Below are 144,179 nucleotides of genomic sequence, written 5' to 3' on the forward strand. Positions count from 1 at the left end.
CTGGACCGTAGCCCAGCTTCATGGAGACGGTTGCGAATGGTCCTCGTCGATACCCCAGGAGCAACAGTGTCCCTAATTTGCTGGGAAGTGGCGGTGCGGTCCCCTACGGCACTGCGTAGGATCCTACGGTCTTGGCGTGCATCCGTGCGTCGCTGCGGTCCGGTCCCAGGTCGACGGGCACGTGCACCTTCCGCCGACCACTGGCGACAACATCGATGTACTGTGGAGACCTCATGCCCCATGTGTTGAGCAATTCGGCGGTACGTCCACCCGGCCTCCCGCATGCCCACTATACGCCCTCGCTCAAAGTCCGTCAACTGCACATACGGTTCACGTCCACACTGTTGTGGCATGCTACCAGTGTTAAAGACTGCGATGGAGCTCCGTATGCCATGGCAAACCGGCTGACACTGACGGCGGCGGTGCACAAATGCTGCGCAGCTAGCGCCATTCGACGGCCAACACCGCGGTTCCTGGTGTGTCCGCTGTGCCATGCGTGTGATCATTGCTTGTACAGCCCTCTCGCAGTGTCCGGAGCAAGTATGGTGGGTCTGACACACTGGTGTCAATGTGTTCTTTTTTCCATTTCCAGGAGTGTATTTATCGTCTACGTTTCACTTCCATACATGGCTACACTCCATACTAATACTTTCAGAAACGACTTCCTGACACTTAAATGTATACTCGATGTGAACAAATTTCTCTTCTTCAGAAATGCTTTCCTTGCCATTGCCAGTCTACATTTTATATCCTCTCTACTTTGACCATTGTCAGTTATTTTGCTCCCCAATTAGCAAAACTCCTTTGCTACTTTAAGTGTCTCATTTCCTAATCTAATTCCCTCGGCATCACCTGACTTAATTCGACTACATTCCATTATCCTCATTTTGCTTTTCTTGATGTTCATCTTATATCCTCCTTTCAAGACACTGTCCATTCTGTTCAACTGCTCTTCCAAGTCCTTTGCTGTCTCTGACAGAATTACAATGTCATCGGCGGACCTCGACGTTTTTATTTCTTCTCCATGGACTTTAATACCTACTCAGAATTTTTCTTTTGTTTCCTTTACTGCTTGCTCAATATACAGGTTAAATAACATCAGGGACAGGCTACAACCCTGTCTCACTCCTTTCCCAACCGCTGCTTCCCTTCTATGCCCCTCAACTCTTATAACTGCCATCTGGTTTCTGTACAAATTGTAAATAGCCTTTTGCTCCCGGTATTTTACCCCTGCCACCTTTAGAATTTGAAAGAGAGTATTCCAGTCAACATTGTCAAAAGCTTTCTCTAAGTCTACAAATGCTAGAAATGTAGGTTTGCCTTTCCTTAATCTTTCTTCTAAGATAAGTCGTAGGGTCAGTATTGCCTCACGTGTTCCAACATTTCTGCGGAATCCAAACTGATCTTCGCTGAGGTCAGCTTCTACCAGTTTTTCCATTCGTCTGTAAAGAATTCACATTAGTATTTTGCAGCTGTGACTTATTAAACTGATAGTATGGTAATTTTCACATCAGTCAACACCTGCTTTCTTTGGGATTGGAATTATTACATTCTTCTTGAAGTCTGAGGGTATTTCACCTGTCTCATACATCTTGCTCACCAGATGGTAGTTTTGTCAGGACTGGCTCTCCCAAGGCCATCAGTAGTTCCAATCAGGTAACGGAATCAGGAATTCCTGATACATGACGCACTGGTTTATGGCGGAGGGCACATCTGGATATTTTACGCTCTATTTGTTTCTTCATTTATACTTAAAAGTAAAAGACAATATATTAATGAAATTAATTCAGTTTTGATACTTATTCTCATTAATTAAAAAGCACCAATAAAGAAACATCTTAAGTTTATGAGAATCAAAGTTGTTAACTTGCCCTGTACATTTGTCACGCAGAAATGACAGTCAGTAATATGATCTCTTCCTTCCCTCCAGCACTCCATACTTTCAAAACAAGTCCTGCACCATTGTGTGTGGTGTGAAGGGCTTGTCCTTATCACCAATTTTATTACGTTTGTGGACACGTTAAGATTTTTGTTTTGCATGCTGATATTCCAGTTCCAATGGATTTATTTATCGATTGCCATCTTTTATTTGTAGTTTGCAGTTGCTATTTGTATTTACGAATACATATTGTCATTTTGTCATTTGGACATAGCGAGTGGAGCTGTAGATCTTAGGAAATAGAGTGTCAATTACAGAAATCAGAACATTTCTGAATATGCTTCTGCTTGAGTTCAATAGAGTTGTTGTTGTTTGTGGGGGAGGAGACCAAACAGTGAGGTCATCAGTCTCATCGGATTAGGGAAGGATGGGGAAGGAAGTCAGCCATGCCCTTTCAAAGGAACCATACGGGCATTAGCCTGGAACGATTTAGGGAAATCACGGAAAACCTAAATCAGGATGGCCGGACACAGGATTGAACCGTTATCCTCCCGAATCGAGTTCAATAGAGGGGTGACAGCAGCAGAGGCAGCCAGACACATTTGCACTGTGTAAGCACATTTCAATGGACAGAGCAAAGCAAAAAAATAGTTTTCTTGTTTTAAGAAGGACAGTTTTGACATTAGTGTTTCTCCATGCTCAGGAAGATCTTCAGGGTGTGATGAAGATCATTTAAATTAATCCACAATAGTCTATGTCAGTGTACTCGAGAACTGGCAAATGTAATGAACTGTGATGTGCTACATTCATGTGGAATGGGGAAGGTTCAAAAATCAGGTGTATGCTCTAAGCCAAAATCACCAACATCTGTGGGTGGCCATATGTGCATCTCTCCATGCTCGCCTTCAATTGGCTCGCAATCGACATTGACCATTCCTATACCATAGCATTACTGGTAATGAGAAATGGTGTGTTATGCTAACATAAGGAAAAGAAAGGAATGGCTGAGCCCAAACAAAGCAGCAGCTCCCTGTACAAAAACGTGCGCACATCCACAAAAGAAACTGTTATCCATCTGGTGGAAGGACGATGGTGCGGTGTACCACAATTCGCTTCCCTGAGCTGTAACCATCACTGCTGACATTTATTATCAACAACTGAGATGTCTTGCACATGAAATCCAAGAACAATGCCAAGGAAGAATGCGTGAAGTGATGCTACTCCATCATTCTGCTAGACTGACGAAAAACACTGTACAGGAATTGGGCTGGGAAGTCATTCTGCACCCACCTTATTCAACTGATCATGCACCCTCAGATTTTCAACTTTTCTGCTCTCTATCAAAAAACCTTCTAGAAACTTTCTTTCTGGACAAAAATGCAGTCTGAACATGGCTTGATGAGTTCTTCGTCTCAAAACCAAGCGATTTCTACAGTCAGAGAATCAAAAAGTCACTGCAGCATTGGCAGACTGTCGTAAATAGTGAAGGAAAATATATTATTGATGACTTAAGTCCCTGTTATGTGTACCTGTTGTGTTTATTAAACTTAAGGAAAAATGCTACTTCAGGAAAAACACTACAAACTCATGCACCAACCCAATAACTTCAAAGTATGCATGACCCATTTTCTGACACAAAAGGTGTAATTTTTTAACTTCCTATGTGGTTTGATGACTTTACTATATATCTGCCACAATTGGTGAGGATAGTTCTTGTACTTTCAATTCACTGTATAATAATGTTGCTTTCACTCAGAAAGCTCAGGTCATATGAGACCAAGAAGAAGGATCGGTATTAATTTAAGGAAAACACGTAGAAGGGTGATCGAACTTGATGTGTCATTTATAATTCCCAAACAAATATTTTTATTTGATAACATCCCCCCAATGAACCATGGACCTCACCATTGGTGGGGAGGCTTACATGCCTCAGCAATACAGATAGCCGTACCACAGGTGCAATCGAAACAGAGGGGTATTTGTTGAGAGGCCAGACAAATGTGTGGTTCCTGAAGAGGGGCAGCAGCCTTTACAGTAGTAGCAGGGGCAATAGTCTGGATGATTGATTGATCTGGCCGTGTAACATTAACCAAAATGGCCTTGCTGTGCTGATATTGGAACGGCTGAAAGCAAGGGGAAACTACAGCTATAATTTTTTCTGAGGGCATGCAGCTTTACTGTATGGTCAAATGATGATGGCGTCCTCTTGGGTAAAATATTCTGGACATAAAATGGTCCCCAATTGGATGTCCAGGCAGGGACTACTCAGGAGGACGTCGTTATCAGGAGAAAGAAAACTGGTGTTCCACCGATCAGAGCGTGGAATGTCAGATCCTTTAATCGGGTAAGTAGGTTAGAAAATTTAAAAAGGGAAATGGATAGGTTAAAGTTAGATATAGTGGGAATTAGTGAAGTTTGGTGGCAGGATGAACAAGACTTTTGGTCAGGTGAATACAGGGTTATAAATACAAAATCAAATAGGGGTAACGCAGGAGTAGGTTTAATAATGAATAAAAAGATAGGAGTATGGGTAAGCTACTACAAACAGCATAGTGAACGCATTATTGTGGCCAAGATAGACATGAAGCCCATGCCTACAACAGTAGTACAAGTTTATATGCCAACTAGCTCTGCAGATGATGAAGAAATAGATGAAATGTATGACGAGATAAAAGAAATTATTCAGGTAGTGAAGGGAGACGAAAATTTAATAGTCATGGGGGGACTGGAATTTGACAGTAGGGAAACAAAGAGAATGAAAAGAAATGAAAGAGGAAGTTGCCTGGTAGAATTTTGCACAGATCACAACATAATCATAGCTAACACTTGGTTTAAGAATCATGAAAGACGGTTGTATACATGGAAGAGGCCGGGAGACGCTGGATGATTTCAGATAGGTTATATAATGGTAAGGTGTAGATTTAGGAACCAGGTTTTAAATTGTAAGACATTTCCTGGGGCAGGTGTGGACTCTGGCCACAATTTATTGGTTACAAACTGTGGATTAAAACTGAAGAAACGGAAAAGGGTAGGAATTTAAGGAGATGGGGCCAAGATAAACTGAAAGGACCAGAGGTTGTAGAGAGTTTCAGAGAGAGCATTAGGGAACATTTGACAAGAACAGGGGAAAGAAATACAGGAGAAGAAGAGTGGGTAGTTTTGAGATATGAAGTAGTGAAGAAAGCAGAGGATCAAGTAAGTAAAAAGATGAGGGCTAGTAGAAATCCTTGGGTACCACAAGAGATATTGAACTTAAGTGATGTAAGGAGAAAAAATAAAAATGCAGTAAATGAAGCAGGCAAAAAGGAATACAAACATCTCAAAAATGAGATCGACAGGAAATGCAAAATGGCTAAGCAAGGATGCCTAGAGGACAGATGTAAGGGTGTAGAGGTAAGATAGGTATTGCCTGCAGGAAAATTAGACAGACTTTTGGAGAAACGAGTACCACCTGTATGAATGTCAAGAGCTCATATGGAAAACCATTCCTAAGCAAAGAAGGAAAAGCAGAGAGCTAGAAGGGGGAGATAGAGGGTCTATAAAAGGGCGATGTACTGGAGAGCAATATTATGGAAATGGAAGAGAACATAGATGAAAATTAAATATGAGATATGATACTACTTGAAGAATTTGACAGAGCACTAAAAGACCTAAGTCAAAAAAATGCCCCACGAGTAGACAACATTCCATTAGAACTACTGATAGCCTTGGGAGAGTCAGCAATGGCAAAACTCTACCATCTGGTGAGCAAGATGTATGAGACAGGCGAAATGCCTTCAGACTTCAAGAAGAATATAATAATTTCAGTCAAAGAAAGCAGATATGAAAATTACCAAACTATCAGTTTAATAAGCCACGGCCGCAAAATACTAACACAAATTATTTAGAGACGAATGGAGAAACTGGTAGAAACTGTCCTCGGACAAGATCAGTTTGGATTCCATAGAAATGTTGGAACATGTAAGGCAATACTGACCTTATGATGATAGATTAAGGAAAGGCAAACCTACGTTTCTAGCATTTGTAGACTTAGAGAAAGCTTTTTACAATGTTGACTGGAATACTCTCTTTCAAATTCTGAAGGTGGTAGGAGTAAAATACAGGGAGCAATAGGCTATTTACAATTTGTACAGAAACCAGATGGCAGTTATAAGAGTTGAAGGGCATGAAAGGGAAGCAGAGGTTGAGAAGGGAGTAAGACAGGGTTGTAGTCTATCCCTGATGTTATAAAATCTGTATATTGTACAACCAGTAAAGGAAACAAAAGAAAAATATGGAGTAGGAATTAAAATACAAAGAAAAGAAATAAAACTTTGAGGTTTGCTGATGATACTGTAATTCTGTCAGAAACAGCAAAGGACCTGGAAGAGCAGTTGTATGGAATGGACAGTGTCTTAAAAGGAGGATATAAGATGAACATCAAGAAAAGCAAAAGCGATGATAATGGAATGCAGTTGAATTAAATCAGATGGAACTAAATTAGGAAACGAGACACTTAAACTAGTAGATGAGTTTTGCTACTTGTGGAGCAAAATAACTGATGATGGTTGAAGTACAGAGGATATAAAATGTAGACTGACTACACGGCAAGGAAAGCATTTCTGAAGAAGAAAAATCTGTTAACATTTAAGTTTCAGGAACTCTTTTCTGAAAGTATTTGTATGGAGTGTAGCCATGTATGGAAGTGAAACATGGATGATAAATAGTTTAGACAAGAAGAGAATAGAAGCTTTCAAAATGTGGTGCTACAGAAGAATGCTGAAGATTAGATGGGTAGATCACGTAACTAATGAGGAGGTACGGGGTAGAATTGGGGAGAAGAGGAATTTGTGGTACAACCTGACTAAGAGAAAGAATCTGTTGGCAGGACATGGTCTAAGGCATCAAGGGATCAACAATTTAGTATTGGAGGGGAGCGTGGAGGGTAAAAATCATAAGGGAGATCAAGAGATGAATACACTAAGCAGATTCAGAAGGATGTAGGTTGCAGTATTTACTTGGAGATGAAGAAGCTTGCACAGGATAGAGTAGTTTGGAGAGCTGCACCAAACCAGTCTCTGGACTGAAGACCACAACAACAAGAACAACAACAACAATGACAATTCAATCATGAGTCAAGTGACAGTTACCAAGATTCTTGCAAAATACGTACAAATAGTTAAAATTTTTACATTAAATTCACAATGCATAAGGACATTTGCAGTATACATACCAAGTGAGGTTGTGCAGTGGCCAGCACAGTGGATTTGCATTCGGGAGGGTGACGGTTCAATCCCACATCTGGCCAGCCTGATTTACGTTTTCCATGATTTCCCTAAATCGCTCCATGCAAATGCCAGGATGGTTCCTTTGAAAGAGCATGGCCAACTTCCTTCTCTAATCTGATGAGACCGATGGCCTTGCTGTCTGGTCTCCTACCCAAAACCACCCAACCTAATCCAACCCAACCCAACCCCATTATACATAAAATTATAAATAGCACACCAAAAACGTTACCTGTGCAACACAATCGTGGCCTGACTACAACAGTTAATTAATTGAATAAATGTGCAGTGACACTCTGTCGCCACAACTAGATCACAACTGTGGGTTAATCCCACAACAGGATTTGTATATAAGTTCAACAAACATTAAATTAAAAAATGCACATATATCCACTGGTTATTCTGCTCTCACATAGTGAAGATATGGCCAAGCTGCCCAAAGGATACCCACAAGTAAAATCAAGGCAACAGTAGTTCTTCACTGATTGATCACAAGCCTGTTCCACATAAATCTCGTTAAGTACTTAAATAAATTACTGGGCCCCTTTTTTCTTTCTTTTTAAAAGAAAACAGGAAATACAGTGCTCATTTTGGCAAAAGACTTTCATTAAACACTCACAAGTGCATTACAATAACATAAACACTGAGTCAATTACTTTCTAATACAGTGGCACCCATTCCGTGACTCAGTACCAAAAGAATAACAGCAAACTACTCAACTTGAGACTGGAACAGGAGATCCATAGAATCGTGTGTGACCTCCAACACTTGGGACTTGTGCAATGACAGGAAGTCCAACATAGCAGAAGGAAAATGCGTCTCTGCCCCAGACTAGCAGAACAGTAACACGTCACCCACTGCCAATGAAGGCTATCAACATACTCCAAACAACAAACAGCAAAATAAGTTTGATAAAAATTAACACACACAGTAATACTTTATGAGTAAATGAAAATTCAGCTATTAAAACTTCAGTATGGGAGCAGCCTACTCATAAAACTGCAAGTTAACCTTCCCAGCAATATCAAGAAGAAATGTAGAAAGTCATTTAAAAGAATAATTATATAGTAACTCCAACACGATTTAAAAAATCAAGGTACACGTTCATTGGGACCTCTTCTGGGCTAACAGACACTGTAATTGGGATACGCACCAAGTGGCAGATGGACGGTTAAACTGTACAATTATAACCTGAAGGGCTCCTCAATGAGTAACAGAATGTGCAGATACAAGCACACACGCGAGCACGTGCATACACACACACACACACACACACACACACACACACGCACAAACGCGCGTGCTTGACCCACGCATGCATACCTTTAGGTGGAGCGCACACAAGTTTATTTACAGGCCAAATGCAATAACTCGCCTCACAAATGTCCATGAGGTCTACAACAAACAGAAATTACAATCAGAGGTATCAAATATGCAATAATAACAAACCATGATTTCAGGTACAAGATTAATATTGCAAATACTAGCTTGCCACTTACAGAAAGCTTCACATTGAGACACTCAGCTCAAAAGGGGTCACCAAGAAGCGTAAGGAAACTGGATTCCTAGCCAGCACACACCAGGCAGAATTAACAGTCTTAAGTACAGTACTTACTACACAGACTTCATAGATAATTTCAAACAAATGCCAAAAAGGCCAATAGCTTCAGGACTCCAGCCAGGCACTGGATAATAGTGCCTAGTTGCTTGTGGCTGCTAAGAAATTGTTCAATACATCTCAACTTATTTAGCACACCACAACTGACTGAGGCATGTCGGAACCGGGTTGCACGTGACGAGAGCCGTTCCTTGCCTGCTAAACTCACTGGTAGCAATGGTCAATGCTGCAGGAAAATGCAGGCCCTCATAGCCCAATGGTCAACGCTGCAGTCACCAAGACGCTGGGTACTCAGGCCCGTCCAGATTCATGCTCGACACACCAATCACCACCACACAGCCCCAGAGGGAACACACATCCCAGCAAATATGATACAATGAGGGCCAATGTCAATGGAATGTGTGCACAAGTGCACCAGGATTATGCCCTGCAAATCATCGTGAGATGCATGTCAGAGGGTACATCCCATTGTACCAGTGTGTGTAGTGTGAGCTGATATGAAACTTCCTGGCAGATTAAAACTGTGTGCCACACCGAGATTTGAACTCAGGACCTTTGTCTTTCGCGGGCAAGTGCTCTACCAACTGAGCTACCCAAGCACAACTCACGCCTCGTCCTCACAGCTTTAGTTCTGCCAGTACCTCGTCTCCTACCTTCCAAACTTTACTGAAGCTCTCCTGCGAACCTTGCAGAACTAGCACTCCTGAAAGAAAGGATATTGCAGAGACATGGCAGAACTAAAACTGTGAGGACAGGACGTGAGTCGTACTTGCGTAGCTCAGTTGGTAGAGCACTTGCCTGCGTAATCTCAGTCCGGCACACAGTTTTAATCTGTCAGGAAGTTTCAGTAATTGTTCTAATCTTATCCTTACAATCTCTATATGAGGTATACATAAGGCGCTGTAGTATATCCCTAAAGTAATCATTTAAAGCTGATTCTTGAAATGTTTTTAACAGACGTTCTTGGGATAGTTTACGTCCATCTTCAAGAGTCTTCCAGTTCAGTTCCTTCAGCATCTCTGTGACACTATACCATGGATTAAACAAGCCTGTGATCATTCAGGCTGCCCTTCTCTGTATACGTTCAATATCCCCTGTTAGTCCTATCTGGTACAATATTCTAGAACTGGTCACATAGGTGACTTGTAAGCAGCCTCCCTTGTAGACTGATTGCACTTTTCAAGTATTCTACCAATAAACCGAAGTCTACCACCTGCTTTACCCATGAAAGAACTTATGTGATCATTTCATTTCATATCCCTACAAAGTATTACACCCAATATTTGTATCAGTAGGTCAGTTTCAACAGTGACTCACTGATATTATAGTCATATGATACTATGTTTTCTTATTTTGTGAAGTGCAAAATTGTACATTTCCAAACATTTAGAGCAAGTTGCCAATCTCTGCACCACATTGAAAACTTATCAAGAGATGACTATTTATGCAGCTTCTTTCAGATAGTGCTCCATTATAGACAACTGTATCATCTGCAAAAAGCCTGATTTTACTATTAATATTGACTGCAAGGTCATTAATATACAACATGAACAGTAAGGGTCCCAACACGCTTCCCTGGGCCACACCCAAAGTTACTCCTACATCTGAGGATGACACTCCATAACAAGTTGTGCCCTTCCTACCAAAAAGTCCTCAATCCAGACACTAATTTCACTTGATAGCCCATATGATCATACTTTTGACAATAAGTGTAGCTGCAGTACTGAGTCAAATGCTTTTCAGAAGTCAAGAACTACTGCTTCTACCTGGTTGCCTTGATCCAAAGCTTTCAGTATGCCACATGAGAAAAGAGCAGTTGGGTTTCAAATGATCAATGTTTTTGAAATGCATGCTGGTTAGCATTGAAGAGGTCATTCTGTTTGAGATACCTCATTATGTTTGAGCTCAGAATATGTTCTAAGATTCAACAACAAATTGATGTCAAGGATACTGGACAGTAGTTTTGTCGATCACTTCTACTACCCTTCCTGTACATGGGTGCGACCTGTGCCTTTTTCCAAGAACTGGGCACAGTTTTTTTGTAGAGGGATCTACGATAGATTATACGAGGGCAGTTCAATAAGTAATGCAACACTTTTTTTTTCTCGGCCAATTTTGGTTGAAAAAACCGGAAATTTCTTGTGGAATATTTTCAAACATTCCCGCTTCATCTCGTATAGTTTCATTGACTTCCGACAAGTGGCAGCGCTGTATGGAGCTGTTAAAATGGCGTCTGTAACGGATGTGTGTTGCAAACAACGGGCAGTGATCGAGTTTCTTTTGGCGGAAAACCAGGGCATCTCAGATATTCATAGGCGCTTGCAGAATGTCTACGGTGATCTGGCAGTGGACAAAAGCACGCTGAGTCGTTGGGCAAAGCGTGTGCCATCATCGCCGCAAGGTCAAGCAAGACTGTCTGATCTCCCGCGTGCGGGCCGGCCGTGCACAGCTGTGACTCCTGCAATGGCGGAGCGTGCGAACACACTCGTTCGAGATGATCGACGGATCACCATCAAACAACTCAGTGCTCAACTTGACATCTCTGTTGGTAGTGCTGTCACAATTGTTCACCAGTTGGGATATTCAAAGGTTTGTTCCCGCTGGGTCCCTCGTTGTCTAGCCGAACACCATAAAGAGCAAAGGAGAACCATCTGTGTGGAATTGCTTGCTCGTCATGTGGCTGAGGGTGACAATTTCTTGTCAAAGATTGTTACAGGCGATGAAACATGGGTTCATCACTTCGAACCTGAAACAAAACGGCAATCAGTGAAGTGGCGCCACACCCACTCCCCTACCAAGAAAAAGTTTAAAGCCATACCCTCAGCCGGTAAGGTCATGGTTACAGTCTTCTGGGACGCTGAAGGGGTTATTCTGTTCGATGTCCTTCCCCATGGTCAAACGATCAACTCTGAAGTGTATTGTGCTACTCTTCAGAAATTGAAGAAACAACTTCAGCATGTTCGTAGGCACAAAAATCTGAACGAACTTCTCCTTCTTCATGGCAACGCAAGACCTCACACAAGTCTTCGCACCCGAGAGGAGCTCACAAAACTTCAGTGGACTGTTCTTCCTCATGCACCCTACAGCCCCGATCTCGCACCGTCGGATTTCCATATGTCTGGCCGAATGAAGGATGCAATCCGTGGGAGGCACTACGCGGATGATGAAGAAGTTATTGATGCAGTACAACGTTGGCTCCGACATCGACTAGTGGAATGGTACCGTGCAGGCATACAGGCCCTCATTTCAAGGTGGCGTAAGGCCGTAGCATTGAATGGAGATTACGTTGAAAAATAGTGTTGTGTAGCTAAAAGATTGGGGAATAACCTGGTGTATTTCAATGCTGAATAAAACAACCCCTGTTTCAGAAAAAAATGTGTTGCATTACTTATTGAACTGCCCTCGTAGTTAGAAGACAGGCTAAGTCAGCCCCGAATTCAGCATAGAATCTGACAGGAACTCTGTCAAGGCCTGGATCTTTGTTCAACTTTAACAATTTCAGATGTTTCTTGACACCATTGACACTAATACTCATTTCATTCAGCTTCTCAGTGGTGTGGGGATTAAATTGGGCAATTCTCCTGGATTTTCTAGTGTAAAAGAAGTTTGAAAATAGAGTTACGCATTTCAGCTTTTGCTTTGCTACCCTCAATTTCAGTGTCTCATTCACTAGGAACTGGACAAGAACTTCAGTGTCACTAACTGCTCTTACATACAACCAGAATTTCTTTGGGTTCTGTGAAGGATCACTTGACAATATTCTGCTACGGTAGTCATTGAAGGCATCACACATTGCTCTCTTGACAGCCAAATGCATTTCATTCAGCATCTCTCTATCTATAGCCCTAAACCTTGTTTTACCGCTGTTATGCTGTATCTCTGTTTCTTTAGAAGTTTCTTTAGAGTTCCTCTACATGCTCCTACCCTGTGCTGAAAGTTTCAAGTTCCTCACTGAGACATGACACTACTGATTTTTTGCCTAGTTTACTGAACATATAAATCTTTCTGCTTGTTTTAGTTGTCCTTTGTACTTCAGTAATCATTGTTACCACAGCTGCTTCATGGTATTGTACCAGTTTCGATGTCTACATCCTCAAAGAGGTCAGGTTTATTTGTTGTCATTAGACCCAATATATTTCATCATGAGTGAGTTTCCTATCTATTCTAGGTGGCTTCACAGGATGTCTTATCACACTCAGCACTAGCAAAACTGTATACTTCCTAATTAATTTTTGGATGATTAAAGTCTCCACCAATCATTACAGTGTGAGTGGGGAACTTACATACAAGTGAACTGAGGTTTCCTCTTAAAGTTTTTGGTTACATAAGGAGACGAGTCGGGTGGGCAATAGAAGGATCCAATTACATTTTATGCCCACCCATGATACTGAGTCTTCCCTGAACAATCTCACATGCAGCTTCAATTTCTATCTCAGTGGATTTGAGTTTCTTGTCTAATCTCACATGCAGCTTCAATTTCTATCTCAGTGGATTTGAGTTTCTTGTCTACTGCAACAAATACACCACCGCCATTTCCCATTTTCCTTTCCTTTCGATATACACATTAAATTTACCCCAAAAATCTCACTGCAATTAATTTCAGGTTTCAACCAGCTTTCTGTAACTATTACGTGAGCTTCACTGCTTTTAATGAGCACTTCAAACTCTGGCACTTTGGTGGGAATGCTTCGGTAGTTTACTATTAGGATTTTAATACTCTCATGTGTGGGAGGCATGTCCTTAGATGTGCTATTATCACTCATGCCATTTCGTAGTAAAATGACTTGTTGGGGGTACTATAGAAATTGAGAAACTGTGACTACTAAGCATTTGTAAAACTGGAAAAATTGGTCTTATCCGACAAATTTATTACCTATAAACAATAAAAGTATTGCATAAAATTTATGTATTTCTGTATGGGGAGGGGGGAGAACAATTGACTAGTCACAGTCTCTATTGTACAGCTTAAGAAAATGTAAAATACTTAAATTGAAACCAATTTTAAAAATATTTAATAATCACAATGAATTATCCAGTCAGCTGTTTCTCTATATCTGTCTGTTTAGCTCATCTGGTGAAGGAATGATACGATAGAGCAAGCTGGAATCCCCCATCTGTTCTCGTTACTCCCCTACTAATATGATTACTTTGCAATTCACAATTAAGTGCCTGGCAGAGGGATCATCGAACCACCTTCAAGATATTTCTCTACCGTTCCACTCTCAAACAGAGAACAGCAAAAACAAACACTTAAATCTTCCCATGAGATCTGTGACTTTTATTATTTTATTATGGTGACTATTTCTCCCTGTATCGTTGCCAACAAAATATTTTCACACTCTGAGGAGAAAATTGCCAATTGAAATTTCACGAGAAGATCCTGCCATATCAAAAAACTTTCAATGCCTGCCACCCCAATCCACAAATCATATATCCATAGCAAACTTTCCCCTATTTCATGAAAATACAAAATGAGCTGCCTTCCATTGAACTTTTTTGAAATCCTCCATCAATCTTACCTGATGCGGATCCCACACTGCACAGCAATACTCCAGGAGACGACGGAAATGCATAGTGTAGGCTGTTTCTTTAGTAGACCTGTTGCATTTTCTAAGTGTTCTGCCAATAAATTGCAGTCTTTGGTTTGCTTTCCCCCCCAACACTATCTGTGTGGCCATTCCAAATTAAGTTATTCATAATTGTAATCCCTAAGTAGTTAGTTAAATTTACAGCCGTTAGATTTGTGTGATTTACCACATGACCAAAATTTAGCACATTTCTTTTAGCACTTGTCGATGACTCCAAACTTTTCATTAATTAGGGTCAATTGCCACTTTTTCAGCAAAAAGGTATCTTGTCTAAATCATTTTGCAACTGGTTTTTGATCACCTGATGACTGTACAAGGTGGTAAATGATGCTATCATCTGCAAACAGTCTTTTAAAGCTGCTTAGATTGTCTAACTCTTTTATGTAGATCAGGAATAGCAGCCAGCCAATAACACTTTCTTGGAGATTGTCAGATATCACTTACGTTTTACTCAATGACTTTCTGTCAGTTACTGAAAACTGTGACCTTTCTGATAGGAATCACAAAACTGACACAATACTCAATAGGCATGCAAGTTGAGAAGAAATTGCTTGTGAGAAAGTGTGTCCAAAGCCTCCTGGAAATCTAGAGATATGGATCAATCTGACATCCTGTTTCATGAGAATAAAGAGATGGTTGCATTTCACAAGAATGACGTTTTCTGAATCTGTGTTGGCTGTTTGTCAATAAATTGTTTTCTTTGAGGTAATGCTTAATCTTCAAACACAGTATATGTTAAAAAATCCTACTGCAAATTTACGTTAGTGATGTGGATCTGTAATTCAGCGGATTTCTCCTATTTCCTTTCCTGTGTACTGGTGCGACCTGCGCAGCTTTCCAGTCTTTAGTTACAGATCTTCCGACGAGCGAGCCATTGTATATGTTGCTAGGTATGGAGCTATTGTATCAGCATACTCTGAAAGTCACCAAACTCGCATACAATCTGGACCAGGGGCCTCGCCTTTATTAAGTGATTTAAGCTGCTTCACTACACTGAGGATTTTTACTTCTAAGTTGCTCATGTTGACAGTTGTTCTTGATTTGAATTTTGGAATATTTACTTCAACTTCTTGGCTGAATGAATTTCACAAAACAGTATTTTGTAACTCTGCTTTAGTGGCACTGACTTCAGTAATATTGCCATTGTTATCACATAGTGAACACACTGCTCTGTATTGGCACTGGCTTACTTCACATAGAACCAGAATCTTTTTGGCTTTTCTGTCAGATTTCAAGACAGAGTTTCATTGTGGAAACTATTAAAAGCATCTTGCACTGACGATCACACTAAATTTAGAGCTTCTGCAAAACTTGGCCAATTTAGGAGATTTGGCATTCTTTTCTATTTGGCATGCTTCTTTTGTTGCTTCTGCAACAGTGTTGTAACATGTTTTAAGTACCATGTGGGATTCATAATCTCTCTTATTAATTCATTCGGTATGTATATTTCATTGATACTATTGCTTTGAATTCAAATTGTAACTGGTCTAAACTCATATTGTTAGCCTGGAAGGATTGGAGACTGTCTCTTAGGAAAGAATCAAGTGAATTTTTATCTGCATTTTTATGGATATATATTTTGCATTATTTTTGGTGGGTTTGGAAGTTACAATGTTCAGTCTGGCTAGAACAACCTTGAGGTCACTAATTGCTATATCCATCATGATACTCCATATTTGCTCCATGCTATTTGTTGCTAAGAGACGAAGTAAGTTTTCTTAACCACATACAATATGAGTGGGCTCCTGAACTAATTGTTCAAAATAATTTTCGGAGAAAGCTTTCAGTATGATTTAAATGAGACCTAAGTTTTCTTTGAACTTATCAGCAACCGTATTCTCTGAACTGGGTGCTCGGTAAAAGGATCCAATTATTAAAAATGGTGAAGACCCAATTGTCACTGGCAAGGTGGTGATGTTCATATGGGGCAAACCATTAAGAGCAACAAACTACTAAAATTTCCTGATATGGAATTTGAGGTTGTCAAGACGACATGTCAGGGGACAATGTTCAAGGGGGTTCTTTTGCTCCGTGACAATGCCTCAGCTCACTGTGCACAGGACACAACAAACTTGCTGCTTCTTCAGCCTATCAAATTTTACCTCATCCCCGTACTCTCATGATGCGGCATTGACTTCTTCTTTTTTGCCTCATATGAAGAAATCATTGCATTGTAGGCACTTCCACAACTGCAGCAAGATAGTTTTGGAGTGGAATGTCTCCTAAGCAGTAAAAATGCTAATTCTACAACCACATTCTCCCCAAAGTCAACTGCCATTGGGAAAAATGGGTTGCAATGAAGGGTGAAAATGTAAAGAAGCACCACCTCCATCACCTGGCTTCACAATTGCATCTTTATCTTTTTATTATTATCATTATTTTGCTTTTTCTTCCAAAGTGATAAAACTTGATGGCTACCACCAGATTTCGCAACAAAAGGAAAATTTGTGCAAGATTAGGATCTGAATCTGGATCTTCTGCTTATCACAAACTGCAACAGAGGAGCATCTCTAAATCACATGTCTAATATATTCTCCAGAGTGTTTTGCGGAACAGAAATGTGTTTGCAGAGTTGTCCCACACATCCTCAGTCCAAAAGGGGAAAAAAAAAAAAAAAAAAAAAAAAAAAAACTGATGACTCGTGCACGCCTGCCACGACTCGAGTGAAACAAAACGCAGACAATTCATTTCTGGATAAAATCATCATGAGCGATGAGACTTTGTGTAATCAGTACAAACATACTGCAAAACAACAGTGTAAAAATTCACAAGCAGCATCAACGAAATGACAACATAACCAACAGTCAAGCCAACATGGCACATGAATTGATCATCATCTCAAAAAGGACTTTTCTGACCATTTCACATTGTGTTATGAACATTTATTTATTTATTTAAATTTTCTTTGCGTGTAGCCATCATAATGATGGCTTTTGCAAACGTCAGACTTAATACTATGGTTACATTTATACTTATAAAATACACTATATTCTGTAGCTGTTGCTTCTTATGTCTATTTTTTTTTTTACATTTATCACATTACAACTGATATGCTAATGCCTCATGTTACAATCACTATCTTAAAATTCATTGAAAGAATATAAAAATTTTTCTATTAGAAAAGATTTTAATTTTGTTTTAAAAAATTTCCCGTGTACGTTCTTAGAGAGTTTGGGAGCTTGTTATACCAAATCAAACCACTGATATATGGACTTCTATCAATCATTTTTAATGTTGTTCTGTTACGGAAATAGTTACACTTTGTTCTAGTGTTGTGATCGTGTACATCATTGCCCTTGATAGCTTCTGTTGGTTGACTTATAAAAAATACAACTATTTTGAAGATGTACAGAGAATATATTGTCAGATATTCGTGCTACAGAAACACTTCACGACATGAATCTCAATGTCCCATCCCATGTATAAGTCTAATTGCTCTTTTCTGTAGTAGTAGTACTCTTTTTAAATGTACATCAGCTGCACAGCACCATAGTTCGATTCCGTAATTGAGAAAGGGCTAAAGTGTTCCATAATACACTAATTTCAGTGCTTGACTAGGAACTATCTTTACGAACTGGCTGAGGAGACATATGGCACTACTGACTTTTCCGCATACGAAATTAATGTGGTATGTCCACCGCAAATTTTCATCAACATATACACCCAGGAATTTACAGTTATCATTTTCTGTTGCAGAGATATTACACACACTATTCATATTGTTGTGATAAGAACTGCCTGTTTTAAATGTCAGTAGTTGAGATTTGGTGACATTCACGTTGAATCCCTGATCATTGAAGTATTTTGTTACTTCTGTTACACCACTAGTAGCAAGAGATTCTAGCTCTTCTCCATGTTATACCCAAATGGGGGAAGACTATGACGAACACCTGGAGCATCAAAACCACCGTATCAACTGTTCTTTACTTTTTATTAATCCAGTCTCAAAACTTTTTGGACTGGAGGGGTAAGAAATAAAAGTGTATCAAATATTGAACCATACGGAATTATGATTTCTCCATGATCAGGATAAGTCTTCGTTGTCTACATTCTTCGAATTGTGGAACACCATTTTCTTTTTCTCACATGTAGCATTAAAAATTTGTATCAACTTTATATAATCAATCCACACTTCAACAGCAAGTAATATGAATGTAACTTCTTTCACAAAATACCAGTCCTGTGAGCTGAATAACTGACTGACTATTACTATTCTGTTCTATCTTCATTCCAACTGTGGGATATGACCTACCTCTCAGCAGAATCACAACTATATATATAGGAGGAGGGGGGGGGGGGGGGGGGAAGAGATTAAGAGAGTCACAGGGGAGTTTTGATGTTGCACTGCTCACAGGCTGAATTAAATACCAACTATGTCCCTCTACATTTTGGGGGAAAATTCATTATACATTCTGAAAATGTTTAAGTACAGACCAACTAATCTTAACCTTACCAATGCATAGAAACAATGGACAAAAGTATTGTATGTAGAATTCAGTATTTACTGTTAAAATTATTTTAATTACTTACAGCAGAATACTACTGCATGAAATATACATGCAGCAGATATAGCTCTACAGTGAGGATCAAATTGTCACAATTTTAATTAATTTACTCTTTGTTGTGATTATTTCTGCATGGGTAATGGAAACAAGGACTAAATGCTGAAAAAAGACAATTTTAAATTGATGAAATCATTGTGAATGCTGACATAAAAATAAAAGTTAGTGCTCCCCGCAGTGTCACTATTTCACAATAACAATTGTAGCATCTAAGTAAATAAGGAGTCAAGTGCCAAAAAACTGAATTAGAGATATCCAACAAAATGTTTAAAGCACTGATACAAAAGTAGTATGAAAGTTGGGGAACACTACACAATCACAAACATTTTACAGGTTTCTTGTCATGTGTTGTTGTTGTGGTCTTCAATACAGATACTTGTTTGATGCATCTCTCCATCCTGTGCAAGCTGCTTCATCTCAAAGTACCTACTGCAACCTACATCCTTCTGAATCTGCTTAGTGTATTCATCTCTTGATCTCGCTCTATGATTTTTACCCTCCACACTGCCCTCCAATACTAAATTGGTGATCCCTTGATGCCTCAGAACATGTCCTACCAATCGATCCCTCCTCCTAATCAAGTTGTGCCACAAATTCCTCTTCTCCGCAATTCTATTCAGTACCTCCTCATTAGTTACATGATCTACCCATCTAATCTCCAGCATTCTTCTGTAGCACCACATTTTGAAAGCTTTTATCCTCGTCTTGTCTAAAGTATTTATCATCCATGTTTCTTTCACTGCCAGACATGGCTACACTCCATACAAATACTTTCAGAAAAGACTTTGGACATTTTCTGGTCATACATGTGTTTTACTCTAAATAGGTACGTTTCAAAACAAAATAATACAAAATATGGTGGGAGGGGGAGAGAGAGGGAGAGGGGGAGGGAGAGAGAGAGAGGGAGGGAGGGAGAGAGAGAGAGAGAGAGAGAGAGAGAGAGAGAGAGGTAACAGTCTGTAACCAATGGCTTTAACATAAACGATACAAATATCATCATAATGTAGTGTTTCCAGCTGCACCTGTTGAAGATCAGAAGGGATCACATTCCTCTTTAAGATGTAAAGTTCCTTGAAATCTTGTTGCATTAAGAGTGAACCGAATTTTCTATACCCCTAGCCATTCAGCAGTAAGCCTGATTCTCTGTGCTTATGAAATTTGAAACTAGTGAAATGCATATGCTTTGGAGCAGCTGACTTAAAAGTCATAAAAATCTCTTTTTTTTACATAAGTCACTATGAATGTTGTTGAGATGATGCAAACTAAGTCTTTTGAAGTTCACACACAGTTGGCCTCTTTTATCTGTCAACGTGAGCAAAATCATTGTCACAAGACCAAAAAAGTTAGTAATTTTACCAAAACCATGTGGTCTGCTTCCAAAAAGTAACCCTTTGTTGTTAGGTAAACCCACAGAAACACCATCATCTTATTTTTGTTCTGCCCAGTTGTCACTTCACATTACGAGTTTCTTTTTACAAGTAACTAGATGTAAAGGCTTTGTGCCGACAGGAACCAATTTCATTCCCACCAGTCACATAAGGCCTCACGCCAGAGAACATGACCAGTTTGATTATCACCAACATGAAAGCAAAAATTGTAATTTGAGAGGTACCGTTAGTAAATTTTATGGTGCTTTGATGAAGGAAGAGAAATCACTTTTGAGTAAATCAATTGCAGATTTACAAACTTCCAAGTTTGACTCTCGACTTTTGATTGTGACAGCTTTCATGGAACTCCTAGTTTTCTTTGCTTTGCAGTGGTGCAATTCTAATTGCAGTTTAATGTCTTTATTATTGGGACCACATCTCAATTTGACTTTAACATTCTGGAGACCATGCCCAAAAATAACTCTGGCAGCAACTTTGTGTTAAAAAGGCTGCACCCAAGTATAGTTGGGCCATGATTTTCTGGACATTGAGCTACCTATCGCTCAAAAACTGGACTCTTTTTTGCACGAAAACAATGTACGGACATCTCCCTAACTGCCCCTTGACTGGTGCTGCCTTCTGCTGTCAATTTCCAGAATTATTTTGAAAGAAACAGCGAATAGAGCAGCTACTGTCATGAATAGCTGAGCCAATATGATCGCATTGACACAATTTCGTGCATTGTTTAGTGAGCAAGAAATTTTGTAAGCTCAAGAGGAAGAAATTGCTCAAAAACTCACCTTGTACATTTGTCTTGGGATGATAATGGTATTTTCTGTCATCGTTATTTTAAAATTTGTAATCTATGAAAGAACTAAAGTAAATAAATCTTTAAGTTTGGCACTTTTTAGTGTGTATTATTCTTGAAGATACACAAATTACTTATGTGCCAGTAACACTTTAAAAAACTGCATGAATGGCCAGTTTCCTTGACCCAATTTCTTCTAAGTGGTCGATCTCCAAAGTGTTATGATCACATTTAGAACATATGCCACTTGAAAATTGATTACATTTTAGACTGTGAATTTTTTTTAAGACTTTAGCATAGAAGCAGTATGTGATTTTAGTATCTGTATGTTGCTTTTGAATAAATGAAAAACAGACCGTCTTCATTGTCACCTGATTTTTACCTGGATTATTGCTTTCTTGCCTTGGTATGGTGTTAATATGCTCAACCAGCTTTTCATCTTCTTTTGTATATTTCCTGAGTTATTTCCTTGCCTTTCTCCATAGACAAACTCACCATTCTTCTTCAATTGTGTTCACATACAAAATCTTGCCAAGCTGAGAACCTTGCAAAATACGACTCCCTTATCACCAGGCAATGCATAGCATAATTACCTTCACCTCTCTTCCTCCATTTCAGTGCAGTTTTCATTTCCATTCTGCAATAATATATATTATTTATCTATAATAATTATACTCATGTTCAGAAGAAACAGAACACCTTGAATGACTACTGACTGAACATTCATATTCACAGGACAACATCAGTATGTTCTGCAGAAATGATTAGCATTTGAACCATGTCAGTCCAAGATTCAATGTCAACATCGATATCGCAGTGCACTATCACCCACTCGTAAAATGTGCCTGCAACTATCATTGTCACTAATAGGAAAGGTAATGGATTCATACGACTTGAGCAGACATGCAGATGCCTTGCAGACATATGCGTGAACAGTACTGTCAAATCAGCAAGTTTGTAAGAGGGTGCATTATTGGTATGAAAGAATGTGATGCATCCCTATGGGAAATCGCTGCTCGTGCAGGATGAAGTATTTCGGCAGTGCACCAAGTGTGTGCAGAACGGTTCACGGAAGGCCGCAGAACACGACGAGACAAGCCAGATCGCGCCACCCAGAACACCCCCCCCCCCCCCGCCCGCCCCCCCCCCCCCAAAAAAAAAAAGATCGAGACCTCACCTGAATAGCATTTCACAGATCTGCATCTTCCTTGGCTCTGGCACAACACAGTTGCACACCACACACTACCATGGGTGACAGTCCGTTGCTGTTTACTACGGCACCAGTTACGTGCGTGCCTTCCACTTTTCCGTCTATCTCTGACCAATAAGCAAAAACTTGTTAGATGGTAATGGAGTATGGAATGTCGTCACTGGGGATAGGAACAGCATCAGACAGTGTTTTAGGATAAATCCAGGTTCCATTTGTTTGGAAATAATGGCCACATTTTGGTTCGCCGCAGGCAGGGAGAGCAGCATCACAGTAACTGCATTCACACAAGACATACAGCAACAACTCAATGCCTTATGGTGTGGGGTACTATCAGGTACAAACACAAATCACAGGTGGTGTGTGTCCACAGCACTGACCAGTGTGACGTATGTGAATGACACCCAGCGACCCATTCTGCACAACGCTCCAGATACCATTTTCAGAAAGACAGTGCACAAACACATGTTGCTGCATGAACGCATGCCTTTTCGGTGTCACAGGATGTCAGCCTTTCGCCCTGGCCCACCAGATTTGTCCGCAATCGAAAATTTGTGGGATATGATGAAACAATGGGTGCAATGCTTGTGATCCAATGCCAATCATCACAGGTACCAGGTGATCAGCATGGGTGGCTATACAACGAGACGCCATTCGTGCCTTATACAAGGCAATGCAGTCATGCGTAGAACAAGTTATCAGGGCACATGGACAACCCTGCATCTACTAAACAACAAAACACAAACCAAACTGAGGTGACTGAAATGCCAATCATTTCTGGAGAACATACTAATGTACATGTTCTGTGAACATGAACGTCCTATCTCTAATCATTCAAGGTGTTCCGTTTTTTCTGAATGTTAGTGTACTTAAGCAAATGCCATATTGATGTAAACAAGCCATACAGCTATTTCAGTTGTCATCTCTTCACACAAATATGTGGCAAGACAGTAACAGAGAATGAAGAGTTCGAGCACAGCTCATTATCAGAAAATCGATGTTGGTCATAGACACGAGTGTCATCTTGTGACAGCAGTAAACACTGTTTCCTACTGTTCTGGTGCTTGTATCAGAATATAAATATATTAATGGCTGCAGAATTTCACCAATAACTCAAATTTACATCTTTTTGGAACTTGACCCATTATTTGCTTACATACCACAATTTAGTACCACATAAACAAAGAGAGCCATCACGAAGGAAACCTCATTATTTTTTCTTGGTAGAACATTGTTGTTAGGGTGTCAAAAATCTTCATCCACACCGACAAGGAGGAGGATGGAGTCCACACATGCTTCAAGCAGAATACTCGAGTAGGCAAAAGGTAACAACTGCCAACAATGAATTCAACAGATATTGTTATTACATTTTCCAACGTAAGATTTTAATCTTTCTATTTTTATACATATGGAAATGTTTACATACAAATTACATAGCAACATGAAATGCAAGGAAATAGTTAGCAAAATTAATGAACTGGAGGGATTATTTTTACAGAGAGAACATAGTTGCCGACTGCTGTTCAGTCAACTTGCCATAAATTTACTGTCACATTCTTTCAACAGTTTTAAATTAAATTCATGAGAAACAAATCTACAAGATTCATAAACCACAAATACATTTACACTGTCAATGTAAATGTGCATTCAAATTATTTATGTACACTAACATCAACTTGTCGAAGAATGCATTGTACGCAGTAATTCTCTATACATCCAGTGTTTCAAGGTCTTGTAAAAAATTACTACTATCTACAATGCACAAGTTTCTGATTTACGTATATTTTGGGAAAGCTTTGAGGTAACATTTTAGAATGAGTCAAAACAAAAAGGGTGCCAACAGCTATAAATAAACAATAAAATCAAAAATATTTAATAAGTTGATTAGTACTGTTTCAGTAAGACATAAGCTTTCCAAAACAAAGTCACAAGTTTTTTCATACAAATATGAAAAAAGCACAATTCTGAAATGACAAGAAAGTTGGTTGAACAAAATCATGGTAATTCAGATCGGCATCTCTCGTTAGCTACAATCAAATAACTGAAATACTGCACAAACTAATAACACAAAGAAACGAGAATGCTCAACGACTAGATAACTGACAGGCAAGAACCCCCTTACACTCCACAATGTGTACGGCAGGCACCCAAATTATAGATACATCACCCTGATTTCTGTTTTGCCAATTTAACTGGCAATTCTCGCAACACGAGTAGCAAATCAAATTTTTTATTTCTTAATTATGAGCTTTGTCGATCAAAGGTATATAACCATCACACAACAGCAAGAATAAACCTGTCATTCGTAAAATATATTTTATGTATTACAGTAAAATCCCTGCAAACTCATGGCAAAAACGACTATATTTATATCCTAGCAGTAGGACACTAAAATGTGCTTGGATGTTCAGTACTGCACATTTTAAGGTACACTACTGTTAGCACCATTTATACCAAACAATGAGGTGATTTCGGTTACCTGAAATTCCCAGAAATTTGATACCTGTTATATGATGACAATGGAGATTACAACTTCTTTATCAGAAAAATTGACAAAGTGACTGAGATTACAGATGCACAAGGGACATGACAGATACGGACACTGTGAAATTCTCCTACGATGTAATACATTATCTACAGCTTAGATTTACACTTCCATCACAAACTAGAAATTCACTACAGAGGTAATAACAGAAACAATAAAAGCTGTTTACAGAGCATACACACACGTACACACACACACAGGTATTCAATAAATTATACAAAAGAAATAAATATACAATTTGTAGTGGCTACAAGACCTTTTAAACACTAATGTTTGAAAAGATAATACAATATACTCCTTTCAGTTAATTCACAGAACAAAAAAGGAAAAACCTTAATAAATACAAATGAGCATAAACTCTTAAATGAATTCCCTTTTTCTTCTAGCCCCACCCACCCACTCTCACTCTGTCTCTCTCAAACACACACACACACACACACACACACACACACACACACACTTCAGACAGAGAAAGAGAATCAAATCAAACCAGTCATCCTAAAAACACATCCTCTAAAAACGAATGACAATGCCAGAAAGTTTGCCATGTGCATGTTCATACAAAAACTAGTCATAACTGTTCAAACAAAATAAATAAGCTGTGTAAATACTGGCAAAGAACACAATGACTGGAATCCCAATACTCCATCTGTGCACCAAGAGCCATTTCCATTATACAGTAATTCTACAGTGTCAGAACAAGAGAATACACTGCAGATGGCCACAACCATTTTAGTGAAAAATGCTCCATTATTTAAAAACATGCATTACGGATAATAAAATCTATATGTCACACCTGACAAATTACTGAGAAATATTTTTTTCTTAAAGTACCCCTAAACATTCTTACTAAGATCTTTGTATTTAACAGCCTCAATTCACTTGCTTAAAAGCTTCCTTCAAATTTTGTACATTCTTAGAAAACCCGCTACACACATACCCGAAACAGAAAATGGCATTAAGCTTCTTAAGCAGAAATGCCATTTCATTCAGACACCAGCTGAAAATCTCACTTTCAGGTACAGCATTCCTCAATGAACTACATCACGTTACTCGTTTCAGATACAATCCACTATTCAGAAATGTCACCTAGACAGACTGTATAAATTACATCCACCAGAATATTGCTGGCAATCACCGGAGACCCTGCGGAAACACGAGCCGGGGTCTACCGGCCAGCGAGATCCCAGGGAGCGGGCGGCCATCACGTCTTCCAATTGTTAATGTGCGAGCGAGAGGGCGAAGGTGAGGGTGGAGGAATCATATCGAGAAGATACTGACGTTGGAGGTCAACTGCCTGACGCTGCAGTTCTACTAAATTGGCGGCAGCAGTCGCGACCGGTCCTTTGCTGCCAGCAACAGCGAGCTGGTACGGATAGAGCATCGGGTTGAAAGCGGAAAGCACGTGTGCAGGTAATGGCTGATGTGGAGGGAGGCCACGGAGCAGCTGCTGATGTAAGGCTGCAGCAACGTGATGAGCTGACGTAGCTCCAAACTTGCCGGCAGCCGCAGCTGCAGTTTCAGCCGCTAGCTTGGCCAACGGGTGTTCCCGCGCCGGAGGTGTCGGTGGTGGGGGAGGAGGGGGAGTCGGAGCATGCTGACGAGTTGGCGTTGCAGGTTTCGGTGCTGCGGGAGGTGGAGGAGGAGGTGCTGCTGCCACGGCTGCCACTGCCGCCACAGCTGCCGCGGCAGCCACAGGCTCGGGAGACGCCCCGCCTGCCTGAGCCAGACGTTGCTCTATTTCCTGCTCTTGCTGCAGTGCTTTCACAAATGCCGTCTTCAAGCGGTTTGTATGTTCCGCTTTAAGAGCCTTTTTCACGTTCGTTGTTACGCACTGCTCACATATGACTTTTGGTTCTTTGCCTGAAAAAAAGAGAGACAGATCAGATGATGAAACTACTTTTCTGTTTGAGCCTACAACAGATGAAACAAAAGTAAAAGGAAAAAAGAAAACAACATCAAAGGCTAGCACTTACAAACTGGTTCTTAGTAACTGGAGACTCTTACTTTAATAACTGTTCCATATTTCAGTAATTGCTGTATCTCGTATAGGCTCTAATGTCTACAGCAACACACACTGATGAGCCAAAATAGGATGACCAATGCCAACTGCAGGAACTAATGTCACCAAGTGGCACTGCATGAATGGAACATGGTAGGGAAATTATGTAAGCAGAGCAGAGATGAATGGGAAAGCATTCTAACAGATGTACATCTGCAAAAGGAGAAATCCACTGACACAAGCGACTCTGATAAATGACAGACTGTTATGGCGCAACACCTGGGGACGATCATCTTGAAAAATGCAAAGCTGGTTGGCTGTTCACGTACTACTGTTGTGAGAACTTATGGAAAGTGGTTGAAGGACAGTGAATCTGTGGGTAAACAATAAGATGTCGAATGTCCACGTCTCATCACAGCACATGGAAATCAGAGGCTGGCCCCAACTATCAAGGAGAATAGGTAGCGATCTGTGGCAGATGAGATGACAGAGAACAAAGCTGGTGCAAGCACAAGTATTTTGGTGCACATCGTTAGTGCACATTGCTGGAGGTGGGGCTCAGCTATGAATGACCCGTACATGTTCCAATGTTGACCTGACAATGCTGTCAATTGCAACTGCATTGCACACGAATTCATCGAGACTGGATTCTGGATCAACAGAAACATGTCACTTGGTTGGACAGATCACATTTACTGTTACACAATGCTGATGGTCATGCCCAAATACATCGGGATGAGGACAAAAAGCTGCTTGTGACATGCACTGTGTCTTGGAAACTGAGTGGTCTGGGGGAGGTGGGGCATCATTATCTTATGGCTGGTGTTCACCTGGGCTCCCAAAGGACCTGTGGTGGTAATCAAAGGCGTAGTCAGCAGTGGACTATGTGAACATTACTGCGGACCACTCATATCCACTCATGCTCAACATCTTCCCCAATAGCGATAACATTTTTCTGTAAGATAACTGTCATTGTCAGAATAGTGCTATAAAGTTTTGAAGAGCATGACAGTGAACTCGTGCTGATTTCTTGGCCACAAAATTCACCTCAACTGAACCAACAGAACTCAACTGGGATTCTGTGCCCACAAACCACTGGACCTTGATTTATGGAGACTGCTTCACCTGTGTGTGGATGCCTGGTACCACACACCTCTGAAAACTTATCAAGGTCTTGTAGAATCTATGGCATGCAGAATCGCTGCTGTAGTGCCACAGGTCTACTCTCTAACGTTTTGGCTCATCAATTTATGTGAAGCGCTTAAGGATTCTATTACAGTATTTATAAGGCACATAATGTAAATAAAGTATAATTATTGTAACATAAAATATACATACAACTTGTCACATAGGCTACTTGACAAAATTTTCACTGTAACTTGTTGAAGGGAAGATACAGTGAGAGAGGGAAACTATTTTTGTTTGTCTGTAACATCAAATGCTTCTAAAAAAACAACGATATATGTTTGATGTAATTGCTACTACTTTGAATGTGACAAGACCAAAGCGATTTCTTTTTGTTCTGCAGTCCATGCTGTGTGTTCCACTGTCTTGTGCCCCATCAGTGCTAAGGATGAAAGGGAGGCACTTTTGAATGTGGTGTGGGCAGTAACTGTAAAAAATGAAGGTACTGTCGATGTATGGCATGTCTGATGGTTCTGTTAAAAACGTCTGTTCGTATCACAAAGTGAACATTTCAGTATTACCCAGGCAACGCAAGTGATTAAGTTTGAAAAACAGCAGCTTATTCCAAAACTAAGAAAGAACATTCACAGATTATATTTTGCAATCATAAATATAAACTTGTTTTACTAAACAGTAACAGGAGACTCCATACATATAAAAACAACAATATTATAATATTGTTATATTCCAACCTGGATTTTCCATAGTTGAACAACAATATTATTGATATTATACTGATCTTTCCACTGTAGTGAAGTTTAAAATCCAAATTAAAACTTATAACCACCCAACAAATTGCAATAAAGTAATGATACTGAGTACAATTACATCATTGCCAAACGGGTAAGGCACTTTTTCCATCACCCGGATCTCCAGGACAGCCTGCTCACCGAGATACATGGGACAAGAGGCAATGGTTGCCATAGTAATTGCTTAGATGGAAGCAGCACTCTATCAAAGGTGAGAAAAAAAGTGTGTGTGGGCACTAAGATCACCCGATGGACACCAATGACACCCTGATCAGAGTGGTATGTTTGAATTTCTGCCTCAGTCAGGCCATTGAGCAGCCTAGTGTAAATAACCCCACGGGAAGAATTCAGAGTTCCATGGGCCTTGACATGAACAGGATAGTCATGGAGAAGCAAAACAGGAAGCAGTTGTTGTGCTTGAGAATCAGTGGCAAAGTGCCACCACGTAAATGAGAGCAGGATTTCACAGGGCCAGCAACTGATCTCACCATCTCTCTGAATAAGAAATGAATTTACTGTTGCACAGGACTGACCGCCTTCAGTGCGTGAAACCACGAGGAACCGTGGTGCAGCTGGGAGTGTCTTTGAATCAGGAGCTTCATTCTGTTTAATTTTGGTAGGTGTGGACTGGGAAGATGATGATTGATTCATTGTGAGAAAATCCCCCATGACTGCCAGCATCTCCAATGGCACACTCCTTCCAACTGCCCCCCCCCCCCCCCCCTCCCCAGAAGGGGCTCATCCACCTTAGGTGATTGTTCACTCTTCAGGTCATACCTCCCAAACACCTGACAGAGGGACCAATCGGCAATTTGGGAAGAAAGCAGCTCAGGCAAGCACCCCTACCTGGGCCTGGACTGTACCAAGGGGTATATGCAGATCCTATCTGTCAATCCGCATTGGGAATTATGTGCTACCCAATCAACACGTCAGATGCATGGGCTGGCCTTCAGGAGAGCACACGGAGGAAGAAGAAAAAGAGGAGCCTCAAACACTAAAGCAGAGGAAGGATAGGAGAAAGTGAATGAAGAAAGGAAAAAAAAGGAATGAAAAACAGTGGTGAGACTGTTCTTATGTCAGCTACTGCCAAAAAACACAGCCATGTTCTCCAAGGGATAGGAAAAGGAATAGCAAGAGAAAAGATGCTGCAAAAGCCGGGGGCCCGTGGTATCCAAGCACAAACCTGCCAAAGTGCGGCAAGTCCCCGCGGGGAGGGGGGCCTTATAGAGATGGTGGACACATTGTTTCGTACAAGATTCTATGCATTACCAGCTGTTACAATGTTGACACAACAGTATTGTAAAAGCCGGTGTTATTGAAGCTCGTATACTGAAATCTTGATTCTGAGAGCTAAGACAATTCATCACAGAACAAAAGGGTGGAAACATTTTGAACTAGTTCTCCATGACTAGAAGAAAAACTGTCTTCTCAGGAAAATGGATGGCCCAACACAATTGCCACCATTGCTGTTTTCAAACAATAGAAGTATTATTGCTGCTAATTCAATGTCACTTTTCTAGGGTCCTGAAGCAAAACCAAGATCTTTCACTGACACATGAAGCTCTAACAGTCCATCACCAGCCAGCAAGTAGGACATAAGTAATTATTTGCTAACAAATAACAAAAAAGTTGATGGCCACATGAAACTGCATTTTCAAACCTTTTTGTGCCCAACGCAATTTACAAATTTCCCCTCAATTTGCAAAGTGGCCAATATCATAAGTTCAACAAAAGTTGGATGGAGAAATATTTTTGGTTAGTATGATCATCCAAAGAGGACACTGCCTTCTGAAAGTACTGCACATTTTTTACTAAGACAAAATCAGGTAAAGGTAGTTATCTAAATGGTGGAGCCCTGGTAAGCTCCAAATTTTCAAAGTGGAATCTTCTGAATATTTCAACATCCATGCATGTAACACTTACCTTAAGGCTGGCATAATCACGATGAACAAAACGAAAGATATAAAACACATGCAACACCCACTAGGAACTCTGGAAGTGGTACATAATTTCTTTGGGTCACCAAAGTGTAGGACAATATTAAATATGCCCTTGAACCATTAACCAAAGTTTGAGTCAGGGGTCTGATACATACCACACTAACTAGTTGGACTGAGTGCCTTTGCAGTGCACAAGACTTCAAGAAAATATACAGTTTTGTTGTTTCGGCTCTGGGAAAGATTCATGAATTTGACAACAAGATCACATCCCACAATGCTTCTATCAGCAGCCACCACCAAGGGAGATTTTGTCAACCACTCAGTTATACTTTATCTGGTTACACTGGATGAGTCAATCTGTCGTCAACTTCAGCACCAAGATGCAGATTTTGCAGAGTTAATCAACAATGTTAGGGTTCTCAAAAATGAACTGCTGACAATGAGAAAAATGTTGATGATAGCTTTCAACCAGCTTTTCGTAGAAGCCAAAGAATTAGCTTTGGCTAATTGGGGTTGAAATCGAGCAACCAAGCATTTCTACCAAGAAAGCACATTGTGCAAATTAGGATACCGGTGATGATATTGGTTCTTGACACTTTGTGAACTTTGTATCTCATAGCTTTGCATCTCAAATGCAACTTCAATTTCTATCTTGGTGGATTTGAGTTTCTTTTCTACTGCGACAAATACACAACCTCCATTTCCAATTACTCAACCCTTTGTTACGCACATTACTTTTCGCAAAAAATCTCACTGCTATAAATTTCAGGTTTCAACCAGCTTTCTGTACCTAGTATTATGTGCGCTTCACTGCTTTTCAGGAGCACTGCCAGCTCTGGCACTTTGTTCCAAATGCTTTGGCAGTTTACAACTACGATTCTGATGCCGTCATCTGTGTGTGTGTGTGTGTGTGTGTGTGTGTGTGTGTGTGTGTGTGTGTATGGGGGGGGGGGGGGTATTTGGACTGGATGGAGAGTCACTTACTTCAAAACCAACCCTTGTGTGCATCCCACACACAGTCAGCTACCTGGGTAGCAGCCTCTGATGTGTAGTGTACTCCTGACCCATTTAATGGTACGAGGTGCATTCAAGTTCTAAGGCCGCCGATTTTTTTTTTCTAATTAACTACTCACCCGAAATCGATGAAACTGGCGTTACTTCTCGACATAATCGCCCTGCAGACGTACACATTTTTCACAACGCTGATGCCATGATTCCATGGCAGCGGCGAAGGCTTCTTTAGGAGTCTGTTTTGACCACTGGAAAAATCACTGAGGCAATAGCAGCACGGCTGGTGAATGTGTGGCCACGGAGAGTGTCTTTCATTGTTGGAAAAAGCCAAAAGTCACTAGGAGCCAGGTCAGGTGAGTAGGGAGCATGAGGAATCACTTCAAAGTTGTTATCACGAAGAAACTGTTGCGTAACGTTAGCTCGATGTGTGGGTGCGTTGTCTTGGTGAAACAGCACACGCGCAACCCTTCCCGGACGTTTTTGTTGCAGTGCAGGAAGGAATTTGTTCTTCAGAACATTTTCGTAGGATGCACCTGTTACCGTAGTGCCCTTGGGAACGCAATGGGTAAGGATTACGCCCTCGCTGTCCCAGAACATGGACACCATCATTTTTTCAGCACTGGCGGTTACCCAAAATTTTTTTGGTGGCGGTGAATCTGTGTGCTTCCACTGAGCTGACTGGTGCTTTGTTTCTGGATTGAAAAATGGCATCCACGTCTCATCCATTGTCACAACCGACGAAAAGAAAGTCCCATTCATGCTGTCGTTGTGTGTCAACATTGCTTGGCAAAATGCCACACGTGCAGCCATGTGGTCATCCGTCAGCATTCGTGGCACCCACCTGGATGACACTTTTCACATTTTCAGGTCGTCATGCAGGATTGTGTGCACAGAACCCACAGAAATGCCAACTCTGAAGGCGATCTGTTCAACAGTCATTCAGCGATCCCCCAAAACAATTCTCTCCACTTTCTCGATCATGTCGTCAGACCGGCTTGTGCGAGCCCGAGGTTGTTTCGGTTTGTTGTCACACGATGTTCTGCCTTCATTAAACTGTCGCACCCACAAACGCACTTTCGACATATCCATAACTCCATCACCACATATCTCCTTCAACTGTCGATGAATTTCAATTGGTTTCACACCACGTAAATTCAGAAAACGAATGATTGCACGCTGTTCAAGTAAGGAAAATGTCGCCATTTTAAGTATTTAAAACAGTTCTCATTCTCGCCGCTGGCGGTAAAATTCCATCTGCCGTACGGTGCTGCCATCTCTGGGACGTATTGACAACGAACGCGGCCTCATTTTAAAACAATGTGCATGTTTCTATCTCTTTCCAGTCCGGAGAAAAAAAATCAGAGGCCTTAGAACTTGAATGCACCTCGTACTCCACAGCTCTTAACCCCTTGGCTGAAGTCTAGGAAGCAGGACAGCAAAATATAGGATATGTGAAAGGGAAAAGGGCAAAAAAACCATGGGTCACACAAGAAATGATTTCCAAGATGGAGGAGAGAAGAAAATTTGAAAACAAGAACACTGAAGACGCGAGAAAGATGTACCGAAGGTTAAATAATGAACTGCGAAGAGAAACTGAGCAGGTTAGGAAAAAATGGCTAAAAGAGGAATGTGATGCAATTGAACAACTGGACAGGAAGGGAAGATACGACTTACTATACAACAGAGTAAAGCCTATGACATGGGATCAAAACAGAGAAGGAAGTGCTACTACAGAAATTTTTAGTAAAGACAAAGAGGTAGTGTACAAAGATCGTGACAATGACCTCCAGAGATGGGAAGAATATCTAAAAGAGCTATATGACAAAGATTGCAAACCAAATACTCTGGAACTTGGAATCACTCAACAGTGAATGTGATGACGAGGAAGGACCAACCATCATAACGGAAGAAGTAAAGTTTGCCATAGCTGCAATGAAAAATGGCAAAGCACTAGTTACAGATACGATACTGGGGAAATATTAAAATGCTTGAACCAATATGGAATAAGAGAAATGTTGAGGTCATGTAATAAAATATATGACAGTGGTGAATGGCCTGAGGACTTTGTGACAACAGTGATGATTCCATTGTCGAAAAAACAAGGAACCAAGACATGCAGTGAGCACAGGACAATCAGCCTCATTTCACATGCAGCCAAAGTGATGTTAAGAATAATTAATAAGAGACTTGAAAAAGCAATGGAGGAGAACCTTGGCGAGGAGCAGCAGGGCTTTAGATGGAATACAGGCACCAAAGATGCAATACGGCTCCTACGAATCTTGGGAGAAAGTTTTTAATTGGAAAAAAAAAAAGAAGAGAGAGAGAGAGAGAGAGAGAGAGAGAGAGAGAGAGAGAGAAGAGACCTCTATATGTGCTTCATCAATCTAGAAAAGGCATTTGACAATGGCTTGGGACAAGCTGCCGATTATAATGAGGGAAAGGACAGAGGACTGGAAAATCGGAAGACTCATTATATCTGAATCAAAAAGCCTCAGTTAAAGTGAGTGGAGGAAGAACAAACTGGATCGGACTAGGAAAAGGAGTAAGACAAGGATGCTGTCTATCACCTACCTTTTTCAACCTCTACTTGGAAAATTTGATTGACCAATGCTCATTAGATGACATAGCAGTAGAAATTGGAGGAAGAAGAGTAGGTTGTTTGAGGTTTGCTGATGACATGGCCCTTCTAGCCACAGGGGAAAAATAATTACAGGATTTGGTGGACACCATTGAAGCTAATGGAAAAATTATGGAATGAAAATTAACACAAAGAAAACAAAAGTATTAGCACTAGGAGAAAATAAAGAAATAAAAATTATGCCAAATGGAGAAATATTAGAACAGGTGTAAAATTTTAAGCAGGATAGACACCGACTGGAAGTACAGCAAAGAAATTAAAACAAGGATAGCAATGGCAAATGAGTCATTTTATAAGAAAAGGAGAATTTTCTGCAGCATTCGGGGCAGACAACTGAGGAAAAGACTCATAAAATGTTTCGTATAGAGTGTTCTTCTGTATGGCGCTGAAACATGGACTTTGAGTAAGAAAGACAGAGAAAGGCAGGAGGCTTTTGGAATGTTGACATGGTGGAGGATGGAAAGAAGAAGTTGGATGGACAGAGTAAAAAATGAGGAGGTACTGAGACGAGTGGGAGAGAAAATAGAGTTACTAGATGTAATAAAAAGAAGGAAAAGAAATTGGATTGGGTATATATTAAGAAAGACTGATGGACCGATAAAAACAGTTTTAGAAGGTTATGTAAAAGGGAAAAGGAAGCTAGGAAGGAAGAGATGTCAGATACTGGATGATGTGATGGACGGTACAACATACAGCAGCCTTAAGAAGGTAACAATGGATTGCAGAAAATGGAGAGGCAAAGGACCCGCTAATATAGCAGAAAACTGATTATGATGAGTCGAGCCAATGAGAGAATGTCTGCGACAGCAGGGGTTATGTTGCCAATGCTACTAGGCGGCTATTTGTTGCTACACCATGTTGGTCACCTATCGATTGAATATGTGCAACCTCGAGTTGTAGTCATGGCAACATGGCATTGTCATCATGGCAACATTTACAAATTCCAGAGCTGTGATTCACACTAGGATGTCCTCTCCACACAATGTGCTCCACATACATGACGTTTCAGGGACTTTGGCAGCAGCCTGACAATAGTTATTCAAGAAATAAAAACTAATGACCACACTCTGCTTTTATGGCGATTCTGAAACCAATGCTGGTGGTAAACAAAATGTTACACACCTCACTACATGAACTCTTGTTGGACTCTACATCCAAGTGTATAAAAATACAGAGACAATGCAAGAGTTATCATATGGCATTTCCTGCCAGATTTGAGTAAATGAAAAAACTGAAAGGAGACGAGGCAAAGGGAACAAAGTCAGTCAGGTGTTAACCACAAGTAAGCTGTTATGTGCTAAAAGCCAGAAATCTAGCCAGCTATTCCATTCTTCAGATACTGAGCCCTTCTTGGTTACCAGTCCAAAATATACATTATTCATGAATGAAAAATATTTGGATCAATGCCCTCCACCTCTCAAGTGACAACACAAATTGACAGCATCAAAAAGTGCACACAGAACTCTAGGCAGAAAATAACAAGACACTAAAAAAATTTTGAACACAGCACATTCTAACAGGACAGTTGATGAATACTGTCAGAGAAAATTGTCTAGCTGCTTCTACTTGCTGGTCTGAATTGGATATGCTTGAGAAACCCACTAATAGCAGTCGTATCTAAGGTGCCTACTTTGATATCACACATCTATTGCTTCCAGTACCCATCTAAATGTGTTGTTCATTAATGAGCAATGTCACTCATTCAACACCCCATGGCACTCCACTTTAAATGAAACATTTTCCAAAGCAGGGGGCAGGAGAATTACTATTACTACTGTTACCACCACCACCAAAAATTAGACACCATACCATCTTACACCAGTCTATATTTTCCCTCATACTAAACTATCTAATGTCTTATGGGAACCATAATTCATCATACACTTACTCATCACTAGTCATGTCACTGTTTTCAGATGTAAATGCCAAAGTTCTAAGTGAAGAACCAACAACCAGGATAGCACTGTCCCAATGACTACAACCTATAGTTTGCAGTGTGCAGTTTGGGGACCATGCAGAACATTAGGTGTTGATTTTTTATTTAGTGTATGTGTAGTGAGGCCATTAAATCACTGTCGTGATTAATAAGGGTGACTTCCAGCAAACACAAGTATTACAATCGCACACAACAAGAATTTTAAGTTCATGGAGAAGAAATAAACACTCTGAGGTTTTCCAATAACATTGTACGAGGGTTGACTGAAAAGTAATGCCTCCACTTTCATAACTTTTCAACAGTTGGCAGCATTGGTATGTGACAGGTACTGGCTTGTTCCGTAGCCTCTTCTCTACAGCTCCAGTAGCCGGGAAGCCTTAGCATTGAACAGTTGTGTTGTTACAGTGTAAAGTATGGAACCTGTGCAGACGGTCAGTCAATGTGATTTAAGCAACCTGCAGTCATTTAATTCTTGACAGCAGAAGGTGTCACCCCGAAGGAGATTCATCATCAGAGAATGAAAGCAGTTTATGGTGATTGTGTTGTGAGTACTGTGCGTCATTGGGCGAATAAGTTTAAAGATGAGACGGGAACATCTGACCTAAATGACAAAGAGTTGGACAGCCTGTGACAGCAACCACAGAGTTTCACAAGCAAAGTAGACTGATTCAGGACGATCGTCATACCATTAAGAGACAAATTGAAAACACAATCGGCATTTCACAAGAACGTGTGGGTCATATTAGTGCTTTGCTTGGCTAGCAGAAGATCCGTGCACGATGGATACCCCAGATGCTAACTCCTGAAATGAAAGTGCACAGACTTGAAATTTGCCAGGAACTCCTCTCATGTTATGAGAATGAAGGTGACGCCTTACTCCATTCAACTGTGACAGGAGATGAAATGTGGGTACACCATTATGACCCAGAGACGAAATGTCTGTCTATGGAATATCAACACAAAGATTCGCCCCAGAAAAAGAAATTCAAGGTGCATCCCTCAGCTAGAATAATCATGGCCATATTATTCTGAAATGCACATGGTGTTATCCATGTTGATTTCCTTGACTGTGGAACAACAATAAACTCAGAGTGTTACATCACAACGCTGCGAACTCTGAAACGACGGCTAACAAGGGTCCAAAAGGAAAAGGGAAATGTTTTCCTGCAGCATGACAATGCCAAACCATGCACTTCACATGCCACCACAGCAGAACTTCAGAGACTGAATCTCACCACCGTACAGCATCCTCCATACAGTCCAGATTTAGCACCGCCTGACTTCCATCTGTTCCCGATAATGAAAGACGATCTGCGGGGACATCATTATGCTTCTGATGAAGACGTTGAGAGAACTGTGAGACTGTGGTTGCGGAAACAGTGTCGAATTCGTCCATGATGGCGTTGGGAAACTACTTCATCATTGGCAGGAATGTATCCAAATTGGCTGGTGATTATGGGGGAAAAAGTGAATATTGGTAATTAAAGATCACATTCTAAGGATTATTTCTGCATTTGATTTATCAAAATATTCCCATCCAAAACCAATTAATGAAGGGAGAGGCATTACTTTTCATTCAACCCTCGTAATTCTGTTAGAGATAGCAAAGGACTTGGTAGAGCAGTTTAATGGAATGGACAGTGTCTTGAAAGGAGGATATAAGACGAACACCAACAAAAGCAAAACAAGGATAATGGAATGTAATCAAATTCAATCACGTGGTGTTGAAGGAATCAGATTAGGAAACGATACAGTAGTAGGTGAGCTTTGTTACTTGGGCAACAAATAACCTGATGATGTTTGAAGTAGAGAGGAGATCAAATTTAGGCTGGCAATAGCAAGAAAAGTGTTCCTGAAGAAAAGAGATCTGTTAACATCGATTATAGATTTAAGTGTTAGGAAGTCTTCTCTGAAAGTATTTGTATGAAGTGTAGCCATGTATGGAAGTCAAATATGGATGATACAGAGTTTAGACAACAAGAGAATACAAACCAGCCTTCGGACTGAGGAGAAGAAGGGGGAGAAAGAGGAGGAGGACGACGACGACGACGACGACAAGAGTGAATCTGAGTGAGTCCGCCCAAACTGAGCATATCCCAGCATTGCCAGGTGGCAGGGTGGGGAACAGAAGGGGCATATGATGTGGGATAGAAAAGTAAGAGCACACCTGTGACACTGCGCAATATTCTCCGCCTCTCACTGTACAGAATGTGTCATGCAGCCATCCTCCACCACTAACAACCGAGAGAAATCTAAAGCATTTTCAAAGTTATTTACAGAATGATGTGGAAGTTACTTCCCCAAAACTAGAACATTGCTGGAATTATTTTATTATGCCTGGAAGGAAGCAAACAATGAATAAAAAGGTACAGACTTATCAACTGCTTCTCCTAATGTGCAAATGCTCACAAAAATTATCACAAATTTCATAAAAATTCACTATTTTTGTCAGAGAGGCTTTGTAAATGGATTGTAAAGTCACAGCTTGGTGCAGGAAGTAAAAATAATGAATGTGGTTCTGTAAGTGAGCACAGTAACAAGAGCCCATGTGGGTATGCAAATACCTTGTCCAAACCAAAGTTCCATGGCTATATAGAAGAGAAGACCACAGCTTTCACATGCTGTCAGTAGATGCAGATGAACTTTGAGACAGTTTCAAGACTGAGGCATTCACAGATACACAGTCGGCAATTGAAATGCGAAGTGTAATAAGATTTTTGGGCTTAAAGAAAATATTATCAGCTGCAGTGCATCATCTACTTGGGGAAGATTGTGTAGTGAATGTGACATCATGAAAACTGTTGTGATTTTGGTGCCAGAAATTTGATATCGGCAGAACAGATGTGCAAGACGAGCAATGGTCATCGCAACAAAGAACATCCACCACGGATGACGATGTATACAATCCAGAATGAAGTTCGGTAGGTAGGAGATATGGTACTGGTGGAAGTAAAACTATGACGGCAAATCATGAGTCGTGCTCGGATAACTCAGTCGGTAGAGCACTTGTTTGCAAGATGCAAAGACCACCTATTTCAAGTCCTGGTCCAGCACACAGTTTGCACAGTCCAGGAAGTTTCAATGTATGCAACGTCCAAAGAGATGATTCAACTGATTGTCAAAATCACATGAGGGAGGTTGGACACAAACTCTACACAGACATGCCAACTTTCAAAAGTGAAAAATCAGGAGACTTTTAGTGGTGTACTATTGCGAGTTACAACACATCCCTGACGATTAAAGTTGCAATAATTCAATAACTGTAACAATTCAATTACATTTGCTTTATTATTTACATGTAAATACTAAATAATGGACATACCTGAGCCTTCAGACTGTATAATTTATCATTCAACATGCTGAACAATATGAATGATGAGCTCTGCAGGTTTCTTTGGATTCACACACATTCAAATGAAGCACTCTCGAGAGAACTACAGTTCGAAATTACGATCAGAGGAAACAAATTAACGTATATTAGATTTCTGTTTTGACATTAGCACAGTTTTTGCATGAATAAATCAGTGTTAAATGATTACACATTTTCATTTCATAATGCAATCCATATTTGCATAGCATCTTATATCTGTAAGACAGCTTTCCCAAATTTAAATCAATTTTATACAAGATGTACATGTTAGGCTTAGCAAATGATCTGAATAGTTTACCAGTCTGAATTCGTTTGATTATGGTAGGTACTTATTCAGCACACCCGTAGCAGACTTACCCTCCTTCAAAAACTCTGAACTAAATTTCTGCTCAAAGCACTTGCCTTTTTGAACTGATTTTAAAATCAAAAATTTCTCCAAAGACGTTTCTGAAAGCATGGACCTGAACTGAGTTTTGGTCTTTGTTAAAAATTCTCTCACATTCCGCATTCCTATGTGGAATTGACAAAATAGCCAGCATCACCTTTGCAAGTTTATCATACTGAAGAACCCCATCAGCCGATTTCTTCTGACCTACCAACGCCCACTGAACATCAATTCTCTCTGCTGCCAAGTTGGTTTCTTACAGCTGTAACTTATAGAACTGAGAGTGAAGAATATCAACTTCTGTATCCAAGTGCTAACTTTCGCTAGTCAGAATATTAGGAAATCTGTTTATGAAAAATCTAAGGCTGGAAAATGATGCTTTCCCAATTATAGAAATATTTGCAACTTCTGCCTGCATTAAAACTTCATCTTTGAATGGAAATTTGTGTATCATGTAATCACATGATGATAAGAAACATTTTCTTACAGCTTTAAAGAATATGGACTTTTCCTCAGGCTTCAAAAGTGGTCACCAAAGCAAATGTAGAATTCCCTATCATCAGATCACAATCATCCTTTTGATTTGCTGTAGTGTGATAATCTACATCAATAAGAGAGCTGGAGGTTTTAATAATGAATGGTCTCACAAATCTTGCCACCACATTCTTCAATAGTTCCTCCAAAATTGATCTCAATAAGTGGATCTGTGGGGCACTTGACTGAAGAGCTACATTTGGGCTCTTAAAGACAGGCATAAAACTTGAAAGGAAAAGGCATAAAGATTTATGTAAGTTTGATGACAGAAACATGAATAGTCGTTCCTCACATGATAAAGTATGGTCCACAGTGTCAATGGTTTTCTGTAAAACTGATGATTGGGTTTTTCTTTTAAGTGAGGAGTCTGGTGAAATCTTATCACAGTGCTTGGACATGTGATATGAAGTAGACACATCTACATTTTGAGTATGTTTTGCAATTTTATAATTCTTCAAAGTTTCCACTTCAGAATCCTTACTTACAATTTCACTCTTGAACAAACTAACCAAAGGGTCCCACTGCTCCAAAATCCTATCCAAACATCTTTTCAACGATAACCATCATGTAGGCACATGTTTCAGAATTTTCCGCATTTCTGTGTCATGTAAAGTTTGAAACTTTCTAAATTTCTCTTTCCTCTTTGCACTCCTTTCCAAATAATAAAATACGTCAATAATATTTTCTTCAACGTTTAAAGGCAAACATGCCACCCCGCCCCGTTCTCAGCAGCAAGATTAATTAGGTGACAAGAACAGCCTACCATGATTAAGTTAGCAATTTCTTGCTTCAAACATCCTGCCACACCCTTTTTTAGCCCTACCATTACAGGAGCACTGAAAGCCAGACAGTTTAATGGAATACGGAATTCCTGTAAAGTTGAAAGTAGAAGATCAGCAATATTAGCTCCAGTGGCATCCCCTTTTAAATTAGGCACAGAGTAGGCAATTTTGAATTTCACGGAGTTCAGGGCTGAAGAACGATACAATAATAGGATATAACTTGAAGTCCGTTTTATTACTACCATCAGTAGCGATAGCGAATGGATTCGACTGCAAGTGCATAATAACTTTCACTTTTTCTTCCATGCACTTTTCCGTAAGGATAGCGGTCAGTTTTGTTCTGGCGCACATATATCGTTTCGCAATTTCAGAATCAGGAAACACGTTGCAAAAAAAAGGCCCAGCATGGTCGGCACAGTTTATAGGCAAGTTATGCTCTACAATAAATGCGGTAAATAAAGCCTCAGCATTCGTCACAGAATCTACATTTTGGGGTTTACATGAGAAGTTTCTGGTTACATTCTACACAATGGACACTCTCCTGGTGTTTTTTAGTTTGCACATGTTTAAGAATGTCGCATTTTCCGCCATGAGGTACTGAAAAGTCACATCTACATACACTACAAAATGCGTAAGTTTGTCCCTTCCTCGATTCACTTAAACACGGAAACTCTTCCTTATACATGTTTCTGAACACTGCATCATATTTGTTCGCCATTCTGCATGAAAAATAATCAACACCTCCAAGATACGCAGCCAACAACTACTACTGAGTACACAAATCACACAACAGAACTGAGAACACAATGATCCTACGTTCTAGACAATGGTCTTGTAGCAGTGATGCCGACCCTCACGCATCGTTTCCCCCTATATTGCACTTCAAATTCCCCTAAATAATTTATCACACCGTCGGGTAAGCAAGTGGGGTAGTGAGGCGGTAAAAGGGAGTCAAGAGTGAAATTGTCGAGCGGAGGGGCGGGCAGGGGAGGGCTAAATATTTTTCCCCCTGAAACATTTATCTCTCTAACTTCCCCCCAAGGCAGCTTAATTCCCCTAAATTTAGGGGGAAATCCCCTAACTTGGCAACACTGCCTTTTAGACACAACAATGCTAATCACTTCGCTTGGAACAACTATAGACTACTCCTTGTCCGCGATAACTTTACGATTGTGCTAGTGCTACCAGAAGTGGAGGAAATTGGCACTAGTTGAAAGATATTCATTTGTTTCCGAACGCTGCCAACGATAAGTTCCTTACTTCCTTGTAGATACGAAGCGTGAGCTATACCTACTGCCGCTCCCGACAGCCACCGCACCAATCTACCAAGTAGCAGCCATACCTTGTCATCCACCAATATATCGAAGGCACACGATTTTCAAATAGTAAGGAAAGTATTGAAACTGCTCTTAAAATCGGGAGATCGGTCTTCACTGTCGGGAGATCAGGAGGAAGAAGGAAAAATCGGGAGTCTCCCACTTAAATCGGGAGAGTTGGCACATCTGTCAACATCACCACTGGCAGTGTAGTGTATGTCGTGCACAACACACTGAACTACCAGAAGATGTGTTCTTGCTAGGTTCTGCAGCAAGTGGAAAATGAAGAAAAGCGATGAAGTTGTCTCTCTAGTACTTAATGCAACATCAGGAGGAGAATGTTCGATTACTGCCCTGTATCGCCACAGGGTTGAAACATGAGTGCATCATGTGAAATCTGATAACATGGGTGCATCATGTGACATCTGATAAAGAACGCATCAGTGTTATGGAGACAACATTCGTGCCATCTCCCTGTCCCATCAAAAGTTCAACATAAGGCAACCAAAAAGAAAGTTGTAGCTACAATCTTCTGGCATATGCAGAGTGTTGCTGGTTGATTTCTTCAGAAATGGAGACAAGTGAGTGTTGCCAGCTGCCATGCCGGAACATCTGCAAAAAGACATTTTGGACGGAACAATGGGGGGAGGTTTTTGAAAGGTGGTGTATTGTCAGCCTCAATTAAACATGATCTGGGATGGGGTTACCGATGAATTGTATTGGAACACCAACCATACAATCCCAATATCACAAGTTATTCTCACCTCTTCAGACTGTTAAAGAAACATCAGCCCAGTTGCAACTTCAATAGCGATATTTAGGAGGTGGCTGTTAAGTGGCTCTTAGACCTGGATCCTGACTCTTTTTATATCAATCTGGTTTACCAATGGAACAAATGTTTGGGCAACTATAGAGACTATGTGAAAAACTTAATATGAAGGAAGATAGCGATTTAACTTCTCATCAATGATGAAGTCTTTAAAGGCGGAGCACAAGTTCTGGCTGGAGAAGGAAACTGGCAGTGTCCTCCTCTGAGGAACCATCCGACAGGGATTGCCTTAAGTCATTTAGGGAAACCACAGCAAATCCACATCTGAATTGGCAGAAATTGACCTGAATTTCCATCCTCCCAAAAGCAAGTCTAGTGTCTTACCACTGTGCCATCTCCCTCAGTGAAAAGTAATAACATGAAATCCCGATTTTACACTTTTCAAGGGACTCCAAAAATGGTGTAAAATGTGGGAAATGTAAAAGGTGGAAAATAACGTTTTAAATAGGAAACGTTACATATACTATTCCCTTTGTATTTTGGCACATACAGTACCACCTCAATTATGTAGAAAACAATATGTATGAAACTATCATGCTCATTATTTGTTTGTGAAACATCACAAAAAATACATATGTAAATGTTACACTTGACAATGAGAACAAATTCTCAAAACACATCTTGCTAAGCGTGAAAAACTACGTAAGTGGTGCTGTGTTTAAATCAAAAACATTTGAGTAATGTAAAGTCAGCAAAGGTGTCAACTAGCGCTACAAGTGGCCAAACTATGAAGCACGCTAAATATCGTTCGACAAAAGTGTCATGACGATCACAAAAATTACGAAGCTATGCATGCGCATTAAAAACAATTTGGAAATGGTTGCGATTGGTCATGATATCTTTAATTGAATGAACCTAGTTACTCTCATCAACCACCACGCTGAGTAGAGCTTGGCAGTGGCAGGAGATATGTCACGAATTGTTCAAACTTTTACCCATTTACCAGTCCGGTTCCACAGAGTAGCGTGCGCTGGTGTCAAGGTATTTAACCACATAATGTTTGTAAACACTACATGACAGCTAATGACATGTCAGCATCATCAAATACATCAATTTTTTCTTCTTCACAAACATTTTTTTCATAAAGCATTAAGTCACGGGAAAATTATACATATATTAACACAAAACCAGCTGCGAATTAACATTGTGGACATGGGAAATTTGCTTGAAGTGATGAAAAACGTATTAAATGGCGGCAAAATGTTTATTCTGGGAATGAGAAAGTGGGATGATACTGTATGTACGTGTATCTGTTGGCAGTGTAGCTTCAGCTCTCTGAGACTGCAGATGTGTGTGCAAGTTGCGCTTGCGTGAGTGTGTGTGCGCATGTGTGTATGTGTGTCTACTGCTGACAAAGGCCTTAATGGCCGAAAGCTATGATTGTGTGAATCTTTTTATTGTGCCTATCGCGGCTCAGCATCTCCGCTATATGGTGAGTGGCAACTTTTCTTTTCTCATATTTTTACCTGTGCCTTAGTAACTTAGTGTAGCTCTGATTTTCTGTACATAACTTTTCTCAAAGAGGACTTGTTACCTTAACCAGCCTTTTCTCATTTTGCACATGATTCACAAATTTTGAGAAAGATTTTAACACAATTTAATATTACTATTATTATTTTTATTTTAGCTAGTGTGTGCTGGGAAGTACTAGGAGAAACAAATGAATCAGAGAAATCAATAGAAAGTAAGATTTAATAATGGCCACAATAAAAATGAAATGCAGGCAAACAGGAAATACAGATAGATGAATGGAGGGAAAATAACCAAGAAACTCTTTCTGATTCAGCAAGGCTGAATATCAAAAGACAAGAAAAGACCCACACTATACCTAATGGAGCAGCATGCAGGCACAATATGAATGTTTACTGCTGATGATTATACAATCTATCAAGTAATACAGAGATGGTCTTAATTCAACAGCACCAAATGGTTGTTGATGATGAGGACTAGGATTTTTTGTTTAGGGCGCTCAACTACTAAGGGCATTAGTGCCCAGTCACAAATGTTAGTGCACTAATAGTGTAGAAAAACACAAGGGGGCAACATCAGAAAGTACTTACAAAGCTGCAGAGAAACAAAATAAAAGAGTTAGATCAGTGTAATAAAACGAAGGACACGAGCAGCTGCTCGAGCTTCATCAGCTAAAAGTTCCTGTAAGGTAGACGGCAGACATAGGGCAACACGAGAGTGAATAAAGTGGGGACAGGACAATAAAACATGGCGCATCGTCAATGGATGACCACAGGGGCAGTCGTGGCTAAATCGGCAATGCCCAATCCGCAACCTAGCCAAAATGACCTCCTTTCGCCGGGAAGGGCGTGAGCAGGTCGTCCAAGCTGTCGGGATCGGTTTGATGGCCCTAAGCTTATTTTCATGGAGAGAGGACCCAGCCTCATGCCACAATGATGAAACACTACAACAAAGAACCCCACTAACATCACTTGATGGGACACAAAAGGAAGCTGTCCGAGGCAGGAGGACAGCAGCCTTGGCCGCAGCATCAGCAGCTTCGTTCCCAGGCACACCAACATGGCCAGGAATCCACAAAAAAAAAAGGACACGAGCGCCGGTATCAGCTAGCGACTGAAGGGACCGTTGAATTCGTTTCACGAGAGGGTGGTCCGAATATTGGTCATGGATACTCTGAATGGCGCTCAAAGAATCAGAGCAGATGGCGTAGGGAGAATGACAATGGCGGCGGATATAATGAACAGCCTGATAGAGAGCAAAAAGCTCAGCTGTAAAGCTCAAACACTGGTCAAGGGGACGGTATTGAAAGGTATCATCCCCAACGACAAAGGCACATCCGATGCCAGCAGTAGTCTCGGAGCCATCTGTGTAAATAAAGACGTTATTAGCAAGCCTCAAACGAAGTTCAACAAACCTCGAGCGGTATATTGAATCCACGGTCCTCTCCTTTGGGAGCGAGTTGAGTTCAAGGTGAATGCGAACCTGAGCCTGGAGCCAAGGGGGCTTCGGGCTCTCACCCACTCGAAAAGTTATAGGGAGGGTAAAATCAAGTTGCTGAAGCAGGCGACGAAAGCAAACTCCAGGAGGTAACAGGGAAGAGAGATACAACCCATATTGGTGGTCGAGAGAGTCGTCAAAGAAGGAGAAATATGACGGATGGTCGGGCACTGACATCAGTCAGCTGGCGTACCGACGAAGCAAGATATCGCGCTGGTAGTTTAGCAGTAATGCGGAAGCTTCGGCATACAGGCTCTCAACAGGGCTGGTGTAGAATGCTCCAGTCCCCAGTCGTAATCCCCGATGGTGGATAGAATTTAGATGGCATAAGATGGACGGCAGGACAGAGAAGTAGACAGCTTTTGATTGGACAATGGACCGATATAAGCAAAGCAGGACCATTCGATCTGCTCCCCATGACGTACCGCTGAGAACACGGAGGACATTTAGGGAACAGGTACAACGAGCAGCTAAGTAAGACATATGTGGAGACCAGCAAATTTTCCTGTCAAATGTAAGACCTAAAACTTTTGTTGTCTCCACGAATGGGAGAGCAACGGGACTGAGATGTAAGGATGGTGGAAAAAACTGTTTGTAACGCCAGAAGTTCATACATACCGTTTTCTCACCAGAAAAATGGAAACTGTTAGCGACACTCCAGGAATATAGACTGTCTAGACAACGCTGAAGACAGCGCTCCAGGAGACATGTTCCCTGAGCGCTGCAGTAGATCGTAAAGTCGTCCACGAGAAGGGAGTCTGAAACGTCAGCTGGAAGGCAATCCATTATTGGTTGATAGCTATGGCCAAAGGGGCCACACTCAAAACGGAGCCCTGGGGCACCCCATTCTCCTGGCGAAAGGCATCTGACAAAACAGAACGCATACGTACCCCGAACATTTGATCCATTAAAAATGCATTAATAAAAAGAGGGAGGCGACCGCGAAGGCCCCAAGTGTGCATGGTGCGGAGAATGCCCATCCTCCAACAGGTGTCGTAAGCCTTCTCCAAATCTAAGAACACAGCCACCGTCTGGTGCTTATGCAAAAAGTTGTTCATAATGAAGGTCCACCAGGTAACTAGCTGGTCAACAGCAGAGCGGCGCCTATGAAAGCCACATTGGACATTGGTAATGAGGCGTCGAGATTCAAGGAGCCAAACCAATCAAGAATTTACCATGCGCTCCATCACCTTGCAGATGCAGCCGGTAAAGGAGATGGGGCGATAACTGAAGGAAGGTTTCTGTCCTTTCGTGGTTTGGGTATGGGAACAACAACTGCTTCATGCCAGCGTGTGGGAACATGACCTTCAGTCCAGATAGGTGGGAAGAAGAAAGCCTTTACCTGCAGGAGAAAGGTTCTTCAGCATCTGAATATGGATACCATCGGGCCCCGGAGCAGAGGATTGGGACCGGGCGAGTGCGCTTTCTAGTTCCCGCATGGTGAAGGTGGCATTGTAACTTCCACGATTCAAAGACTGGAAAGAAGATGGCTGTGACTCCTCTGCTTGTTTTCCGGGGAGGAAGGCAGGGTGGTAATGGGCAGAGCTCGAGACCACCGCGAAAAAGCGGCCGAAGGCATTTGAAACATCCTCAGGATCCACAAGGACTTCATTCGCTACAGTCAAGCCAGAAATCGGGGAGTGGACCTTGGTGCCAGTTAGCCAGTGCAGGCCACCCCAGACAACCGAAGAAGGGGTAAAACTGTTGAATGAGCTGCTGAAAGCCACCCAGCAAGCCTTTTTGCTTTCTTTGATAACATGACGACATTGTGCACGGAGTCGTTTGTAACTGATACAGTTCGCCATCGTAGGGTGGCGTTGGAAGGTGCATAAAGCACGTCGCCGAGCACGAATAGCATCGCTGCATGCCGTAGTGCACCAGGGGACGGACTCGACGGGGAGAAGAGGAAGTAAGAGAGATGGAATATTCAGCAGCAGTGAGAATAACGTCCGTAAGGTATGCGACCTGACTATTGCAGCAGGAGAAGTCTTGATCATGGGAGGTTGCCAGGGAGGTGAAAAGCCCCCAGTCGGCTTTGGAGATGTTCCAGCTAGCGGAACGTGGAGAAGGGGTGTGATGCAGGAGACGGATTATGCAGGGGAAATGGTCGCTTGAGTATGTGTCAGACAGAGCACACCACTCGAACCGACATGCAAGTTGGATAGTGGCTATTGAGAGGTCCAAGTGGGAATAGGTATGCGTTGCGTCCGAAAGGAAGGTAGATGCACCGGTATTTAAGCAGACTAGATTGAGGTGGTTAAAAAGGTCTGCCACGAGGGAGCCTCTCGGGCAGGATGCTGGAGAGCCCCAAAGGGGATGGTGGGCATTAAAGTCTCCAATCAACAAAAATGGTGTAGGAAGCTGAGCAATCAGTTGTATCATGTCAGCCCTAGTAAAGGCAGACGATGATAGAGTGTAAACAGTACAAATGGAAAATGTGAAAGTGGGGAGAGTAATTCGGACGGCAACTGCCTGCAGATCTGTGTGCAATGTGACTGGATTGTAGTAGTCATCATCCCGGACCAGCAACATGACCCCTCCATGAGCTGGAATTCCTGCCACAGGGGGTAGGTCAAAACACATGGAGGTATAGTGTGCCAGGTCAATACAATCGCATGAGCATAACTTCGTTTCTTGGAGACCTACGACAAGCAGGCAGTGCATTTGAAGGGGCAATTTTAGTTCCTCTCGGTTGGATCGAATGTCGCGAATATTCCATTGAAGAAGTGCCATTAAGAAAACGAAAAGAAAAAGAAGAAACTAGAAAGGGTCACCTCGATGGCCGCTGAGGGTCTGGCTTCGAGGGAGCACTGCTGCTGCAATCGATAGGTGGTGAGTCAAGGTCTATCAACTCAACAGTTGCGTCTGCCACCTTCCTGAGCTGGTCAGGAGGGGCAGCTTCCTCCGCCGGCAAAAGGCCAGATGATCGGCTACCAGCGGTGCGGCCTGGCAAAACTGAAGATGGCCGGGGACGGCAACCGCTGGGTGGCGCAGGAGAAGAAACACGCCTCGGCGGAGATGGAGAACTCTTTTTACTATGAGCCTTCTTTGACGTTTTGTCGAAAGAACAGTTGATGGCTGTGAAGTTTGGGTACGCAAGAAATCTTCGCGTGTCGGTTCTTTTTTGAAAGTCTGAGCATCTGATTCAGATGTCCTCGTCTTAGTAGTAGCAGATGATGATGTTTGAGCCTTAGGTTTGGTGGGAGGAAGAGGAGACACTGATCGGATGATCTTAGCACTGGCCGATCTGACGACCAAATCGCTAAATGTTAGAGCGCATGTCTGTGTAGCTACCTCCCTGGTAGGCCGAGGAGAGGCGAGAACGGTACTGTATTTCCCTGCTGGAAGCACAGTGGGCTTTCTGCTATTGAATAACTTGCGAGCAGCCGAAGTTGACACCTTCTCTTTCACTCAAATTTCCTGTATACTTTTCTCATCTTTGTAGAAGGGGCAGTCGAAAGAAGAGGCAGCATGGTCGCCCATGCAGTTGATGCAACGAGGGGACGGAGGTGGACAGTCACCCTCATGGGTGTCCCTGCCACAGGTAATGCATTTAGCCACACTTGAACAAGACTGCAGTGTATGGTTAAACCGCTGACATTGGTAACACCTTGTAGGGCTGGGTACATACGGCCGAAAAGAAATGATCTCATAGTCCGCTTTAATTCGTGAAGCCAATTGCACATTATCGAATGTCAGGAATATGGTTCGGGTCGGTATGAGGTCCTTGTCGACCCTTTTCACGATCCGATGGACGGCCGTCACTCCCTGATCAGAGAGGAAAGACAGAAATTCATCATCAGTTAGTCCGTCGAGTGATCTGGTATACACCATGCCACACGATGAATTGAAGGTGCGGTGGGCCTCCACCCGTACAGGGAATGTGTGTAAGAGAGTGGGTCGAAGTAATTTTTGGGCCTGGAAGGTGCTCTCAGTCTCCAACAGCAAGGTACCGTTGCATAACCGAGTACAAGATTTCACTGGTCCTGCAATCACATCTACATCCTTCTGAATGACAAAAGGGTTGACTGTTGAAAAATCGTGACAGTCAGATCTTGTCACAACAAGAAACTTCGGTGCTGGTGGTAGAATTTTCGGAACAGGAGTTTCATCTAGCTTTCTTTTTTGGGCAGAAGACAGGGAAGAAGAAGAGAAATCCATTGTGGATGAATTCCCCATACTTGCCAGTGTCTCAAATGGCGTGCTCCTTCCTTATGGGGGTCCCCCCTCAGAGGGCACTCCCGCCTTAGTGATTGTCCACACCTCAGGTCACACCTCCCGAGAAATGGACGGAGGGACCAATCGGCACGTTCGGAAGGTAACATATCAGGCAATCACCCCTCCCTGGGCCTGGCCTTTACCAGGGGATATGTGTGTGTCTTACTTGTCTACCAAGGGTGGGGATTTACGCGTTACCCCGTCACCGGCTACGCATGCGAACGCGTGGGTCGGCCTTCAGACATGTGCAGGGAGGAAAGAGAAAGAGGGATAGAAGAAAGAATTTCAAATGCCGAAGCGGAGAATAAAACACGGAAAAGAAGACGAGGAGAATAGGGCAAGGAGAATGAGACAGAGATAGAAGTAAGGGAATGAAAGCAAGGAGAAGAGTGAACGTAGGGAAAAACCAATAGAGGAAGAAAGTGTGAGAATGGAGAAAAACAAAGGAAACAGGATCATGGAGTGTTCACGCGTCTGTCTCCAGACGAAGGCTCGATACATTACTCCCAAAGAGAGTGAGTGTGAAGGGGAGGTAGGGGGGGGGATAGGATTCGGGGATGAGGAGGGATGGGAAAGGGGGGTAGGGCAGCCCAGAAAGGAAGGAGAACTGCACTAGTTCGGGGCCCCGTGCTCACCACGCGCATATCCACAAAAGAGTTGTGGACCCCCTGGGGGGAAGGATTAGGATGATGGTGATGATGATGAACCAGTGATGGTTATCTCCTGGTCGAGGCACTGAATGTACTCACCTTTAGTAGGATTTTTCTCCCACTTCCATACTGGCGTAAAGTCTGTGAAACACTGTGAGCACTTAAAAGCATCCGGCGGAGGTGGTGTTTTCTGGTCTTTCGTTATGAAATCCACAACATGCTCCAAACCAAGCAGATAAATAAATTCCGTATTTGATGGGTTTGGTATAAAATGCATTTCAGGCGGCGGTGGCTTTGGTGGAGGAATCTGAAATTGACGAAACAAACAAATAGTAGTTACATTGACAACTCCTTACTGCTTACCACAATATATTTCTTCATCACTAAACCACAGCATGTACAGAAAGATTACAATATTAGAAATTCAAGTATAGATACACTACACCAAACTAAAAGCAGGTAATGTTCAACTGCAGATAAATAACGATGGTCCACAGGTGCACTGAACTCTATACAACCTCACTAGCTTTTGAGTATCCACTCTTCTAGTTATGTTGCAGTAAACACACTAACAGAAATGCAAACACAGATTCACAAATTCTCTTCTATTGGTGTGATAACACACTTTCCCTAAAAAATTGTTCTCATTGGTCATTAGTATGAGTTCTGCAACAGAAACAGTTACAGCTATGACAACTCCAGCATAATTGGAACTAGGTTAGGAAGTGAATGTGAGGTCTCTATTTTCAAACAGTCTTTTACACTAAGGGCTAAAAGCCACTATAAATTTAATAAACGAAGTTACTTCCCTGTGATGCTGTACTTTCCTTTTCAACTTAACACTTTATTAATTGATTAACTAATTTTGCCCTCTTGGGTGTTGTTAAGCTACATCACAGTAACAATTGTTGTGGTTACACCACGTTACAATCCACATATCAGTTTTGGGGGGGAGAAGCAACGCGTGATTGTGTTCATAAGAAGAGTTTTGCACAACCATGTTTTTCCACTTCAATAGTTACACAAACATAATTGGGTGGGTTCACTGCCATTTATGCTCACAATTCAACCTTTTTAGGAGGACAAATTTAAGGTTTACAACACACTGTACATTCAAAATTACATATTTCTGGAGTAAATTATGGCACCATCAACAACATGTAATGTGTAATTTCACTCATAATATATAAATCTATTGTTGAAACATTTGAACTAATTAAAACTTGCAAAATCGTGATCTTAAAGATAAGTTGGGAATGGGAATGAGATTGAATACAAAGTTGGCAACCTATTCAAGAAACAAAACTATTGTTTACTGTCAAGAGACACAAAGAAAAATGAACATTCGGACAATGTCATTACTTTGATGCTGTCATAGTTTCATAAAATTGTTCACTGCCATTTGAAACACTACCATGATCACATTGTAAACCCAGAAAACAAGGATGCTGGCAAGGCGGCATTAAATTCAATAGGTCCGCCATACCTTTTCTGTTTACTTCCGTGACGAATCTTCAGGGTGAGCTGCTTGAAGTTCCAGAATGAAATTTTCACTCTGCAGCGGAGCTTGTGCTTGAAGTTGATACTGATGGGGCCCCCCCGTCCTGCTTCCAAACACACATGCCTTTATCTTAAATCCAGCTCCCGAAATTCAACTTTGTCATCCAGGGTTTCTTTATCAACAATAGATGTTCCAAGTGCTTTATCATGATTGATATGCTGCATTTTCAGCCACTTGCTTTCATTTCCAGCATTTCCTCTAGTGACACACTTCTGAAAGTCTTTAATCCTACACAAAATCACCGATGTTGGATAGGTATGAATGGCCCAAAACAAAACAAAAATTGTTCTATATTTTCGACACCATTATTGGACAAAACAAAAGACAGAAGTGCGAGGGCTACATTCAAATTCCTATTTTGTCTAATACAAGAACAGGACCAAATGACAATATGCCTTAATACCTTCTTGAAGTGATCAGCCAAGATGAAGCCATCTCTGAGAGGCAGAATATGTAATTCTTTCATCCCAAGAATTTCATAAATTTAATGCCAAAATTATAAACATATAAGTTCCGTTTGTAGTAAGCTCCCAGCTTTCCTTAAATGTGGGTCACGATTTGTTTCCAGTGTCGCTTTTTATTCCACAGTGTGAGATTTGTAACTTTTTTTTTTCTCATTTCATTTGTATGTGTCACAATCTTTAAAACACCTTTTCTTGGTTTCTGGAAAATGCAAGTTGAACTTAGTATTAAAAATGTAGCGGTAGTAACTTCCCTTCATGATCACTCTACTGTGTTTAAGGCTTGTTTCTTGGTACAAATAATACATCTTTCAAACATTCAGAAGAAGACTAGAGTGTTTCGGGTGTAGTGCGATTCAGCAACATGAAAACAGTTTATATGCTGTTCAACAAAAGCTATTTGCTCTGAATCCATCTCTGTGGATTATGCCTGTGCTCTCTTACATCCTTGTCCTTACCAGGAGCTTTACCGTTTCTCTATAGTTTTCTCAAACTCGCGACAAGTCTCCCACCACCAAGTGAAAATCTGTGAAGAATATATTGTTTGCACATTTCAACAGTCCTCACACCCACAATACGAGAGTAAAACTTGTTAACAATATTGTTAGGTGGATGACCACCACCACAAATTTGGTGTCTTCTAATAGATACAGCTGTAACGGTCCATGCAAATAAGAATTTTGTTTACCAAAGTTCCCATTTTCTGAAAACGTACGAACCATTTCTTTCACTCAGCTTCAATCGTCTTCTGAAAACTCCTTTTGCAGCACATGCTGTCTACATTACACAAAACATTTTAGGCAGTACGAGTCTATGTGAACAATCCTTTTATGTAGAAGAATATCCAATTTCGGTCTACATTTTTTTCTTTCTTCAAATAATCTGTTGCGAGCCAGCTGCCCATCTTCAGATCATTTGTTACAGTTACAGAAAAGCTGCTGGTACAGAAGTGCAGAGTTATGACAGCGAACTTGCAGTTCTGTATCTTTATTCCGTAACTTAACAAGTGATCTGAAAATGGGTAGCTGGCTCGAAACCCGTTATTTGAAAATAAAGAAAAGTGATCTGCAGACTTAAACTGGAAATTTTTGTACAAATAAAAATTGTGGACACCCCTAAATGATAAGCATGTTTAGTTTTCATAACCATTGTATGAATCGCTACCATTTTGCAACTGCTCTGCAGTGTCACATTGATGTTCATGATATTTTCTTGTCTTCATAGCCTACAACAACATGCACCTAATATTAAATGAATATTTTGTACACAACGAAACACACAACTCTGACGTAACCAAGACTATCAAGCGGTGACTACTCTGAGCACTTTGATGTACACCATTTGATTGCAAAAGTGCTCATCAGTTTCGTTCCATGTATTAACATTCAGCACACACTGTGAACAAATTACTGAATTAGGACCCACACCACTTCTCAGATACAAAGAGCTGCCCATACAGTAATATTACATGGTGTCAGTCCATTTTCCAATATTTGTGATACACACCACTTGCTAGTCAAAATGCCCATATTCAATGTGTTATCTACGTTGGTACAGTGCCTAAATCTGCTAAAAATAAATGCACTTTCTCTATTTTACACATTGGCTTCACACTCATGCTTCCTGCGCCTGTGTAAAACTCTCATGGCTGTGTAAAATTTGTAATACTATTATCGATATGACAAATAATTGTCTTATTTAACTTCTTTGTCTATTTTTACTTAGTGTAACTTCTGTATGACAATGCTCTTTGATGCAACATCTATGTAAATGTTTCATTCATTATTTATGACCATTTACCTGATTGTAATTAATCTAAGGATGCAATTTCAAAAGTAATGTACAATGAAAGAATGGAAATGTTAAAACTTTACTTGTAATACTGTTTCATGCATATGGCATGTAGGTTCGTAATCATGTAAAACATGGAGAGAAGCCCCTCAGCAACAAAACTGGCTTGGCTGGAAGAGAGAAGGTGGTTCTGGTGGTTGAACCGCAAAGCTCCTTTGTGGCACGAATCAGTTAGTAGCTAGCAGGCAATGTGTTCGCATCTTGTGAACTGATTGATCCAAGGAGAACAGCAAGATTATATAACGCAGCCTTGGGTGTGGAAATAACCAGCCTTATTATTCGTAGCATACTTTGGCTGGCTCTGTACTATGAAAATCCAATGCTAAGAAGAGAATTTTCAGAACTCGTTGCACAACATGAGCAATGGATATTTTTGCCTCCTTTTTTGAACAGCCACAGCAGACTGACACTGGCACCACTTTCATTTCAAACTGTAAGCTGAGTATTGTATAACTGCATGGACCAATTATGTGGTTTCTTTATCAATAATAAGTTTGTGTAAAGCACCCATATTTTATACTTAGTCATTTACCTAGACAGTTTCCTATCTTAAGCGTCCTATTTTATTGAGCTGAAAATTCATTTTGGTAAACTTTCACTACAGTTAATAAACTTTGTGGAGTACAGAATTTCGTAATTATTCAGTGAATGTAAGTTTTGAAGTACTCCATGTACTTTTTATATCACCTTAAAGAGTACTCTTATTGAAGTATCAGGACAGTATTAGTACAGTTACCTGCAAAAACACTGATCAAATAGGAGGTATGGTACTGCGTGAAGAGTTTGACAGAGCACTGAAAGACCTAAGTCGAAACAAGGCCCCAGGAGTAGACAACATCCCATTAGAACTAATGATAGCCTTGGGAGAGCCAGGCCTAACAAAACTCTACAAACTAGTGAGCAAGATGAGACAGGCAAAATACCCTCAGACTTCAAGAAAAATATAATAATTCCAATCCCAAAGAAAGCAGTTGTTGACAGATGTGAAAATTACTGAACTATCAGTTTAATAAGCCACGGCTGCAAAATACTAACATGAATTCTTTACAGACGAATGGAAAAACTGGTAGAAGCCGACCTCGGGGAAGATCAGTTCGGATTCCATAGAAATATTGGAACACATGAGGCAATACTGACCCTACGACTTACCTTCGAAAATAGATTAAGGAAATACAAACCTAAATTTCTAGCATTTTTAGACTTAGAGAAAGCTTTTGACAATGTTGACTGGAATACTCTCTTTCAAATTCTAAAGGTGGCAGGGGTAAAATACAGGGAGCGAAGGGCTACTTACAATTTGTACAGAAACCACATGGCAGTTATAAGAGTCGAGGGACATGAAAGGGAAGCAGTGGTTGGGAAGGGAGTGAGACAGGGTTGTAGCCTCTCCCCGATGTTATTCAATCTGTATATTGAGCAGCAGTAAAGGGAACAAAAGAAAAATTCAGAGTAGGAATTAAAATCCATGGAGAAGAAATAAAAACTTTGAGGTTCACCAATGACATTGTAATTCTGTCAGAGACAGCAAAGGACCCGGAAGAGCAGTTGAACGGAATGGACAGTGTCTTGAAAGGAGGATATAAGATGAACATCAACAAAAGCAAAACGACGATAATGGAATGTAGTCGAATTAAGTCGGGTGATGCTGAGGGAATTTGATCAGGAAATGACACACTTAAAAGTAGTAAAGGAGTTTTGCTATTTGGGGAGCAAAATAACTGATGATGGTCGAAGTAGAGATGATATAAAATGTAGACTGGCAATGGCAAGGAAAGCGTTTCTTAAGAAGAGAAATTTGTTAACATCAGGTATAGATTTAAGTGTCAGGAAGTCGTTTCTGAAAGTATTTGTATGGAGTATAGCCATGTATGGAAGTGAAACATGGACGATAAATAGTTTGGACAAGAAGAGAATAGAAGCTATCAAAATGTGGTGCTACAGAAGAATGCTGAAGATTAGATGGGTAGATCACATAACTAATGAGGAGGTATTGAATAGAACTGGAGAGAAGAGAAATTTGTGGCACAACTTGACTAGAAGAAGGGATCGGTTGGTAGGACATGTTCTGAGGCATTAAGGGATCACCAATTTCATATTGGAGGGGAGTGTGGAGGGTAAAAATCGTAGAGGGAGGCCAAGACATGAATACACTAAACAGGTTCAGAAGGATGTAGGTTGCAGTAGGTACTGGGAGATGAAGAAGCTTGCACAGGATAGAGTAGCATGGAGAGCTGCATCAAACCAGTCTCAGGACTGAAGACCACAACAACAACAACAACAACAACAACAGGGTGTATATGCGGACTAGGGAAAAAAATTCCCCGATTTTCCCAGATATCCCAGTTAAAAAAATTACTTTTTCGCGAGCAAAAATACACTTTTTACATGCTAAGTGACAGTAGGTTTTCTGCATATTTTCCCTCAGAACTGTAAAATGTATCAATCCTTTAAATGGTTAACATTTTATACACTGGCGTAGAAGTTCCAGACACTTCAGTGGGGGAGAAAGAAAGGGGGGGGGGGGGAAGATGTTTTGGAAAAACCTTTGATGTAAAAGAAAGAAAGAGAAAGAGAGAGAGAGAGAGAGAGAGAGAGAGAGGTCTTGGAAAGATCTGTGAGGTGCAGCAAAATACACACTGCATATTTTTGTATTACAAAAGTATAAATTTGAATTGCACCAAACACAGCACTTCAGTTTCAGGAGTGTTGAATTCGAGATTTCGATGTCCTTTTGTAAGCCAATCATATCTCATGCCACGTGATCTCGCCAGCTGATGACAGCAGATATTCAGAGCATAGGACACGTGTTGTAGTCAGCCAATAGCAAAATCACTGTTAGGTAGTGCGAACACACAAAGAGCAAAAGATAATGGTTTACCTTAATATACATTGTGTAGCTACAAGAGAGCTAAGTTTTCACATGTAATATTGATTTTTTGTGTGTGTTATACTTTAAGATACATCACACAAATGTGCCAATAAATTTAAAATAATGACTTAAATGTCAGGTCTTCTGGACTCCAAATTCTTCTACGGGACTAGTCCTCAAACGAGAGTCAAACGCTCTGTGATTTAAGAAATTCATCCCATTTTCTCTCTCACGTAACATAATTCATCTTGCATAAAAGGAAATTTACTTTGAAAGCAACGCTTTTCAAACTACCATTTGCAATACCATCCCAAGACTGTTAGAAACAGGTTCGATTTAGCAGTTGCCAGAGAGTGCCAGAAAATGGGTATTATTGTGTGTGCACAGCTGCAGGAAGCCCACATGTCCATATGTATAAATTTCTGACAGATCTTACATTACATCATAAAAGAAGCAGGACAACCGAGGATACTCCAGGTGCATTGGAATTTCGTAAACCACACTAAAATGCATAATTCAGCTTGAAGTGCACAATGGTTTGTCCAGATTCACAACGAAGTAGGCCCCGCCTGGTATTAAGCTTTTCAGTGTGGTTTTTGGGGTGTTAATTTTCTTGGAGTACCAGTACTGTACTATCTCATGTTTGGTTCTTTATTATGGCATTATGGATAAACTGAAAGATCCAGAGGTAGTACAGAGTTTCAGGGAGAGCATAAGGGAACAGTTGACAGGAATGGGGGAAAGAAATACAGTAGAAGAAGAATGGGTAGCTTTGAGGAATGAAATAGGGAAGGCAGCAGACGATCAAGTAGGTAAAAAGACGAGGGCTAGTAGAAATCCTTGGGTAACATAAGAGATACTGAATTTAATTGATGAAAGGAGAAAATACATAAATGCAGTAAGTGAAGCAGGCAAAAAGGAATAAAAACGTCTCAAAAATGAGATCAACAGGAAGTGCAAAATGGCTAAGCAGGGATGGCTAGAGGACAAATGTAAGGATGTAGAGGCTTATCTCACGAGGGGTAAGATAGATACTGCCTACAGGTAAATTAAAGAGACCTTTGGAGATAAGAGAACCACTTGCATGAATATCAAGAGCTCAGATGGAAACCCAGTTCTAAGCAAAGAAGGGAAAGCAGAAAGGTGGAAGGAGTATATAGAGGGTCTATACAGGGGCAATGTTCTTGAGGACAATATAATGGAAATGGAAGAGAAGGTAGATGATGAAGATGAAATGGGAGATATGATACTGCGTGAAGAGTTTGACAGAGCACTGAAAGATCTAAGTCAAAACAAGGCCCCGGGAGTAGTCAACATTCCATTAGAACTACTGACAGCCTAGGGAGAGCCAGTCCTGACAAAACTCTATCATCTGGTAAGCAAAATGTATGAACAGGCGAAATTCAATCAGACTTCAAGAAGAATATAATAATTCCAATCCCAAAGAAAGCAGTTGTTGACAGATGTGAAAATTACCGAACTATCACTTTAATAAGTCACAGCTGCAAAATACTAACGCCAATTCTATACAGATGAATGGAAAAACTGGTAGAAGCCGACCTCTGGGAAGATCAGTTTGGATTCTGTAGAAATGTTGGAACACATGAGGCAATACTGACCCTACGTCTTATCTTAGAAGAAAGATTAACGAAAGGCAAAGCTACATTTCTAGCATTTGTAGACTTAGTGAGAGCTTTTGACAATGTTGACTGGAATACTCTCTTTCAAATTCTGAAGGTGGCAGGGGTAAAATACAGGGAGCGAAAGGCTATTTACAATTTGTACAGAAACCAGATGGCAGTTATAAGAGTTGAGGGGCATGGAAGGGAAGCAGCGGTTGGGAAAGGAGTGAGACAGGGTTGTAGCCTCTCCCCGATGTTATTTAATTTGTATATTGAGCAAGCAGTAAAGGAAACAAAAGAAAAATTCGGAGTAGGTACTGAAGTCCATGGAGAAGAAATAAAAACGTTGAGGTCCGCCGATGACATTGTAATTCTGTCAGAGACAGCAAAGGACTTGGAAGAGCAGTTGAACAGAATGGACAGTGTCTTGAAAGGAGGATATAAGATGAACATCAAGAAAAGCAAAATGAGGATAATGGAATGTAGTCGAATTAAGTCAGGTGATGCTGAGGGAATTAGATTATGAAATGAGACACTTAAAGTAGTAAAGGAGTTTTGCTAATTGGGGAGCAAAATAACTGATGATGGTCAAAGTAGAGAGGATATAAAATGTAGACTGGCAATGGCAAGGAAAGTGTTTCTGAAGAAAAGAAATCTGTTAACATTGAGTATTGATTTAAGTGTCAGGAAGTCGTTGCTCAAAGTATTTGTATGGAGTGCAGCCATGTATGGAAGTGAAACATGGACGATAAATAGTTTGGACAAGAAGAGAATAGAAGCTTTCGAAATGTGGTGCTACAGAAGAATGCTGAAGATTAGATGGGTTGATCACATAACTAATGATGAGGTATTGAACAGAACTGAGGAGAAGAGGAGTTTGTGGCACAACTTGACTACAAGAAGGGATCGGTTGGTAGGACATGTTCTGAGGCAAAAAGGGCTCACCAATTTAGTACTGGAGGGCAGCGTGGAGGGTAAAAATCGTAGAGGGAGACCAAGAGAGGAATACACTAAGCAGATTCAGAAGGATATAGACTGCAGTAGGTACTGGGAGATGAAGAAGCTTGCACAGGATAGAGTAGCATGGAGAGCTGCTTCAAACCAGTCTCAGGACTGAAGACCACAACAACAACAACAATGCCATACATGGCAGAAGACGAAAACGTGCACTTCAAATTCAGTGAACAATTGGAACCAGCCAATACTGTGGAATGAAACACTTTGTTTCAAATAAATTGATTGCCTCAGCGGAAAAGATTAATAAAGCCAAATTTCTTTAGCAAACTGAAAAAAATAACTTCATTGTTCTACAAGGTGATTAATGCTTGACTGATAAAAACTTGGAAATCAAATCAAATCAGAAAACAAACTAATAATATATTTTTGCCTTCCATAATTGTGTGAATGATTTTTAATTCACTCAATAGCTCCCACCCACAGAAATCCGTTCTGTTTTCATTTGAAGTGGGACCTGTAAACATAGAGGACACAGCAAAATCACTTAACGCAAACTCGCAACACATGGAGACTACCCCCTCCCCACTACACTCAGACAACTTTGCATATGCACAAATCTGGCAGCTAGGGTGTGTGAGAAAATTTTTTTTGTTAGCATCTGTCTGCTCGCTGCTACTGCCGATACAGCTAACCGCCACAATTTAAGTAGCCCAAAGTGGGAGAAGATACTGCTCATACGTCGGTCATCTGCACATGCGCATGAGCCCGCTGGCAATTGGTCAAACAAACCTGTGATGTCCCTCTCATAGAAAGCAGTTTGTTGTTACGAAGTATTACATAGTCTTTGCCCTAAGGTCTTTGACATATTTTTGCTGTTTGCAGATCCTTGTGCATTAACGGTGTTTCGTTGTTGTCAATGGTGCATTTCCTTTGCAACTTAAGTTTTATTTTTCTTCTCTCTCGTTTATGTTTTATTGCTGCAGTATTATTCTCCAGTAGCAGGATGCAGTAACATTCTTTGCTAGAGTATCAATTCTTATAATAAAACCTGAAACAATGAAAAATTCCTGCAATTCCGAAAAATTCCCTGGTTTTCTCTTGGATGAAAAAATTACTGGATTTCCCGGTTGTCCTGGGTCATATACACCCTGAATCAGTACAAAAGATACAATTACTTGAAAACTGTTTCAATGGTAGTAATTTCGATAACTAAAATGACAAAAGAACCCCTTGCCCAAGTTATTAGTACTCCACCATTAGTACGTAATGTACAGCCAGTTAGCGTTACTGAGAGCCAGTTGTTGCCTAAATGTATTAATACTCTACCTGTGTAGTTCATGTCAAACTACTGGCATGTTACTTGCTGAACTGCACTACAGCCTTGTACCTTATCAGCAGAACAGAATTTCAGTATCAAGTAAAGTAAATCACAATAGTTAACTTTGTTTATAAACCATGCTAGTACTTGGTGCAACTTTGTCTAATTTGGCTAGCAGCCATTTCCTTGTAAATAATTGCAGTTCACTTAATTACTTACAGAACTTTGGCTTGATTCTCTTTTGTTCTGGTACTGCTTCCCTTCTATTTAGAGAAACAAAAACAGTCTGACACTTTGCCATTATGCACGATTGTGGTCAATTAAGTATCTTTTTACAGACGTAACAGTATCGATGTATGGCTAATTTAAACTCTCATTAGTGACACAATCACAGGTTGCTTTTTACCCTCACTCTCTTGTACAAAGTATAACAAGCTGTACGAATAATGATTTTTATTGTGACATAGCTTGGTAATGCCAGTTACCTAATTACTAAATGATGACATAAAGTGCTTACTTCAAAATAAAAGAAGAACACACACAGGAAAACGACTTCCTTTAAAAAATTTAATGGGCCTTTGATAGGTCTATGATCTCTGCAGTGCAGTTTTGTTGCACAGAATACGCTGATAACGTGTTTGGCAGTCTAGGGTAGGTATCTGGAAGGCAGGTAAGGAGAGCAAGATGTTGCCTTGGAGCTTGTTGTTTCAGCTGTTGAAGGACAAGGGTGTGCGTCCAGAATGACTTCTTCACTGCGCTACAGAATGAGCACCAATTTCAATGCATCAGCTGTTCGCCCACCTGTGCCAAGTGACATCTGATTGCGTGCAGGTGTGCTTGAGCTGGAACAGCCTGGCCAAGGCGATTGTTCCTAAAATGAATCTTTCAATCTGCAGCAGAGTATGTGCCAATTTGAAACTTCCCAGCAGATTAAAACTGTTTGCTGGACTGAAAGTCTAACTGTGAACCTCTTCCACCATGGACAAATCCTCTACTAACTGATCTATCCAGTCCCAAATCACAACTTTATTTCCCGCAGTACATCTCTCCTAACTTCCACACTTCATACAGCTCTTCTGCACACCTTACAGGGTTAGAACATCTGGAAATACAGTATTGCGGAGAACTGTAATAGAGACAGCCCAGAGGGTTGTTTCCAGAATAAATCTTCCAGTCTGCAAATAAGTGCACACTTCCCTAGGCTGCGGCTAAGCCAATGCTGTACAGTACCCTTTCTTCCAGGAGTGCTGTTATGCAGGATATCATCATCATCATCATCATCATCATCATTTAAGACTGATTATGCCTTTCAGCGTTCAGTCTGGAGCATAGCCCCATGCAGGATGCAGGATAACTTCCATGAAATGTGAAAGGCAGCAGGAAGTTACGCAGAAATAAAATATTCTCTCTCCCTCTCCCTCCACCCCCCCCCCCCCCCCAAATTAACACCAATATGTCTATGTAATGACGTATAGCATTTTGAGGCTTGTCACGCACGTACACATTCATAATTATTTAGGCAGCGCCAACGCTGACTTCAAAGGTATTCATGTCAAAAATAACTTTTTTAAAAAGGTCAACGAGAAAAAAGTGATACAAATCTTTGGATCAATTTTGGCACTCAAACAGCAAATTCCACGAGTATCAGCACTGTGGGGTTTACAACCTCCTAGCTTCAATAGGAGTGGAAATCAGGGCAAAAATTCGTTTTTTCAGCTGCTGCCATAGGCTGCCCTGCACAACAGGTGTGTTGTTTGGGAATATTATCGGCTGCTTTATCAATGTCCTTTTCAGGGCAGCTTACATGTCAGGGCCAAGTAAAGGTTTTACAGTACCTGACATGCAGGCTGCCCTGTGCAACAGGTATGTGGTGTTGCAGCAGTATCATCCTGCTTTACTGACCTCTTTTGCAGGGGCTACACACACACAGATAGGCATGGATGGGGGAAAGGTTATGATGGATAGAGGAGGGGACAGATAGAGAGGACGGGGGACGGGGATATGTTCAGAGAAGGGGGCAGGAGGGGATGGACAGAAACAGGGGGCAGGAGGGGATGGAGGGAGGGAAACGAGGAGAGAGAGAGAGAGAGAGAGAGAGAGAGAGAGAGAGAGAGAGAGAGAGAGAGAGATAGGGAGACGGGGGAAAAGGCAATGGACAGGGGGAAGGGGACAGCAGGAGATGGAGAGGGAGAAGGGGGTAGCAGGAAATAGGCCAGGACAAGATGGATAGGAAGACAGGGCAGGACAAGACAGATAGGCAGAGGGAGGCAGGAGGAGATGGGAAGTCAGTGAGGGAGGCACGAGGAAATGTTTAGATACAGAGGGAGGGCAGGGGGAGATAGGCAAAGAGATGGAGAAAGAGGAAGAGATAGGCAGAGATGGAGAGAGAGAGGAGGAGATAGGCAGAGATGGTGAGAGAGGAGGAGATGGGCAGAGAGAGGGGGGAGGTGGGGATGGTCAGAGACATGGGACATGGGCAAAGGGAGGTGGGGAGAACAACATCAAAAGTGGAAGGGAAAATTGACAGCGAAACATGGTTGGAAGAGATAGGCACACATACTGTGGGATCAGGAGGAGGAGGAGGAGAAGGAGGAGAAGGAGAAGAGAAAGTGAAAAGAGAGAGTTGGGAGGATGATAGGACAGACAAGAGACATGGGAGGATGAGGGTACAGAGACAAGGTGGGTAGACACACAGGGGATGGGGGAAGAGAGGTGTGCAATATATGTGCTAAACATGTATGTAAGTGAAGCTGCAGTGAGAAGTACAATCTTTGGATGGTCTGGGAAAGTCTGAAAAGCTAGTGAAGGTGCTGCAGGGTAGACGATGTGAACAACAACTGTTACGAAAAAAATTCAACATGTTGCACTGTTTCCAAAATACTTATTACTGACGTTAGCCAATCAGGTCATCCGTCGCATGTGCTAATTCAACTAGCCTGCCAAAAACAGTGTCACCAAACTTGTTCTTTGTTTGGTATCCTCAAACTGAAGAAATGTAGCTGTTGCTCACTTAACTTACATTTATCACTTCCAAAAAATGCACATTTTAACTGGTAATGAGCATTGGAACAAGCGGTAACTCATGGACCCACAAATGTTGTGCATTACAGGATTTTCGCGCATGCAAGTGCTTGAATTTGCGTGTGCAATGACCTGAATGGCGAACTTCAATGCTAAATAACTTAGAAACAGCTCAATAAACCAAATGTTTTCCTTAACAATTACTTATCGGACCAACCTTCCTAACACCATTCTTTCAAGCTTTTCAGTGTGTGTGTGTGTGTGTGTGTGTGTGTGTGTGTGTGAGAGAGAGAGAGAGAGAGAGAGAGAGAGAGTGTGGGTCACAACTTTCTAGCTCCCATACAGGGCAATTTTTTTTTTTTTTTTTAAACGCCTGCCACCTAGGCTGCCAGCACGACAGCCATTTTATGTGAGAGAAATATCTGTCTCCCTTATCCACTATTTGTTTCACAGGGGCTACATGTGCAGATGTCACGTCTGTACACACACACACACACACACACACACACACACAACAGAGGGGAGGAGGGAGGAGGGAGAGGGGGGAGAAGGCGGGGAAAGGGGGAAGAGGGGAGAGAGAGAGAGAGAGAGAGAGAGAGAGAGAGAGAGAGAGAGAGAGAGCGCACAGAGGTGTGTGTGTGTGTGTGTGTGTGTACAGGGTTGGGAAAAGATGGATGGTGATTGAGGGAGGGGGGTAAGGTAGACAGACACACGGTGCAGGAGAAGGAGATGGACAAACCAGGGAGGGAGAGGAGGAAATCTATGGAGAGGGCAGGGAGGATGAGATGGACAGAGAGAAAGGGGAGAAGGCACAATGTGCGTGTAGCACTGGCAGGCACTGCCAGGGCTACATGTGAGGATAGAGACTGCTAAGCAGAAAAAGGGTTGGGGGGGGGGGGGGAGGGGGGGGGGATTAGGGCTGAGGGGATGGACACAGACATAGAACACACATTAAATGGACCATGGCTACATGTACTGTGACGACAAGGTACCCCAACAGTCTATACAGGGTAAAAGTTATCCTCACAGTCGGGAATTCTTCGGACAGCATTCAACTGCTGTCGACTACAAAATCAAAACAATAGCTGTCAACATGGCAACAGCGAAACTGAGGTATTTCCAGAGAGACACTTATACACTCGCATCACCTGATGTGTAAAGACAGTTCACATTACTTCATTTACAATTATAAATCATAATAGGAGGGTGATTCAAATGAAAACTTCAAAAGTGCAATACTTGTTTCCAATTATGACAATGAACAAAAAACTTGCGTCATTTTTGATGTATTTTTCCTGACACTGAATGCATGTGTTCTACTGCTTTGGAAATGTGTAGACAGCTAGCCCTAAATGTGGAAAAATGTAAGTTAATGCGGATGAGTAGGAAGATCAAATCTGTAATGTTCGGATACAGTATTACTAGTGTCCTGCTTGACATAGTCAAATCGTTTAAAATATCTGGGCGTAGCGTTGCAAAGCGATATAAGGTGGAACGAGCATGTGAAAACTGCGGTAGAGAAGGCAAATGGTTGACTTCGGTATATTGGAAAAATTTTAGGAAAGAGTGGTTCACCTGTAAAGGAGACCACATACAGGGTGCTGGTGCGATCTGTACTTGAGCACTGCTGGAGTTTTTGGGATCCTTAACAGGTCGGATTGAAGGAGGACATCAAAGCAATTCAGAGAGGGGCCACTAGATTTGTTACACACATACGTGTTACAGAGATGGTTCGGGAAGTCAAATGGGAATTCCTGGAGGGAAGGCAACGATCTTTTCAAGAAACACTATTGAGAAAATTTAGAGAACCAGCATTTGAAGCTGACTGCCAACCACTTCTACTGCCATCAACATACATTGCACATAAGGACCACAAAGATAAAATACGATAAATTAGGGCTCATATGGAGGCATACAGACAGTCATTTTTGCCTAGTTCTATCTGCGAGAAGAGCAGGAAAGGAAATGAAAAGTAGTGGTATAGGGTACCCTCCGACACACACAATACTGTGGCTTGCATAGTATCAATGTAGATGTAGCTGTAGATGGTCAGAGAGGTGGAAGGAGAGGGAGAGGCAAGAGACGGTGGGAAGATGTAGTGTGGTAGTGAACAGGTGGAAAAGAAAGAGAAGGACAAGGAGATGGTCAGATTGAGGGGGAGGAAGATATTGTCCAAAACAGGGGGCAGAGTAGATCAACAAAGAAGGGGTGTGGGGAGGAGATTGAGAGACAATGAGTGGTGAGGAGGAAATGAACAGTCAGAGGTGGGTGGATGAGGTGGGCAGAGACATGGGGAGGAAGTGTTGGACACAGACGGGAAGGAGGCAATGTACGCAATGTACATGTTGAATGTGTATGCGAGTGTAGCCACGGGGAAAAGACTAGTACATAATAAACAATTAGAATGGCAGAAAAGCTCTCTGATCAGAGGGACCTTAGCATGCAACTATTTTGTAGTCAATTAAATGCACCATCTAAAACTTATGTCTCTGAAGTTTGTTGGTGGCAAAATATTATTACATTTGTAGCTTTACACATTAAACACAAGAAGAAGAAGAAGAAGAAGAAGAAAAAGGAAATAAGAAGAAAGAGAGAGAGAGAAAGGCTGCACACGAGTTTGTCACTAAATTTCTGTTATCTCTTGCAAACCCTTTGAAATATTTTGTCATACATAAATAACAGTGACTAAAGTTCAAGACTTTCTGGCTCTAATGTTTTTCCAAATCATAAACTGTATCTTACTCAATTCCTTTCTCTAATAGTTATTTGCTTAATAAGAATACCGTTTTATTATGACTACTACTTTTCTGCGATTTGCATACCTGCAGCAAAGTTTTCTCAAGCTGCTTTCTGAGGGCTAATTTTGCTGCTGCTTGCCGTTGAGCTGGTGTCTGTGTGTCCTCAACCCTTGGACGCTCCTGAAGAAATTATAAGTTAGATTTCTAAATGCTCAGTGTAATCTTAAAATTATCATAAAAATGTTACATTCTATCACAAAACATGGGACACAGTCTTCAGCAGAAATGACAATCAACTTTCTTCTTGGTCTTAAAAGTATTAACACTCTAAAGTAGTTTTCCCAAGATTATTCTAAACCTTAAGGGTAGTTAACTACCGTAAAAGTATCAATTAAAGGGCTGAGCCAGTTGCACGCGGCTGCATTGTCAAACATGGTTCTTGACTAGTGACTAGACATGTAAGGTTTCCACACAAAAATTACATATACTGCCTGGGAAAAAAAACCAACACTTCAATTAAAAAAAACTTAAATTACAAGCAGTTACAGGACACTAACCTACTATTTTATGGTAAAATATTGAATATTGTGGTAAGGTGTCATTCAGGTCTCGAACAATGGAAAAAAAGATGATCATAACAAATACAGTTAGAGACGCAGAAGAACCACGAATGAATTTGAGGAAACTCGTGAAAGTAATGCTCCTCTGTCTTTGGTTTTCTATACTTCTCAGGTCCATCTTCTCATCTTCAAATGTGTGTATTACTTCCTCTTCCACCAAACACAGCATTCAGCCTTTCAGGCATGCTCCTGATTAACGTTTCAAATTTCTATTGAGGAATCATCTCCCTTCTTTCAGGAGGTTCTCCCACAGGTCCTGTAAGACCCCCGAACAGTGTTGACGGGCACTCTTACCCAGCTGGTCTCGTATACAATCAATAGGATTCAAATCAGGACTTTGAGTAGGCCAACTCAGAGTATGTATTATTAGTCTCTGCTTCATTCATGAGCTCTTGCACAATTCTCACAACGTGCATTAGTGTAAAACTATCTCCCAATGACTCCAAAAGGATTTTCTCCACATACTGATGAGTAATATGGCTCCAAAGAACCATGAAGATGAAATTCATCCTTGCAGTCATACCGATTCCTGTCTACATCTATATCTACATCCATACTCCGCAAGCCACCTGACGGTGTGTGGCAAAGAGTACCTTGAGTACCTCTATCGGTTCTCCCTTCTATTCCCGTCTCGTATTGTTCGTGGAAAGAAGGATTGTCAGTATGCCTCTGTGTGGGCTCTAATCTCTCTGATTTTATCCTCATGGTCTCTTCGCGAGATATACGTAGGAGGGAGCAATATACTGCTTGACTCTTCGGTGAAGATATGTTCTCGAAATTTCAACAAAAGCCCATACCGAGCTACTGAGCATCTCTCCTGCAGACTCTTCCACTGGAGTTTATCCATCATCTCCGTAACGCTTTCGCGATTACTAAATGATCCTGTAACGAACCGCGCTGCTCTTCGTTGTACCTTCTCTATCTCTTCTATCAACCCTATCTGGTACGGATCCCACACTGCTGAGCAGTATTCAAGCAGCGGGCAAACAAGCGTACTGTAACCTACTTCCTTTGTTTCCGGATTGCATTTCCTTAGGATTCTTCCAATGAATCTCAGTCTGGCATCTGCTTTACCGACGATCAACATTATATGATCATTCCATTTTAAATCACTCCTAATGCGTACTCCCAGATAATTTATGGTATTAACTGCTTCCAGTTGCTGACCTGCTATTTTGTAGCTAAATGATAAAGGATCTATCTTTCTGTGTATTCGCAGCACATTACACTTGTCTACATTGAGATTCAATTGCCATTCCCTGCACCATGCGTCAATTCGCTGCAGATCCTCCTGCATTTCAGTACAATTTTCCATTGTTACAACCTCTCTATATACCACAGCATCATCCACAAAAAGCCTCAGTAAACTTCCGATGTCATCCACAAGGTCATTTATGTATATTGTGAATAGCAACCTGCGACACTCCCCTGCGGCACACCTGAAATCACTCTTACTTCGGAAGACTTCTCTCTATTGAGAATGGCATGCTGCGTTCTGTTATCTAGGAACTCTTCAATACAATCACACAATTGGTCTGATAATCCATATGCTCTTACTTTGTTCATTAAACGACTGTGGGGAACTGTATCAAACACCTTGCGGAAGTCAAGAAACACGGCATCTACCTGTGAACCCGTGTCTATAACCCTCTGAGTCTTGTGGACGAATAGCGTGAGCTGCGTTTCACATGACCGTCTTTTTCGAAACCCATGCTGATTCCTACAGAGTAGATTTCTAGTCTCCAGAAAAGTCATTATACTCGAACATAATATGTGTTCCAAAATTCTACAACTGATCGACGTTAGAGATATAGGTCTATAGTTCTGCACATCTGTTCGACGTCCCTTCTTGAAAACGGGGATGACCTGTGCCCTTTTCCAATCCTTTGGAACGCTACGCTCTTCTAGAGACCTATCGTACACCGCTGCAAGAAGGGGGGCAAGTTCCTTCGCGTACTCTGTGTAAAATCGAACTGGTATCCCATCAGGTCCAGCGGCCTTTCCTCTTTTGAGCGATTTTAATTGTTTCTCTATCCCTCTGTCGTCTATTTCGATATCTACCATTTTGTCATCTGTGCGACAATCTAGAGAAGGAACTACAGTGCAGTCTTCCTCTGTGAAACAGCTTTGGAAGAAGACATTTAGTATTTCGGCCTTTAGTCTGTCATCCTCTGTTTCAGTACCATCAGAGAATGATTCCGACAAGGTGTCCTGGATGAAATATCCACAGGGAATAGTGTTCCCCAGGCCTTCTCCTGACCCCCTCTCTACAGTCACGCAATTGCAGGCCATACCGGTAAAAACCGCTGCTCCCTTTGTTGTACTTTCCAGCCAAACTATTCCCTTGTGGAACTAGGTCGAGTCTGTGATGCTCTCTGCCGAGTTATGGGTCTGTAGCAGGTCTTCTGGATTGACAATCGGTTTTTTCGGAGAATTCTCTCACTAATATTGATCTCTTGAACTTGCTGGAGTCAACTTCATACTTCACGGGCAATAGTGGAAAAGTTGAGGGGAAATTGAAATTGAAAATAGTAATCATTTCTTGCTGCTGCTGTTCTTCTTGAAGCTGATCCTGGTTTCCTTGCGTAGTCCGTAACTACTTACAGTTCTAGAAATCTGGAATCTTCCACCAATAAGCTTTTGCAGCATGTTGAGGGCATGTTTACTCCAGAAATATGAATATGGTAATCACAGAAGGAGCCTAAAAACATGTATGACTGAAAGGGGAACAATGCAAGGTTCAACAATGTGTATTACAAGAATGGGAAAACATTACTGCCTCACATCCAGTGAAATGGTTTTCAGGTTGAATAGGAACAAACGAGTAAGGCTTATAGAACAAACAACTGACACTTCATTGTTTGCTCACGAAGCAAGGCCAACAACACAACAATAACATTCACAGTCTAAAAATATAGGATAAAGTGCTACAATTTGACTAAATAGGTAATTGATCACCATTTGTTATATGTTGCATTTTTTATGCCAATGAGTGTGTACTGATATAAGAGTTGGTGTCCCATTAGAATAGGTTTTCTCGTTGCTTGTAGTAGCTCAAAAACTAGCTAGTCTGAGATTAAAGAACTGTAGCGACACTGTGAATCATGGAACATGGAAACAACATTCATGAATATTGTTGAATAGCACCCTATGAACTGTACTTTGCTGAAACTCATTCATTGAGTACAATTGGTACATGTGTTTCTATGAATGCCTGTCAGTATATTATTTTAGTATCTGCACTGGCATGACAACGCCATGAACTGTCACCATCACTATTCTAGCCAATAATGGCTTGCTGACTCACCAAGGAGCTGAATCCCAAGAGAGGGAATGAATCTTGATCCAGCAAGAGTAACAGAGTATCAAGTACATGAAAACCACACAGCATGAGGTGAAGGTTAGGTCCACAGTAGTTCATCCTGGCCCAGCCAGGCCTACTGGCACTGGCAGGTAAACAACCAGATCAGTGGCTCTGCCCATGCCACACGCCACACATGCCCTCTGTTACAGTGCTGGGAGCTATCCTGTTGAAATACTGATGCTAGTTCCTCTGCATCAATTTCGAGGTCCACTGGTTGGGACACTAAAGCCCTCCCCCCTGTAAAGGCTCATAGGACTGAAAATGGTCCACTTCATGCCCTGACCTCTGTCCCAAAACTGGAGAGGGCACATTTCCCAGCAGTGGGATGACCACTAAAGGAGACAATGTCAATGCAGCTTGCTCTGTCGGATGGGAGGCAGATTATCGGAGTTGGGGCGATGGTTGATCCACTGACAGGAGTGGAGGTGAGGACTCCACACAAGAAAGAAGAGGACATTGGTTCAAATTGCATAGTCTCCACAGTGGGAGGTGCAGGCGCTAGACCCACTGGCAACTTATTCCTCTCTCAAAGGAAAGACCCTGAATGGTGTGGTGGGGTCAGCAGCAGGGAAGCACACTGCAGCAAGTGGATGTCTCCCACCAGCAGCACACCAAAACCGACCCCGGCATCCATCCCTGGTGAAAGCAAGAAGATCACTCCCAAAACGCAGCCCCATGAGAAAAAACAGGGTAGCGTGCAACAGTTCAAGGCACGTGAAACAGGGTGCAACGAATCCGGAAGACCTATGGTTGGTGCCCATGTCTACATAAATGTTCCATTTGATTACACCCACTAACCAGCGTCACCCAGTGCGTAGCCAGGAAACTATACAGCACCATTACAGGATGAGGTAGACACAGGTTTCTTCATTCGTGTCTTGAACACACGCACAAAGCACTCCACCTTTGAGTTAGACACTGTGTGAAACAAGGTGGTATTCAGATGCTGGATACCACTGCAAATGCAGAAGTATTCTAACAATTCCATGAAACAAATTGACAAACATTATTGGAAATGAGGATCTGAGGGGAGCCTTTAGTAGCAAAAATGACTGACAACACATGAACAGTTGCTGTCGGCGTCATGGAGGACAGCTTGGTAATGTACAGAAATTTGACAACTCATCAACCACCAGTTACCACATGCCTCCCACAAAGGGACTCGCAAAACTGATGTGTAACATGTCCCAAAGGTACTCCGGGACCAGACAAGGGGAAAACCAATACAATTTTTTCTCTCTCTTTTTTCTCTCCACAGGTCGTACAAGCCCACACGAGGTGTTTCATACTGTGACTGATCGCCAAATAGTAGACATGACGACACACCGAAACTGTCATACGAGTCATACCCCAGAGCAACACATGCATCAGCTGAAGCATCCAAGGACGCAATGCTGTAGGGACAATAACTTGACAGCGCTACTTCTCCTTGGCAAGCCGGTCGACCCCCTGGACAATGTTGTGTCAATCACATAGAAGAAAAAAGTACACCACCTGGAATCCGCTCCCAAAAGTGCGTGCTCAGAACACCCAACATGGCAACACGGACAGTAGAAACAGTTTTCCGGAAAAGCTGGTCAGTGGATGAGACCACCTACATCGTCAAAGGATAATCCAGCAAAGTTCGCTGCAAAGTGTCCCATCCAAGGAAAAAACAAGAGCCTCCTGTCGGTCAAAATCTGGGTCCAGTACCACAGGCAATCAAGATAGTGCATCCGCATTGGCATGCTGGGCCATGAACTGGTACTGAAGGTCATAAGAAAAATTACTAAGGTAAAGTGTTTACCTCAGCAAGTGATGGGCAGTGCTGTCCATGTTTGGAATGAGGGCTGAATAAGGAAACCAGTGGCCTGTGTTCTGTTATCAGCAGGAACTTCGTCTCACAAATGAAAATATTTGACACCCTTTTGTCAAAGCCAGTTAAGAAGACAGCAGATGTGTGCAGCTTTGGAAGTGAAGTTACTGTAATATTAAATCTTGCCCAAAAAGATCTAATTTCTTCTGGTTCTCTAATGCCAGCAGATTGACGATGGTTTTATGCACTTGTCCATAGCAATGAAATCATCTTTGTTGAGCACCTGACCCAAGAAATGAGCCTTTGGGAAAGAAGACTACATTTTTTCCAATATGCTATGAAGTGCTTTCTCCACCGCGTATTGGGAAACCACCTGCAGATTCCACCAGAGCTCCGTGAAGCAGTGTCCAGAGGCAACTGGAAGTATACATCACACTATTCGCTGTTCCTAAAAATACTGGTCCCCTGACAATTTTGCCAACAACTACTCCAGCTGCGGAATGGAATAGGAGCCTGTGATATATTGGACACTGATTGTCTGCTAAAATTCCCCACAAAGATGCAAGATGCTGTCTGGCTTCTGAACAACCACCAAACTGATGGCCCACTGACTTGACAAAATAGGAGAAAAAACACAGGAGTACTGTTATCTCTGCAACTCATGCTTGACCTTATCATGCATGGTGAAGGTAATAGAAAGGGGTGACAAAATTTAGGGATTGCAGACAGCTTATGGGAGACGTATGCCCAGAAATTTTCTGCCCCATGCAAGTTATTCTCGAACAGCTGGTCGTATAACTGTAGCAATTAGTCCAAATCTTGGAAGAGAACTGACAGACACTAGATGAACTTTGATAGCTATCTGGAAGCCAAAAACAGAAAAGGTGTCCAATCCAAAAATATTTTGAGCCAACGGTAAATCACCCCTTCAAAGGAGCACACTGTTTACTAAGCGAGACAACTTGATCGAGTGGCCATTGCAATGCTGGGCAGCCCAACAGGCAGTCCACATCTAAGTTAATTAGGCTTTCGGATGCTCCCATGCCCACCTGAAACTCAATCAGTTACCCACCCACTACTAACGACAGCAGAATACACTGGGACAATGTGTGTGGGGCATCAGACATATCCCCCGAGTCCAGGTAAAATGCTGCTGCCATAAGTTCACGTGATTCAGCAATCTTAGCGACTCTGGCTAAAGAAGAGTCGGGCAAGGCTGAAACCTTAGTTTGAACCTCCAGGTCAGGAATTAAGTGGACAATCACATCCATATTTAGCAAGTCACCTTATGAGCCAAAGTACTGGGGACATTCAAAATGACACTTGTGTAAGAGACCTCGCAGGTAAGTGATCCACATTACATACAACTGGCTGGGCTGCTTGTGGTGCTGGTTAAACTGCAACTATCATGCGACCACATGTGTGATGATAAAAATAGGGTGTAAGCAACCAACAAAGTTCATCAGAACCGGTATATGGCTTCAAATTTGGAACAATTTCGTATAGACCTGCACAACTGTACGCCAACAAGGCAGTGTTAATAACTGGATAGACAATATGCCTGACCTGTCAGTGCAGTAAGAACTGGAGCAGATCTTTCTGTAGCCTTGTCGAACGGTGTCAGGGCAATGGGAAAGGAGGCTTCTTTTCAGCAGGCAGCTGGTTCACTAACAGTGCAGCATGAGAGCGGATCAATTTCGCATTCCGTTTGGGCTGTGCCTGGAGCTGCTCCTGCTGCGGCTGCTACTATTGCTTCTGGAGGTGCAACTGTTCCTGCCAGCATTGCATAAATGTTGGGTCCACGGTGGCCACAATTTAACACTATAAAAAGAAAAAGAGCTTTACACGTGAAGACTATCCAATATAATCCCTTTAGTTGCTGCAATGGCGCGACAATGCTACGAACTATCACTTTTGGTACAAATGTAACTATTCTAGCCAACGGAGACCGGGGGAGTGGGGGGGGGGGGGGGGGGGGCTGAAGCTTGGGAGAGGGACTTAATCTCGACAGGTGAGTCAATTTACAGAGACAACCACGCTGGAAAGCACAACACACGCAACTGGCTCAAACAACTGAGAACTGAGTACACGATACCCTTGCCAGCTCCTCTGCATCCATCTCTTTGTCCACTGGCGCAGATACCAAAACTATTGTATGAGGAAATTTAAATTTGACCAACATAAATCATTTGAAATAAGAGTAGCAAAAACTGCAACCTCTGCTGTATCCACTCCCACATAAGAGTATTAATCCAGAATAAAAAGGAAGAAATAAAAGATGAACAGATCATCAGAGTGAAAAAAAAAGCAAACAAAGGGGACAAAATCACAGGTATGCATCGATTGTGCAGCTGAATATTTTGAAATAAGACTAAATTACCATGAACCTAATCCAACACAAGGAAACAGTTTCAAGAAGGAAATAAATAATGCACAATGTCAGAACAAATGAAGCAAGCTCCTTTCCACTCACTGATTGACTGGAGGCCAGAATGTATAAGTGAAGAGCATAAAATGTGAAGAAGATGGATGTGTAGTCACAGAAAGAGTGTAAAAGAAGATACATTAAAAGTGACAAAGAAAACAGAAGAAGAGTCAGAGTTCATTAGTTACAAAATGTGCTGAGAAGAACATAACAGTATTCACAAAGAAGCAAAACAGACAAATTTAGTAGTAACTTCAGAAACACAAGAAAACATACAGCTTTTGAAAGGCAAGTACTTATTACAGTGTCCCATCTGCAGTTACAAAGTCTTGTCTGAAGGTGAAAATTCATACTAAGTCATAAAAACCATGGGCAACCACAGCTCACTTTCGGCAATAATTCACTGCTTTCACAAAAACTAAATGGAAATTACACAAACATGGAGATACCAGTAAACCCCCAATTCTTTGACAAATCTAACTCCCATGTATAAAAAGCTTCAAAAGTCTGATTATTTTACAAGTGAGTCAATGTGTTAAATACAGGGTGTTTACACAGGCAAGGAAATAAAATTCCTGGATTTTTCCCAGATTTCCCAGTTAAAAATGCCTTTTCTCCAGGTGAAAATACCTGTTTTTCTGGGTGAAAACACACTTTCTCCCTGTTAAGTGACAGTATACCTTCCCTCGGAACTGAAACATATCAATCCTCCGAATGGTAGAGGTTTTATACGCCAACGAAGAACTTCCCAGCACTTTTTCGCCGATTGGGGGGGGGGGGGGGGGGGGGGGGGGGGGGGGACCCATGTGTTGGGAACATCTTTGATGCACAACAACAGTACACTGCATATTTTTGTATTCCAAAAGTGTAATTCGAATTCCATCAAGCACAGCACATGTTTCTGAAGCACTGAAATCGCTCATGTTATGTTATCTCACCAGCAAATGACAGCAAGTATACAGAGTATAGGACATGGGATGTAGTGTAAGCTAACAGCAACATCACTGTTCAGTAGTGTGAACACACAAATAGGAAAAGTTTATGGTTTAAATTACTATACTAACAGCATAGCTACAAGAAAAGCTACGCTTTCACATACAATATTGGTCTTTTTTAGCATATACACCAAACGCAAATGTGCTGGTAAAACTTGAAACAATGGCGTCTTGTGAGCCCAAAATTTTTCTAAGTGGCTGGCCTCAAAGTGCTCAGGTTTGAATGGGAGTCGAATGCTATGTGATTTAAGAAATTCATCACACTGTCTCACAAGTAACATAATTCATCTTGCGTAAAAGAAAATTTACTTTGAAAGTAACACTTCTCAAACCACCATTTGTAAAATTTTCCCACAACCTGTTAGAAGTTTTAGGTTCATCTGAGCAGCTGCCTGAGAGCACCAGATGACAGGTGTTACTGAGCATGCATAGCTACAATGACATAGGAGATGACGTAGGAAGCCCTTGCTTGGTGTTTCCTCTGCTCAGACATCTTTCATCGCATTTCTGTCTGGATTTTCATATTTAGTGGGATGTCATGTGACCATGTGCAACAGTGTGGCATGAGGTTTGGAGGGGATATAAAGAGTGGGCAATTGCTTTATACATCTTATCCAGATAAGGAATGAAAAATTAGAGAGCTGGCCTTGGCACAATATTCATTTCATAACTAGACGCTACAACTCTAAGTACCTTAATATTTCACTATGTGGAGACTTTAACATGGTTTTTTTTACTCTCTCCCCCACACTCGGCAATATTGTTATTCAGCATTTTCAATCAAGTTGATGTTCACACAATATGTATTAGTACATGAATTGATTTTTACACACACACACACACACACACACACACACACACACACACGCACGCACGCACGCACGCATTTCCATTGCATTTCTCAATAGAACAAAACAGGAATTGTTGATATTCAAGTTACGAAAATAATTATGTAACACTTTACAATAACAACTGGGGTCATAGCAGAAATATTGCATTGTTGTCCTATGCATGGTCTTGATGCTATTAACGGAGAATGAATTCCTCAGACCTGTTACTCAGATGTGTTTCTGTGTTTAGTAGACCTCTGATATGAGTTACCTGACAGTAAGTGGCACACAAAAGATTATCTCCATTCACGTTATTTTACTCACGCTTTTACTTTATTTTATCATCATAATCATGTTCACGACAACACTAGTTGCTGAATTCAATGAAAAAGATTTCTAACTACATACCTGTTCTTGAACTTGAGGCACTGGCGTGCTTACAGTACTTTTGTTTTCCACATTTCCGAGCAGCTTAAAATATAGTAAAAATATATGTATTTTATACCACTATTTCATAGGTAACAAAGACTTAACTAGTGAATTGAGAAACAGAAACATACACGCAAGAACTATGGCACATATATTAAATTGAACACAAAATAAATCCGGAGACATTTAATTGGCAGAAAATAAAAGAAACATGTTGTTTCCGTTTCCACACAGTACAGCACAACAAAACATGAGTAAGACAACACAAATTTAAAAATCATTTTCCAACAAAAACAAGGCAATTAAAGATGAGGATCACAACAAAGGAGGGTATTTTAATTTATACTGACTAAAGCCAAAAGTTCAATATCCTGCCTACCGAATAGCAACATGTGCCACCTGCAGCTTATGAAAGAAAGTCTCATGAGACAAACTATTTGTCACAATAATTTTAACTAGACTTTCATATCTACCATGAAATTTTGACATTCTGAAGGCCAAAATTTTATTTTGTTCTGGTCTTGTGTACTATTATAGCCAACTTCAGTACTGAACAACACAATATTCAAAGTAATTCAAAATCTAATGAACAATATGAAACACTACTGATTAACAACTTAAAGAGTAACAAGAAACAATAACCTTCCATCAGGCGAGGCAGATCAAATTTATACACATCAAAATTTTCTGCCAATTAATTGTTAATAATCTAACAGTATTTTTGTCTTCTCTGAACACTTTTCGTTGTTGTGTGTTTCAGTATTGGAGAAACTGCTTTCCTGTCAGGATATGTGCTGACTGGTCAGTTTGAGACACTGTACTCATTTCCATTTCATTACAACATTGCCTTTATTTGATTATCACTAAAAGTAGTAAAAAGCTACTTTAGGATGTAAAATGCATTCATTTTCTATTTGGATAGTTCAGTCATTCATTATGACTATCTGAATATCAAATTGACACACTGGCTGCTTCATTTTCACAGATATTATGTCTTTTGGATGGGGTGTATTTCGTCATGACAGGCTACAGTAAGACAAGTTTCTCAATCCAAAACAGAAAATGTTGTTTGAAGAAAATAATACTAAAGTTCAAGGGGATTTTGGTGATAAAACTGACACAGATTATAATTACGAAGTTGAAGTTCAACAGGAAGATTCAGAAACAGAGGAAGATGACAAGGAAGTATTTGATGGAAACGACCATTTCTATGTAGGAAGAAACAAAGAGATAAATGGAACGAAATTCCACAAGCACAGGCAGTAAGCTTCAGTACCCACAGTATTGTCTGAATCCTACCTGGATGTATGGCTTGGTGAAAGCTGTGAGAATACCTTATGTATGCAGGAATTGGCTCACAAATGACAACATGCTGTTCACTGTGAGATCTTCATTTTATCAGGAGATAAATGTACAACCTAAACCTGTTATGGACCTGAAAGCCTTCAGTAGCTTGTTGTTGTAAGCTAGTGTTAACAAAAGTGACGAACAACATTTTAGAGATCTGTGGTGAATTGATGGGGTTGGTAGCGAAACATTTTGCCTTATAATGAACATGAAAATGTTTCAAATTCATCACATGGTACCTTGGATTTGACAACTGTGCTACTCACCGTGAAAGGGGACAATCAGTCAAGATACAGCAATTTAGGAAATATTTTCCACATTTGTTCAAAACTGTCTGAAGTCCTATACTCTCAAAGAAAATGTTAAAATATTTAAGAAGCTGGGAGGATTCTGCAGAATTTGCCACTTTCATCAACAAATACTCAGCAAATCAAACCAGTATATGGTTACGACCAAAAGGATTATACTGCATTACTAACAAACACTTCGGTTGATGATTTTGACTGTGTGAATTTATTGATTAGTCGGGTCAAAATGTGATGGCAGGCAACTGGTTTACCAATATCAGTTTTACAGAGGAGTTACCATGAAAATATATTTACTTTGTTGGGATGATGAAGAAAAAAAAGATTGAGATTCGTCTGGAATTTACCACTAATAAAGGAATAGCTGTCAACAATTTGCTTTTTAGCTTTAAGAAAGTATGTACTGTAGTTTCCTATCACTCTTAAAAAGGAAAGTGTGTGACTTCAGAATCAATCTTGCAGGAGAATAGTTCAATAGTTGCTGGCACCTCAGGTAAAACTGATAAGTTATTGTTCCAAAATTTGTCAAAAGCCTATCTGGCTAAGGCATTTTGGAAATTTTAGTTCTGACTTGCAGCGAAATGCCTTTTCTCTTAGCACTTCTACTGCTGTGGTGCTCTAGTGTCATATTTGTCTTTCCGTAAAGACATTTGTCATTTATAATGTGTTTGATTAGTTAAAATTAATAGAAAATAAGCTAAAGAACAATGTGATCAATTTTATGCACTGTAGGTGACACTGCTGTGGAAAACACTGCACCCCACATTGTGTCACAGTGTCTTAAAGGAAACGTGGGCAGGGTTGCCACAAGTTTACCCAAGTGAAATTCCCCGATTTCCAGGCAAATTTTAGCATTTTTCCCTGATAAATTTCAAGTCTCAAGGTAAGGTAAAGATATACGTTGACAAAAAACGTGTAAGGACTTTTGTATTTCTCCCCCATGTGTGCAAAAATCTAAGTACTAATATCAACATCTTTTGCCATGAATTGGTTTAAGATTTAGACAGCAATTAAGACCACTATTGTTATTTTATTTCAATGGAACAAAACACATTTGGTGACAAAAATAGACATTTCCTTGGGATCAGAAGACAGATTTAAAATACCTTCACTGATTTCAGAAATAACCTCACAAAAGTGTAGGTGTCTTGAAAGAAGTGTGTAAGCTGCCGAAGAGCACCGCAGTCCCAGGGCCATGGATAAATCACAAGAATCCACTGCATTACACCACACACAAACAGATCTCGCCTGCACGTAGAATAGTGGGAGTATATCCGACAGACAGGGCTTGCACATTAGTGGGAAACAATGGGCTTCAGATTGGCAGAAATAGCCTGTAGTTTTGGGCCATCATGGGAGTACACTCGTGCGGCCAGTTGTTAACATGCCTCAGACACCATGATGATGAAATGAGACCGCAGTGATCAATTCATGCAAAAATAACTTGCCCAAATACTCTGAGAATCAGTACTAATGAGGACAGGTAGCAACTCTCCATAAAAATTGTCGCTGAGCCGCAGACAGGCATGTAGAAGAGAAAACTACACTCTCACAACTAAAATTTTCAGCCATAGCCTTTGTCAGAAAGTGAGAGCACATACACAATCACACAGTATCTTAGATGCAACTCGCGCACACTTGACCGCTGTCTCCGGCCGCTGCGTCGACAGTCTCTGAGAGTCAGATCCAAACAAATAACTCCTTACGCCCCCTGCCTCTCATCAGTAGCTGCTAGGCTAGCAGCAAGAAGTGGTGGTAGCACTGACTGCAAGCTGAGTTGAGTGGTAGGAAGGGGAGGGAGTAGGGAAGCGGCGCCCAGCCAATGTTTATGCATGACACCTTGTAAACAAACCATTTCATCTACTGAGACAAAAATGAAATTTTTCCAGGTTTTTTTCTTTTTCTTTTTTTTCAAATTTCCCTGATATTTCCCAGGTTTCCCTGACACATCTGAAATTTCCTCATATTCCCTGATTTCCACAACTTGTGGCAACAATGCTGGGATTAAATGCCCAAAAATTTTAGTCCAGGGTGCAAGCCTAAGGCATCATTTCCAATGTAAGTTCACTATACAGCATCACATAGCAAGAATCAGATCCTCAATCTACATGGTAACAAAAGAAGAAGTAACAACTGAATATCAGAATCAGTGGAAATAATCATAAAAGTAAGGAACTCATCCATGAATTATTGAGATGTTTAACTAGTGAACAGAGGTACATGCAAAAGCGAATCTGCACTTCACTTACAGGTTGTGCTGGTATTGCTGGGGGTGCTGGAGAGTGGTGGGTCTCTTTTGGTCTATCCTGTGGATAACCTAGAACCACATTTGGCGGAGTGTTGACTGGAGTACGTCCTCCCAAAGAACTGCTCCCTGTAAAGAGGAAAGTATTACTTATTTGACAGCACACATACTTCAATTCACTGTCACATCTATATTTTGTTATTTCGAATAATGCAGGAGTAAGAAATTATATACAAGAGGTCAAAAACAAAATATGAATTACAGCGCAATTAATGTCTCTCTGACAGAGAGGTCTTCACAAACGGAACACCTGCTCATATCATATCAATGTTGTTGGAGGAGGAAATCTGCCTTGGACCTAAAGTAACCAGCCCCGCATTTCCTTTATGTGATTTATCTACACCATGGTGTATCTAAATCAGGTGTCTGGATGGGTGTAGGAATCACACTCCAACTGCAGAAAAGACCAGAGTCTTAACCACTGTGTCACCTCATTTGGACAACAGTAACCATATGCAGAACGGGATTATCACTTTGCAGCGGAGTGTGTGCTGATATGAAACTTCCTGGCAGATTAAAACTGTGTGCCGGACCGAGACTCGGACTCGAGACCTTTGCTTTCGCGGGCAAGTGTTCTACCAACTGAGCTACCCAAGCACGACTCACGCCCCATCATCACAGCTTTACTTCTGCCAGTACCTTGTATCCTACCTTCCAAACTTAACAGAAAGGTTCCTGCAAGGTTCGCAGGAGAGCTTCTGCTAAGTTTGGAAGGTAGGAGACGAGGTACTGGCTGAAGTAAAGCTGTGAGGACGGGGCGTGAGTCGTGCTTGGGTAGCTCAGTTGGTAGAGCACTTGCACGCGAAAGGCAAAGGTCCCGAGTTCGGGTCTCGGTCCGGCACACAGTTTTAATCTGCCAGGAAGTTTCAGTAACCATATGGCCTGAGAAGGCTCTGGAGAAGCAGTAGTTATACAATATTGTCACTGTTCTAAAGACATAAATTAAGAGCATAATTAATTGCATGCCATGTGCTTCATGTAACTGGAATTGCTTACCCACCCTCCACCCCCACATTAGAACTCAACAACATACCAAACTTTTTCAGTTAGGTTTGTATAGTTCAAATAAGGGCCTTATGAACAAGTAGAGGAAACTCTTGAATAAATCCCATAGGAAGAACATGTGAACATGAAACTGCATGTTTATGCAATGGCCAACTCTAATAACAATAATGACAAGAGCTGTTATATGGCAATGTTTGTAACTACAGAAAAAAAATTATCAAAACTGTTTTTACAGACTTTTTAAATTCTACATTACCAAAACTGCAGCAGTCTGAAGCTTCTTATCTTTTAATCCTGCAGACTTAGGCCGTGACCTACGTGAGCGACAGAAGCGAGCGACAACATAGATGTAGTTATGGAAGTGTCTTACATGAGCGACATCTGTGTCGCTGCCTGTCTCCCGCTGCAACTGTTGACGTTTGAATTCAAACTTGTTTGAATCTTGTCGCTGCAGCAGGCACGACACAGAGCAACAGCCACGTGTCATCTTGGCAAAGTAGTGGAGTGGACATGATGGTAGATATGAATTATTTAACATCTGATTTTAAGGAAAATATTCGCTGAAAAAATTTGATTCTTCCACAACTTATAGCTCGATATCTTTAAATGATAAAGGTCTGAATTTATTTTTGTTATTCATCACAGATACTGTGCTGTGCCAAATTTTTAAGAATTTGCAGAGGTATAATCACATTGTGTAGACTTTCCGTATAGTTCATGTAAGGCCATACATTATTGCGTATGAAATGTAACCAATATATCTAAATTGTATTTAAAGTTGAGATCGGAATGATATCCCTTTTCATTGTTGAGATATCGGTTGTTATATCCGCGGACGGGTCGCTCATGGCGCATCCAAACCTTTCCTGCGCTTCGGGAATCAAGTGCTCGTAAAAATCGTCGTATCTCATAAAAGGTTCAAGATATCGAAACGATAAATTTTGGAAACGACAGCATGCAAAAAGGACTATTTTATCATACGATTAACACTCAATATGTTTTTGCAAACGCGTGAGCAGAGCAAAAATAAAGACTCCCTATAACTTACACCATAAGGTTTTGTCCAAATTTTCATAGCCAAACGAAGGGAGGGAAACAGGTAAAGGGGGTATCAAAATGACCAGCATGAGGTCTAGTCTGGCATGAAAATATTTAACTGCTTGAAAGTAATCAGGGTAATTAACTAAAACTTAATTAATAACTGAGGAAAAATTGAAATATTTCACGAAAGGATGCTGCTAAATGGAGTGGCAAAAATTTCATCTGTTCAAGATCGGGCTATATTGCACATAAAAAGATACATTGGTGCAGTATATAAATGCCAAAAAGGCTTCCTTCGAATCAAGTATGTTAGAAAGGCAAATGACGAGTCAGTAAGATCATGCTTTCTGAATAAAACTTGGAATTAAAAAAAAGAAATAAGTAGATCAGAGAAACGTTTTACTTGCCTTTCAATGATGCTTGAAATCATGAACAGAAAATGAGGTGCACCAAACGTTTCCCTAATATTTTTTATTTCATACTTATAGACAAATCATTACCCAAAACATTTGACTTTCTTTTCAAAACTTTTGTAAGCTTTACTTTTACAGACTATTTAGAGCCATTGAAATGCTTGGCCTTAACATTGACAGTTGTTGAATTACGCTTGCAACATCAAATATGTGTAAAATTTCATGATAATTTATTAGGAATTAAATGTGCCTGATATATTGGGATAGGTGTTCCTATTTTAAAAAACACAGTTGATATCGGTTTGACCTATGGCAGCGCCATCTAGTGGGCCAGCCATAGCGCCATCTGATTTCCCCATTCAAGCTAGACAAGTTTCGTTCTTTGTAGTTTTTTTTCCTTGATGCTTATTTCGTGAGATATTTGGCCCGGTCACGATCAATGTACCACCCTGTATATGCAGCACATTTCTGCAGAAGAATCCCTCAACAGAATATAATTACACTAGGGTGTAATAAAATTTCACAAGGTTGAGATGCACTGTTGCCTTACAACACTAGCAAGAACCTAGTCCTAGTACTTATTTTCTTCAACAAGAATGCTACAAGACTGAACACAAAAACCTATACATATATGCGCATTGACCTCATTGGAGCAGAGTCGTTAAACACTGTGGAGTCAGTCAGAACAATTTCCGCTGATCAGTTGAAACTAGTCGAAACAGTCCATTGGTTACCACTCGAACAGCATTCACAGAGTCACAAACCGTGGGAACAGGGAGAATGCCTGTGTCAAACACATCTGCAGGGTTCCAACAGTTGTACCCATATCTTGAACGAACCTGACAACAGGCCATCCCAAATTAAGACTGTGTGCCTAGAACGGATTAGCATGTTTCATGCGACAACTGGTAACGAAAACCTATTACAGAGATGGCCACATTCAAAAGCTGTTTTTATCTGTATAAATGACTGTGAAAATTAAACTAAAGCTATTATAATACAACACAATGAGCAGAAGGAAGATTGCTGCAAGAGTCATTATCGTCCGATCATGATTACCATTACGGCAATGACTCTGCATACTTTACCACCCTTCCAAACACAGTGAACCTGTAACACAAGCAGCCGTGACCCAACACACCGACAATGAAAATCTTGCTTATTGTGCTAACACTATGTTACACGATCAATAACTCTGCCTATAGTCTTCGTTTTCTGCTTGGTTCCTAGGTTGACTTTGAGCACGAATATGATGCAGTTTTTGCAGAAATCTGAATAAAAATCAATGTTAAAGATTAAAGGTCATGATAATGTCAAAGAAAACTTAAATGCAGGAAAAGTTATAACATAGAATCATTAATGAGGGGAAAGCATTGTACTGACAGAATAAGACTCCTCTTGGGTCTGACAAAAACTACTGTAAAAAGTGGGAAAACATAAAATGTGGGGACGTAAAAGCGGGGTTTTACTGTAACATTATAAAGCATACACAGCATAAATTAAAACATAGCTTCAAATAATTTCCAACTGATTGAAAATTAAAAACTGAATGAGGCCAGAACACGAAAATTTTCCTCTACATTTCCCACGTAAGCTATTGGTGGACTTATATAAGTATCATTTTATTCGTGGAAAAGTTTAAGGGTGTTCTGGATAGATTTTTTATAGATAAATTGTCAGTATTTTCACAAATAAAAATGGTTAAATGTTAAAAACATTAAGTATGTGATGTTAAAGAGTCTTTCACAAGTTCTGTGGCTGTGTTACTTTTAACTGCATCAAAGAAAAATTCAGTAACAAAAATCTTTCTTCACTACAAATGGGTCACACTCAATCTGTGGTCGGAATGACCCACCCATCCTTTTAACCATCCCAACATATCTCTCCCTCCCCCCCCCCCCCCCCAAAAAAAAGCAAGAACCAAGAAGTATTACTTTCAAAAGCTACGAATTACACCAATTTTACTTTTATGTGGGACTATCAGTGATACTACACATTTCGTCTCGAAGTTAAGTACTAGCTAGTAACTGTGCCTCACGAATTATTATTGTTTTTGGTTTGAATTTTCCTTTGATGGAATTAAAAATTGTTTATAATATAAAATAATTATAAGTATCCACATCTACATCCATACTCTTCAAATCACCATGAGGTGCATGGCAGAAAATACGTCCCATAGTACCCGTTATTTTGGTTTCTTCCTGTTCCATTCACGTATGGAACAGGGGAAAAATGACTGGCTGAATGCCTCTGTGCATGCAGCAATTATTCTAATCTTATCTTCACGAACCCTATGTGAGCGATACATTGGGGGTTGTTACAATAATGAATAAAATATGCAAGGTAGTGTGTTGCCGCTGATGTGTTTGTGGTTCACAGCGAGTTTTCCCCCTGCATGTGCCACTTAATATAAATGTATTTTATTTCAACTCTGAGTGAGTTGATGCATTCCACTTGGTGAATGTTTTTCCAAGAGCTGTTTGGATTCTTGAAGGTCAGACATGTGATGTAGTTGTCTTGACAAGTAAAATGTCACTCAAAGGTGTTCGACTCATTTCAAAGACCCAGCAATTGTTTCTGAACATCTGCAAATGTAGGAAGGCGAGACATTTTCAAAGGAACCCTCCTCTCTCTCAAATAACATAAATGAACATTCACAAACTTGTTACTCTTTGCATTACATTTTGATTTGTTTCGAGACTGTTCACCCGAACTCTGGACCATTTAGGAGTACAAACACCCACACAATGCACTTCCTGTTGGGGATCTGAGTTTGAGCAGTAAGAACCATTTTGTTCCCATGAACAGCATTGAGAAACAACCGTCCAGAAAGATCCCTTCACTGTATATGTTGAAGTGGAAGGTTTGCAGAGGTTGCACACAATCAATTCTTTTTCCTCAGAAGCCATCCACCCTCTCGGTTAGGACCACAATTTGTTGCTGAGGCTTTTCACAGATATTTTTAATATTGTAGTGATCTCGGCAGTTAAGTCAAGACACTCACAGTCTGATACAACATTTAACTGTTATGTGCCATGGTGGCAAATGAGGCAAGCAGTGAGTTTACAGCAGACTTTCAGTGCACAAGGCACAGCAGTACTCATCAATCACATAAAAGGGCTGCAAGGCCCAGAAGAGGCCAGATTAATGGAAGAGATACATGAATTCCAAAGTAGAATGATGTGTTTTGTCACAGGTTCAATCAGTAAGAGCAAGAGTGGCACAGTACTGCTCACTGGATTCTAATAACAGACACTCAAAGAGAGAAACTGTGCATCTGGGGGACATTTACTATTAAAAATTCCAAAGTAGCCATTCTACTAACAGCCAGGCCGCCTATTACAGTCTCATACCTTTTTGTGAAATGAGAAATGATGGACAAATAAGAGAAATTAGAACTCGTACAGAAGCTTAATAAATGTTCTTCGCACAAACACTGTTTACAAAAATAACATGAAAACAATACTGGTACTGAAAGCACCCCCCCCCCCCCTCACGCATGGTTAAGTGCCTTTCAGAGTATAGAAGTATCACTTGATTTAGTCAAAGCCGAGTAACACAATACAATGTTCCTAAAGAAAATACAGAATATGCACACAGTGCATTTACAAACCACATGAACATTTCCTTAAATGCAAAATAAGTAACATATCTTGAATTTGGAAGCCATTAATCACTTAAGTTTTTCTGTTTTCCCTTTTTCTCTTGCAAGGCAATCTCTAAGAGATGCGTGAGGGAAAAAATTTGTCAGGATACTTGGTTCCTTCATGACAATGGTGCTGTTTGTGCACACAATGATTTTATTGTCTAGCTTCTTGGAGTTTGAGGTTTTTCTTTTGAAGACACTTAGATTTATCTCTTTGTCTATTAGCCATTGTGTGGGGCTCATTGCCTAGATTCTAACCATCCAGAGAAATGGAATCATCAACCCAGCTAGACAACGGTAAGTAGTACATCTTCTGTCAAGCAATCCAGATGATCTCAGATATTGAAAGAAAATAATAACGTACAACAAAAGCATATACAGAACAGGATAATGACACACAACTCCCAATTTTCACTTGAATCATTTCGCTAATATTTTGACCAATGAGCCAAACATTACTGACTGACAGATTTTGTATGTATCAATGGCTCCATGACATTGAAATGTTTTTATGTTGGACCCCGTAATTCACTAGACAATATAACCTTTATTGAAGAAGCAGCTCCAAGTAAATGATCATTCTCAACACTACACGGAACGAATGTATGATGACGAGTTTTTCAAAACTCGCTTTCTGGAAAAATGGCCAAAATGCATTTTTTTTTTTTTTGCCATCTTTATTATTCAGGAAACAGTTTCTTTCATAACTTAATTACTTCCATGATTAGAAGCTCCCAATTGTCCTCCGTTATTCCAAAACTCGCTTTCTGCAGCTAATTTTTGTAGGGTTAACAATGTTTTGATTTTAATAAAACCATTTTCCATTTCATATTGGTAGCATTTGCATGGCCTTGTGGCATTTTCTTTCTGAGCACCTGCATTATTGTCAGGTCACTGTCAGTTGCAAAACTGCCTATCTGATATAACAAAGGAATTATATGTATTCTTAGACTGTTTAAAAGTTTATTTTTAAATAAAACGACAAGACTACTCTGAACCTGTAATGCAAGTTGAAAGGAAGAGTAAGAGAAGAAGAGTGTAATACATGACAACCTGTGAAAGATACGGTGAAGAAAGTGCAGTGCCATTGGATGTCAGAAGTGGTCACATATCAAGTCACTATACGTCCATAAGAGGGCACAGGGGTTGTTAGGTTTCTGCTTAACATCCGATAAAATGGTTGGTAAACACTTAACAACACTTCTGATTAACAATTCATTCAGCATTTGAAACAGACTAGCATTGCACAATTCAATAATTAAAATGATCTGAATTTTATTTGATTACTTGCCAGATTTTCGGGAGCTCCTTCGTATGAATGGACTGCAAATTCAAGGTGCAAATTCCTGTTAAATATACTTAATGTGGGGGATCAAGTAGTAGTAGAGATCCTCAAGAAAGGACATGAATCCTTCAGAGCCATGGACACAGCCCAAAAAATTGAAAACCAAGTTGTGTGGGTAAAGAAGAGAGTCAAGATATGGCAAAGTTGATGAAGTTCATTGTAACTCAAGGGTATAGGAAGTTCTATGAAAATATTCTAATGTGGAATAGTGCTGTGGATAGTGCCAACGTAAGTGACGTGATAGAAAATGTAGATGGAGAAACAGAGCAAGTCATTGGACTATAAAAATGTTGATTGGATTGATTTAAAATACTTTAATGCTTAGCTTAATGTTATTACTGCGTTTTGCATCAGCAATATTTTTAAAAAGTTACATGTACTATACTTGTTTATTATGTTTCCTTGGCAAATGAATGATAAGAAAGAAGTTGTACATTAATATGTTCTGCAGAAAGCAAGTTTTGAAATAATTTGATACTTCCATTGTCTTTTTTAAATCCATGGATGCAGATTGTTCTTTTGGTTTGTGTGTGTATCAATTGCTGTTTAGCAATAAATACATTATATATAAAGTTTGCAAAACTTTCATCCATCCATACACAAATCCCTACACAGTCTTTTGTGTTTCCTGAAAAATTACAATTTTGCAGAAAGTGAGTTTTGAAAAAAAAAAAAAAAACAGTCCTTATCCATATAAGGAAACGTCATCATGCAAATAATCTCAGCCACCATCAAAACCTGCGTATACTGTCTGGAATGTCATATCATAACCATTCCTAAAACATTACATTGAACGTTGATTGCAGTCAATACAAAGTGTGTAAATTATTCAAAGTTCAAACGACTTCAAAACTGCAAATTTTCTTTGCCAGAATTTTTCGTGAATTCCATTAAATTTCTCCTTAAAAACAGATAGCCAGTAAAAAAAGTAATTTTTTTAAAGCATAGTTGCACAAGAAGGAGTAAAATAATGTCTTCATTAACGTTACCACTAGTCATATATAGACACACACACATACACACACACATACACACACACACACACACACACACACACACACACACACACACACACACACCAAAAACGTTTTGCATCACCCAAGTTCCCAGAACTTCTGAAGACAGATGTTGACTATGGATATTGCATCACAGACACAGTCCCCTTGACTGTTCAGAGATGTTACTAAACCCTGCGCAAAGATGTAAACAACCATGCATGAGCAGCACGTATTAGACGGAGGGGGTCCGACAGCAGATCAGTTCCAGTCATTCCACCAGGAAGGAAGTACACGGCTCATGTTGTCTTTAATTCCATCATGCCTAGACTGTCAATACAGCAGTTTGATCATGTCTGCATTGTTACTTTGTGACAGGAAGGGCTCTCAACAAGCGAAATGTCCATGTATCTCTGAGTGAACCAAAGCGATGTTGTTCAGACATGAAGGAGATACACAGAAACAGGAACTGTCGATGACATGCTTGCTTAGGCCACCCAAGGGCTACTACTGCAAGTGGATGACTGCTACATACGGATTATGGCTTGGAAGAACCCTGACAGCTATGCCACCATGTTGAATAATGCTTTCCGTGCAGCCACAGGTCGTCGTGTTATGACTCGAACTGTGTGCAATAGGCTGCATGATGTGCAGCTTCACTTCTGACGTCCATGGCGAGGTTCATATTTGCAACCACGACACATGGGCCCAACAACATGCCAAATGGATTGCTCAGGATTGGTATCACATTCTCTTCGCCGAGGAGTGTAGCATGTGCCTTCACACAGACAATCGTCGGAGACGTGTTTGGAGGCAACCCGGTCAGGCTGAATGCCTTAGACACACTGTTCAGTGAGTGCAACAAGGCCTACTGGCAAGACATTCATCTTCATGGATACAATTCGTGTCCCCATCATGCACATCTTGTGAATGAGTTCCTTCAGGATAACGACATCACTTGACTAGAGTGGCCAACATGTTCTCCAGACTTGAACCATATCAAACATGCCTGGGATAGATTGAAAAGGGCTGTTTATGGACGACTTTACCCACCAACCACTCTGAGGGATCTACACTGAATCGCCGTTGAGGAGTGGGACAATCTGGGCCAACAGTGCATTGATGAACTTGTGGATAGTATGCCACGACGAATACAGGTATACATCAATGCAAGAGGATGTGCTACTGGGTATTAGAGGTACAGAAATCTGGCCCACCACCTATGAAGGTCTTGCTGTATGGTGGTACAACATGCAGTGTGTTGTTTTCATGAGCAATAAAAATGGTGGAAATGATGTTTTATCCACTCCTATTTTCTGTACAGGTTCTTGAACTCTCAGAACTGAGGTGATGCAAAACTTTTTTGATGTGTACATACATCCTGTAAAGTGACTCATTCCACCATCATTTCAATAAAAGAATCATTTCATTCAAATGATCTGTGGAACATCTAACTAATTAATTAGCTTATGACTTTATTCGAGACCAGATGCAAACTTTTGACAATGAATGACAGCATCTATATAACAATCACCCAAACTTAGCCACATCCTTGGATGAACTGGATACATTGTACTCTGTGGGTTGCACAATCAAATGTAATTGTTTTACTACTGGTTACATTCACTACCAGCTTATAGCTACACAATATGAAACTCAATATTTTGAAGCTATTCAGCACTGCCTTGGTAAAATATTCTGGCTGCCCTAAAAGTCCACGTTTTCTAATTATATACCTAATACATCCCCCCCCCCCCCAAACCCCCCGTCATGAGACTTCCCATCCAAAAAATCTATGAACTGAGAAAAAAGTTGCATTCTGCATTATTTTACACCCAGTATCTTCTCACATAACACCGTTAAAGTTTGAACAAGGCTCAATTTTTGTCCAACAGTTGCAATTAAACCAAAGCAAGGTACATGCCTCTGGGTAATGGTTGCTGGTTCATCATCATATTTGGTGGTAAGCTCGTTGCTGAAGTGCGGCCAGCTTGCGGTGCCATCATCAGAGGTGGAGGATGATGTATGCTTTGAGGCCGAGCAGGTGGTGGTTGCTGTGACAAATGCAGCATATCATGAAAAATGCCTCTAGCGATGCTTCCATTACATGACAACTTTACATACAAAACTTACAAAAGATGGAACAGTCTAAATAGAGTACCAAGTCTTGCAACTGTAAATCATTTCAAGCATCACAACAGCACATTTTTATTCTGCTGAATAGCTTTGGTCCAACGAAGTACTAATATCTGAGGTCACCAATAGCTTCACCAGTTATATTTCTAATAGAGTAAGATTTGGGTCAGTATTTAAATAAAAAAACTAAAAAAAATTTTAAAAAATACAGAAATTGACCTGTCACAGTGACACTTTCTACTAATGGGGCAATAGTGCTATTGCTATGCAAGTGTCAGCAACCATCACTTTCAAGAAATCTGATAATGAGGTATGTCAAGTGATGAGAGTAATATGTAGACTGGTAAAAGCAGTGAACTACTGTGTAATATCCATAGTGAATTGATGCATAGTATCTGTATACTAACCCCTCGCAGCAAGGGTGGTACATTAGTCTGCTTGCTGTGGTTGGCACGTACGAGAGGTGGTGGGGGCTGCTGCTGTGGTGGTGGTGGCAACTTGCCAGTAACTGGAGGCTTTGCTGGCACACCAACCCCCGGCACAACACTCGGACCCACACCTGCTTGTGGCTGCTGTGTGGGTGGGACTACAGCAATGTTCTCCTTCATCTGCTGTGACTGACGTAGTTTCTTCAGCAGCACAAGTTTCATTTCCTCATTGCGTAGCTCCTCACGCAGCTTCCGGAGGGTGCGTTCACGTTCTTCCAGTTCTTGTGGGGTCAACTCCTGTTGTAGAAGAAGATTATACTATGGAGCAGATTTAACACAAGGAATAGGGAATAAAGGATTCAAGCATGATTAAAAATAGTTCATGTCCATATACCTGCCTTGGGAGCAGGACTTTAATATGACTTAGCCCATGAAGACCACTTATAGCATCATTACTGTTCACTGTATCATCTACTATGTATACTTGAAAGAACAATTAGCCAAAAGAGCAATTGCAATCAAATTTATAGATAGCCATAACTACAAATTATCACATTCAAAAGTTACGTAAAGACTGTGGACGTGTCTCCTGTCTACAACTAGAATGGGTCTCTTCAAGAATGTCATCTGTGGATTATCTATCACTTCTCCTTTGCAAAACACTAAATGTTTTTTTTATACAAATAAGGTCTTTGCTTCAAAGAGACTATTAAGTGCTGATGAGAAGCAGCCTATAAACATCACCTGAATTCTTTATCTACTATTTTGAGATGATGTTCCAGACCTGAGAGTTCCAACTTTACTCACTATTCTGCGGAATTTTTTACCATTCTTTACTTAATCTGTCAATCTAGGCTCACCATCTCTGTCTGTTATCTACCTTCAGTTTTCTTCGGCTCTAAGCATTTGCAGGCCTTTTATTCCCTCCCCATTTTAACATGTCCTCGTCTATCTGATGCCATGTTCTCAGTAGCTTTCAGTCATCATATGTCATACTTGTCAACAAAATCCTAGTAACCAGCGTTTATCCAATCCAATAATAATGAATCCATTGCAAGAATAGAATGCACTGCATTGTGCAGAACTATCCACTCCCTAATTCACTATTTCCAACTAATCCCAAAAGTGTGTTAAGTGCATCAATATAAAAAGTAAAGAGCCATTTAAGTTTGTGCAGTCTTGTGATACAAGTCTGACATTTACTCCAATAATAACTGAAATCTGACAGTGGAAACAATCCAAAATTGAGAATATGAAACCACTCAGACGAATGATAATACCAATGAGCCATTTACAACAACAACAAAATCCCAGAAGTTTTTGATCTCTCACACTTCCTAGCTGTACTATATATACATGTATAGAAGGAGAACGAGAGAGAAAAAGACAGACAGAGAGAGAGAGAGAGAGAGAGAGTTGCTTTCTGATACTGTAGGTATCCGTCTGTGACATTCCATCTGCTGGTGAAAAAGTGCCTGTATTCCTTTTCCCCCCACACTCTGATGTACAGATGCATTGGTGAATGTATCTGCATCCCACCCCTATCCCTGCTGTCACCTAGAGAGTATTCGGACAACAGTAATGCATGGTCTCTCTCTCTCTCTCTCTCTCTCTCTCTCTCTCTCTCTCTCAAAAAAAGTTTTGATGAATGCAAATAGCAAGATCACTAAACAACAAGCTGTAGTCCAGCTGTAAAACATAGGTAATTCAGATGACACTGACCTCGTGAAAGAAGCAGTGATGATTTTCACTTTAAGATTTATAGACACCACAATAAACACAAAGCAAAACTGTAAGAGAGGACTGAAAATTGCCTCGCAAAGAAATAGAAGTTCAATGGTTTCCAACAGCAGAACATTTCTAGGATATCACAATGGAAACTGATGAGCATTACTTAAAAGCAGTTTTAAAGGATACTACCATAGTTTATACTCATAAATAAAATTTACATAAAAAGAGACAGAAGTAGTCTGACTGAACAATATATTATAGACTCATCACCATAAATAGTAGGAACAGTGCCTACAACATGTTATCTTAGTTCACATTTTTTTCATATTTCACACAATTAGTCAAACACTTAAAATTCAAACATTTTATAAGTAAAATTATCTTACAAATCTAAGTTGAATGTAGAAGCTACACTGAAAACAAAGGAAAATGCAGTTTCTTCGAGTTAGGCAACCTTTATTGGTATAAGTGGTGGCATCTCCCCTTCATCCGAGTCACTTTCATAGCCATTTGTGTAGCCGTTTATCCGAGGCTCCTCATCAGAAAGCACTATTATATCTGGGCTTTCAGCATAGTTCCGCTCAGTTCTCGGACGCAAGTTCCTCCGAGGGTATTTGTCATCAAATTCTTTTATACTACGTGGGATTAAGCCACGAACTTCACTAATGCCAATTTCTTCCACACGGTGGACTCTTGAAAGGTCTTGTGGCACATCACTCCTAGCTGGAGGAGGTCCCATGTCTCTGTCTCGTCTGGAAGAAAACAATAAGATGTATAGTTCAAAGATACACTCAAACAACAGATTATCTACAGGCGAAAAAGTGTGTTGTACGCACTTAACACTCAGATCCACAACTGTGTCATCGTCTACTTCCATCTTGAACAGATGTATCACTTGGTTGAATCTGCAACGGAAATTAAAAGCACATTACAAATCAGTTTCAACAAGGTAGCACAAAAAATCTCATGAATTATGGGAGCACATTAAATGGATTAAAGCAATTTATGTCCATTATCTACAACATAAAACAAATATCTTTGTTTAAACAATGGAAAATCCCAGATGGAACAATGGCAATACTACGAAATGCATAGACTGCTACTCACTATACTGCGAGATGTTGAGCCGCAGCTAGGCACAATGAAGAGACTTTTAAACAAGTAAGTTTTACGACAAGAAGACCTTCATTCGAATGAAAAACACACACACACACACACACACACACACACACACACACGAGACTGCTGTCTCTGGTTGCCCAGGCCAGACTCAGAGTCTGGCCTCGACAGCCAGAGACAATACTCGTGTGAGTGGGTTGCAGAGTGTGTGTGTGTGTGTGTGTGTGTGTGTGTGTGTGTGTGTGTTTTTGTCTAATTGGGATGATCTTGGCCAAAAGCTTACTTGTCTGACAGTCTTTTGTTGTGCCTAACTGTGATTCCAACATCTCCTTTATATGGTGAGCAGCAATCTATCTTTTTCATAATATTGTCAAAAATCTCTGTTTCTTTACTGTGAGCCTAGAGCTAAGCCGTGGCACAATCATGACATTGAAAAGATCTGTTTGCAGTTATACAACTTATCAGCAACAAGGAAGCTCTACATAAACATTTCTGTTTATGATTTGCAGTAAAACGCATGGCCCCAAAAACTTTATGGGTGATAATGGACAAAGCTGCTGCGAAGAACTGATAATTTCAATACTATCTATAAGCAATGATGTAAATGAAGCCAAAAATGAACTCGCAAAATAAAAAAAGAAAACATTAGGAATGATAGTTTCTGCCTCTCCTGTCTTTGTATGAACAAAAAAAAAAAGGTTGGGACAGGTTAATGAATTAAATCAATCTCTCTCTCTCTCTCTCTCTCTCTCTCTCTCTCTCTCTCTCACACACACACACACACACACACACACACACACACACACACACACACACTTAAATTAATCTGTGCCTGAAATGTGGTTGCATGCAGCATATTTACATATATTGTTGTTGTCATGGTCTTCCGTCTGAAGATTGGTTTGATGCAGCTCTCCATGTATCCTGTGCAACCCTCATCATCTCCAAATAACTACTGCAACTTACATCCTTTCGAATCTGCTTACCATATTCGAATTTGCTTACATTATTCATCTCTTGGTCTCTCTCTACGATTTTTACCCCCTCACACTTACTTCCCATACTATGTTGGTGGTCACTTGATGTCTCAGAATATGTCCAAATCAACTGACTCCTTCTTCTAGTCAGGTTGTGCCACAAATTTCTTTCCTACCCACTTCTACTCAGTATCTCCTCATTAGTTACATGATCTACTCATCTAATCTTTAGCATTCTTCTGTAGCACCACATTTCACTTCCACTCATGGCTACACTTCATACAAATACTCTCATTAAAGACTTCCTAACACTTAAAGCTTCAGAAATGCTTTTCTTCCCATTGGCAGCCTACATTTTGTATCCACAACTTGTGACCATCAGCAATTATTTTGCTTCCTCTCAGCATGGCCTGATTTAATTTGACTACATTGCATCATCCTTGTTTTGCTTTAGTGGATGTTTCAAGACACTATCCATTTCGTTCAATTGCGCTTCCAAGTTCTTTGCTGTCTTGGACAGAATTACAATGCCATTGTAACCGCAAAGTTTTTATTTCCTCTCCCCAAACTTCAATTCATTCTCCAAATTTTTTTGTGTTTCCTTTGCTGCTTGCTCAACATACAGACTGAATGATATTGTGGATAGGCTACAACCCTAGCTCATTCCCCTCTCGACCAATGCTTCCTTTTCATGCCCCTTGACTATTGTAACCACCATCTGGTTTTGTAGAAGTTGCAAATAGCCTTTTGCTCCCTGTACTTTACCCTTGCTACCTTCAAAATGTCAAAGACAGTATTCTAGCAACACAGTCAAAAGTTTCTTTAAGTGTACAAATGTTGTAGACATAGGTTTGTCTTTCCGTAATCTATCTTCTAAAATAAGTCATAGGGACAGTATTTTCACACGTGTTCTTACACTTCTCCCCAATCCAAACTGATCTTCCCAGAGATCGGTTTCCACCACTTTTCTATTCTTCTGTAAAGAATTTGTGTTTAATATTTTGCAACCATGACTTACTAAACTGATAGTTCAGTAATATCTGTACCTGGCAGCACCTGCTTTCTATGGAATTGGAATGATTATATTTTCTTTAAGTCTGAGGGTATTTTGCCTCTCTCATACATCTTGCACACCAGATGGAAGAATTTTGTCATGGCTGGCTCTGCCAAGGCCATCAGTTGGTCTGACGGAATGTCGCCTACTCCTGGGGCCTTGTTTCGACTTTCAGTGCTCTGCCAAATTCTTCTCACAGTATCATGTCTCCGATTTCATCTCCGTCTATGTCCTCTTACATTTCTGTATTACCTGCAGCTTCATCTCCCTTGTACAGTCACTTTATGTACTCCTTCCACCTTTCAGCTTTCCCTTCTTCACTGAGGACTGGTTTTCCATCTGAGCTCTTGATATTCATACCACTTCTTCTTTTATCTCCAAAGTCCTCTTTAATTTTCTGTAGTCAATATCTATCTTCCCCCCCCCCCCCCCCCAAGACATATGCTCCTAAATCCTTACATTTGTCCTCTTAACCATTCCTCCTTAGCCATTTTGCACTTCCTGTCAATATCACTTTTTAGACATTTGTATTCCCTTTTGCTTGCTTCATTTTTTTTATTTTCTCCTTTCATCAGTCAATATCTCTTGTGTCACCCCAGGATTTCTACTACGCCCTGTCGTTTTATCTATTTTACCCTCAGCCGCTTTCACTACTTCAACTCTCAAAGCTACCCCTTCATCTTCCACTGTATTCCTAATGCTCTCTCTGAAACTCTCAACAACCTCTGGATCTTTCAACTTATTCGGATCCCATCTCCTTCATTTCCTACATTTTTTAATTTCTTCAGTTTTAATCTACAGTTCACAACCAATAAATTGTGGTTGAAGTCCACATCTGCACCTCGAAATGTCTTAAAATTTAAAATCTTTTTCCTAAATCTCTGTCTTGCAATCTTAAAATTCTAACCAATACTGATTCTTCAATAAAGGAAGTCCAAAATCACTGAGAAAATGTACTATGAACTTCCATAATGTTGCGATTATTGTTATGAACAGTGTAGATAAAAATAACTTCATTTCATTATTTGAAATTCCCACTAAATATGGCAAAATCAAGCTTGTTCAAGTAATATTTGACGGGACACCTGTAATAGGGAATTGCAACTCAAATAAAATAACTATGTGACTGACAAATTGCAGTGAGAAGAGGTGAGGTGTGGGTGGGGCGGTATTGCCAGTATTCACTCAGCCATGACTGGTGGATCTGCAACTACAAAACAAGCAACACTATGAACACAGTGCTCAAGAAAGAACTATAATTTACTGGAAGCTGGTCCTTACCACTTGATTTGCTGGAATGCCATTCACAAATTTATTTTAACTGAAGAATTAGAGCCATGTGTCTCTGCTAGAAATGTTGCAATCACATACCAGTGTTCTTGGACACACTTGGTGGTGTAAATAAACAATGGAAAGAAGTTCGAATTATTTTGCGTAATCTGACATTTTAATTTCACAGAGCGGGCGTATGATTAGTGAAACTGAACAATTCAAATTTCTAGGCGTACAGATAGATAGTAAGCTGTCATGGAAAGCCCACATTTTTTGAAGTGTTGTTCTAATTTAGTGATATATGTAATGCTTCGCTGGCACAGGGAACTTTTCCAGAGATTGAAATATGCAATTCATAAGAAAGGGGACAAGAGAGACTTAAATAATTATAGACCAATCTCATTGCTGACTTCATTTTCTAAAATATTCAAAAAAGTTATGTATTCAAGAGTGGTCTCACATTTAAGTGAAAATAATTTACTCAGCATGTCACAGTTTGGATTAAGGAAGGATTCCCCGACTGAGAATGCTATCTAAATATTTACCCATCAAATAATACAAGCCGTAAATAACAAATTATCACCAGTTGGTTTTTTTGTGATCTTTCCAAGGCATTTGACTGTGTGGATCATGTCACACTCTTAGAAAAACTCAGATTTTATGAAATTGAAGACTATACACACAGCTGGTTTGAATCATACTTAACGAACAGAAAGCAAAAAGTTGTGCTGAATAACACACATAATGTTGGGAGAGTGGTAAATTCTAGTGAATGGGGAGTTATCACAAAAGGAGTCCCACAGGGTTCAATTTTGGGTCCTCTGCTGTTCCTTAGTCATGTGAATGACCTCTCACTTAATGTTCAGCAAGCAGAACTAGTACTTTTTGCAGATGACACAAGTGTTGCAATAAATCTCATTCCAGAAAAAGCAGCTGAAGATATTGTTAAGGACATCTTTCAAAGAATTATTAAGTGGCTCTCAGAAAATGGACTCTCCCTTGATTTTGAAAAAACTCACTATATCCAATTCTGCACACCAAACAGAGTCATGCCGTCAATTGACGTAGCATATGAACAGGGCTCAGTTAACAGGATGGATTTCTCCAAATTTATGGGTGTTCTGATGACAACTTGAACTGGAAGAAGCATATTACTGAGCTTCTCAAACAATTACGTTCAGCTTCTTTCGCTCTTCGTATAATCGCTAGTCTTGGTAATAAACTGATCAGCCTCCTAAAGTACTTCGCATATTCCACTCAATAATGTCTTATGGAATAGTTTTCTGGAGTAACTCACCACTTAGACATAAAGTATTGATTGCACAAAAGAGCAGTGAGAATAATTAGTGGCACCTATTCAAAGAGTTAGATATTTTAACTGCACCATCAGAGTACCCATATTCGCTAACGAAATTCATTATAAATAATCCATCTCTATTCGCGAAGAACAGTGACGTTCATACGTACAACACTAGAGGGAAAAATGACTTTTCCCATCCATTATTGAAGCTGTCAGTTTATCAAAAAGGAGTACATTATTCAGCAACAAAAATCTTTGATCATTTGCCCAACAACATAAAAAGTCTGGCAGGTAGCAGACCAAGTTTTAAATTTAGCTTAAAATCATTTCTTTTGGACAACTATTCATAGTTGCTTGTGTAGAACTAAAAATTTCAGTAATATTAATATATTGTAATCTGACTTGTTCCAGGCATATCGATAAAACATTTGTGAAAATGATCTACGGAACACGACATAACTAAACTAATTAAACCATTTGACATGACACTTTAAAGTATAGAGGTGGTTATAATATTATAGCACATGGTGCATCAAACAAGGACATACCCGAAACAAAGTTTATTTTCACATACAGCCTAAATTTCATAGGTAATCAATATACAGTCAGAGTCAGGATACGAAACTTTCACAAACACAGAAACCAGAAAGACACATTAAGTTTAACGATAAAATTGCAACTATTGCCCACTATAGGATACATGAAGAATGCCCTGAAAGAGGTATGTTCCTCAGACTTCACATAACATTCTGTTGAAGTAAAATGCAAAATAGAACTTTTGGTATGTATTCATTCCTTACCTTATCTAAGAGAAACCCTCAACAATTTGACAAAAAGAATGATATTTGGACACCTTTTTTCGTAAGTGTCCAAAAATCTATCCCTTATTTTAAAGCCAAGATTATCATTATTGGACATCTTTTTCATTTCCCTCATGTCTATTGCTCTACATACATTTACACTGCATTCTTGTTGTTTAAAGCTATGGTCTCTGAACACTATTCTCAAATGTTTTATATCTTTAAGCCTGAAATTATGCTACTATTTCATTTTTAGATTTATCTTTTCATAACCTTATCTGATTAGGTGTAAATTGAATACTTTTCTTGACGTTCTAAATGTTGTACAACAAAGTCATCAGATCACAAAGCAGTATTTATGATTGGTTCAGAACTGAAATATAAATGATTTGATATAGCATTTTTCGTATTTCTTCAGGAAGTTGACCACACAAATAAGGAATGGATACATAAAAAATTATTTTATTGTGTAATCATTCAGATCTAACACATTAAAGTGCTTCTATTGGACATTTGGTGTTCATCCATGACTAAGTTCTCCATTGAACTTTCGAGTTATTTGGAGACAGCATCTAGGAAAGACTTACATCCCCCACACCTAATGGTTACTGGGGGCTTGTTTTATCTCCACTGAATGACACAGAAGTCTTTTAAAGAAGCTTTAATATCTGTACAAAGATGTGTTAAATGTTTTTCTAATGCCAATGTAGCATGATGATGAGGTATAATTCTCGATACATGACACTAAATAAATAATTTAGTTGTCAACAAATGTTGTGACTGGTAGCAGTATTTGAAAACAATTTCACACATTTGTTTCACCACCCTTCTTGAAAAAAGAGATCATTTTTGCTTTACACAAACCTCTGGGGAATTAAGGATTTCCCATTTATGAAACATGTGCAACAGTTAATTATGAGTTTACACCTAACATGCTACAGAAGTTTCATGTTTATGAACCTGGTCCAGCAACTTTTCATGTTTACCTTTCCTTACATTCATTTCCAATTCCTTACATTTACAATGACACAAAATGAATTGCTAATCAAGAACTAGCATTCTGTTTCATCAATTCTCCTCCTTGACTACTATTCAGTGGCACTCCCCCTTGTTGCGTTACGCTTAGCATTTCCATTTCCTTGAATGCTTCCATATATATCAGTCTCCATTTTACTTGTAAACCTATTGAGCAATTCTTCTTGTGCTCATTGCTTAATTACATCAGCATCATTTCTTACTATTTTTGGCTCTACAGTATGCAGCTTTTTATTATAAAACTTGCTTATCACATACAACTTGGCTGACCTCTTTATAAAGATTTCTTTTTGTAATACACAGAATATACACATAATAAGATGAACATCAACAAAAGCAAAACGAGGATAATGGAATGTAGTCGAATTAAGTCGGGTGATGCTGAGGGCATTAGATTAGGAAATGAGACACTTAAAGTAATAAAGGAGTTTTGCTATTTGGGGAGCAAAATAACTGATGACGGTCGAAGAAGAGAGGATATAAACTGTAGACTGGCAATGGCAAGGAAAGCGTTTCTGAAGAAGAGAAATTTGTTAACATCGAGTATAGATTTAAGTGTCAGGAAGTTGTTTCTGAAAGTATTTATATGGAGTGTAGCCATGTATGGAAGTGAAACATGGACGATACATAGTTTGGACAAGAAGAGAATAGAAGCTTTCGAAATGTGGTGCTACAGAAGAATGCTCAAGAATAGATGGATAGATCACATAACTAATGAGGAGGTACTGAATAGAATTGGGGAGAAGAGGAGTTTGTGGCACAACTTTAAAGACGAAGGGATCGGTTGGTAGGACATGTTCTGAGGCATCAAGGGATCACAAATTTAGCATTGGAGGGCAGCATGGAGGGTAAGAATTGTAGAGGGAGACCAAGAGATGAATACACAAAGCAGATTCAGAAGGATGTAGGTTGCGGTAGGTACTGGGAGATGAAGAAGCTTGCACAGGATAGAGTAGCATGGAGAGCTGCATCAAAACAGTCTCAGGACTGAAGACCACAACAACAACAACATGGTAAGGAAAGTTACAACAGAATGTAAATAATTTAGGAGTAAATAAGACCAGTGAGCAAACAGTCAAAATGGTGTGCTGTCGACAGGCACACGAAAAGAAGTGTGTGCACCTGTCAATGGATAGACGTTTTACTATTCAGTGAGTGGTTCACATGAATGCGCCACAGCAAAGAGTCAGTTTACTAGCAGTTTTCAAGTGGTGTGGTGTATACGCATAACCCATTATCGGGCACAATCAACAGCATATGCAACCCACATCTACAGGCCATTGCTGTTGGCCAAGTTTTAAATGAGGCACCGCTGAAGCCAATATGACAGCTATGTAGTGACATGTGACCAACACCACATCACAAGTAATTTTTTAAAAGTGGAAGAATGTAATCCATGAATTACATCTCAATTTCATAATATCCTAACATCTGCAATATCTTTGTCATTTTAACGACTGAACTTTTTCAACAAATCAAAGTCTATATCAAAGGTTAGCATTTCCATAATAAGTGTATCCACTATTTATTTACACAAAATAATAACTTTTTCTTGTCCAGTGATAACACATTCCTAAAGTAAACACAATTATTCTTTTACACAGTTATTTTTCCATGCATATTAGATAATATTAAGATTTTTATGATCATACACACCAAAAAATAAGAAACATATTTTGAGGTGTCACCAATAAGCATTTACACACTGAAAATGTCACCGTCAAGTATTATATTACATATGGATCATTTCCTGGAACAGAATGGGACCTAACCATTACATTTTAACATGTTTCAAATTGACAAACTGCCTATTGGCTTCTGTCTCGGGTTCTTCAGCCGACGTTCATCTAATGATTTTACTATCAGCAGACAGTAAAATCATTAGATGAACGTCGGCCGAAGAACCCGAGACAGATGCCAATAAGCAGTTTGTCAATTAGTGGCCATGAAAGCCTTAACAATTTTGTATGTTTCAAATTATAAAATCTAATCTACATTTTAACAGGAGGCCTTTTGTTGGCAATAAAATGATATAAGCCAAAATTTAATTCTAATAATACAAAATTACGGAATTGTCATTTAGTATGTGTAAAAGTAAAATCGGACTTGTATTAGAACAGGGCTCACAACCAGATATAAAATCCATATGTGGTAACACAGTATAAAAATCCTATTATATTACACCCAACTGAATTTTGAAACTTTTTATGCTTGATAAGCAGTCAGCAGTCCAATCAGCATTGATGTCTTTTTTTTATTCCCATCTGTTATCTCAAAATTAAAATTACTTCATCAAATGATAGGACAGAGCTTTCATTGTGATGGAATGGGACTACTAAAAGAAAAATTAATTTTAATCTGTTTTATTTTGAAAATTTTGGCTATACAAATTTTAAATTTTAACAAAAATATAGCAGCTGCCTACTAAATATTGATGACCAAGACAGAGAATGAAAACATTTGTTGACAGTCAATAGCAGGCATATCAAGAATTTGAAGAATCTTAGACCTTGGCCCATGCATTATTGTTGCTTCAAAACCTATATTTGTTATCTCTACTGCTCTTTCTAAAGAAGTTAACTTGCTCATCAATATCTACTGCTAAAATCTGTCCTATAAGCACTCAATCGACTTCTTGGTTGCTAAGTTAACAAAACCACAGGAATCTACATGAATATCCTACTTTTCATCACCCATTTGACCAATGGCTTCATTATTTAGAGCATAGTCAGGAATCACTGTTGCAATTTTCTGAGAAAGTGAGTTAAAATCAATTACGTATCTTTGGTGACGGACTGCTCTTTATAAATTACTGTGTAGGGGAAACGGCATCACTGCAGTGTACAGAGTGAGTGCCAGGTTCTGCATGGATATCATAAGAAGACTTACATTATTCAATTTGATCCTTTTGGACGGAAGCCACCAGAATGTATTTCTCTTTCTTTGGCAATTTCATAAAAAGACAATCTATTTCTACCCTGATATTTTCCACCCAAAACTAAATGCCGTACCTTATATTTGCAAACTGTCAGCAAATAGTCATATATACATATGAATGTGTAATGTGAATATGAATGTAAAGTGACCCCTTCCACATCATTATGATTAACTGTGCAAATGGTCCATGAACATGAAACTAACTACCATTTGTTTCAGTTCACCATCAACTCCTTCAACAATGCCTTTCCTATGAATTTACTACCATGATGCATTAGGCTAATATTATAAAGAATGTTAACCATACTATGCCTACTCCTAATTGCAAAAATATTAAAAAGTTTCAAGACAGTGATTATTTGCATTTTATATGATTTTTCCCAGTATCTTACTTATGAAAAATACTTCCACTGAAAAGTTAATCACAGTTTAGTTTGAAATGTGTGTCTTCTGAAACAGTTTCTCAAAAAATTGCATTCATGTTAGTTAGTTTCATGTCCCATGGATCATTTGCACAACAAAATTGAAATGATGTGCAACGACTCATTTAGCATTCACACCACAAATCAATTTGTAATTTTACTACAAAACTACCACTCTCTCAGGAGTTAGTGAAAGTAACCATTTTCTATTTTCTGTGTGCCATGCACCAGTAAGTAGTTGCATTTCCCTTATTTTACATATTTATACAGAAGAGACAATTTTAAATGCTACCTCTAGAAACTTATCAAACATAATGAAGGATTAAATTTCCTGTGAGTTTGCTTTCACTTTTGGTGCAATGATCCAGATAATGAAAATATATGTTTGAATTGTAGGATCTTTATATTTACGCAATTCCAATATTGTTTGGATTTTCACAAGATAGTCTACTTATTATGCTGGCAAAAGATGGTAAATCAGCACTTCATTCAGAGAAACTTATTTTATGATTATTGTTCATTCCTTAATTTTAGCAAAAAAATTCTGAACCCTTCATAGCATGCATTTCTTAGAAAACAAAGTGGCAACTGAGATTTAAAAAAAAAAAAGTGTGAGTCGCAGTGTGAAGAGAATAAGTTAAACAGGACATGACATGTGAAACACACACACACACTGACCAGAATGAAAGCAGCTCTAGGATAACAGGAGTTTCAACTCGGTCTTTCCTTTATGAATCACAAAATAAATATAACAGTTAAAAGAGTGTGTCACACGTCTGTTATGATATTCTTATAAGGAAAGCTATTGCCATTATTTTGTATGCCACTTCAGCAATGTGTCATTTACGTCTGCACTGTTCTGAATGTCAGGGCACAAAGTATGTTTGCTTATTCCAAGAATGTCCGTCATGCATCTATTAAAGATCAAAATATTTATTAGTTTAATGCAAGCTTCGTGTTTTTCAACTAAAACACCAGCCTCGAATTTCTGAAAGAGCTTTAAAGAAAAATCAGTGTTTATGAAAAGATGAAACTTACTGTCTTCAATAATGATAGCATTATTTTGCAGGAGACATACACAAAATCACAAGACAAAACTTTACACCTATCTTTTCGTGAAGAGTTTTAACTAAAGCTTCCCTGCAATTAAGCACCCTTAACCAGCAACATGGTGCTCTATGAAGTGAAAACTATAGCTATCATCAAAAACAGCAGACTGCAATCATCCAATTGAAACCAGCACACAGTGTGAAAAAAAATGGACTATATAAAGATACAAAGGCAACGAAGGGAAACAATGTATTGTGAAAGTCAAAATTGGCATTCTCTGTAATTGCAGTGGACATCTTTTAATGAAGAGCCATTATGCATTCAAAAACTGAATACTTGGCAACAGTTTGATTTCTTAACTCTTCAAACGTATAATCTATATCTGTTTCAGTGCAATAATTATTTGCAAGTCTCCAAAACTGCACAACAAAGACAACGTATAGAAAAGCTAATATATTACTAAACAATATATTACTACGTTCTTCACACTTTCTCCACCATATTCGAAGAGTGGTAGTGGGGGAGGAATTAATAACAGAACAAACTACCCCCTCCCACATTTAAACTTTTTTACATCACACACGATGACACACTGAACCACTTGATAGTATATGCACATATATATTGAAATTATTCACAGTGTGATTCACTTTCCTCAGTCACCATGGTACTTGTTTACTGTAACCCCACCACATAGTTCCATTAACAGGCATAGGAGCCAAGTGCAATAATATCTCGGTCAAGTAATATGTTAGTTTATGTGTGACTTATTTTGAGCCACTGATGATCACCAGACATCAGTGGCATACCAAAGTATTTAACACTATTGAATATACAATACCAAATTAACCAAACAATGGAAAATCCGGGATGGAATGTAACAATATTAGAGAAGGAAAGTTGCTACTCACCATAGAGCAAATATGCTATATTGCAACTCAGCATCTCTGCTTTACGGTGAGTAGCAACTTTCCTCCTCTAATACAAAATAAACTAATTTCAGGTGATTTGTCAGTAGCAAAGATCTTTCTCAAAGCCTTGGCTCATAGAGATGACTTTTGTCAGCTTGGTGCAAGAATATACGCATGTATCATCCGAAAACTGTTGCAGAAAAAGAAATGCAAGAAACAACACTAACACTGTGACCAATTGGCCTTATATAATAAAATTAACTAACTGAACTGTCAGTTGGTGCTTGGCAGAACACAACAAAAACAAAAACAACAACAACAACGCAGTACCGTCAATATGCTAAACGATGAATCTACATAAATAAATATTCATGTATAAACAAACTCTTTTGCTTATAGTTGTGTTAATTTTTATTAACCCACATTTATTTCTATTTTTTATGTGAAAAACATCTGTGGCGAGAGTTCATAAATTTTACATGTACTGACAGATTTCATGATCTCTTTTCACACATGTCAAAGATAAAACAACTGACACTATGCAAATGAAAGCTTCTTCAATCAAAATATAGCTGATCACATGGCACAAATGTTCACAGTTGGTCAAATAAATACTGAGGTGTATGATAATGCTATCTAAATAGAACAAATGCCAATAATCTTAATGAAGTGTTACTTTCAACTTTTGGCTGCATGCAGAGAAAACACAGAAGTCACCAGGACATGTAAAGTTATATAACACCTATTGAAGATCTCTTTCATGTAAAAGGTGAAACATTACACTAAAAAATATTGACACTCAAAAAGGATTTCACTGATAAATGTCAACAGAACAAAATATGAATGAAGAGAATCATTCCACAGACTGACTGTCTACAGAGGAAGATAAGTGCCTTCAGAAATAATCCCACAAACAAGTTCAATCAACAAATATTTGGTAAGACAATATTATGATAAGGATGGATTGCTACTCAGCATACAATGGAGATGTTGAGTTGCAGACAGGCTCAACAAAAATAAAGCTAGATACATGTGAGCTTTCATCCCAAAGGCCTTCTTTTAATATAGAAAACAAACAAACACAAACACACACACACACACACACACACACACACACACACACACACACACGATCACCTTCCACACATACGACCAAGAAAGAGTCCCTCGACAGTGTTCGCGCGCGCGCGCGGGTGTGTGTGTGTGTGTGTGTGTGTGTGTGTGTGTGTGTGTGTGTGATCTTTGGTTATGTATTACATTTTTCCACAAGTAGTTGTAAGATGCATGAAACTACTTTATGAAGCTGTAGAATATGTAAAACAACTACTATTCGCTGAAAGATTAAAAATAGGCTCAACTATATAATACTATGTGATTCAGAACACAAAAGTACTGGACATTGGATCAAAACTGTGACTTTTAAGAAAGTATTTAGAAATCTTCCATACACCAAATATTTTGATCTCATATCCATAAGACCCATGAGGAAATAAAAGTGGTCCTCGTATGGGGTATACTTGAGAGCAACTTCTGCTTAACCAATATGCCTAATGATGGACATATTTCAATTCCAAAAGTACAATAAAGGAATAAAATGACTAGAATCACTTTTCAATTTGAGTAAAGACAATATCTACTATCCTGTTACACTAATACATGATACTAGCTTAACCATTTTCTGAATAAGCAGCAGAAAACTATAGTTTACAGGCACACCATTTACTAAAACAATGCTGTTTACTTTGCATAATTACAATGCACCTAAAACATCAAATAGTCTACATTACATGCTTATAAAAGCAGACAGTCAACTTAAATGGCAGGTAGCTCATATGTTCATGGCAGAGGTGAAGTGGTTCCTATTCTGGATTTCTGTCATAGATTATGCAACCTGGATTTACTGCGCTAGAAATGAGATACCGCAGTAGAAAATCTAGTTTCCTCAAAAACAACACATTTTGTTATTTAGAATCCAACAGTTGTTCAGTATGGCAGTATAGTATTCGACAGTGCCCTTTATTTTATGATCAAGAAATACGCACAATCAAGAACTCTATAATACTTTCAAATAGAAGGTAGACGTAATTTTCCCCCAATCGAAGTGTGTTTTACATACAATGTGAAACCACCTGAAGAAATGATCATATAGACAGTTCTACATGGAATACAGATTGCCTATCAGCAAATGCTCTATACGCATAATCTTATGAGGTCACCAACAGGGCCAGTGTAAGTTATACTAAATAAACAAATTATTAGTTTTGTTTTACTGTCAGTTTACCTTTTCAACTGTGTTTAGAAGCTATAAAACATTAGGATTATCAGTGGCATTTGTGAACCAGCATACTAGAGGAAAACAGCTAATGAAACAGAAAGTGATGATGTAAACCTATTAGCTTAATATACTTGTCTTATTCCACTTGTTCATAGATCAAGCCAGAGCAAGTTTTTCCTACTGAATAGTCGATCCTTCAACTCTTGTGTGTTTTTACTTCCTTAACAACCATTTTAACTACATTTATTATTATTACTGTTGTTGTCTCACTTGTATGGAACTGGATGGTAGTTTACCATTAATTAAGGCTGGCACAATTTCCTAAAAAACAAACTTTTGCAGAAGAATATCTAGACCTAGTTGTATTAACTATTGCTATGTTAATGAGGAAACTGATAAACAATTAAAATTTCAAGATCAAACTGTTGTTTGAATGAAATGTTGGCATAATTATCCACTAAAATCCAAGAATATGGGCCTACAACAAAACCTGAAGCCTATAGGAACATTACCAGTAAGCACCCCCTTCCACAAAAAAATTGATACAACATCCAAATAACCGAAATAACCAGTTAGTGCTCCTGCTGAATGTTGTCTATAAACTACTAATACTCGACAATTCCATGACTGAAAACATTACATTCAAAGTATACCTACATTATAAAAGATGCGAACGATTTTAGAACGGCAGCATCTGATCGTATTGTCATGTAACATAGCATAAATCCAAATAGAAATGTTAATAAGAGCCCTGCAGGTGTAAGATCACAGCTGAAAAATAAGTTACCACGCAAAGGCCCCAATAGAAACAGTAATACCGAGTCTATTCATACGGTGATAATATTTAGATCCTGGACTTCATATTTACCGTTATTCAGACTCAAAATTAGTACCACTGGTACGAATAAAGAAAAACTCTGAGTGAAAACAGGACAGCTACGAACAGTTCTCTATAGAGCACTTAGCTGTGGTTACACATAACCTATAAATTCTGCTACACTGCAAATTACTACGCTCAGTGAATTAGTCTAACTTCTGCTATATTTCGTCACTCGAAACATTAATATGAGCTTGTACTGTTAAACGACTCCACCAACATATTACGAACGGTGTGTTTTACTGTTACAGAACCATCTCGTCGACAGCAGTAATTACTTACGTTTTGAACTGTCAGTCTAAAAGAAATATACCACGATACCGATGTACGGTGCATATACACATAAATTCCGTAACTGCATTTTGACAATTTTTGGTTCACTTAACTGACGCCACAACAAATATCCTACTACAGTTTAATCCTACTTTAAGACACGTTAAAATAATTGTATAAATCACCTCACTCTAGTGCTAGACTACATATTAGTGCAAACAGTAATCAAATGTATTATATTTTTCACGTAACTAAATGACACTACCAGATAAGCACTGCTCACCGATTGCCGATACACACAGCTTCAGTTTACAAACAAGAAATACTACGCATGCTTGTTCTGACATAAACGTTTCGTCACATAACAGTATTTCTGTACCAAATGTTGAAGGACTCCATTGTACACTTGAGACAGCGAGCTGCGTCCGCGGAGGCAATGTTCACTTACCACTAATTAATAAATTTTCACAACACCGTTCAGCGCTTTACGGTCGCAGTTTTTGATCTACACTCACACAGGCATTTCCTTAGACACCCTACACACAATATTTCTACCAAATGTTGCACATACCTGGCGGTCAATCAAGGACGTTCCAAATTTGTTAACTGCTGACAAATCGATTTCAAAAGTACCGACAAGGTGTTAATTATTCCGAATACTGCATGTCGCTTGCCACATTAAAAACGCAAAACTTCCACACATTCACCACATCTGATGATGAGATTTCTTCTGATAACACTTCACATTCTCGAAAACTTTTAAATACTACGAAAAAATTAACTCATCCCCGCAAAAATTAACCACTGATCCAATATGGCGTTGTCTCTACTTGTGTGCTACGGGGCTTCCTTGTGTACTACACGGATTCCGTAAACAAGTTGACATAAACAAATGCACGTGGAGTAATTCGTAATCTATCACTGCATGACAGTGTACTTTACACCTTTTATAAGTATTGATACTCCGTACTGTCCACAAACCAACACAATGTGAGAACTGACGAACTACAAACACGCATCCTGTGTACTGTTACTTGTCACGGCGGAATGACCGCTGGGAGGTATGTCAGTCGCCTGCCGGACCAAAGAGAATTAAATAGCCGACCCAACCCACGAATTCTGCCGAGCCGGACAAAGAGCACCTCGTCATGACGCCACGACGCGAACGAATCCTAGACTTTTTCGCATTCATATGAGGAAACTAACTGGACTAGTGCAAATGCGAACTTCCTCGGGCGTTGTTAGTTCGTTACAAGTTCTCGCATCAAATAGAATCAGTGAAACCTCAGGTATACACACCTGTTTTCGAAGTAAAACCTCCGCGTCTCTTTTCAGTGCGTGTTGTATACAATGACAATTCTCGCTGCGACACCAGATACTGTATGTCAAATATAATCAAAAAATGAGAAAACTTGTTCAATAGGTACCCGATTATCTTTTGACAACTGCATTGCTCCCGGTGCAGTTATGATTTCGAAATAGTCTTAATCACGGTTCGCAATTTTCAGAAAACTGTTTTATATGCATTAGATAAATTGTTAATAGACAATAACCCTACAACGTTAATAGCTTGCCATTATCTCCATCCAGTGAAAGGACATACATGAATAACCATAGCTGAGAAAAGTTGCATCGAGAAATGTTTCCGCCTGTTGCTCAAACAACAATGTTTTGTCACCTAGCAGCAGTTAATTGTACTGGTAGTTCATTAATCTAGTATCTCGTCACTGCAGGTCTGAAATTGAAAGAAGTTGAAGAGGACCAACTGGTCCCTAGACGTGGTGGTCATTAGGGACGGATTACTTGCTCGGCTTGGACTGGGAAAGGGGAAAAAATGGACGGAGACGTTTTCAATGGAATCGCCCTTGCATCTGCCATGAGCGATTTAATGAAGCAATGGAAAATCTAAGTCTGTATGGCTAGATAAAAATTTGAACCTTGATACTCCCGAGTACTATATCTGTACCTTAACCACTGCTCAATTATTTTCAAGTGAAAAATAAAGTATTATTTTCCTGTGCGGAATCTGCTATTGGACTGACATTGGTGTTGGGTGGTTGTCTATGGGTGATTAAGTTTTGACTGAATTCAGATGTGTCTTTGTTACGATATATGTGTGAATATAAAGAAATTTTGTACGGAGTGACTATACTTGTACACTTGAAATTGTCTTCAAATTATAAATAAATAAAACACGCCGCGAGGCTCAACAGTCATATTGACGCGCTAGGCGTTTGATTTATTTTATTTGAGAGCGATACTCACAAGCACATATGATTCTTGGCAGAAATAACACACTTTAATCTGCCGTACTCAGTAAATTTTGGTGCTGTTGTCCCAACATAATTTCCTACAAAAAAGTTTGAAAAGGAAGTGGGATGATAATTTCAGATAGTTTGTTTTCTTTTCATTTTTACTGTGTGAAATTCCTTTCCTAGTTCATGTACTGTTTTACATTTTCGGGTGACACCATGTAGTTATAATTATTATTTCACTGCCTCATGCGAATTTGGCCAATAACCCACTAATTCTGATGTAGTAATGCTTAGAAAGCACACTTTCGACAAATTGCACAATACTTTCCATTATTTTCGTGGCTTCTCAGGAAATGAGTAACGTTTAAAGCTGAGCTTTGTGGGCTGTGTCATTGGTGTCCGCCAGTTCAGATTTGCATTTCTCCTGTCAGTCAAGCTCGCGTCCATACCACCGACCTCATACATAATATCGACTTCTGTTAAAATTACGCGAATGCTGCTAATCTTGTACAACAGTTTAGAATAACGTGATCAGTAATATGAGCCGCTACATAGTCGCAGCAAAAATCCACAGTGATACTGGGTATGTTTATTCTAGTTACAGATTACAAAGTTTTTGTACCAGGTTACTAACTATGGTGAGTAATAACCATCTCAGACCTACAAACCACCACAGAGATATATTTTCCAAAGTCCACTAAATTGAGGAAGCAAGTCATCAAATATCAATTTATGCATAAAGGGACCCTCGCATACCTGAATACACACGATGTTTTTTATTTGCACCGAGTCAGCTGACTTGTAAGTTTCATAAAGATCAGTAATGACTCTATCGCCATCCCTTAGAGCACAACTGATCTGGCTTCTGCGTGTGTGAAAGGATGGGGAGTGTTGATGAGGGCAGGACTACTCTCTCAGCAGTACAATGTGTTCCGTTCGAGAATTTTCAGTCCAGTTTCAAATTTAATTATACATTTCATATTAATACATTCTCTTTAGCAGACAGTATTAATGCGTTGTTGCATCTAAATAGAGAAGACCATGCACAAAATAAGTGACAGAGACAACCAGCTTGACCGAAGAATATGTCCTCCACGTTTCGCAATGAGATACAAAGTTAATTATTATTTTTCACATTTGTTTATTAATGTCGCGTTTCGAAATGTTGGTGCTCAAGGCCAGGCACTGAACCGGTAAACAAAACACCTAATTGGTCCTTACACGAAGAAAAATGCTGTTTATTAAGTAGACAGAGCCGGCCGTTGTGACCGAGCGGTTCTAGGCGCTTCAGTCCGGAACCGCGCTGCTGCTACGGTCGCAGATTCGAATCCTGCCTCGGGCATGGATGTGTGTGATGTCCTTAGGTTAATTAGGTTTAAGTAGTTCTAAGTCTATGGGACTGATGACCTCAGATGTTAAGTCCCATAGTGCTTAGAGCCATTTGAACCATTTGAATTAGACAAAAGTTTTAATAACTTACTTTCCCTACGTTGAGGATAATATCAGATTCCACTGCGGGGAGGACGTACTGCGCCATATTCGATAACGAGCTATTCAGCACTATGGGGCAGAGAAAAAGGAAGAAAGTAAACGTTTAATGACCCATCGGCGAAGTAGGATGAAGAAGGAAATCGCTCTTAACGTTTCAAGGAGACCATACCGAGATTTACCTCGAGTGATTCTGAGAAAATAAGGAGTACCTAAAACTGGATGGACGAGCAGGGATTCGAACCGTTGTTCTTCGGAGCACGAGTGCCGTATCTAGTGAGTCACTTCGCTTTCTTTCGCCTAGAGCGTAGCGTCTAAGCTTGGAATGATAACGTATCACATTCGCTCTGCTGCTGTGAACAGGATTTTAAGAAAGATGAGTTGCATTGCTGCAAAGGAGGGAAATCATCGAGCTAGGTACGATCTCAATATTAATGAAAGCAACCTATCCAAGTTTCGTCGATTTATATGACAGTCTTGTCTCGGTTTCGCTGGCACTGTGTAGATGTGACAACAGATATTCGGCAGAAAGCCAGCCTAAGAAAAGTAAAAGCTAGTCGAGCAAGTGAGCTACAAACACGCGGCTCAGCGGACAGTAATCAATCTCTCTGGCAAAATTTGGACGGCGGGGCCATTTCAGCAATGACTAAAGTTTTGAACTTCGCACCACCATCACGATCTGACAGTGGTTATCACACTGGACTCGCACTCGGGAGGACGACGGTTCAAACCCGCGTCCGGCCATCCTGATTTAGGTTTTCCGTGACGTCCCTAAATCGCTCCAGGCAAATGCTGGGATGGTTAATGGGCACGGCCGACTTGCTTCCCCATCATTCCCTAATCCGATGGGACCGATGACCTCGCTGTTTGGTCCGCTTTCCCAAATCAAGCAACCAGCCAACCATGATCAGAAACCAATCGAGATATTATTACCGGAGTAGAAGAATCCATTACACACCCCCAGGAGGACACAGGAGACAAAGGAAGGAAAGGAAGAGGTTGCAGTTGGGCGTGGGTGAGGTACGAAAGTCCAGCATTAACAATAATGATAAAGTGATCGCATGATACTGCTAGTGTGTTGTTTAACCCTGTACAAAACGTCATGTTTACCGGGACACGCTAAGTACAGATTAATCAAGAGGGATTCGGCGCACACACTTAGCAGAGAGACTGAGTAGCTTCTGGAGGATTTCGGGTAGGATGATGACGTAATTAAAGACCTTGCACTCCGCACCAGCAGACAGTCATGATTGCGCCCAGACCATACATATTGCCTAAGGGCAAGACACTCACTTGTGAAGGCTTTTCTTTAATATACACTGCTGGCCATTAAAATTGCTACACCAAGAAGAAATGCAGATGATAAACGGGTATTCATTGGACAAATATATTACACTAGAATTGACATGTGGTTACATTTTCACGTAATTTGGATGTATAGATCCTGAAAAATCAGTACCCAGAACAACCACCTATGGCCGTAATAACGGCCTTGATACGCCTGGGCATTGAGTCAAACAGAGCTTGGATGGCGTATACAGGTACAGCTGCCCATGCAGCTTCAACACGATACCACAGTTCATCAAGGGTAGTGACTGGCATATTGTGACGAGCCAGTTGCTCGGCCACCATTGACCAGACGTTTTCAATTGGTGAGAGATCTGGAGAATGTGAGAGATCTGGAGAATGTGCTGGCCAGGGCAGCAGTCGAACATTTTCTGTATCCAGAAAGGCCCGTACGAGACCTGCAAATGTGGTCGTGCATTATCCTGCTGAAATGTAGGGTTTCGCAGGGATTGAATGAAGGGTAGAGCCACGGGTCGTAACACATCTGAAATGTAACGTCCACTGTTCAAAGTGCCGTCAATGCGAACAAGAGGTGACCGAAACGTGTAACCAATGACACCCCATACCGTCACGCCGGGTGATACGCCAGTATGGTGATGACGAATACACGCTTCCGATGTGTGTTCACCGCGATGTCGCCAAACACGGATGCGACCATCATGAGGCTGTAAACAGAACCTGGATTCATCCGAAGAAATGACGTTTTGCCATTCGTGCACCCAGGTTCGTCGTTGAGTACACCATCGCATGCGCTCCTATCTGTGATGCAGCGTCAAGGGTAACCGCAGCCATGGTCTCCGAGCTGATAGTCCATGCTGTTGCAAACGTCGTCGAACTGTTCGTGCAGATGGTTGTTGTCTTGTAAACATCCCCATCTGTCGACTCAGGGATCGAGACGTGGCTGCACGATCCGTTACAGCCATGCGGATAAGATACCTGTCATCTCGACTGCTATTGATACGAGGCCGTTGGGATCCAGCACAGCATTCCGTATTAACATTCTGAACCCACCGATTCCATATTCTACTAACAGTCATTGGATCTCGACCAACGCGAGCAGCAATGTTGCGATACGATAAGCCGCAATCGCGATAGGGTAAAATCCGACCTTTATCAAAGTCGGAAACGTGATTGTACGCATTTCTCCCCCTTACACGAGGCATCGTAACGTTTCACCAGGCAACGCCGGTCTACCCGCTGTTTGTGTACGAGAAAACCACCGCCACTTGCGGCTTCAGTGGTGACAAGCGAGAGTTCATTGGAGAGCAGAGTGGAGGCCTGCTGTGTTTTCTGATGGAAGTTGGTTCTACCTCGGTGCCAGTGATGGCCGTGTGTTAGTTAGAAGGAGGCCAGTTGAGGACCTACAGCCAACGCATCTGCGGCCTACACACTGGATCTACACCTGGTGTGGTCCGAGGTGCGGTTTCGTATGACAGCTCTCGTGATTATCCCACGCACTCTGGCTGCAAAATTGTACGTCAGTGTGGTGATTCGACCTGCTGTGCTGCCATTCATTAACAGCATTCCAGGGCGTGTTCCAACAGGATATCACTCGTCCACATACCGCTGCTGTAAGCTGGCATGCTCTACAGAGTGACGACGTGTTTCCTTGACCTGCTCGATCCCCAGACCTGTCTACAATCGAGCACATGTGGGACACCAGTGGACGACACCTCCAGCGTCATCCACAAATACACTACTGGCCATTACAATTGCTACACCACGAAGATGACGCGAAATTTAACCGACAGGAAGAAGATGCTGTGATATGCAAATCATTAGCTTTTCAGAGAGCATTTACACAAGGTTGGCGCCGGTGGCGACACCTACAACGTGCTGACGTGAGGGAAGTTTCCAACCGATTTCTCATACACAAACAGCAGTTGACCGGCGTTGCCTGGTGAAACGTTGTGATGCCTTGTGTAAGGAGGAGAAATGTGTACCATCACGTTTCCGACTTTGATAAAGGTCGCATTGCAGCCTATCACGATTGCGGTTTATCGTATCGCGGCATTGCTGCTCGCGTTGGTCGAGATTCAGCGACTGTTAGCAGAATATGGAATCGGTAGGTTCAGGAGGGTAATGCGGAACTCCGTGCTGGATCCCAACGGCCTCGTATCACTAGCAGTCGAGATGACAGGCATCTTATCCGCACGGCTGTAACAGATCGTGCAGCCACGTCTCGATCCCTGAGTCAACAAATGGGGACGTTTGCAAGACAACAACCATTTGCACGAACAGTTCGACGACGTTTGCAGCAGCATGGACTATCAGCTCGGAGACCATGGCTGCGGTTACCCTTGACGCTGCGCTGTATCACAGACAGGAACTCCTGCGATGGTGTAGTCAACGACGAACCTGGGTGCACGAATGGCAAAACGCCATTTTTGCGGATGAATCCAGGTTCTGTGTACAGCATCATGATGGTCGCATCCGTGTTTGGCGACATCGCGGTGAACGCACATTGGAAGCGTGCATTCGTCATCACCATACTGGCGTATCACCCGCCGCGATGGTATGAGGTGCCATTGGTTAAACGTCTCGGTCACCTCTTGTTCGTATTGCCGGCACTTTGAACAATGGCGTTACATTTCAGATGTGTTACGACCTGTGGCTCTACCCTTCATTCGATCCCTGCGAAGCCCTGCATTTCAGCAGGATAATGCACGACTGCATGTTGCAGGTCCTGTACGGGCCTTTCTGGATACAGGAAATGTTCGACTGCTGCCCTGGCCAGCACATTCTCCAGATCTCTCACCAATTGAAAACGTCTGGTCAATGGTGGCCGAGCAACTGGCTCGTCACAATACTCCAGTCACTACTCTTGATGAACTGTGGTATCGTGTTGAAGCTGCACGTGCAGCTGTACCTGTACATGCCATCGAAGCTCTGTTTGACTCAATGGCCAGGCGTATCAAGGCCGTTATTACGGCCATAGGTGGTTATTCTGGGTACTGATTTCTCAGGATCTATGCACCCAAATTGGGTGAAAATGTAATCACATGTCTGTTCTAGTATAATATATTTGTCCAATGAATACCTGTTTACCATCGGCATTTCTTCCTGGTGTAGCCTTTTTTAATGGCCAGTAGTGTAGCATTAACCGTCCCTGCATTCACTGACTGCACCTTACAGCACAATGCATACACGTTTTCATGACTGCGTTCAACATTCTGACGGTTACACAGGTTATTAATGTACCTGTATTTCACATTTGCAATCGCTTACCTCGCGCTTGCTAAGATCTTGCAATGTTAGTAATTGAAATGATGTTACCTAGGCAAATGTATTCCCGAAATTTCATTACCGTACATTAATTTTTTTGGTGTAGCGATTTTTCCATCATTGTATGTATACGACGCGTTCCTCTTCTGGCCTAACGATATGGACGCATTGTATGAGTTCAGGGACCACATGAGTTCCAGGTTCATGATGGAAGTTTCAATTTTTGGCCAAGTTGGTTGAACGACGGCGAGTTGCCATTTATACACAGATCTTTATCGAAATCAACGGAGTTTCCAACACTCAAATCGGAGGAATTCGATCCTGAGCATCTAAATACACACGACCACAGACAATTTCAGATCACGACAATTTCGAATCTACACACAGCAAAAAACGTTTTGCATCACCCCTGTTCCCAGAACTCCTGAAGACAGACGTTGACTGTGGATATTGTATCACAGACACAGTCCCTTTACTGTTAAGAGATGTCACTAAACCCGCCCAAAGATGTAAACAACCATGCATGAGCAGTGCCTATTAGACGGAGGGGGTCCGACAGCCGATCAGTTCTAGTCATTCCACTAGGAAGGAGATACACGGATCGTGTTGTCTATAGCCCGCATTGTTACTTTGTGCCAGGAAGGGCTCTCAACAAGGGAAGTGTCCGGGCGTCTCGGAGTAAACCAAAGCGATTTCGTTCGCACATGGAGGAGATACACAGAGACAGGAACTGTCGATGACATGCCTTGCTCAGGCCGCCCAAGGGCTGCTACTGCAAGCGGATGACCGCTACCTACGGATTATGGCTCGGATGAACCCTAACAACAACGCCACCATGTTGAATGATGCTTTTCGCGCAGCCACAGAACGCCGTGTTACGACTCAAACTTTGCGCAATAGACTGCATAATGCGCATCTTCACTCCCGACGTCCATGGCGAGGTCCATCTTTGCAACCACGACACTATGCAGCGCGGTACAGATGGGCCCAACAACATGCCAAATGGACCGCTCAGCATTGGCATCACGTTCTCTTCACTGATGAGTGTCGCATGTGCCTTCAAACAGACAATCGTTGGAGACGTGTTTGTAGGCAACCTGGTCAGGCTGAACGCCTTAGACACACTGCAACAAGGTGGTTGTTCCCTGCTGTTTTGGGGTGGCATTATGTGGGGCGGACGTACGCCGCTGGTGGTAATGGAAGGTCGCTGTAATGGCTGTACGATACGTCAGTGCCATCCTCCGACCGATAGTGCAACCATATCGGCAGCATATTGGCGAGGCATTCGTCTTCATGGACGACAATTCGCGCCCCCATCGTGCACATCTTGTGAATGACTTCCTTCAGGATAACGACATCGCTCGACTAGAGTGGCCAGCATTTTCTCCAGACATGAACCCTATCGAACATGCCTGGGATACATTGAAAAGGACTGTTTATGGACGACATTACCCACCAACAACTCTGAGGGATCTACGCCGAATCGCCGTTGAGGATTGGGACAGTCCGGACCAACGGTGCCTTGATGAACTTGGGGGTAGTATGCCACGAAGAATGCAAGCATCAGTGCACAAGGACGTGCAGCTGGGTATTAGAGGTACCGGTGTGTACAGCAATCTGGATCACCTCCTATGAAGGTCACGCTGTATGGCGGTACAACATGCAATGTGTGGCTTTCACGAGCAGTAAAAAGGGCGGAAATGATGTTTATGATGATCTCTATTCCAATTTTCTGTACAAGTTCCGGAACTCTCGGAACCGAGGTGAGGCAAATGTTTTTTGATGTGTGTATATTAAATCACTTAAAAGCTGTGTTCAGGAAGAACGAATATGGACGGCACCGTATTAGTCTGCGTTCGTGGTTAAAAGAACACACAAACCGCTTCAGTCAAAAGAAAAAGACACACTCATAGTAATACCATTTGCGAAGCTACAACAAGTAAAGCAGAGTTGGTAAGCACATGAAGAAATTGGCCTGTGTTCTGACCGCCATCGAAAACCAGAGAAATTCTGCTTTCAGTAAAAGATGATCATTGTCTGAGAGTACTTGGTGGCACAAAGTGCCGTATGAATGCAGTAAAGGCTACAATCTGTGTAGTGTCCGACGGCTATGCTGAACGTAAACTGGAAATCTAGTTCTAAAACTATGAAGCGGCAGCCTTTGTGATTCACCCAGCGGTTTGGTCTATTGTAAGGAAAACTTAGCAGATCTGTTCAAACGAATGGATTGCATATACCCCTACTTACCATGCAATGTGGCTTAAGGGTAGAAAGAGCACAGGCGTAGGTGGTGAAGAGTACTGTACAGACTAACAATCACGAGCTTGACATAATAACTGCGGAAGACACAATAGTAAGAGAAGTGAAATAATCCTCTTAGAAGACAGATTACAGAGGACAGTCAAAGCAAAGAAGATAACAGGAACAGTTTGACGTTGGCGAAGGAAGTTTCATATAATCAAAGGTTCGCTGGTGATTTTGCTGCTCTCAGTGAAAGTGAAGAAGAGTTACAGGTTCTGCTGAATGGAATGAACCGTTTAAGAAGTACAGAATATGAATTGACAGTAAATCGAAGAAAGACGAAAGAAATGAGAGCCCGCATCTCCTGGTCGTGCGGTAGCGTTCTCGCTTCCCACGCCCGGGTTCCCGGGTTCGATTCCCGGCGGGGTCAGGGATTTTCTCTGCTTCGTGATGGCTGGGTGTTGTGTGCTGCCCTTAGGTTAGTTAGGTTTAAGTAGTTCTAAGTTCTAGGGGACTGATGACCATAGCTGTTAAGTCCCATAGTGCTCAGAGCCATTTGAACCAAAGGAATGAGAAGTAGCAGAAATTAGAACAGTGACAAAGATAACATCAGGGTTGGTGATTACGAGATAGATCAATGTAAGGAATTCTTCTGCTTAGGTAGCAAAATAACCTATGACGGGCGGAGCAGGGAGGACATCAAAAGCAGGCTAGCATAGGCAAAAAGGGCATTCCTGGCCAAGCGAAGTCAACTAATACCAACCATAGGTCTTAATTTAAGGAAGAAATTTCTGAGAATGTACGTTTGGAGCACAGCATTGTGTGGTAGTGAAATATTGACTGTAACAGAAGTTAGTCGAAGCATTTGAGATGCAGTGATAAAGAAGAATGTTGAAAATCAGGTGGGCCGATAAGCTAAGTAACTAGGAGGTTCTCCGTAGAATTGTGGAGGAAAGGAATATACGGAAAACTCTGAAGGAAAAAGGGATAGGATTATGGAACATCTGTTATATCATCACGGAATAATCTCCATGGTACTAGAGGGAGCTGTAGAGGGTAAAAATTGTAGATGAAGACAGAGGTTGGAATACATCCAGCAAATAAGTGAGGACATAGGTTGCAAAGCGTTACTCTGACATGAAGAGGTTGGCAGAGGAGTAGAATTCATGGCGGGCGGCATCAAATTAGTCAGAAGACTGATGACTCAAAATCAAAAACTGATATGCGAATGAGCAGGAAGTTTTATCATAGGGTATGTTTGGAGCACAGCACTGCATGGAAGTGAGGCGTGGATCATCGAAAAACCGGAGAATGGAACTTGCGAAACGTGATGGTGTCGAAGAATGCTCGAAATTAAGGGGGCAGATAAAATATCAAATGAAGAAGTGCTAAAGATAATAGGCTTTCTCTAATGTCTACACCATGCAGCATGTCTCGCATCCGAGTTTCCACCTCCTTCTCTCTTGCCAGTCCTCTTCTTGCATGGCTCTGTCCTGCTTCGCACGCCTCACTGCATCGTTCCAGTGTAGCCAGGGCCTTCCTCTTTTTCTGTGTCGTGAAGGTCTCGAGTATCATACTTTAGAAGGCCTCCTTCCTGTGGCACTCTTGTAAGATGTTCATACCGTGTTTGGCGTTTGTTTTCAATTGCGTTGGATGTTGTGAGTGTGTGTGCTTCTGCAGTTACTAACATCTTAAGTGTCAGTACTGTATCGAAGGCATAATATAGGAGTTCCAATGATTGCCATGATGACTGATAAACAGTTAACGTATGAGAAATCGAAATATGCTTGTAAAAAAATGTGATTACTGTAACGTAGAAACGATACGGATACTCAAGTTATATGTAAGTTGGTTGGTTGGTTGGTTGGTTGGGGAAGGAGACCAGACAGCGTGGTCATCGGTCTCATCGGATTAGGGAAGGAAGTCGGCCGTGCCCTTTCAGGGGAACCATCCCGGCATTTGCCTGGAATGATTTAGGGAAATCACGGAAAACCTAAATCAGGATGGCCGGACGCGGGATTGAACCGTCGTCCTCCCGAATGCGAGTCCAGTGTCTAACCACTGCGCCTCCTCGCTCGGTATATATGTAAGTACACTAATATATTCAACAAATGTCGCTTGGCTACTTCCAGTTGCTTCAATTGTGTCTATTTATTCATCATTACATAATTTGCTTTTTATGTGAATACTGAACTTCAACATCGAGTGTGGAGACATGCAAATGAATGTTAACTACCTGAAGATGGGCACAAACTCGAAACCGGTCGTGTGTTAAATAAAATCACCTGAGGTCCAGATTCAATTCATCTTTGGAGCGCATACTGTACTCGAACTTTATAATTCCCCTTGAAGAAAATGACTTATTAATACATAACCAACACGGATTCAGAAAATATCGTTCTTGTGCAACACAGCTAGCTCTTTATTCCCATGAAGTAATGAGTGCTGTCGACAAGCGATCTTAGATCAATTCCATATTCCTAGATTTCCGTTCCTCACAAGCGACTATTAATCAAATTGCGTGAATATGGAGTATCGTCTCAGTGGTGTGACTGGATTCGTGATTTCCTCTCAGAGAGGTCACAGTTTGTAGTGATAGACGGTAAATCATCGAGTAGAACAGAAGTTATATCTGGCGTTCCGCAAGGTAGTGTCATCTGCTGTTGCTGATTTACATAAATGATCTAGGTGACAATCTGAGCAGCCCCCTTAGATTGTTTGCATATGACGCTGTAAATTACCGTCTAGTAAAATCATCAGAGGATCAATTCCAATTGCAAAATGATCTAGAGAGAATTTCTGTGTGGTGCGAAAAGTGGCAATTGGCACTAAACAAAGAAAAGTGCGAGGTCATCCACATGAGTACTAAAAGAAATCCGACAAATTTTGGGTATACGATAAATTGCGCAAATCTAAGTGCTGTCAATTCGACTAAATATCTAGGAATTACAATTACGAGCAACTTAAATTGGAAAGACCACATAGATAATCTTGTGGGGAAGGCGAAACAAAGACTGCACTTTGTTGGCAGAACACTTATAATCAAGCTGCGGGCCTATGGGGTATCGTCTCAGTTGTGCGACTGGATTCGTGATTTCCTGTCAGGAAGGTCGCAGTTCGTAGTAATAGACGGCAAATCATCGAGTAAAACTGAAGTGGTATCAGGTGTTCCCCAGGGAAGCGTCCTGGGACCTCTGCTGTTCCTGATCTACATAAATGACCTGGGTGACAATCTGAGCAGTTCTCTTAGGTTGTTCGCAGATGATGCTGCAATTTACCGTCTAGTAAGGTCATCCGAAGACCAGTATCAGTTGCAAAGCGATTTAGAAAAGATTGTTGTATGGTGTGGCAGGTGGCAGTTGACGCTAAATAACGAAAAGTGTGAGGTGATCCACATCCAAAAGAAATCCGTTGGAATTCGATTACTCGATAAATAGTACAATTCTCAAGGCTGTCAATTCAACTAAGTACCTGGGTGTTAAAATCACGAACAACTTCAGTTGGAAAGACCACATATATAATATTGTGGGGAAGGCGAGCCAAAGGTTGCGTTTCATTGGCAGGACACTTAGAAGATGCAACAAGTCCACTAAAGAGACAGCTTACACTACACTCGTTCGTCCTCTGTTAGAATATTGCTGCGCGGTGTGGGATCCTTACCAGGTGGGATTGACGGAGGACATCGAAAGGGTGCAAAAAAGGGCAGCTCGTTTTGTATTATCACGTAATAGGGGAGAGAGTGTGACAGATATGATACGCGAGTTGGGATGGAAGTCATTAAAGCAAAGACGTATTTCGTCGCGGCGAGATCTATTTACGAAATTTCAGTCACCAACTTTCTCTTCCGAATGCGAAAATATTTTGTTGAGCCCAACCTACATAGGTAGGAATGATCATCAAAATCAGAGCTCGAACAGAAAGGTTTAGGTGTTCGTTTTTCCCGCGCGCTGTTCGGGAGTGGAATGGTAGAGAGATAGTATGATTGTGGTTCGATGAACCCTCTGCCAAGCACTTAAACGTGAATTGCAGAATAGTCATGTAGATGCGACAAACGCACTAAAGAGACAGCCTAAATTACACTTGTCCGTCCTCTGCTGGAATACTGCTGCGCGGTATGGAATCCTTACCAGGTAGGATTGACGGAGGACATCGAAAATTGTAAAGAAGGGCATCTTGTTTCGTGTTATCGTGCAATAGGGGTAAGAGTGTCACCGATATGATAAGTTAGTTGGGGTGGCAGTCACTGAAACAAAGGCGGTTTTCTTTGCGGCGAGTTCTATTTACGATATTTCAATCACCAACTTTCTCTTCCGAATGCGAAAATATTTTGTTGACACCCGCCTACGTAGGGAGAAATAATCATCATAATAAAATAAGAGAATTCAGAGCTCGAACGGAAAGATTTAGGTGTTCCTTTTTCCCACGCGCCATTCGAGAGTGGAATGGTGGAGAAGTAGTATGAAAATGGTTCGATGAACCCTCTGCCAGGCACTTAAGTGTGAATTGCAGAGTAACCATGTAGATGTAGATGCTTATATATCACACGGACCAATAACATAAACATTTCTTTTTATTGGAGCATATTGTAAGTAGCATTTTGAACATTTGTAATCCTAGTACCACATTACGCTAACAGGTGCTAATTATACCTTATTTGTGGCGAAATGAAACTCAAAACAGGCAAAGGACTACATCCAGTAAACAAAAATGTAATGTAGTCCACTTATCCATCTGAAGACGAGCGTGTTAGCCCTCTAAAAACGTCGTGGGGGTAAATAAAAAGAGACTGACACAGGTACTTGCTTTAATTTATCTTTTACTGCCATAAACACTCGCAGGTTTCCAGCCACAGTGCAGCATGGCCGATATAAGATCATGTGACGCACACGAATGACTGGCACATTCGGAAACAGGCAACAGAACGAGTTAGCCGGAAGGCAGTTTCCACAGTGCGTTTGCGAAATAACTGTTAATCGCGAACAATCTGCCAGCACACTCACGAACGAGCTATGATATTTGTAGACATTGCTTGAATTCTCGATTTGTTGTTCTGGGGCACATCAACCGTAAATCCTCCCCCACCCCCTCCTCCCGAAGAAAACATTTCTGTAACAGTGTTTGTATTTTTACAATACACAAACTTACAAACTCCACAGTTCACTTTCAGAAAATAAAGTAGCATGTAAGAAAATTACGAGGAATTTTTAAACATACACTTACCACAGGATAGTTTTCATTTCCTATAGCTCAGAAAGACTGACTTCCGGAAAGTTGATAGAAACAGATGAAAGAAGCAGCATTTCCCCCACTCCCCCACTTCCACGATCGCATTTCGGTAGTCTGCAGACCTACGTTCACTATCTTAATGCTAAGTGAAATGTTGATGTGGTGAGTAGGCACTTTGTTTTATATTGTCTAAATTATGACGTTCTCAAAGCTGAGAGACTTCGTTTTTGTTATACTTTTTTAATTAATTGCATGACACACGTACTTTTCAAATATTCGGAAGTACCGCATATACTGGAATGTCTAAAATTGGAATTTGTTGGACGTTGGCCCGGATGGTTGGTAGGTTGGTTTAAAGATTAAAGGGACCAAACTGCAAAGGTCATCGGTCCCTTGCTTCATAAAAACACAGAGCACAGTGAAACCATCCACCAGTCAGGCGAAGCACTGAAATAAAAATTCCGGGGGAAGAAAAGCCCCATGGTCAATGGTAAGACAACACGGAAAACGGAGCACAGCAACAAAAACTACATAGAAAACAAAGGCAGAAGGAATTAAAACTGCACAGCAGAGGACTGTGGCTGGCTGATCACGAAAAATAATAGGATGAGCCAGCCACTCTGCAACACGTTAAAACCTCCAGCCTAAAAGATTAGGGTGGAGTCGAATTACAACACAAAACAAAGTAAAAGATACAGCACAAAAGAGGGTGATGTAATAAAATTAAATGGACCTATAAAAGCCGCTTGCGCGAATAAAACTTAAAACCGATCTGCCAGAGAGACATTGTCACCTAAAAGAGATGATAAATCACCCTGGAGATTAAATGCACGCCTGAGAGCGGTTAAAAGAGGACATTCCAACAACAGATGGGCCACCGTCACGGTTGCACCACAGCGACAATGAGGGGGGTCCTCTCGACGCAGCAGATGACCATGCGTCAGCCAAGAGTGACCAATGCGGAGCCTACAGAGAATAACAGAATCCCTGCGAGAGGCACGCATGGAGGAACCCCACACGGTCGTGGTCTCCTTCACTCGCCGCAGCTTGTCGGGTACAGACAGAGTGCGCCATTCGTCTGCCCACATCCCAAAGACCCGACGGCGTAACACCGATCGGAGATCAGTTGCCGGGAGGCCGATCTCCAACAGCAGTTTGCGGGTGGCTTCTTTAGCTAACTTGTCGGCGTGTTCGGTTCACTGGGTTACTTCATGATAAATATGCGTAAATAAGTCTAGGAGGGGTTCGTATTGGTACTTAAAAAATATGAACTGTACAGAAATTCGCCTTTTTTTATACAGGGTGTTTCAAAAATGACCGGTATATTTGAAACGGCAATAAAAACTAAACGAGCAGCGGTAGAAATACACCGTTTGTTGCAATATGCTTGGGACAACAGTACATTTTCAGGCAGACAAACTTTCGAAACTACAGAAGTTACAATTTTCAACAACAGATGGCGCTGCGGTCTGGGAAACTCTATAGTACGATATTTTCCACATATCCACCGTGCGTAGCAATAATATGGCGTAGTCTCTGAATGAAATTACCCGAAACCTTTGACAACGTGTCTGGCGGAATGGCTTCACATGCAGATGAGATGTACTGCTTCAGCTGTTCAATTGTTTCTGGATTCTGGAGGTACACCTGGTCTTTCACGTGTCCTCACAGAAAGAAGTCACAGGGGTTCATGTCTGGCGAATAGGGAGGCCAATCCACGCCGCCTCCTGTTTGTTTCGGATAGCCCAAAGCAATCACACGATCATCGAAATATTCATTCGGGAAATTAAAGACGTCGGCCGTGCGATGTGGCCGGGCACCATCTTGCATAAACCACGAGGTGTTCGCAGTGTCGTCTAAGGCAGTTTGTACCGCCACAAATTCACGAAGAATGTCCAGATAGTGTGATGCAGTAATCGTTTCGGATCTGAAAAATGGGCCAATGATTCCTTTGGAAGAAATGGCGGCCCAGACCAGTACTTTTCGAGGATGCAGGGACGATGGGACTGCAACATGGGGCTTTTCGGTTCCCCATATGCGCCAGTTCTGTTTATTGACGAAGCCGTCCAGGTAAAAATAAGCTTCGTCAGTAAACCAAATGCTGCCCACATGCATATCGCCGTCATCAATCCTGTGCACTATATCGTTAGCGAATGTCTCTCGTGCAGCAATGGTAGCGGCGCTGAGGGGTTGCCGCGTTTGAATTTTGTACGGATAGAGGTGTAAACTCTGGCGCATGAGACGATACGTGGACGTTGGCGTCATTTGGACCGCAGCTGCAACACGGCGAACGGAAACCCGAGGCCGCTGTCGGATCACCTGCTGCACTAGCTGCGCGTTGCCCTCTGTGGTTGCCGTACGCGGTCGCCCTACCTCTCCAGCACGTTCATCCGTCACGTTCCCAGTCCGTTGAAATTTTTCAAACAGATCCTTTATTGTATCGCTTTTCGGTCCTTTGGTTACATTAAACCTCCGTTGAAAACTTCGTCTTGTTGCAACAACACTGTGTTCTAGGCGGTGGAATTCCAACACCAGAAAAATCCTCTGTTCTAAGGAATAAACCATGTTGTCTACAGCACACTTGCACGTTGTGAACAGCACACGCTTACAGCAGAAAGACGACGTACAGAATGGCGCCCCCACAGACTGCGTTGTCTTCTATATCGTTCACATCACTTGCAGCGCCATCTGTTGTTGAAAATTGTAACTACTGTAATTTCTAAAGTTTGTCCGCCTGAAAATGTACTGTTGTCCCAAGCATATTGCAACAAACGGTGTATTTCTATCGCTGCTCGTTTAGTTTTTATTGCCGTTTCAAATATACCGGTCATTTTTGGAACACCCTGTAACTATTTGGAGTAATGATTACCTACATGATTAAAAAATATATCTTAATGGTGTTTTTTGCTGTTCTCCAAAAATTACTGATTTGCACGATATGTCAGCGCTCTTTTGCGTGGAAACCGTACTTCGTATAAGAAATATTACAAAACATAAATTGTATGCCCGCCCGGCTAGCCGCGCAATCTAACGCACTGCTCCCCGAGGCGTTAAAGTGTGACGGTCCGCCCGGCGGATTAGTGTCGAGGTCCGGTGTGCCGGCCAGCCTGTGGATGGTTTTTAAGGCGGTTTTCCATCTGCCTCGGCGAATGCGGGCTGGTTCCCCTTATTCCGTCTCAGCTACACTATGTCGGCGATTGCTGAGCTAACACTGTCTCCACGTACGCGTACACCATAATTACTCTACCACACTATCATTTGAGGTACACTCGTCTGGTATGGGACGTTCCCGGGGGGTCCACTGGGGGCCTAACGGCACAATAATTCTAGGTTCCGTGTAGAGCGGCGGTGAGGTGAGTGGACTGTTGTGGCCTGTTGTGGGGTTGTGGACCACTGAGGGCTACGGCGGGGACGAAGGCTCTCCGTCGTTTCTAGTTCCCCGGTTCAATACACAATAAATACACACACAAACATAAACTGTAGGTAATTTTCTGCCCATTGATTAACTACTGGAGCACTTTTTGCGTAAATAGCTTGCTTTGTAAGTTATAAGCAGAAACCCACTAATCACATTACTTTAGGGGTTTTTGCTGATTTCTCATACACTACAGGCCATTAAAATTGCTACACCAAGAAGAAATGCAGATGATAAACGGCTATTCATTGGACAGATATATTATACTAGAACTGACATGTGATCACATTTTCACGCAATTTGGGTGCATAGATCCTGAGAAACCTCAGGCCGTAATAACGGACTTGATACGTCTGGGCATTGAGTCAAACAGAGCTTCGATGGCATGTACAGGTACAGCTGCCCATGCTGCTTCAACACGATACCACAGTTCATCAAGAGTAGCGACTGGCGTATTGTGACGATCCAGTTGCTCGACCACCATTCACCAGACGTTTTAAATTGATGGGAGATCTGGAGAATGTGCTGGGCAGGGCAGCAGTCGAACATTTTCTGTATCCAGAAAGGCCCGTACGAGACCTGCAACATGCGGTCGTGCATTATCCTGCTAAAATGTAGGATTTCGCAGAGAGCGAATGAAGGGTAGAGCAACGGGTCGTAACAAATATGAAATGTAACGTCCAGCGAACAAGAGGTGACCGAGATGTGTAACCAATGGCACCCCTCTCCATGACGCCCGTTGATACGCCAGTATGGTGATGACGAATAAACGCTTCCAATGTGCGTTCACCGCGATGTCGCCAAACACTGATGCAACCATCATGATGCCTAAACAGAACCTGGATTCTTCCGAAAATTGACGTTTTGCCATTCGTGCACCCAGGTTCGTCGTTGAGCACACCACCGCAGGCACTCCTGTCCGTGATGCAGCGTCAAGGGTAACCGCAGCCATGGTCTCCGAGCTGATAGTCCATACTGCTGCAAACGTCGTCGAACTGTTCGTGCAGATGGTTGTTGTCTTGCAAACGTCCCCATCTGTTGACTCAGGGATCGAGACGTGGCTGCACGATCCGTTACAGCCATGCGGATAAGATGCCCGTCATCTCGACAGCTAGTGATACGAGGCCATTGGGATCCAGCACGGCGTTCCGTATTACCCTCCTGAACCCACCGATTCCATATTCTGCTAACAGTCACTGGATCTCGACCAACGCGAGCAGCAATGTCGCGATACGATAAATCGCAATCGCGATAGGCTACAATCCGACCTCTATCAAAGTCAGAAACGTGATGGTACGCATTTCTCCTCCTTACACGAGGCATCACAACAACATTTCACCAGGCAACGCCGGTCAACTGCTGTTTGTGTATGAGAAATCGGTTGGAAATTTTCCTCATGTCAGCACGTTGTAGGTGTCGCCACCGGCGCCAACCTTGTGTGAATGCTCTGAAAAGCTAATCATTTGCATATCACAGCATCTTCTTCCTGTCGGTTAAATTTCGCGTCTATAGCACGTCATCTTCGTGGTGTAGCAATTTTAATGGCCAGTAGTGTACATCTGCATGACTACTGTGCACTATACACTTAAGTGCCTATCAGAGTGTTCTTCGAATCACTTTAGATACTTTCTCTGCCGTTCCACTATCTAGCAGCGCGTGGAAAAAACTAACGCTTAAATCCTTCTGTACCAGCTCTCATTTCTCTTACCTTCATATGATGATCATTTCTCCCTACGTAGGTTAGCGACAGTAAAATATTTTCACCTTCAGAAGATAAACTTGATGATGTAAATTTCGTGAAAAGATCTCGCCGCAACGAGGAACGCCTTTTTTTAATGGCTGCCATCTCAGTTCGCTTATCATATTACTGACACTCACTCCCATATCCGCCGTATTATAAAACCAGTTGCCCTTGCGATGTCCTAAATCAGTCCTATCCGGTAAGGATCCCACACAGCACAGAAATACTGCGGGGCGAATTAGCAAGCGTAGTGTAGGCAGTCTTTTTCATAGCCCTGTTGCATCGCCTATGTGCTCTGCCAATAAAACTTAGTCTTTTGTTTGCCTTCTCCACAACATTGCCTATGGGAATTCCAACTTAAATTGTTCGTAATTAAATTCCTAGGTATTTAGTCGAATGCATACCCTTAATGATTTATCTTGTACTCGAAATTTAACGGATATCTTTTTGTGCTCATGTGGATGATCTCACACTTTTCCTTAGTGAGAGACGATTGCCACTTTTCACAACATTCAGTTGTCATCTCTAAATCATTTATTTTTAAAATTAGTTTTGAGCTTGTGATGACTTTACTAGACGGTAAATGACAACATCATCTGCAGACAGTCTTAGAGGGCTGCTTAGATTACTCCCTAAATCGTTTATGCAGATTAGAAAATGCGAAGGGCGTATAATAGTGCCTTGAGGGATGCCGGATAGCAGGCCGGATTGGCCGTGCGGTTCTAGGCGCTACAGTCTGGGAACCGCGAGACCGCTACGGTCGCAGGTTCGAATCCTGCCTCGGGCATGGATGCGTGTGATGTCCTTAAGTTAGTTAGGTTCAAGTATTTTTATGCTCTAGGGAGACCCCGTGGTCTAGGGGTAGCGTGTTTGATTCATAATCAAAATGTATTCGGTCCCGAGTTGGATCCCCGCCACTGCCTAAATTTTGATAAATAATCAGCATTGGCGGCCGAAGACTTCCGGCATAAGAAGTCAGCCTCATTCTGCCAACGGCCCTGTCAAAGAGGGCGGAGGAGCGGATAGAGGTTCAGGGCACTCTCATGTCCTAGGGGTGGGAAATTGCCCCTAAAGGCGGAAGAATCAGCAATGATCAACGACATGAGGATGCAGAAGGCAATGGAAACCACTGTATTAAAAACACGTAACGTGTATCCACAGGACATGTGGCCTGTAATTGAAGAAGTGTCATGATGATCTCTCCATTGGCAAAAGATTCCGGAATAGTCCCCCATTCGGATCTCCGGGAGGGGACTGCCAAGGGGGAGGTTACCATGAGAAAAAGATTGAATAATCAACGAAAGGATAACGTTCTACGAGTCGGGGCGTAGAATGTCAGAAGCTTGAACGTGGTAGGGAAACCAAAAATCTGAAAAGGCAAATGCAAAGGCTCAATCTAGATATAGTAGGGGTCAGTGATGTGAAGTGGAAGGAAGACAAGGATTTCTGGTCAGATGAGTATCGGGTAATATCAACAGCAGCAGAAAATGGTATAACAGGTGTAGGATTCGTTATGAATAGGAAGGCAGGGCAGAGGGTGTGTTACTGTGAACAGTTCAGTGACCAGGTTGTTCTAATCAGAATCGACAGCAGACCAACACCGACAACGATAGTTCGGGTATACGTGCAGACGTCGCAAGCTGAAGATGAACAGATAGAGAAAGTGTATGAGGATATTGAAAGGGTAATGCAATATGTAAAGGGGGACGAAAATCTAATAGTCATGGGCGACTGGAATGCAGTTGTAGGGGAAGGAGTAGAAGAAAAGGTTACAGGAGAATATGGGCTTGGGACAAGGAATGAAAGAGGAGAAAGACTAATTGAGTTCTGTAACAAGTTTCAGCTAGTAATAGCGAATACCCTGTTCAAGAATCACAAGAGGAGGAGGTATACTTGGAAAAGTCCGGGAGATACGGGAAGATTTCAATTAGATTACATCATGGTCAGACAGAGATTCCGAAATCAGATACTGGATTGTAAGGCGTACGCAGGAGCAGATATAGACTCAGATCACAATATAGTAGTGATGAAGAGTAGGCTGAAGTTCAAGACATTAGTCAGGAAGAATCAATACGCAAAGAAGTGGGATACGGAAGTACTAAGGAATGACGAGATATGTTTGAAGTTCTCGAACGCTATAGATACAGCAATTAGGAATAGCGCAGAAGGCAGTACAGTTGAAGAGGAATAGACATCTCTAAAAAGGACCATCACAGAAGTTGGGAAGGAAAACATAGGTACAAAGAAGGTAGTTGCGAAAAAACCATTGGTAACAGAAGAAATACTTCAGTTGATTGATGAAAGGAGGAAGTACAAACATGTTCCGGGAAAATCAGGAATACTGAAATACAAGTCGCTGAGGAATGAAATAAATAGGAAGTGCAGGTAAGCCAAGACGCCATGGCTGCAGGAAAAATGTGAATACATCGAAAAAGATATGATTGTCGGAAGGACAGACTCAGCATACAGGAAAGTCAAAACAACCTTTGGTGACATTAAAAGCAACGGTGGTAACATTAACAGTGCAACGGGAATTCCACTGTTAAATGCAGAGGAGAGAGCAGATAGGTGGAAAGAATACATTGAAAGCCTCTATGAGGGTGAAGATTTGTCTGATGTGATAGAAGAAGAAACAGAAGTCGATTTAGAAGAGATAGGGGATCCAGTATTAGAATCGGAATTTAAAAGAGCTTTGGAGGACTGACGGTCAAATAAGGCAGAAGGGATAGATAACATTCCATCAGAATTTCTAAAATCATAGGGGGAAGGGGCAACAAAACGACTATTCACGTTGGTGTGTAGAATATATGAGTCTGGCGATATACCATCTGACTTTCGGAAAAGCATCATCCACACAATTCCGAAGACGGCAAGAGCTGACAAGCGCGAGAATTATCGCACAATCAGCTTATCAGCTCATGCATCGAAGCTGCTTACAAGAATAATATACAGAAGAATGGAAAAGAAAATTGAGAATGCGCTAGGTGACGATCAGTTTGGCTTTAAGAAAAGTAAAGGGACGAGAGGGGCAATTCCGACGTTACGGCTAATAATGGAAGCAAGGCTAAAGAAAAATCAAGACACTTTCATAGGATTTGTCGACCTGGAAAAAGTGTTCGACAATATAAAATGGTGCAAGCTGTTCGAGATTCTGAAAAAAGTAGGGGTAAGCTATAGGGAGAGACGGGTCATATACAATATGTACAACAACCAAGAGGGAATAATAAGAGTGGACGATCAAGAACGAAGTGCTCGTATTAAGAAGGGTATAATCAAGGCTGTAGCCTTTCGCCCCTACTCTTCAATCTGTACATCGAGGAAGCAATGATGGAAATAAAAGAAAGGTTCAGGAGTGGAATTAAAATACAAGGTGAAAGGATATCAATGATACGATTCGCTGATGACATTGCTATCCTGAGTGAAAGTGAAGAAGAATTAAATGATCTGCTGAACGGAATGAACAGTCTAATGAGTACACAGTATGGTTTGAGAGTAAATCGGAGAGAGACGAAGGTAATGAGAAGTAGTAGAAATGAGAACAGCGAGAAACTTAACATCAGGATTGATGGTCACGAAGTCAATGAAGTTAAGGAATTCTGCTACCTAGACAGTAAAATAACCAATGACGGACGGAGCAAGGAGGACATCAAAAGCAGACTCGCTATGGCAAAAAAGGCATTTCTGGCCAGGAGAAGTTTACTAATATCAAATACCGGCCTTAATTTGAGGAAGAAATTTCTGAGGATGTACGTCTGGAGTACAGCATTGTATGGTAGTGAAACATGGACTGTGGGAAAACCGAAACAGAAGAGAATCGAAGCATTTGAGATGTGGTGCTATAGACGAATGTTGAAAATTAGGTGGACTGATAAGGTAAGGAATGAGGAGGTTCTACGCAGAATCGGAGAGGAAAGGAATATGTGGAAAACACTGATAAGGAGAAGGGACAGGATGATAGGACATCTGCTAATACATGAGGGAATGACTTCCATGGTACTAGAGGGAGCTGTAGAGGTCAAAAACTGTAGAGGAAGACAGAGATTGGAATACGTCAAGCAAATAATTGAGGACGTAGGTTGCAAGTGCTACTCTGAGATGAAGAGGTTAGCACAGGAAAGGAATTCGTGGCGGGCCGCATCAAACCAGTCAGTAGACTGATGACCAAAAAAAAAAAAAGTTCTAGGGGACTGATGACCACAGCAGTTGAGTCCCATAGTGCTCAGAGCCATTTGAACCATTTGATGCCGGATATCACTTCTGTTTTACTCGACGATTTTCTTTGGGAGAGGAACTCTTCAGATCTAATCGCACAGCTGAAGCGATACTCCAGAGGCACGTAATTTGATTATAAGTCTCCTGTTAGGAACGATGTTAATAGCGTTCTGGAAATATAGAAATATGACTACACCAACAAACTTGCTAAGAATATATGTCGGAAGGCATGGTTAGAAATCTTTCTGTTCACTGCTTGTAATGCCAGACACCAAATGTACTGTAATTCTTTGGTTCAACGTTGATGTTTCTCGGGAAGCGACGATTGTTCCCCAGTAAAAGCAAAACGCTCATAGAGTAAGAATTTTTTTTGTCACACAAAATGTGGAACTACAATTACAACAGGTCTTCTCATTTGTACAGCGATTGTCAGCGTCTCGCGAAGTCAGTAGTCTTGTCAGAAAATCAGACGGGTTATTAAAATATCATTTTTGCACACTGAGCTGTAGCAGGCGCAATAAAACAGGGGCGCGACTTGATACAGAAGTCCTGACAGTATTGTGTCGGTTAGGCCGGCCAGAGAGTCTCGCCTAGTGGACAAAGAGAAAGTGCGCCAGAGCCGCCTAGCGGTGCCCGCTGCTCATCAGATAAGGCGACGTTTCTCGCCCACTTCCGGCGCGCGACCGACCGTGACGTAAAGCGGGTTCCCGGCTCCCTGCTAGTGTGCATCTCGACTGCAGCGCTTCCTCACAAAACGGACCGATTAACACACCTGTACTGGACGCACAGTTTCTGCACTTCGCGACGCATACACCACATTCGTCATCCGCTTTTTCGAATACAGACGGTTTCAGTTTTTAAGTCCAGTGCTGCTGCAGGATGACAATTATTGAAGTATACGAAAAAAACGTAAATTAGTTACAAACTATGGCACTCACATATTGCACGAAGTATGCAACGTATAAACATCACTACAGATATTCGGATTTAGGTTACGACGTGTTCGATATGCTTGCCATCATTGGCGATGATGTGGCGCAGACGAATAGCGAAATTCTGCATGAGCCGCTGAAGTGTCGGAACATCGATGCTGTCGATGACCTCCTCAGTGGCTGTTTTCAGCTCAGCAATGGTTTTAGGGTTATTGCTGTACACCTTAGTCTTTAATACAACCCCAGAAAATTTATTTATTTATTTCAGTACAAAGTAACCCGCCGCCTTGAAATGTAAGGTGTGTCGGATGCTTCCAGCAGCAAACACTTCTCATTACTACAATCTTATTGGTAGACAGTTGTTAATGCTATTTTAAATAATATAAAGAACACATTATAAAAAAATTTCTCTAATGTTATAGCGAAGTGAGTGCTTAATAATTGTTAAAATGGTTCTATATTATTTGTTTCCGCCTAGTTCACGAGAATATAATTTATATAATGCAAATTTTAAAGAAAAATAAAAAGAAATAAGTAATACAATGAGTGTGGTGAAAATAATTTGCAATATATAGAGGGCGTGTAATCTAGCCTACGTAGCATGTTGGTTGGTAATGGCCTATTTCTACCTGTCTGAGGTGAGAAGGTCTCGGTAGAACCTCGCGTTATTCTCATCTGAAATGGTTTGTGCTTATGTATGTTTACTGTTTGTGTGTGTTGGCATATTACTGAGAGTATTGCAAGTCAGGACACTACATGACATTCAGCAGCTGTTTGTTTGTCCTATTGTTGGTAGTTGCGGTATATTCTGTGTGATACCTTAGATACATACACCTGGTATTTTACATATGTTTTTGGTTAGGATCCGCCTTTAGCAAAACACAATTCTGTTTTTTAACCCAGACATGTACGAATTCATAATTTTATGTGTTTTTTCAAATATCTGTAATTACAATTTAAACACTAATAGTTACACGTATACAAACAGTAAAGAACATGCTTTATCTTTAGTCCGCAGCTCGTGGTCGTGCGGTAGCGTTCTCGCTTCCCACGCCCGGGTTCCCGGGTTCGATTCCCGGCGGGGTCACGGATTTTCTCTGCCTCGTGATGACTGGGTGTTGTGTGATGTCCTTAGGTTAGTTAGGTTTAAGTAGTTCTAAGTTCTAGGAGACTGATGACCATAGATGTTAAGTCCCATAGTGTTCAGAGCCATTTGAACCTTTAACATCCAAAAATAAAAAGCCCACAGAGGATGATGCAACAGCAGTGAAACATGTTTGGGTTAAAAAACAAAATTGTGTTTTGCTAGAGGCGGACCCTGTCCAAAAACATATGTAATGTTAAAGCAAACATGGAAAAAAGAGCTTCAGCTCCAAGATGATTACACCTGGTATTATCAGATTAAATACTGACTGAATACATGGAATACATGAATCTTAGCTTTACATGAGAAATACACTTATGTTTGTAAATTTGCTAGTGGAAATAGAATGTAGCTCATTGATACTTGAATGCATTATTCCCTAAATTCCCCAGGAAAAGGAGTCGCATGTGTTCCTATCCGGAGAATATGGCGGCCAATCGATGCCCATGCCAGTGGCCTCTGGGTACCCCAGAGCCAGAACGCGGTCCCCAAAGTGCTTCTCCAGGACATCAAACACACTCCTGCTTCGATGGGGTCGAGTTCCGTCTTGCGTGAACCACATCTTGTCGAAATCAGGGTCACTTTGTATAATGGGGATGAAATCATCTTCCAAAACCTTCATATACCGTTCAGTAGGCACCGCGCCATCAAGGAATATCGCAGCGATTATTCCGTGGCTGGACATTGCACACCAAACAGTCACCCGTTGAGGGTGAAGAGACTTCTCGATCGCAAAATGTGGATTCTCAGTCCCCAAATGCGCTTTTTTTTTTTTTTTTTTTTTTTTTTAATCGACGGACAAATCCAAATGAAAGTGGGCCGACAACAAGGCGCGTGTGCATGCGCATACTAATTCCCGCCATGCCCCGTGACCAACCGTGCAGTTTCAACGTCCTAACGCAAACCGTTCAGAAGGTATGGCGATTTTATTTCATATAGTTCAATAATTGTCATCCTGTATATGTTAAGAGCGCGGGAAAGTACAGGGCTATTACAAATGATTGAAGCGATTTCATAAATTCACCGTAGCTCCATTCATTGACATATGGTCACGACACACTATAGATACGTAGAAAAACTCATAAAGTTTTGTTCGGCTGAAGCCGCACTTCAGGTTTCTGCCGTCAGAACGCTCGAGAGGGCAGTGAGACAAAATGGCGACAGGAGCCGAGAAAGCGTATGTCGTGCTTGAAATGCACTCACATCAGTCAGTCATAACAGTGCAACGACACTTCAGGACGAAGTTCAACAAAGATCCACCAACTGCTAACTCCATTCGGCGATGGTATGCTCAGTTTAAAGCTTCTGGATGCCTCTGTAAGGGGAAATCAACGGGTCGGCCTGCAGTGAGCGAAGAAACGGTTGAACGCGTGCAGGCAAGTTTCACGGGTAGCCCGCGGAAAATTGGCTCATGCCAGAACTGGAGACTGACAGCGCCGACTTCATCTTTCAACAGGATGGTGCTCCACCGCACTTCCATCATGATGTTCGGCATTTCTTAAACAGGAGATTGGAAAACCGATGGATCGGTCGTGGTGGAGATCATGATCAGCAATTCATGTCATGGCCTCCACGCTCTCCCGACTTAACCCCATGCGATTTCTTTATGTGGGGTTATGTGAAAGATTCGGTATTTAAACCTCCTCTACCAAGAAACGTGCCAGAACCGCGAGCTCGCATCAACGATGCTTTCGAACTCATTGATGGGGACATGCTGCGCCGAGTGTGGGAGGAACTTGATTATCGGCTTGATATCTGCCGAATCACTAAAGGGGCACATATCGAACATTTGTGAATGCCTAAGAAAACTTTTTGAGTTTTTGTATGTGTGTGCAAAGCATTGTGAAAATATCTCAAATAATAAAGTTATTGTAGAGCTGTGAAATCGCTTCAATCATTTGTAATAACCCTGTAGTAGTGTGTTAGCGCATCTCAACGCGCATCTTCTGTCAGTTCGTGGCAATAGACTGTGAAGTTGCACTTAACAGGGCCTTTAATTAAAATGTTGAGTAAAAGGAAAGGGAAAGAAGAGTGCCCGATGGTCGTATTCAATCGTAACAAAGTTAGAAGTTTTGGATAGTTATGACATTCAGCGTAGCTTGGTACTTAGTGAATCCTCTGTAAGAACTGTTTCTGAAAATGCAGATGCAGTTCGACGAACTGGTCAACATTCAACAAACTTGAGTGTAATTCGCCTCGGTAGCGTTACCACCTACCACGCGGGGGGCACGGGTTCGATTCCCGGCAGCGGACTGGGTGTGTCTTTCATCACAGCGGCCGAACTCCCCGGATGAGGCCTCCCGGCCATGCCATATGATCATGTCCACTTTTTAATTAAATTTGGAGAGTGACCAAGTCTCGCTCGGAGGCGATGAAAAGAATGGAAAAAATGCCTGCACCACAACCAACTCTGGAGCTGCTATTCTCACTAAAGGTAAGAGCTTGTAAACAGCACATTTCTCGGTCAGCACAGGTTGGTTTGATCACTTCGAGCAGCGTCTTGGCTTTCACAATATTAAAATGACAGGCGATGCAGCGGCAGCGGATGAAGTTCGAGTCGAAGAATTTAAACAGATGCTTAAAGAAATCGTGACAGTAAAAGACTGTACTGCGAAACAGATTTTCAGCCTTATGAAACAGACTTATTTTTGAAACGAATGCCTAGTCGAACGTTGATTTCTATTGAAGAAAAAACAGCACTGGGATTTAAGGCTGCCAAGGGCCGATGCATCCTTCTTTACGGAAGACTGCAAATTGAAACCCATACTCTCAGAATCGTAGAGCACTAAAGGGTTGTGACAGGAATCGGCTGGGAGGTCACTGGGAATGGAATAAAAAAGTTCGGATGACTTAAGCTATTTTCAGTGACCATTGTTTAATGAACTGAATAGAGAGTTAAAGCCTACTATGAGAAAGGAAAAAATCCGTTTCAAAATAATTCTCCTCGTCGATAATGTTCCCAGCCACCCACTTTGCATTATTGATTCAAATAAAAACACTGATGGTCTATTTCCGCTTTGATAGTTTGCTGTGAGAACAGTAATAAAGAAAGAAAAGAAGTCGAGGAAGTTCAGTCTGTTAGGAATCTGACAACGAAGAAAATGGTCGAGTCCTTCAGAATGACCGACGCTACAACGACAGTTTTTGAGACATTTGTGTCCGTAGCTTGTGGTCGTCGTGCGGTAGCGTTCTCGCTTTCCGCGCCCGGGTTCCCGGGTTCGATTTCCGGCGGGGTCAGGGATTTTTTCTGCCTCGTGATGACTGGGTGTTGTGTGCTGTCCTTAGGTTAGTTAGGTTTAAGTAGTTCTAAGTTCTAGGGGACTGATGACCATAGATGTTAAGTCCCATAGTGCTCAGCGCCAACCATTTTGAGGAACATGATCAGGAAGCAGTAAGAAGTGCAATAGTGAAGAGAGAAATTGCACATTCTCCCAAATGTTACAAGGAGTTGTTTAATCAACTGGCAAAGAAAACTCCACTGCAGACAAAACATTTCTTTGTAAAACTGCGCGGCACTTCGAATGACTGTCACGCTCCTAGCGAGAACACTTCAGCTAGAAAGGATTTGTTTGTAACGAAATCTGTTACGAAAACTAAACTGACTGTAGAGCCATCAGATTCTGTCGACGATCCAAGACTATTTATAAGATGCAGAGTTAATGTAAATGATTGTACTGCATTATTGTACGTTTCAGTATTAAATTTGTAAGTGTATAAATTTTGAAGCGTTTCAGGAAGACGGTAATGCTTATTTTTTAATACCAGTACTGAGAAACTCTGCTGTTTTAAGTTTAAGACGTTGTTAAACGAGAACATATTTTACGTATCACATGGCTTTCGATTTACGTGGACTTGGTATGCGTAGTGCTTCCGCGGAACGTCACTGCCATGAAGGAGATTTACGTGTACCTCGCCCATACCTGAAATACCGCATTGTTGTAATGGCCTACCCACCCGAAACTCTCTCACGTCACCTTCCAGCACAATAACATATATTGTTGTGACAGGACGCTGTAAACTACAGGGTGTTTCAAAAATGACCGGTATATTTGAAACGGCAATAAAAACTAAACGAGCAGCGATAGAAATACACCGTTTGTTGCAATATGCTTGGGACAACAGTACATTTTCAGGCAGACAAACTTTCGAAATTACAGTAGTTACAATTTTCAACAACAGGTGGCGCTGCGGTCTGGGAAACTCTATAGTACGATATTTTCCACATATCCACCATGCGTAGCAATAATATGGCGTAGTCTCTGAATGAAATTACCCGAAACCTTTGACAACGTGTCTGGCGGAATGGCTTCACATGCAGATGAGATGTACTGCTTCAGCTGTTCAATTGTTTCTGGAGTCTGGCGGTACACCTGGTCTTTCACGTGTCCCCACAGAAAGAAGTCACAGGGGTTCATGTCTGGCGAATAGGGAGGCCAATCCACGCCGCCTCCTGTTTGTTTCGGATAGCCCAAAGCAATCACACGATCATCGAAATATTCATTCGGGAAATTAAAGACGTCGGCCGTGCGATGTGGCCGGGCACCATCTTGCATAAACCACGAGGTGTTCGCAGTGTCGTCTAAGGCAGTTTGTACCGCCACAAATTCACGAAGAATGTCCAGATAGTGTGATGCAGTAATCGTTTCGGATCTGAAAAATGGGCCAATGATTCCTTTGGAAGAAATGGCGGCCCAGACCAGTACTTTTCGAGGATGCAGGGACGATGGGACTGCAACATGGGGCTTTTCGGTTCCCCATATGCGCCAGTTCTGTTTATTGACGAAGCCGTCCAGGTAAAAATAAGCTTCGTCAGTAAACCAAATGCTGCCCACATGCATATCGCCGTCATCAATCCTGTGCACTATATCGTTAGCGAATGTCTCTCGTGCAGCAATGGTAGCGGCGCTGAGGGGTTGCCGCGTTTGAATTTTGTATGGATAGAGGTGTAAACTCTGGCGCATGAGACGATACGTGGACGTTGGCGTCATTTGGACCGCAGCTGCAACACGGCGAACGGAAACCCGAGGCCGCTGTCGGATCACCTGCTGCACTAGCTGCGCGTTGCCCTCTGTGGTTGCCGTACGCGGTCGCCCTACCTTTCCAGCACGTTCATCTGTCACGTTCCCAGTCCGTTGAAATTTTTCAAACAGATCCTTTATTGTATCGCTTTTCGGTCCTTTGGTTACATTAAACCTCCGTTGAAAACTTCGTCTTGTTGCAACAACACTGTGTTCTAGGCGGTGGAATTCCAACACCAGAAAAATCCTCTGTTCTAAGGAATAAACCATGTTGTCTACAGCACACTTGCACGTTGTGAACAGCACACGCTTACAGCAGAAAGACGACGTACAGAATGGCGCCCCCACAGACTGCGTTGTCTTCTATATCGTTCACATCACTTGCAGCGCCATCTGTTGTTGAAAATTGTAACTACTGTAATTTCGAAAGTTTGTCCACCTGAAAATGTACTGTTGTCCCAAGCATATTGCAACAAACGGTGTATTTCTATCGCTGCTCGTTTAGTTTTTATTGCCGTTTCAAATATACCGGTCATTTTTGAAACGCCCTGTATCTTGATCTTCATACAATGCCTCAATATCTCTTAATAATGGCAGAAATTCCTCTTCGCTGCTCACTGATCGCCAAACTAATCAAAACGCGGGAGGGCAAAGTCTCCAGCTCTGTTAAAAAGTACTGTATGTGGCAGCCGATACACACATTCTCTCTGCGCTACCAGAACCGCAGAAT

The 144,179-nt window shown here is 41.0% G+C and overlaps 1 protein-coding gene across 4 annotated transcripts; it reads right to left on the reverse strand.

Moving 5' to 3' along the window:
• Positions 1–23,675: 23,675 nt before the first annotated feature.
• Positions 23,676–112,273, reverse strand: LOC126191121 (transcriptional repressor p66-alpha). Of its 4 annotated transcripts, none has more exons than XM_049931866.1 (10): positions 111,777–112,273; positions 95,740–95,808; positions 95,358–95,655; positions 93,152–93,469; positions 92,533–92,662; positions 82,108–82,232; positions 78,186–78,248; positions 67,833–67,928; positions 51,450–51,657; positions 23,676–26,701 (listed from the first exon to the last, which is right to left on the reverse strand). In XM_049931866.1, exons 2-10 carry the CDS (start codon positions 95,778–95,780, stop codon positions 26,043–26,045), a joined length of 1,938 nt encoding a protein of 645 aa, XP_049787823.1. In that variant the 5' UTR covers positions 95,781–95,808; positions 111,777–112,273; the 3' UTR covers positions 23,676–26,042. The 4 variants fall into 4 exon arrangements, with proteins under 4 accessions (XP_049787823.1, XP_049787824.1, XP_049787825.1 ...); XM_049931867.1 differs by lacking the exon at positions 111,777–112,273 and adding an exon at positions 111,654–111,772; XM_049931868.1 differs by lacking the exon at positions 111,777–112,273 and adding an exon at positions 111,489–111,616.
• Between the last annotated feature and the right edge of the window lie 31,906 nt (positions 112,274–144,179).

This window comes from Schistocerca cancellata, chromosome 6 (genome assembly GCF_023864275.1).
Source record: "Schistocerca cancellata isolate TAMUIC-IGC-003103 chromosome 6, iqSchCanc2.1, whole genome shotgun sequence".
In the NCBI taxonomy this organism is placed as follows: domain Eukaryota; kingdom Metazoa; phylum Arthropoda; class Insecta; order Orthoptera; family Acrididae; genus Schistocerca; species Schistocerca cancellata.

Bases quoted from the DNA above. Each gene is read 5' to 3' on its own strand.
- LOC126191121 (XM_049931866.1), bottom strand. From the start codon at position 95,780: ATGGAAGTAGACGATGACACAGTTGTGGATCTGAGTGTTAA. The intron at 92,663-93,151 runs GTTAGTATACAG...CATTTGTCACAG, and splicing joins TACCACCCTTGCTGCGAGGG to CAACCACCACCTGCTCGGCC. The intron at 51,658-67,832 runs GTATGCAAATCG...CGTCAATTTCAG, and splicing joins TTGAGAAAACTTTGCTGCAG to ATTCCTCCACCAAAGCCACC.